The sequence below is a fragment of the Chiloscyllium punctatum genome, chromosome 7 (assembly GCF_047496795.1).
Source record: "Chiloscyllium punctatum isolate Juve2018m chromosome 7, sChiPun1.3, whole genome shotgun sequence".
Taxonomy (NCBI): domain Eukaryota; kingdom Metazoa; phylum Chordata; class Chondrichthyes; order Orectolobiformes; family Hemiscylliidae; genus Chiloscyllium; species Chiloscyllium punctatum.
The window spans coordinates 10,276,264-10,420,442 of record NC_092745.1 but is presented as its reverse complement, the minus strand read 5'-3'; positions in this window follow the sequence as shown (position 1 = coordinate 10,420,442).

Genomic DNA, 144,179 nt, shown 5'->3' with positions numbered 1-144,179 from the left:
CTGTTCTTAGGCAGGCAGACATTACACGGTGGTCTTTCCCCACCGCTCCTTGGCAGCAGCTACCCCAAGCTTCAGCCCGTTCCTCAACACGTAGTGCTGGACCTTGGAATGTGCCAGTCTAGAACACTCAGTCGGGGTTAATTCCTTCAGCTGGAAGATTCAACAGGTTTTGGATCGCCCAGAGAATCCTGCAACGAGTTGATGATCCTCCAGGCACAGTTGATTTTCGTCATGGTGTGTGTCCCAGGGAACAGACCATAGAGCATGGAGTCCCGCGTCACGGAGCTGCTGGGAAGAACCTCGACAAACACCACTGCATTCCTCTCCAGACTTCTTCTGAATAGGCACATTCCAGAAGGAGGTGTGTGACAGTCTTGACCCCCCCACAGCCGCTTCGAGGGCAGCGTGCGGTGCGGGAGAGAGTCCGGGCATGAATAAAGGATCTCACAGGCAGAGCCCTTCTCACCACCAGCCAAGCCATGTCTTGGTGCTGGTTGGAAAGTTTTAGCGATGAGGCATTCTGCCAAATGGCTTTGATAGTCTGCTCAGGGAACCACTTGACAGGATCTGCCCTCTCCTTTTCCTGAAGGGTCTCAAGGACACTACGTGCTGACCACTTCCATTTGGACTTGTGGTCAAAGGTGTTTTTCTTCAAAAACTTCTCCACGAAGGACAGGTGGTACCGAACAGTCCAACTACTCAGAGTGTTCCGCGGCAGCGCGGTCAGGCCCATCCTTCGCAACACCGGGGACAGGTAGAACCTCAGTACATCGTGACACTTGGTGTTTGCATACCGGGGATCCACGCACAGCTTGATGCAGTCACACACATAGGTGGCCATCAGGGTGAGGGTGGCATTCAGCGTGTTGTTGCCCCCATTGCCCAGGTCTTTGAACATTGTGTCTCTATGGACCCGTTCCATCTTTGATCACCACATGAAGTGGAAGATGGCCCAGGGGACTGCGGCGAAACAGGTTTTGGGGATAGGCCAGACCTGTGCCACATATACCAATACTGAGAGTACCTCACACCCGATGACCAGGTTTTTCCCGGCAAGGGAGAGCAACCGTTTCTACCTCATCTTCCTGTTCCGCTTCTCCCAGGTCTTGGCGCACGGTACCCAGCCCCACCGAACCAAATACCCAGCACCTTCAGGTGGTCAGTCCTGATGGTGAAGGGGATCGAGGATTGGTCGGCCCAGTTCCCGAAGAGCATAGCCTCGCTCTTGCCTCGGTTTACCTTGGCCCCGAGGCCCATTTGAACTGGTCACAGATGCAAATGAGTCTGTGAACGGACAGCGGATGTGAGCAGAAAGCAGCAACGTCATCCATGTACAGGGAGGCCTTAACCTGCAGGCCCCTGTTGCCAGGAATAGTCACTCCTCTCAGGCTCGCATCCTTCCTGATGGATTCAGCAAATGGCTCTATGCAACACACAAACAAGGCAGGAGAGAGAGTGTAGCCCTGCCTGACTCCAGATCTTACAGAGAATCTATCTGATTCCCACCCATTGATTGAGAATGCACTGACAATGTTGATGTAGAGCGGTCTGTTCCAATTTCTGATTCCCGCCCCAAGGCTCATTTTGGAGAGGACATCCCTCATATATGTATGCAATATCCTGTCAAAGGCTTTCTCCTGGTCCAGACTGATCAGGCAGGTGTCCAACTCTCTGTCCTGCTCCTCGGCAATCGTATCCCTGAGGAGTGTGAGACTCTCAGCGATCCTCCTGCACAGTACAGCCGAGGTTTGGTCAGGGTGGATCCCGATCCCAGGGCAGTCCTGACCCATTTGGCGATTACATTTACCAAGATTTTGTGGTCTGTTTTTAACAGTGAGATTGGTCTCCAATTTCTAATTTCCTCCCTCTCCCCCTTCTGCTTGTAGATGAGGGTGATGATACCTTTCCTCATGGATTCACTCATGGTACATGCCCGAAACATATTGTCATACAGCTCCAGCAGGTCCTGGCCGATCAAGTCCCAAAGAGCGGAATAAATCTCGATCGGTAAGCCGTCGCTTCCGGGAGTTTTATTCTTTTCGATGGACTCGAGGGCCTTGGTCAGTTCATCCAGAGATAGCGGCTGGTCCAGCCTCTCTCATGTTCTGTCATCTCGGACTTCCGTGATAGAGGACAGGAACGACTGGGAGGCCGCGCTGTCGGTTGGCTTCGAGTCAAACAGACTGGCAGAGAAGGATTTGCTGATCCTCATGACGTCAGCCTGAGATGACGTTACTGAGCCATCTTCATTCTTCAGGCTGCTCTCTTTGTGCACCTTCTGGGAGAAGGAACGAGAGCACGTCTCGTCCTGCTCCGCCGAGCAGACCCTGGAACGGAAGATTATCTTGGAGGCCTCTGAGGCAAAGAGCGAGGCTTGCTGGCCCTTCACCTCCTGGAAGTTCTCCGTGACATCGACCCCCATCGTCTGCAGAAGGAGCAGGTTCTGCATACTTTCCTGGAGTTGAGACAGTTTTCCCCGCCTCTCTCTCGCCTCCTGGACACCTTTGAGAATGAAGAACCTCTTGATGTTCTCTTTTACCGTTTTCCACCAGTCTGCTGGAGACTCAAAGAAGGGCTTCACAGTTCTCCAACCTGCGTAATCCCTCTTCAGCTCTTCGATGTTTTCCGGGGTCAACAGCTTCGAGTTCAGTTTCCACGATTCCTTGCCCGCCCGCTGTTCGTCCTGGAGGTGACAGTCGGCCAGCAGGAGGCAGTGGTCAGAGAAGAACACAGGCTTGATGTCGGTGGTTCTGACTGAGAGCGTTCAGGACACAAACAGATAATCTATGCTTCAGCGGATAGACCCGTCTGCCCGTGACCAGGTGTATCTACGCTATGCTCATCTGCAGGGGTGCTGAAGACGTCGTGCAGCTTGGCGTCTTTGACCGTTTCCATCAGGGGTCTGGACATAGCGTCCGGTTTACTGTCCCCCCCGCCGGATCGTCCATCTGTATCAATGATGCACTTGAAGTCTCTGGCCAGAATGAACGGCCTGGACGTAGCCAGCAGCAGTGGAAGCTGTTGCAGGACGGCCAACCGTTCACTCTTACCCGCTGGGGCGTACACGTTGATTACTCTCAGGGGAGCGTTTCTGTATTTAACATTCGCGACGAGGAGGCGCCCGCCCACCACCTCCTTAACCTCGGAGGTGGTGAAGTTGCCTCCCCGCAACAGGATACCCAGGCCGGAGGCGCGGCTATCGTTGCCCACCGACCACACTGACGGCCCATGGGCCCACAAGCTCGACGATCTCCTGTAACTGCTGAGGTGCGGTATCCCACACTCCTGCAGAAACAGGACATCGGCTTTGACGTTGGCCAGGAAGGCCAGTGTTGAAACACATCGCGTAGCCGATGTAATGCTACACACATTTATGCTGGCCATTTTAAACCCCATTTTACCAGTTTACGGGGTTACCAGTGTCCATTTTATTCTGGTCTTGCTCCTGTGGGGTAGCTGCGTGCATCCCCGTGGTGACAGCAAACTGCTGGACCTTCCCAGGGCTGAGGTAGCTGTCCAGCTCCACGCTTGAGTCATTTCCTCGCTCTGGTGTCATCGTGTCGGACCCAGGGTCCGCATCGCCCCGTTCTCCATCTGACAGCAGGGCTGTCACAGGGCCGCTGCTCCCAGATACCTGGAGCTGTGGGCCGGTGGGTACCCCTTGGTTCTCACCGGGTAGGGTGTGTCCTTCACACATCGCCTCAGAGGGAACGACTTTTCCTTCTTGGGCGGTGCTGCCCTCCTTTCTTCCCACGGCGCTCTGCCTCTTCCTCCGGTGGCGACCCTTCTTGCGCCCGTCCTCACCATCGGAGGAGCTGCCTGTATCCTCATCTTGTAGGTGTCTCTTCCCCCTTCGCTTGGTGGCTTTGGGGCCCTCGAGAGGTTTCCTCTTCCTGTTTTTGACAATAATCCACTGCTCTGCCTCCTTTGATCCCTCCTCTTCCATTTCCTCCGTCTGTCTTGCAGGAGCTTGGATCGGCTGCTGCATCTCCCCGCTGTCTGCCGCCTGCTCCACGACAGCCTGCCCTTCCTTCTGGGTGCATCCAGACACCGTTCCTGTGCTGATTTGCGGTACCTTGCTGGACTCAGTCAGTCCATGGCTCGTGTTGCCACCTCTGGCCATCTGTGCATATGTAGCGGCTGCTCGTCTTGGGCAGGCCTTGTACATGTGGCCCGCCTCTCCGCACAGATTGCAGCTCTTTGCTTCCTGACAGTCCTTCGTCAAGTGACCCTCCTGTTTGCAGTTCCTGCAGATGGTCACTTTGCAATCCGCCGCCACGTGTCCCGATTTCTTGCAGGTTCGGCCCACTTTCGGCTGCCCTGCATATGTCAGGTAGCCTCTGCTCCCTCCAATTGCGAAGCTCGAGGGTGGGTGGAGGATGTTCCCACTATCATCGGCCCTCAGAGTTACCCTGACCTGCCACTTAATGGTCCAGATCCCAAAGGGGACGATCACATCAGTGGCTTCTCCCTCAACTTGGACGTACCTTCCCAGGAAGGTCAGGACATCAGCCGCTGGAACATAAGGGTTGTACATATGGATTGTAACAACCCGATTCCTCTGTGCAGGAAGCACACACAATGGGGTCGCTGACAAGATGGAAAACAGCGGCTCCCCTTCCTTCTCCTTGAAGACCTTCAGGAGCTGTTCGCACTGCTTCACACTTCTGAAGGTCACATCGAAGTAGCCTGTCCCCAGGAAAATCCTGCAGGCAGGACACGTCCACTTTTTTTTATTTCAATATATACTTTATTCATGTAAATAAATCTTTGGTACTTGTACAATTTTCCATGTTGTTCATAGTTATATACATTGCATGTCTTAACATTACAAAGAACAAATTGAATCAATCGAATTCACAGTTATCCTATTAACATTTACCTTTATTAACTATCCAGTCTCTTGGTATTTGGCTGTGGCTTCAGCGGAACCCACCTACTGAGTGGGTGCCCTGTTATATGAAAGCAAATTAAACTTCTTTAACCCCCAGTTTATGGGGTTACTATTGTCCATTTGACTGTCCTGTCTCTGGGTTGGTTGTCTACATCCCTAAGGTAAGCACGAACAGCTGGACCTTCGCTGGGCTGAGGGAGCTATCCAGCTCCTCACTGGGGTCATTTACCCGCTCTGGTGTCATTGAGCCAAGGCAAGGGAACTCACTGTCCAGTTCTGTGTCTGACAATGGGACTGTCAGAGCATCACAGCTCTCGGTTGCCTGCAGTTGTGGGACAGTGGGTACCCCCTGGTTCTCACTGGGTGGAGGGTGGACTTCGCGGGGTCCGTTGCTTCCTGGTTGGGAGGAAATGCCCTCTTTACCGACGGCGCTCTGTCTCTTCTTCTGGTGGTGATGGCCTTCTGTGCGTCCATCTTCCCCCTCCGAAGAGCTGGCCGTCCCTCTCTCGTGCAGCTGTCTTTCCCCCTTTTGCTGGGCGCCTTTGGGGGCCTGGCAAGATTTCCTCTTCCTGTTTTTAACAGGTATCCACTCCTCTGCCTGCTTGACTACCTCCTCCTCCATTTCTTCCATCTGCCCGGCTCGAACTACGATCAGCTCCTGTGTCTCCCCGCTGGCTGCCGCCTCCTCCACTCCAGCCTGTTCTTCTTTCTGGGTGCCACCAGACTCCGTTTCCCTGCTATCCGGGTGGACCTTACTGGTCTTTGGGGGTCCACGGCTCACATTGCCACCTCCAGCCATCTGTGCGTAAGATGACCCCCCCCCCGTCTTGGGCAGGCCTTGTACATGTGGCCCGCCTCTCCGCACAGGTTGCAGCTCTTTTCTTCCTGAAAGTCCTTAGTCAAGTGACCCTCCTGTTTGCAGTTCCTGCAGATGGTCACTTTGCAATCCGCCGCCACGTGTCCCAACTTCCCGCAGGTTCTGCCCACTTTCGGCTGCCCTGCATATGTCAGGTAGCCTCTGCTCCCTCCAACTGCGAAGCTCGAGGGTGGGTGGAGGATTCTCCCACTATCATCGGCCCTCAGAGTTACCCTGACCTGCCGCTTACTGGTCCAGATCCCAAAGAGGTCGATCACATCAGTGGCTTCTCCCTCATCTTGGACGTACCTTCCCAGGAAGGTCAGGACATCAGCCGCTGGAACATAGGGGTTGGACATATGGATTGTAACAACCCGATTCCTCTGTGCAGGAAGCACACACAATGCGGTCGCCGACAAGATGGAAAACACGGCTCCCTTTCCTTATCCTTGAAGACTGTCAGGAGCTGTTCGTACTGCTTCACGCTTCTGAAGGTCTGTCGCTGGCCTGGCAGCATTTACTGCCCATCCCTAATTGCCCAGAAGACGGGTAAGAGTCGACCACATTACTGTGGGACTGAAGTCACAATGTCGACCAGAGCAGGTAAGGATGGCAGCTTCCTTCCTGAAAGGGCTTTACTGAACCAGAAGGGTTTTTCTGACAATCGAATAATGGTCATCATTAGATTCTTAAATTCCAGAATTTGTTTTTAGTGATTTTAAATCCCCCCATCTGCTGCAGCAGGCTTTGAACCCAGGTCTCCAGAACGTTATCTGGGGCCTGGGAGTAACTGTCTAGCGACAATACCACTAGGCCAATACTTCCCCACATCACTGTCAATCTGCACAGAGTGAACAGTGGTTTTCTGGTTCATCAGAACTGGGTAATCACACATACGTTTGCTGAATAATTGCAGGAGTTGGATGTTGCTGGGCTATTGACATCCATCACTGAACCATGTATTCTGGAGTTTGTTTCTATTGTCTTGTTATCTTTTGGGGATAAAAATAGTTTCAATTAGCTTTCTATTAAATGCATGGCAATCAACTCGATCCCATAACTCTCAGGCAGATTAGTTTCTTTTGAAGGGCTCTTCATCTCCCCGACCTCCTCCATCCTCACCTCCAAAAGTACAATAATCTCACAGAGTCTCTTTGTGACTATGAATGAGACAATCTGATCAGCTGCTTCTTTCCCTACTCCTATGTCAAGTTGGCTCTTAATCTCCCCTTGCTGCAGTTGTGATCCTGCATCATTGTACAGTGATGCTCACATTTCATTTCTTGGCCTATCAGTGTTCATGATACTGCATGTAGCTTCTTTCATATAAGGCTTACAGTGCAAGAGTTTAGCTCTTTCCTTCCACCAACAGCAGTAGAATTGTACTCCAACAAAACTTACAGAATCACAGCCCCGCATGCCCCCAACTTGCCTCTTACCATCAAACTAGAGGATCAATCCTCATTCAACTGAGAGAATTCAGGAGAGCATGCCAGTAACAGCAGCATGAATACCTAAAAATGAGGTGTTAATCTGATGAAGTTATCAAAGAGGACAACTTGTGCTCCAAGCAGCAGAATCAGCAAGTGATAGACAGAGCAAAGCAATCCGGGAAACAACAGAACAGATCTAAGATCTGCAGTCCAGCCACATCCAGTTGTGAATGAAGTCAGAGCACAGCTGGAGCTCGGAGGACAGTTCTCTTCAAGATATTAACCAACAAGAATGTCAGACTGGATTAATTACCATAAAACTCAAGTCCTTTTGATATTCATATATTTACAATCAGTGTTCAATTCACCAAATGTAACTGAAGGTAAAGATAATCTTCAAGTGATTGTAACAGTGGAGACATCTGAATACTTGATCAGCAAATTAAAGCCTGTTATGTTTAGATTTTAATAATTTTAAAGAGATTTTAAAAAGTAAGGTGACTTGAGTTTAATGGAAGAAATTGATTGGTAGGTCGCTGATAATCTTGTTTTAATCTGAAGTTAATTTAGGATTATTTAAGTAATAAATACATGGTAGGGAATCCCAGCCCCATGGAGTGCACATCCAGTTCCAAGTGGGAAAACCAGGACACTTCTTGTGTGAGCGACAACCATAAGATCACGGAGGTGACATGGGAAATGTCAGGAACACTTGTTTGACTGCGGTTAAAGTACTGCACGCACTTCTGATCCCCTTATTCCAGGGTTGATGTGATCACACAAGAGAGGGTACAGAGGAGATTGATCAGAATGCTTCTACAATTGGAAAATTTCTGCTCTGAGAAAAGGTTGGATAGATTGGGGATGATTTCCGAGGAGGATGAACTGAGATTTAATTGAAGTGATAAAATGCTGAGGAATCCAGATGGAGTGGATAGGAAGGAGCTATTCATTAACTGAGGGGTCAGAAACTGGAGGATTTAGATTGAAACTAATTCCCAGAAAGAAGGGGGGGGGGAGAATTTATTTCACTCGGAGATGGTGGCGAGTCAGAACTCATTGATGGAGTGGCAGAGGCAGTAACCAGCATCACATTAGAATAAAAGGACATGGATCTAACTGAGATGCTGGAACATGCAGGGCTGCGCACTAAAGTCTGCAGAATGGGATCATTGTGATTTATTTAACATTTCTCCAGAATATTAAACTCAAGTCCAATTTGAGAAGTTATGAACATCATCCGACCTGAATTCCAAGTATCAGAATAAATTTATCAGAAAGTTACAGCACAGATCGAGACCACTTGGCCTATCCTGCATGTGTTGGCTGTAATAGAATGACCCAGGCTTTACAGCGTTCTGTACTCTCCAAGGAGAGCAACAATCTCAGACTGCATACTCTGCCCTCTATGTTGTTATAATCTGTTTTTTTCAATGTATTTCTTTGACAGCAGCTCACCTTGTTTCCTGGTTTCTTTCCCAGCCCTAACTCCATTTCCCATGGCCTTGAGGGACTACCATTTCTGCAATTTAATCTCTCCTGCCTTCCCCCGTGTGACAGACTGTCTTTTTGTCCTTGTCTCACTCCCACCTTGCTCACATCTTGTTACATTTCTGATGGTTCCCAGACCTCTGTGACTTCACTGCGCCCCCTGGATCAGTGGCACGAGTTCTGAATTCTCTTCCTCATGAGATAATCAGAAATCTTTCTGGCTGCAATTTCCCCAGATTTTATTTTGAAAAAGAAATAGAGGATTTGCGTCAGAGTCAAGTATTTGTGAGCCTTCATCCACAATCGTGAGCACTTAGACATGATCTGACACCCTCCCACAGATGTGCAGGTTTGATGGATTGGCCGTGCTAACATGGCCTGAAGTGTGTCGGTTAGATGGGTTGAGTTAGCCATGGTAAATGTGGGGTTATGGAGGTAGGGTGGGACAGCAGGACATTGCAGACTCGATGGATCAAATAGTCTCTTTGTGCGCCTAAGGGATTCTGTAATTCTAACTAGTTGTGATTGTTGTCACATTTTCCTAAGTCCAGGTTCATTCAATTCAGGTACACATGGTGACTTTTGTGTTTCTGTGGGTGCTCACTCAATCCTTTCCTTCTGTTTTACATCAATTTCACACTGTATGTGAGGGTGGGAATGAATGTGTAAATATAAATACTCTAACCGAAACCCCTTACAAGTCAGGAACTGTTTCTACTACTAGCATCAATCACAACAGGAAATAAAGGTTCAGTCACAAATCTGACAGAAACACAGTAGTTATAATCACCAGCAAAAGCTTAACAGCTTAAAACTCTTTTCTTCAGAAAAGAGGAGGCTGAGACACAACCTGGTACAAGTAGGAAGCTTTGTGTCTGTGTTTTCAGAGATTTGAGGTTGAAATCATTGGGTTGAAGCATGTTTCGTTGCCCTAGGTCATCAAAGGTGCTATCAACATGTGCATCTTTCTTTCTGCCTATCTGTCTGAGTCAACAATCAGATGGATATGTCATTGTCTGAGTGTTTTCCCAAATCCCTGATTGAATCTGCCTCCCCCCACAATCCCAGGTGCCAGCTGCCTATAGTCCACCCACATGGACATGTTGAAGAGCATGACAGGAGAATGGATTGAAACCGAGAGTTTAATGCCAGAATTAAATAGGAAGAAGGAAATAAACGGGAATTTTGGATCCCAGGGGATACAGACTCCAGGATTAGTCCTTGTGGGCATTCCGGCAGTGACACAGGACAGCATTCCACGTTGAGAGTTAAATCCGGGTGGCAGTAGAGGGAGCCACTGAACATGAGCAGGTTTAGTTCAAACACAGGAGGTTTGTTCAGTCAGTAACAGTGTGTTCGACATGAAGGTGAAGTGAGCTGTGAGGGGAAATGTTACCACAAGCTGCAGATGGATAACTTGCATTGCAACAGGAGGAAGCCATTCAGCCCTTCAACCCTGCTTTGCCATTCAATAGATCATGGCTGATTTGTGGCCTAAGTTGCAATGTTCAAAACTCTCCAAACTCATCAATAAACTCCTCTGCAACAGACAAGATCAATATTCAAAAATGAAACATGTGTAAATGCTGGGAAATCAGGAACACAAACAGAAATTGCTCGAAAAATATCAGCAGCTCTTGCAGCACCTGTGGAGAGTGAACCTTTGGGTCCAGTGACCAGTCAGGTGACAACCTGCAGCTGACCATTCTGCATTTTTTGTAACACTCTCTGAACAGGTTCTGGTGCGAGGGGAATGAGACTGTCAATAACAACTTAGGGTGTGCTCAATCAGAATAAAACACATTTTGGTCTTTCTCTTTTGTATAAACTGCAAATATTATTCATTATCATTTCAGAAATAAGATAATAGGCCAGGAATCAACTCTTCATGTCATTGGGTCTGAGAAACTGTTAATTCTGACCTGGTCCTGCCTACATGTGAATCCAGACATTGAATAACGGGGTTGACTCTGAACCATCTCCTGGGCAGTTAGAATGGATGACAAATGCTGCCCCAGCAAGTGATGCCGTGATCCCATGAACAAACAATACAAATCTGATCGCTGTGGTTAGTTGTGAACTTGTTGGTGTTATTGGAAGAGAACGAATGGGAAGGTTTATGGGGTAAAGGGAGAAGAAAGGCATTTGGTGAGGTGATCCTTTGGAGAGCTGATCAGCCAATCAGCCTCCTTTTGTGCTGTAACAATTCTGTGAATATTTCATTCTGAGCCATCTCAGGAAATATCAGGGCAGGGTTTGTAAAGAGGTCAGATTGAATGAGTGTCTCGGTGAGCACAAGTGAGACACAGGTACAGAGAGGTTTTGGGATGGATTAAATTATATTTTATACATTTGCATAGTCATCAACATTACAGAAGTTAAAACTGGGAGTGTAATTAGAGCAGCAAATAAATCTTAAACATTGATGCAGCTAAATGGGATGCTGGGTAAAGATACCGCAGTTAGTGTTTATTTTATTCCAGGCACACCAGCCTAGAGCACATCCTTCCTGTATCTATCCTATCGAACTCTTAAAGATTTTTGTTCCTTTGAAGTGTTTCATGTTTAGATACTTCAGAGAAGACAGCTTCAAGCTCCTCAATCTCTCCTGTCAGGGCAATGCTGCTGTTAGAATTCAATTCACTGGTGCATGTTACTAGATGCTTCATGGACTAGAACTGACAAAGAGAGAGAATTATGTTTGTGTTATACCGTCCTTGTACTTAGGATGTTTGGAAATGTTTTGCAGCCAATGGAATACTTCTGAAGTCCAGACATTGTTGTAATGTGGGAACTGTGACAGCAAGGCAGAACTTTTGCCAGCACCACCCAGAGACTGGAGGCTGTTACTGCAGGCAGGCAACAAACCAGCTCCACTGTTGGCAAGGACACTGGAGCACACGAGGACATGGGAAATAAGAGCAGGAGAGAGAATAAAATGGCTGTCCATTCTTTCTTAAAAACAGGGACCAAAATGCACACAATAATCCAAATGCAGGCTCAGTAACACACTGTACAGTTTGAACAGGCTTTCGCTACTTTTAAATTCCAACCCCCAGCAATAAATTAGAAAATTCCATTCAACTTCTCAATTACTTGCTGCACCTGCACTTACTTTCAGTGTCCCATGCACAAGAACACCCAGATCACTCTGTACTGCACTTTGTTGGAATCTCTCACAATTTAAATACTAGTCGGCCTTTAGATTATTCTGACCAAAATGCATGGTCTCACACTTTCTGATGTTAATTTCAGTCCATTGTGTCTGAATGTTTCATTTTCAGTTTGGTTTTCTCTTTGTGAATGACCACCTCAATGCATCTATCTGTTGCATGTCCCATTTGTTTATGGCCCTGATACTTGATTGTCAAACCCTTTCCTGCTGTTTCCATTCAATGGAGACAGACAATGGAGGCTGGAAGAACACAGCAAGCCAGGCAGCGGAGTAGATTAGATTAGACTCCCAACAGTATGGAAGAAGGCCATTCAGCCCAAAAAGTCCACACTGACCCCAAAGAGTAACCCACCCAGACCCATTTCCCCTCTGACTAATGCACATAACACTATGGGAAATTTAGTCTGGCCAAATCACCTGACTGGCACATTTTTGGACTGTGGGAGGAAACCGGAGCACGCGGGGGAAACCCATGCAGACACGGGGAGAATGTGCAAACTCCACACAGACAGTCGTCTGAGGATGGAATCAAACCCGGGTCCCTGGCACTCTGAGGCAGCAGTGCTAACCACTGAGAAACCATGCTGCCCCCTTCTCTACAGTGTGGAAACAGGCCCTTCAGCCCAACAAGTCCGCACAACCCCTCTGAAGCATAACCCACACAAGCCTATTTCTCTACCCGATATTTACCCCTGACTAACACACCTAAAACTATGGGTAATTTAGCACAGCCAATTCACCTGACCTGCACATTTTTGGATTATGGGAGGAAACCAGAGCACCTGGAGGAAACCCACGCAGACATGGGAGAATGTGCAAACTTCACACAGGCGACGGGAATTGAACCCAGGTCCCTGGTGCTGTAAGGCAGCAGTGATAACCACTGAGTCACCGTGCCACCCTAGTTGACGTTTCGGGTGTAACCCGTTTTCAGTAATGGAGGTGGTGTAGGGGGAGATGAAGATAAAAGGGGGAGGCAGGGATCGGATTATGAAGTGGTGATTGGTGGTGACAGGTCGAGGTTTTGACCTGGTTGGTCAATGGGAGGAATGAATCTAGTAGGTGGCAGGAAGGAGTGGAATGGAGGGAGAGGGGTTGGGAAGGAAGACATGGCATGGGAAGGGTGGTTATATGAAATTGGAGAAGTCAATGTTCAGCCCTCCGGGCTGTCGGGCGCCCAGGTGGAAGATGGGGTGTTCTATCTCCAATTTGCGGTTTGGTTCGTTGTGGCAATGGAGGAGGCCAAGGATGGTCATGTCAGAAAGGGAATGGGAAGGGGAATTAAAATGGGTGGTGACTGGGAGGCCTGGTCAGTCCCTGCAGGCCCAGCTAAGATGCTTGATAAACCATTCCTTAAGTTTACGTTTGGTCTTCCAGATGGAGAGAAGACCCCATCAGGAGCTCCTAATGCAGTAAACTAGGTTGGAGGAGAGGCAGGTGAACCTCTGTCTCACCTGGAAGGACTGTTTGGGGTACTGGATGGAGGTGAGGGGTTGATGCACCAGCAGGCTTTACTTCTTTTTGGGTTGCTGGGAAAGGTATCTCGGGATTCGGGAGGGTTGCTGGGAGAGTGACACAAACCAAAATTTGTCAAACGGAATGGTCCTTGTGGAAGGCAGCCAGAGGTGGGGAGAGATGGATGTACTTGGTGGTGTGGTCTAGTTGGAGTTAGCAGAAGTGTTAAAGGATGATGCATTGGATACGGGGATTGGTGGGGTGATAGGTGAGGACATTGGGGACTCTGTCTTTATTGTGTTTGAAGGTGGTGGTTTGAGAGCAATGGAATGGGAAATGGCAATGGTGCAGTGGATGACAGAAGGAGGAAAAGCACGTTGTTCAAAATAGGTGGACGTCTGTGATCACTGGAATGTCTCCTCATCCGAGCAGATTGGGCAGAAGCAGAGGAATTGGGAGAATGGGATGAAGTTCTTGCAGGATACTCGGTGGGCGGAGGTGGAGTCCAGGTAGTAATGGGAGTCTGTTGGTTTGTAGTAAATGTCTGTCTGAACACTGTCACCAGAGATGGGAATGGAGAGGTCAAGAAAGGGAAAGAATGTGTCCGAGATGGACCAAGTCAATTTGAGGGTGCGGTGAAAGTTGTGAGCGAAGTCGATGAACTGCTCCAGTTCAGCCTGGGTGCAGGTCACTCCATCATGCAGTCATCAATGTAATGGCAGAAGAGTTGGGGCACTGTGCCTGTGTAGGCACTAAAGAGGGACTGTTCGACATAGCTGATAAAGAGGCGGGCGGGTGCCCATGGCCACTCCCTGGATTTGGAGGAAGGAAGAAGACTTAAAGGGAACGTTATTGATAGTGAGTACCAGTTCAGCGAGGCAGAGGAGGGTATTGGTGGAGGTGGACTGGATGGGTCTGTTGGAGAGGAAAAGGTGGAAGGCCTGGAGGCCATCCTTATTGGTTTTGGACATATATAAGGTCTGCACATCCATCGTGAAGATAAAGCACTCGGGGCCAGAAAACTGAAGGTTACTGAAGAGATGGAGGTTGTGGTTGATGTAGCAGATGTAGGTGGGAAGTGCCTGAACCAAGGAGGAGAAGGTGGAGTCCAGGTAGGATGAGAGGAAGTCGGTGGGGCAGGAGCATGCTGGGATGATCGGTCAGCCGGGGTAGTTGGGTTTGTGGTCTTGGGGAGCAGGTAGAACTGGGCATTGCGGGGCTTGGGGACTATGAGATTAGAGGCAGTGGAGGGGAGATCACTGGAGTTAATGAGGGCACTGACAGTGCGAGTGATTTTGGCCTGATGGGACGCGATGGGGTCATGGGCAAGGAGGAGGTAGGACGTGGTGTTGGAGAGTTGGTGATTGGCCACAGGCACATCGAGGTCCATTCTCCAGACTACCACCGCTGCTGCCTTTGTCAGCGGGTTTGATGGTGAACCAGGGGTTGGTGCAGAGAGAGTGAGCACTGCTCTTTCAGCGGGGTTGTGGTTGGAGAGGGTGGGGGGTGGGGCGGGAGGGTGGAGAAATTGAGGTGGCTGGTCAGCAATGAAGAGGTCTAGGTATGTTTACACATCTGGAGGGGTGACCAAGGGGAGGAGGAAGGTTGGAGGTGGGAGGAGGGGGTCCTCAGAGTGAGGTTGGGAGTTTTTGTGAAAGAAGTAGAGGTGGCGGAAGATGAGCTCCGCTTCGTGGCGGTTGCGGGTTTCATTGAGGTGGGGTCGGGCGGGAATGACTGTGAGCCCTTTCCTGAGGATGGACATTTTGGACTCAGAGAGTTCCAGTTCGGAGGGGGGGATAGTAAATATGGGCAAGGCTCAGGGGTGAGGTTATCGGGTGGGCCCAAGTTGGTTGAAGGAGGGGAGTGGGGAAGGTTGATGCCATGCGGTGTGGTATAGCACGGGGAATGGGTGTGGAAGAGAAAGGAGATTGGGGCGGAGATGGGTTGTGGAGTGAGGTGGAGGAGTGGGAAGAGGAAAAAGTGGAGGGATAGGGTGCACTGTGATGGTGGATGAATGAGGAAGGAGAGCGAGTGTGCTGGCTGGCTGTAGGCAGGCAGTTGGACTCAGAGTGACTCTGGGAAATGTTGTCTGAGTCTTGGTTGCAAAATGGTTGGGGCCAGAAGTGGAGGCAGAGGCTGGAGTGTAGTCAAGGCTAATCCAAGTGTTTTGACCCAGGTTCGATTCCAGCTTCAGGCAACTGTCTGTATGGAGTGACCATGTCCTACCCATGTCTACGTGGCTTTCCTCTGGGTATTCTGTTTTCTTCCCACAATCTAAAGACATGCAGGTTAGATGAATTGGCCATGCTAAACAGCGATCAGGGATTTGTAGATTACATTACTTACAGTGTGAAAACAGGCCCTTCGGCCCAACAAGTCCACGGAGACCCGCCACCCATCCAGACCCATTCCCCTACATTTACCCATTCACCTAACACTACGGGCAATTTAGCCAGGCCAATTCATCTAACCTGTGCTTTGGATTGTGGAGGAAACCAGACCACCCGGAGGAAACCCACGCAGACTCGGGGAAAATTTGCAAACTCACACAGAGAGTCGCCTGAGGCGGGAATTGAACCCCAGGTCTCTGGCGCTGTGAGGCAGCAGTGCTAACCACTGTGCCACCGTGCTGCCCACAATTGATTTTGGCCTGATGGGTTAGGTTAGGTTCATTAATCAGGGGAAAAGTAGAGTAATACGATAAAACGTCTTGGGTGGGTAACTCTTCCAAGGATCAGTGTCGACTTGTTGGGCCAAATGGCCTGTTTCCTCTCTGTGGGGATTCTATGACATCCATTCCAGATTCCCACCACCCACTGAGTGAAAAAGCCCTTTTTCAAATCTCGTTTGCGATGTCCAAATGAAATCTTTCAAACCATTCATTTTGTCTAGTGCTGTTGAGCTCTTGTGTTCCTTGTTCAATAAATGTTTTATTCTTTTTCATAAAATATGAGTTCCCTGACAGGGACAGGTAACTTTTGTCCAATCAGGGAGCCCTAACTGACATATAAACAGGGGAGTGTTAGAAGAACTGATAATCTGGTACCTGACTCTGACTAACAACCTGCCAACCAACCACCTCCTTTTGTCACCCTCAATCTCCCCATGCTTAATCTTGATGCCGCTTTGATCCAGCTTATGCTGCCTTTGGGAGGAGTTGACCTTCCCTCCATCAGCCAGGAACGTGGTCATCATCCCAGAGGAGCATAGTCCCACATGGTCATCACAGCTGGGGTAGGGGAAGAGAATTCTCGGGGTTTCAAGAATTCAACCTCCCACCCTCAGACAGCTCCCTTCCCTGGAAGGTAATATTGCTGCACCCAAGTTTGGGTTAATTAACCACTGAAATATGACTATGGGGAGCCAGCATTGGCTGGGCAGGCAGTCATGACTGCTCTGACTCTGAATTCAGAAAATCCACTTGTAACTGAGCAACACATTGGGGAGTACAGTGCCCACAGCCTCTGAAATCCCTCCCTTACTGAGAATACACTCTCAATATTCACCTTTTTCAATTGCCATCTCAATTTCACTGCAAATTCTGTGTCCAATAATCCTGCCCTCCAGGTACCTAATGAAGGAGCGGCGCTCTGAAAGCTTCCACTTCCAAATAAACCCTGTTTGACTATAACCTGGTGTTGTGTGATTTTTAACTTTGGCCATCTGAATGAGCTGCCATCTCAGACTGAATCAGCTGAACTGATTTTCATTCATGATTTGAGATGACTAAAGCCTAATCTTCAATCCCCAGCATAAAGCCCATTCTCCATGTATCGCTCGGAGACACATACCTCAGGGAGACACCTACAGGCAGCACAGAGTAACACACTCGCACTGAGAGAGACACCGACAGGCAGCACAGCACAGAGAAACACACTCACACTGAGAGAGATACCTGCAGGCTGCACTAAGTCACACACGCACACTGAGACAGACACCTACAGGCAGCACAGAGTAACACACGCACACTGAGAGACACCTACAGGCAGCACAGAGTAACACATTCACACTGAGAGAGACACCTGCAGGCTGCACTAAGTAACACATGCACTCTGAAGACAGGATTTGGAGATGCCGGTGTTGGACTGGGGTGCACAAAGTTAAAAATTACACAACACCAGGTTATAGTCCAACAGGTTTAATTGGAAGCACACTAGCTTTCAGAGCAACGCTCCTGCATCAGGTGATCGTGGAGGGCTCGATCGTAATACAGAATTATGATCGTAACACAGATCGTGACAAAATCTGTGTTACAATCTAACCCTCCACTATCACCCGATGAAGGAGCGTTGCTCTGAAAGATAGTGTACTTCCAATTAAACCTGTTCGACTATAACCTGGTGTTGTGTGATTTTTAACAGAGTAACACACTCAAACTGAGAGAGACATCTCCAGGCAGCACTAAGCAACACATGCACTCTGTGAGACACGCAGCACAGGAATAATGTGATCAAGGATAGTCAGCATGGTTTTGTGAAGGGCAGGTCGTGCCTCACAAACCTTATTGAATTCTTTGTGAAGGTGACCAAGTAAGTGGACAAGAGTAAAGCAGTAGATGTGGTGTATATGGATTTTAGCAAGGCGTTCGATAAGTTACCCCATAGCAGGCTAATGCAAAAACTACGGAGGTATGGCATTGAGGGTGCATCAGAGGTTTGGATTAGGAATTGGCTGGCTGGAAGGAGACAGAGGGTAATAGTTGAAGGTATAGTTTCAAGTTGGAGTGCAGTTACTAGTGATGTTCCACAAGGATCTGTTTTGGGACCATTGCTCTTTGTCATTTTTATAAATGACCTGGAGGAGGGGCTTGAAGGCTGGGTGAGCAAGTTTGTGGATGATACGAAAGTCGGTGGAGTTGTTGACAGCGAAGAAGGATGTGGCAGGTTACAGCGTGATATAGATAAGTTGCAGAGCTGGGCAGTAAGGTGGCAAATGGAATTCAATGTAGCTAAGTGTGAAGTCATTCACTTTGGGAGGAGTAACAAGAAGATGGATTACTGGGCTAATGGTAGACTACTTGGTAGTGTGGATGAGCAGAGGGATCTTGGTCTCCATGTACACAGATCTTTGAAAGTTGCCATCCAGGTAAATAGTGCTGTGAAGAAGGAATATGGTGTACTGGGATTTATTGGTAGAGGAATTGAGTTCCGGAGTCCTGAGGTCATGTTGCAGTTGTTTAAGACTCTGGTGCGGCCTCATCTGGAGTATTGTGTGCAGTTTTGGTCGCCATACTATAGGAAGGATGTGGAGGCATTGGAACGAGTGCAGAGGAGGTTTACCAGGATGTTGCCTGGCATGGTAGGAAGATCGTATAAGGAAAGGCTGAGGCACTTGGTGCTGTTCTCATTGGAGAAAAGAAGGTTTAGGGGAGATTTGATAGAGGTGTACAAGATGATTAGGGGTTTAGACAGGGTACACAGTGAGAACCTTTTTCCGCTCATGGAGTCAGCTGTTACTAGGGGACACAGCTTTAAGTTAAGGGGTGGTAGGTATAGGACAGATGTTAGGGGTAGATTTTTTACTCAGCGAGTTGTGAGTTAATGGAATGTCCTGCCAATAGCACTGGTGGACTCTCCCTCTTTATGGTCATTTAAGCGGGCATTGGACAAGCATATGGAGGTTATTGGGCTTGTGTAGGTTATGTAGGCTTCGGTCGGCGCAACATCGAGGGCTGAAGGGCCTGTACTGCGCTGTATTTTTCTATGTTCTATGTTCTATGTTCTATGTTCTAGATTACATTTCAAACCTTACTGCACACTGCTGGGCTGAGGTCAAAGGTGAAACTGCAAAGAGTCTCAGTGTCCTTTGGGTCACTGCTCCTCATGACCCCATGCCCCCGGAAGGTGAGAGTGCACAGACAATGGGTGAATGTCCAGATCAGGAGACTTCAATCTTAAAGAAAGACTTGCATTTGTGTCGCACCTGTCCCCAACTCAAGATATCCCAATGGATCTTTCCAACAGACTGTGCACAGCGAGATCCCAAACACAGAATGATAAAAAGCAGAGAAATAGATTTTCAGTGATTTTGATTGGGGGATAAATAATGATTAGGGACACCAGGGGGATCTGCGTGCTCTTCATCCAACAGTGCCATGGAATGGCATCTTACACAACTGAAAGACACCCAGTTCATCCAAAAAAAAGAATAGTTCACTGAAAGTGAAGTTGCAGGTCGGTGGCGGGGGGTGGGGGGGGGAGGGTGCGGGGTGGGGGGAAGTGACAAAGTCATTTGGTTTGGTTTCCTTTATTGGTCAGTGCATTGAGTATTGGAGTTGGGAGCGGTTGCAGCTGTACAGGACGTTGGTTAGGGCACCTTTGGAATACTGTGTGCACTTCTAGTCTCCGTGCTGTAGGGAAAATGTTGTGAATCTTAAAATGGTTCAGAAAATATTTACAAGGATGCTGCCAAGGTTGGAGGGTTTCAGCTATTAGGAGAGGCTGAATATGCTGAGGCTGTTTTCCCTGGATCATTGCAGGTTGATGGGTGACCGTATGGAAGTTTATGAAATCATGAGCGGCATAGATAGGGTGAATAGAGAAGATCTTTTCTCCAGAGTGGGGGAGTCCAGAACTGGAGGGCATAGGTTGAAGGTGACAGGGGAAAGATTTAAAAGGGACCGAAGGGGCAACGTTTTCATTCAGGGGGTGTTAAATAAGTGGAATGAGCTGCCAGAAGAAGTGATGAAGGCTGGTAAAATTACAACATTTAAAAGGCATGCAGATGTAAATAGGAAGAGTTTAGAGGGATATGGGCATCAATGCAGCCCTTAACATTTCAGGCTCTTCCAAAGACATTTACAGACACTTTTGTTTGACAAGCTACACTGTTGCAATGTCAGGAACGTGGCAGCCAGTTTCTACACAGCAAGATCCCACTGGAAGCAATGAGATCAAAGACCATTAATGATGTTGGATTAATGATAAATATTGGCCTGATTCGATTCCCTACAGTGTGGAAATAGTAGTTCAGCCTGATAAGTCCACATCAACCCTCCGAACAGCAGCCCGATGAGAAACCTTCCGTACATTTACTCCTGACTATTTCACCGAACACTGTCGGCAAGTTAGAACAGCCAATTCACCTGACCTGCACATCTTTGGACAGTGGGAGTAAACCAGAGTACCTGGGGGAAACCCACACAGACACAGGGAGAATGTGCAAAAACCACACAGACAGTTTCCCAAGGCAGGAATTAAACCCGGGTCCTTGGTGCTATGAGGTAGCAGTGCTACCCACTGAGCCACCATGCCTGAAGTCAACCCAACGATAAAGTAATTTGGTTCACTTGGATGAAAAATGAGCAAACAGACGGTGAAGGAGAAGGTACGATTGCTGGTTAGCGATGGGATTGATTGTTACCAGAAAATAAAAGATAGGGATGGATTTTTTCAATATCAAAGGAACTAAAGAAGTGCAGGGAAAATCAATAACAGAACAAACTTAAAGATTTTGCAACTAAATGCACAAAGCATTCCGAATAAGGTAGACAAAGTGATGCCATAAATCAAGGTAAATTGAGTGTCCAAGGAATTTAAATTAGTTAAAGTGGAGGAGGGCTCAGGAGAGGTTATTCAAGTTTCTAGAAGACGTACAAGGACAGAGAATATAGAAAGGAACAAGAGTCGAACATCAAGCCCAGCAGATAAGAGGACAATGATGGGAATGAGGGCAGTCAATGCAGGACTGAGGGTGTTGTACTTAAATACACACAGTATACACAATGAGTTTGTCGTGCAGATTGAAACTGGCTGGTACAATGTTGTGGGTATCACAGAGACATAGCTGTAAGGGGATCCCGGCTGGGAACAAAATATCCAAGGATGCATGTCCTATCAAAAGGACAGGCAGATGGTCAGAGGGGGAAGAGTTGCCTTGTTAGTGTGAAATAAGATTCAATCAATCGCAAGAAGTGATAGAGAGTCAGAAGGTGTAGAATCTGTGTGGGTAGAGTTGAGGAACCGCAATAAAGAATCTCATGCAGGTTCTGTCCAGTTCTCCAAGCAGTAACTCGGATGTGGGCAATAAAATCAATCAGTATAAAGAAAAGGCATAAATTAAATGTCAGGGTAGACCTCAATGGATGGGTGGACTGGGTAGTGCGTCTCAAGAAAAGGATTTCAAGGAATATCCACGAGATGGTTTTTGGAGCAGCTTGTGGTTGAGCTACTATGGAACAGGCAGGTCTAGATTTAGTGATGTCTAATGAGGCAAACCTGATTAGTGAGTTTAAGGTGAAAGTATCCCTGTGGATAAGGGACCATAATATGATGGAATTCCCCCTGTAGCTTGAGAGGGAGAAGCTACAATCAGATGGAACAGTATTTCAGTTGAGTAAAGGGAACTTCAAAACCATGAGGAAGGAGCTGGCCAGAGTTGATTGGAAGGGGACCCGAGCAGGTAAGATGGTGGGGCAGTAAACAGCAGAGTTTCTGGGAGTAATTCAGGAAGTAGAGTAGGAATTCATCACAAACAAGAAAAAAAAACATACTCAAGGCAATCACGGCTGATGAGGGAGGTCTCGGACAGCATAAAAGCAAAAGAAAAGGCATCCAATGTGGTGGATAATAGTGGGAAGTCAGACAATTAGGAAGTCTTTAAAAACCTATAGAGGATAACTAAAAAAGCATTAAGGGTGGAGAAGGTGAAATGTGGGGGTATGCTCACCAGTAATACAAAAGAAGATTGCAAGAGTTTCAGCAGATATATAAAAAGGAAGAGGGAGGCAAAAATAGACATTGGATCACTGGAAAGTGAGGATGGAGAAAGAATAGTCGGAGATGATGGAATAGCCAAGGAATTGAACCGGTACTTTGCATCAGTCTGCACCATGAAAAACACCAGCAGCATTCCAGTACTTCAAGACTGTCAGGAGGCAGAGGGGAGTGTAGTGTCCATTACTAAGGAGGAGGTACTGGGTAAGCTGAAAGGTCTGAATATGGATAACTCACCCAGACTGGATGAACTACACCCGTGTGTTCTGAAGGAGATCAGTGAGGAGAGTGTGGAGGCATTGGTGATGATCTTTAAGGAATCAATGGAGTCAGGGTGTGGAGGTGGAGATTTGGTGGGGGTAAGGGATAAAAAAATGGCTCACATACCAACCCTGTTTAAGAAGGGAGGGAGGTAGAAGATGGGACATTATAGGCCAGTTAGCCTGGATTCAGCTTTCGGTAAGATTTTAGAATTCAATTTAGGGATGAAATTGCAGAGGACTTGGAAGTGCAATGGTAAAATAGAGCTGAGTCAACACGGTTTCATCAAGGCGAGGTCATGCCTGGCAAATCTGTTTGAATTCTTTGAGGAGGCAATGAGCCAGTCAGACAAAGGAGAGTCCGAGGAAGTAATGTATTTGGATTTCCAGAAGGTATTTGACGTAAGATAAGCACCCATAGTGTTAGGGGCAATGTACTGGCATGGACTGAGGACTGGGACTGGCAGGTTGGTATAAAGGAGAGAGTGAGGAAAGATGGCAGCTGGTGACGAGTAGAGTTCTGCAGGCATCAATGTTGGGACCATAACTATTCACGTTACACATTAACAATCTGGATGAAGGAAGTGAAGACATTGTTGCTAAGTTTGCAGGTGACATGAGAGAGGTGGAGGGACAGGGAGTGTTGAGGAATTGGGAAGGCTGAAAAAGGTCCTGGAGAGGCTCGGAGAGTGGGCAAAGAAGTGACAGATAGAATACAAGAAGGAATGCAAAGACTGTTTGCTAAATGAGGAAAGCCTTTGGAAATCTAAAGCAGAAACCTCATTCAGGTTTCCCTTCAGGTGAACAGGCAGGTCCAGTTTGTGCTTGGGAAAGTAAATGAAATGTTCGCATTCATTTCAAGAGGGCCAGAATACAAGGGCAGAGATGTACTGCTGAGGCTGTGTCAGGCTCTGGTCAGACTGAATTTGGAATATTGTGAGCAGATTTGGGACCCATATTCTAAGAAACAATGTGCTGGCATTGGAGGGGTTTACAAGAATGATCCTGGGGATGAAGGGCTTGTCATATGAGGCGTAGTTGAGGACTCTCGGTCTGGACTCGAAGGAGCTTCGAAGGATGAGGAGGGATCTGATTGAAATTTACAGAATTCTGACAGGCCTAGATAAAGTGGATGCAGAGACAAAACAAACTAAAGGGTACAAGTATGGGTGGGTGTAGGGGCAGTAGGACCTGGATGTTTATGAGCATCATTCATTGAAGGTGGCAGGACAGGCAGCTGTTCTCTTGAGAGAACAGCTGATTAAAGCAGATGCCATATCAACATGAACATAGAATACAGCGTGGATGTGAAAAGAATGCTTCCCTTTCAGGGAGAATATAAAACTAAAATAAGTTCCCTCATATAAGACCAAGATCAGCAGGTTTTCTTTCTTGCTTAAGGTCACAGATCTTTGGAACTCTTCTTCAAAATAGAAATGAAACCTCTGAATGTTTGTAGTGAAGAATTAGATAGCCATTGCTTATCAAAAATCTATCAGAGTGAGGCAGGAATGTGTAATAATCAGGTCAGCCATGGGGAACAGGCTCGAGAGGATGAATCTCCTTCGTTTTTGTCCCTAATTCGTATGATCGTGTGGCCAGTTCCACCGTTGTAGGATCAGCGCCTTAAAGCTTGTGGTTTTCAATAAAGCAGCTGAAGTGGCTGGTGGTTTGTGCGGGCGCGAATGGAATGTGACTTTACCCATAATTCTCAGCAGCCGAGCAAGCGCTCTCTCGCCACTAGAGGGCAGCTGCTTCACTGTCCCTGATCAGTAAAAAAATAAACTGGGGCCCTGCTTGGAGCAAACAGGCTCAATCTGTAGAAACACATAGAGTTCCTGAAGAAGGGCTTATGCCCAAAGTCGATTCTCCTGTTCCTTGGATGCTGCCTGACCTGCTGCGCGTTTCCAGCAACGCATTTTCAGCTCTGTTCTCCAGCATCTGCAGTCCTCACTTTCTCCTGTACTATCTGAACCCAGATGAAAACACTGACTGACTGGACCACGATCAAGATAACCCAGATCAAGTCCCAGTGAGACTGCTGTTGACCTTCACCCTCAAAGCCCACTGAGGAGGTGGTCATTAGTTCCAGTGTTGTCATAGATTAAGTTCTCACAGAGATTCATGATTCATTCTAGATTTTTCACAGTTGTCAGGCGACAGCTGGGAAGACATGGAGATAAAATATAAAAGGAGAGAAAATTATATGTGTGTTATTCGTTCCTTGAACTGAGGATGTTTGGAAATATTTTAAGCCAATGGAATACTTCCAAAGTCCAGACAGTGTTGCAATGTGGGAATTGTGACAGCCTGGGCAATGCAGATCATTTGGCAGCTCCACCCAGAGATTGGAGGCTGCTACTGCAGGCTTGCTCCAACCAACTCTGCTGTGAGGGAAGGATACTGGAGCACACAAGGACATAGGAAATAGGAGCAGGATGAAACCTCCAATAGTTGTCCATCATTTCTTAAATACAGGGACCAAAATTGCATACAATACTCTAAGTGCAGGCTCACTAACACCCTCGATAGTTTTAACAGGATTTCTCTACTTTTAAATTCCAACCCCCAACAACAAAGGTGAAAATTCCTTTCTCATTCTCGATGACTTGCTGTACCTGCAGATACTCTCAATGTTTCATGCACAATCCTACCCAGATCACTCTGTACTGCACTTTGTTGGAATCTCTCACATTTAAATAATAGTCGGCCATTAGATTATTCCGATCCAAGTGCATGTTCTCACACTTTCTGACATTAAATACCGTCCACTGTGTATTAGTGTTTCATTTCCAGCTTGCTCTTCTCTTTGTGATTGACTGTCTCAATGCATCTGTCTGTAGCGTGCCCTATTCCCATTTGTTGATGGCCCTGACACTTGATGATCCAACCCTTTCCTGCTGGTTCCATTCAGTGACAGGCAGGAGGTTGGAAGAACACAGCAAGTCAGGCAGCATCAGGAGGTGGAGAAGTTGATGTTTCGGGTGTAACCCTTCTTCAGGAATGGGGTTAGATGTCAAGAAAGCTGCAGACAGAGGGGGTAGTGGGGTTAGGATGATGAAGTGGGGATTGGTGATGACAGGTAGATGGTACAACTTGGATGGTCAATGGGAGGAATGAATTCGGTAGGTGGCATGCGGGAGTGGAAGGGAGGGATAGGGCCGGGAAGGGAATCGGGGGAAGAGAAGAGTGGTTAAAAAAAATTGGAGAATTTAATGTTGAGTCATCTGGGCTGTAGGCAGCCGAGACGGAAGATGAGATATTGTTCTTCCAATTTGTGGTTTGGTTCATTGTGACAATGGAGGAGGCTGATGATGGTCATGTCGGAAAGGGAATGGGAAGGGGAATTAAAATGGGCAGGGACTGAGAGATCTGGTCGGCCCCTGCAGGCCTAGCTGAGATGCTCGGTGAAACATTCCCTAAGATTAAATTTGGTCTTCCCAATGTAGAGAAGACCACATCGCGGGCACCTGATGCAGTAAAATAGGTTGGAGGAGAAGCAGGTGAACCTCTGTCTCATCTGGAAGGACTGTTTGGGGCCCTGGATGGAGGGGAGGGATTGGTGTACCAGCAGGCTTTGCATCTTTTTGGGTTGCAAGGGAAGGATCCTAGGGGTTCTGGATGGTAGGTGGACAAGTGGCACAAACCAAGAATTGTCAAAGGAAACAGTCCTTGTGGAAAGCAGCCAGCGGTGGGGAGAGGAAGATGTTCTTGGTGGTGTGGCCTTGTTGCGGTTGGTGGAAGTGTTTAAGGACGATGCGTTGCGTATGAAGATTGGTAATAGTTGAGGACAATGGGGACTGTGACTTTATTGCGTTTGGATAGAGTTGTGGGTTTAGAGCAAGAGAACGGGATATGGAGGTGGTGCAGTGAATGATAGAAGGAGGAAAAGCACGTTGTTCGTAACAGGTGGACAGCTGTGATCAGTGGAATGTCTCCTCATCCGAGCAAATGGAGCAGAAGCAGAGGAATTGGGAGAATGGGATGGAGTTCTTGCAGGATACTGGTTGGGAGGAGGTGTAGCCCAGGTAGTAATGGGAGTCTGTGGATTTGTAGTAAATGTCAGTCTGAAGATTATCACCAGAATCGGAAATGGAGAGGTGAAGAAAGGGCAGGGAGGTGTCTGAGATGGATGAAGTGAATTTGAGGACAGGGTGGAAGTTGTGGAGAAAGTCAATGAACTGCTCCAGTTCAGCCTGGGTGCAGGATGCCAGCACTGATGGAATCACTGATGTCATGGCAGAAGAGTTGGGGCACAGTGCTTGTATAGTCACTGAAGAGGGACTGGTCAACATAGCTCAACCGGGTGCCCATGGCCACCCCCTGGACCAGTATGGCAAGGCGGAGGAATGTATTGGTGGAGGGGGACTGTATGGGCCTGTTGCAGAGGTAAAGATGTTGGGCCTGGAGGCCATCCTTGTGAGGTATGGACATATATAAGGATTGCACATCCATCGTGGAGATAAAGCACTTAGGGCTGGGGAACTGGAGGTTACTAAAAAGATGGAGGGCTTGGTTGGTGTCGCGGATGTAGGTGGCTAGTGCCTGAACCAAGGAGGAGAGTTGTGGTAGGATGACAGGAGTTCGGTGGGGAAGGGGCATGCTGAGACGATGGGTCAGCTGGACAGTTGGGCTTATGGATCTCGGGGAGCGAGTAGAACTGGGAAATGCAGGGCTGGGGGACGATGAGGTTGGAGACAGTGGAGGGGAGATAACTGGAATGCAATGGGGGCACTGAGAGTGCAAGTGATTTTGGCCTGATGGGACACCGCGGGATTATGGGCAAGGGGGAGGTAGGACATGGTGTTGGAGAAAGTTCGGCCTCTGTGACATTTAGGTCAGTTCTCCAGACTAACACCATCCCAACTTTGTCAGTGTGTTTGATGGTGAACCAGAGGTTGGCATTGAGAGAGTGGAGTGCGCAATCGGAGGGGGTGTGGTTGGAGTGGGTGAGGGGAGAAATTGAGGCGACCGATGGCACATCAATAGTCAACAATGATGAGGTCTCGGGTGTGTACACAGCTGGTGGTGGGGGGTAGGGGGGTGACCAAATGGAGGAGGAAGGTTGGAGGTGGGAGAAGGGGTCTTCAGAGGGAAGTTGGGAGTTTTTATTAAAGAAGAAGACACGGAGGTAGAAGCAGTGGAAGAAGAGCTCCGTGTCGTGGTAGGTGTGGGACTTCTTGAGGTGGGGTCAGGCGGGAATGACTGTGAGCCCTTTCCTGAGAAGAGAACTTTTGGCCTCAGAAAGTTCGAGGTCAGGGGGGATAGTAAATATGGGGCATGGCTCAGTGGTGAGGTTTTCGGGGGGGAGGAGTAGGTTGGCTGAAGGAGGGGAGGGGAGAAGGGTGATGGCATGTGGTGGGTGAGGTTTGGTTGTGATCTTGCATGGGGGAATGGGTGTGGGAGAGAAAGGAGATTGGGACGGAGGTGGGTTGTAGAGTGAGGTGCGGGAGTGGGAAGGTGGGGTTGAGGTGAAGAGGGAGAAGTGGAAGGATAGGGTGCACTGTGGGGGTGGATGGGTGAGGAGGGAGAGCGAGTGTGCTGGCTGGCTGCAGATAGGCAGTTGGACTCAGGGTGACTCTGGGAAATGTAGTCTGAGTCTTGGTTGCAGAGTGGGTGGGGCCAGAAGTGCAGGCAGAGGCTGGAGCAAAGTCAAGGCCAGTCCGAGAGTTATGAGCCAGGTTTAGTTCCAGCCTCAGGCAACTGTATGTGTGGAGTTTGCATATTCTCCAAGTGTCTGTGTAGGTTTCCTCTGGGTGCTCTGTGTCTCCTTCCACAGTCGAAAGACGTGCGGGTTAGGTGAATTGGCTGTGCTAAGTTGCCCATAGTGATCAGGGATGTGTAGATTAGATTCATTAGTCAGGGCAAAAGTAGAGTAATGGGATAGGGGATCGGGTCTTGGGTGGGTTACTCTTCCAAGGATCAGTGTGGACTTGTTGGGCCAAATGGCCTGTTTCCTCACAGTAGGGATTCTATGACAGTCCATTCCAGATTCTGACCACGCACTGAGTGAAAACAGTCTTCCCCAAATCTGATTTGCGGTGTCTGTGATGAAACATTTCAAACCATTCATTTTGTCTAGTGTCGTTTAGCTCTTGAGCTCCTTGTTCAATAAATGTTTTATTCTTTTTGATAAAATATGAGTTCCCTGACAGGAACAGTTAACTTTGTCCAGTCAGGGAATCCTGGCTGACAGATAAAAAGGGGAGTGTCAGAAGGACAGATTCTCTGGGACCTGACTCTGAATAACAACCTCCCAACCAACGTCCCTCCTTCTGTCACCCTCAATCTCCCCATACTTACTCTTGATGCCCATTCGATCCAGCCTGTGCTGCCTTTGGGAGAGGTTGGCCTTCCCTCCATCACCCAGGAACATGGTCATCATCCCAGAGCAGTCACACTTTTAACCTGAGGGTCATCACAGCTGAGGCAGGGGGAGAGAAGGTGGAACCTTCATGGTGGTCATACCTGTCATTAATCCACCGCAACCTCTCTTGGGGCTGCAAGAATTCAACCTCCCACCCTCAGACAGCTCCCCTCCCTGGAAGGTAATATTGCTGTACCTAGTTTTGGGTTAATTAACCACTGAAATATGACTATGGGGAGCCTGCATTGGCTGGACAGGCAGCCACGACTGCTCTGACCCTGGATCCAGAAAATCGTCTCGGAATTCGGCAACACATTTGGGAGCACAGTGCCCACTGCCTCTGAAATCCCTCCCTTACTGAGAATATACTCTCAGTATTCACCTTCTTCAGCTGCCATCTGAATTTACTATAAATTCTGTGTCCAAACATCCTGCCATTCCAGCGACATGATGAAGGAACAGTGCTCCGAATGCTTTTACTTCCAAATAAACCTGTTGACTATAACCTAGTATTGTGTGTTTTTTTAACTTTGGCCATCTGAATGAGCTGCCATCTCAGACTGAATCAGCTGAACTGTTTTTCATTCATGATTTGAGAAGATTAAAGCCTCATCTTCAATCCCCAGCACAAAGCCCATTCTCAATCCATCGCTCGATGACACAGACCTCAGGGAGACACCTGCAGACAGCACACAGTAACACACTCGCACTGAGAGAGACACCTACAGGTTGCACGAAGGAATACACACACTCTGACAGACAGGCCGCAGTGAGTAACATGCTCACACTCCATGTTGCCTGCAGGTGTCTCTGAATGTGGGTGCGTTACTGAGCGCTGCCTGTGAGTGTCTCTCTGAGTAACATGCCCACACTCAGACAGACACCGACAGGCCGCATTAAGTTGAACACACTTTTTTTAAATATTTCAAAATTGAACACACATTGAGAGAGGCACAGCCGGCAATGTCTGTGAATGGCTAATGATTGTTTCAGGGACTGTCTGACATACAGCAGAGATTGCACAGTTCGATTCCATCAGCTGGGCCTGGACTGAAAGTGTGAAGAGGGAATGCATAAGATTGTACTTATTGAGTCCTAACAGCTTTCAGTTTCTGTTCTTTTTGGAATCTTGTAACCTACATAAATTCCTGATCAAAGGGATCATTTGAAAATGATTGATGATTGAAATTGATTGACAGGCCAACTAACCAATTGTGACAATGATCTGCTGAAATGCAACCAATCAACTGAGGCGTTGGGCGGAGGTCAGTCATTTCCAAAGCATACTGAGACAGAGACTGAATCTTCACCTTTATTCCCTTTTCCACATTCACATTGACAGAAAAAGAAACAACTGGAATTAACAGCCCAGACAGAGGAAGCTGCTCAAACTCACAGCCACAATGGAGCTTGAGGAAAACACTTAGAGAGATTTTCCCAATAACATGAGAATCCTGTCCCTTTAAACAGTGACAAAACCTTAAATTGGAACTGGTGGCTGAGCAGGAAGAAGATCTCGTTTACTGAAGCAGAGACGTCTGATGTTCACATTGTTTTGTGCAGCTGACATCACAAGGCAATCCTGTCCCCATAAAACACTCCCAGGATAGTGTGAGGGTTGACACAATGTAAACCTCTATCACCACTATCCCAATGTCAAGCTTTAACATCCAAACCTCAGATGTTTCTCTGAGCAATCCTGAGAAGGAAGAGAGTTGAAATTCAGTGCTGACAATGACCTTTGTCCTGCCAGCTCAGCCCTGTTCTGTTTTAAGTTGTGTCTCCTCTGTGGACTGTCTCAAACACTCTACAAACATTCTGATCTCCTGATGCCCTTGCTGAGGGGAGAGGGGAGGGTCACGTAGGTGAGGGCACAGGAGAAGCGAGCGTTGGACTCCCAGTCAGACTCAAAGAGGGTCGGCAGGCTGCTGACACTGTAGGTGCTGTCCGAAGCTCGCAGGTCGTTGCTGGTCTGAACTCTGTCCGAAATGACTGCACCGTCCTTCTTCCACTGCACCTGCAGCTCATCGGGATAGAAGTGATTGGCAAGGCACACCAGGGTGGCAGTGCCCTTAGCATTGACCTGCTCCGGGGAGGGTGGCAGCAGGGTCAGCTTGGGTTGAGAGTTTTGACCACCTGAAAGACAAGAAACAATTTTAATTCCTGCCACTGGAAGGGAATTCAAACCTCCCAATATTCACCGGCCATTCAATCTTTTTGAACATTTGTAGTCAATACAGAATAAACCCAACAAAAAAACCAGGCATTGTTCAAATTGCTTCTTGGGATGTGAGTGTGAGTGGTCGGCCAGCCCTTATGACCCATCCCTAATTGCCCCTGAGAAGGTGATTGTGAAGCAGCAGAGAGAGAAGGGACAGTTTTGGACCATTGTTTATAGAATAAATGTATGCAGCTGGAAAGGCTATCAATGGGGGAGCAGTTCAGTGACAGTGATCAGCACTCAGTGAGATTGAGAGGAGGGACGGAAATGGAGAACCATGGAGCAAATGTAAAAGTTTTCATTTTACTAAACTGTGTGGTGCGTTGGTAAAAGTAGATTGGAACCAACGACACGATCGGAAATTAGTATCAAAGCAGTGGGAGCCCTCGAAGGACGAGACAGAGATTGTTCAGAATCTGTTCCCACAATGAGTAAGGGTGGGACTCCCAGATCTAGACAAAATGAACAAGAGGATTGGGGGTCATGTACTGACATGGATTGGGAACTGGTTGGCAGACAGGACAGAAAGAGTGAGTTTTTTTTCTGAATGACAGGTAATTACAACTTAGGGTACCACATGTGTCAGTCCTTGATACTCAGTTATTCATAATATAATATAATAGAGTCACAGAGTCAGAGAGACCCAAAGGCCGATTGTGTCCATACTGGTCAAAAAACCACAACACAATAATTCTCATCCATTTTACCAGCAACAGGGAATTAGATGCAGGATGTGTTCAATAAAGAATTAGATATAGTTGTTCGGATTAAAGGGATCAAAGAATGTGAGGAGAAAGCAGGAACAGGGGACTGTGTTGGGTGATCAGCCATGGTCATATTGAATGGTGGAACATGCTTGACGGGCCGAATGGCTTACTGCTGCTCCAGGTTTGGATGTTTCTATCTGTTTCTCAGATAATGAAGAAATGTCTCTCATCAGTTTGAAGCTGGAAGTCAAATGTGTGTCGAAGTGGAAGATGTGGCCATGGTGTTTAATGCAGGTCAGTAAGGTGGTAAGTTTAGAGTCAACCACATTGCTGTGGGTTTGAGGTCACATGATACGGATGGCAGTTTCTTTACCGAAAGGACATTAGGGAATCAGATGGCTTTTCCCTGACAATCAACAATGGTTTCATGGTCATCATTAGACTCTATATTGCAGATCTTTTTCATTGAATTTGATTGCCACTATCTGCTGGATTCTAACCCTGGTCCTTAGAACATTATCTGGATCACTGGGTTAACAGTTCAGCAATAATACCGTTAGACCATCACCTCCTTTATCTCAATATTGGTTGACTGTGAAAGCAAGGAGTTTGTTTATTCTGGAACTGTATAAAACCCCAGTTAGAGCACAGTGAGAGAACAGTGTACGGTTCTGGTCACCACATTACAGGAAGGATGGGACCCATTAGAGACGGGGACAGAGGAGGAGTTTGTCAGGAATGGGGAGTTTTAACTTTGAGGAATGATTTTTTTGGCTGGGAGTGTTTTCTTTGGAACAGAAGTGGCTGAGGGGAGATTTGATTGTGGTGTGTAAAATGATGAGGGGCCTGGACAGAGTGGGTACGAAGGACTGATTTCCACCAGCACAGAGGGCAATAACCATGGGGAGAGATTGAAATCAGTTGGGGGCAGGATTAGAGGGGAGTTGAGGGTATTTGTTTTCACCCAGATGCTGGTGGGATGTGGGACTCACTGTCTGAAAGGGTGGGAGAGGCAGAAACCCTCATCATATTGAAAAAAAACACTTGGATATTCACTTGAAACAGTGAAACAGCCACAGTTATGGAGCAATAGCTGGAAAGTGGGATGGAGCTCGATCCCTCTTTAACAAACCTCCGATCACCCACAGATCAGGAGAACTGTATTCAAGAACATTGGAGCAGACTTGGATCCAAACATTTCAGGAAGTAGTCACATGGGGGTGTCTGTTTAGAAGGTTCCAGATTACATTTCAAACCTTACTGCACACTGCTGGGCTGAGGGTCAAGGGTGAGACTGCAAAGAGTCTCAATGTCCTGGGGTCAGACAGGGTCACTGCTCCTAATGACCCCATGACCCCTGGAAGGTGAGAGTGCGCAGTCAATGGATGAGGACCCGGATCAGGAGACGTCAACCTTAAAGAAAAACTTGCATTTGTGTAGCACCTGTCCCCAACTCAGGATGTCCCAATGGCTCTTGCCAGCAGACTGTTCACAGTGAGATCCCAAACACAGTATGATAATTAGCAGTGAAACAGATTTTTAGTGATTTTGATTGGGGGATAAATATTGACCAGGACACCAGGGGGCACTGCCTGCACTTCATCCGATAGTGTCATGGAATGGCATCTTTCACCACTGAAGGACTCCCAGTTCATCCAAAAAAATGAAGAAATGTTCCCTGAAAGTGGAGTTGCAGGTAGGTAGGTCGGTGACGATGTCATTTGGTATGCTTTCCTTTCTTGGTCAGTGCATTGTATATTGGAGTTGGAAGCTGTTGCGGCTGTACAGGACGTTGGTTAGGGCACTTTTGGAATACTGTGTGCAATTCTGGTCTCCCTGCTGTAGGAAAAATGTTGTAAATCTTAAAATGGTTCAGAAAAGATTTACAATGATGTTGCCAAGGTTGGCGGGTTTGCATAAAAGGGTGAGGTTGAATAGGCTGAGGCTGTTTTCCCTGGATCATTGCAGGTTGATGGGTGACCGTATAGAGGTTTATAAAATCATGAGCGGCATAGATAGGGTGAATAGAGAAGATCTTATCTCCAGAGTGGGGGAGTCCAGAGGGCATAGGTTGAAGGTGACAGGGGAAAGATTTAAAAGGGACCAAAGGGGCAACGTTTTCATTCAGAGGGTGTTAAATGTATGGAATGAGCTGCCAGAGGAGGTGGTGAAGGCTGGTACAATTACAACATTTAAAAGGCAAACATATGTAAATAGGAAGAGTTTAGAGGGATATGGGCATCAATCCAGCTCTTAACATTTCAGGCTCTTCCAAAGATATTTACAGACAGTTTTGTTTGACAAGCAGTCACTGTTGCAATGTCAGGAACGTGGCAACCAGTTTCTACACAGCAAGATCCAAGTAGAAGCCCTGAGATCAAAGAGCATTAATGATGTTGGATTAATGATAAATATTGGCCTGTTTAGTTTCCCTACAGTGTGGAAACAGGCAGTTCAGCCTGACAAGTCCACACCAACCCTCCGAACAGCAGCCCACACAGAAACATTCCCGACATTTACTCCTGACTATTTCACCTAACACTGTAGGCAATTTAGAACGGCCAATTCACCTGACCTGCACGTCTTTGGTCAGTGGGAGTAAACCAGAGCACCTGGGGGAAACCCACACAGACACAGGGAGAATGTGCAAACCCCACACAGACAGTTTCCCCAGGGGGGAATTGAACCCGTGTCCTTGATGCTGTGAGATAGCAGTGCTCACCACTGAGCCACCATGCCTGAAGGTCATCCAAAGCGAAAGTAATTTGGTTCATTTTGTTGGAAAATGAGAAAACCAAAGGTGAAGAAGAAGGTACGATTGTGGATTAGTGATGGGATTGATTGTTACCAGAAAATAAAAGGTAGGAATGGAAATTTCAAAATCAAAGGAACCAAAGAAGTGCCGGGAAAATCAATAATAGATCAAACTTAAAGAGTTTGTAACGAAATGCACGAAGCATTACGAGTAAGGTAGACAAAGTGATGCCAAAAATCCAGGTAAATTGAGTTTCCAAGGAATTTAAACGAGTTAAAGTGGAGGAGGGCTCAGGGGAGATTATTTAAGTTTCTAGAAGATGTAAAAAGACAGAGAGTGTGGAAAGGATCAGGAGTCGATATTAAAGCACAGCAGATAAGAGAACAATGATGCGAAGGAGTGCAGTCAATGCAGGGCTGAGGGTGTTGCACTTAAATATACACAGTATACACAATGGACTTGTTGTGCAGATTGAAATTGGCAGCTACGATGATGTGGGTATCACAGAGACATGGCTGTAAGGGGATTCGGGCTGGGAGCAAAATATCCAAGGATACATGTCCTCTCAAAAGGACTGGCAGATGGGCAGAGGGGCAAGAGTTGCCTTGTTAGTAAGAAATAAAATTCAATCAAGAAGGGATAGAAAGTCAGTGGGTGTAGAATCTGGGTGGGTAGAGTTGAGGAACCACAAGAAATAAAGAATCTGATGCAAGTTATGTCCAGATCTCCAAGGGTGTGGGGAAGGAAATCAATCAGGAGACAGAAAAAGCATATCCAAAATGTTATGGCATACTTCAATGGATAGGTGGACTGGGTAGCACAACTCAAGGAAAGAATTTCATGAATGTCTATGAGATGGTTTTTGGAGCAGCTTGTGGTTGAGCCACTATGGAACAGGCAGGTCTGGATTCAGTGATGTGTAATGAGGCAAACTTGATTAGTGAGTTTAAGGTGAAAGTATCCCTGTGGATAAATGACCATAATATGATAGAATTCCCCCTATAGTTTGAAAGGGAGAAGCTGCAATCAGATGGAACAGTATTTCAGTTGAGTCAAGGTAACTGCAAAGGTATGAGGAAGGAGCTGGCCAGAGTTGATTGGAAGGAGAGCCGAACAGATAAGATAGTGGGGCAGCAAACAGCAGATTTTCTGGGGGTAATTCAGAAGCAGAGCAGGAACTCATCCCAAAAAAGAAGAGACATACTAAAGGGAGAACATTCAACCATGGCTGATGAGGGAGGTCAAGGACAGCATAAAAGCAAAAGAAAAGGTATACAATATGGTGGAGAATAGTGGGAAGCCAGAATGTTAGGAAGTCTTTAAAAATCTGTAGAGGACAATGGAAAAAGCATTAAGGATGGGGAAGGTGAAATGTGGGGGTAAGCGCGCCAGTAATACAAAGAAAATTGTAATCGTTTTATCAGATATATAAAAAGGAAGAGGGAGGCAAAAATAGACATTGGATCACTGGAAAATGAAGCTGGAGAAAGAATAATAGAAATAGGAAAGGAATTAAATAGATATTTTGCATCAGTCTGCCCCATGGAAAAAACAAGCAGCATACCAGTACTTCACGACTGTAAGGGGGCAGAGGGGAGTGTAGTGGCCATCACTAAGGAGGAGGTACAGGAGAAGCTGGGAGGTTTGAATGTGGATAACTCACCCAGATTGGATGAACTTCATCACTGTGTTCTGAAGGAGATCGCTGAGGAGATTGTGGAGGCATTGGTGATGATCTTTCAGGAATCAATGGAGTCGGGGTTGTCGGTGGGGTGGGGAGGAATTTGGTGGGGGCAAGGGAATAGAAAATGGCTCCCATAACAGCCCTGCTTAAGAAGGGAGGGAGTTGGAAAATGGGAAATTATAGGTCAGTTTGCCTGGACTATTGTTGGTAAGGTTTTAGACTTCAATTTAAGGATGAAATTGCAGAACTTGGAAGTGCAATGGGAAAATAGGGCTGATTCAACATGGCTTCATCAAGGGGAGGTCATGCCTGGCAAATCTGTTAGAATTCTTTGAGGAGGCAATGAGCCAGTCAACCAAAGGAGAGTCTGAGGAAGTAATCTATTTGGATTTTCCAGAACGCCTTTGACATCAGTTAAGAGCCCATAGTGTTAGGGGCAATGTACTGGCATGGACTGAGGACGGACAGGTTGGCATAAAGCAGAGAATGAGGAAAAATGGCCGCTGGTGACTCGTAGAGTTCTGCATGTGTCAATGTTGGGACCATAACTATTCACGTCATACATGAAGAAAGTGAAGACATTGTTGCTAAGTTTGCAGACGACATGAGGTGGAGGGACAGGTAGTGTTGAGGACGTGGGAAGGCTGAAAAAGGTCCTGGATAGGCTGGGAGAGTGGGCAAAGAAGTGGCAGACAGAATGCAATGTGTTACAGTGTGAGGTTATGCACTTTGGGAGGAAGAAGAAACACAAAGACTGTTTGCTAAATGAGGAAAGCCTTTGGAAATCTAAAGCACAAACCTCATTCAGGTTTCTCTTCAGGTTAACTGGCAGGTCCAGTTTGTGCTTGGGAAGGTAAATGAAATGATAGCATTCATTTCAATAGGGCCAGAATAGAAGGGCAGAGATGTATTGCTGAGGCTGAGTAAGGGTCTGGTCAGACTGCATTTGGAATATTGTGAGCAGTTTGGGACCCATATTCTAAGAAACGATGTGCTGGCATTGGAGGGGTTTACATGAATGATCCTGGGGATGAAGGGCTTGTCATGTGAGGCGTGGTTGAGGTCTCTGGGTCTGTACTCGATGGAGTTTAGAAGGATGAGGAGGGATCTTATTGAAATTTTCTGAATAATGATCAACCTGGATAGAGTGGTTGTGGAAAAGATGTTTCCAAAATCAGGAGAGACTCGGTAACCAAGGCACAGCCTCAGAATGAAGGGCCAACACTTTTGAGCTGAGATGAGGAGGAATTTCTTCAGGCAGAGGGCGGTGAATCTGTGGAACTCATTGTTACAGAGGGCACTGGAGGCCAATTCACTGAGTGTATTTAAGACAGAGATAGATAGGTTCGTGACAGTTAAGGGGATTGAACGTTCCTGTGGAGTAGGCAGGAGAATGGGGGTGAGAAGCATATCTGCCAAGATCAAATGGCAGAGCAGATTCAATGGGCTAAATGGCTGATTTCTGCTCCTTTTTCTTAAAGTCTTCTGGAGAGTTTCCCCAAAATCCTGGAATACTGAACCCACTGGACTGTGAGCTGTAGCTGTTTACTATCAGAACATTGTCAACAAATAACCAAAGAGTGGCGAGAGTGTGCATTTAGGTGGGTACTTCAGAATGTTTCCCAGCTCCTGGAATACCAAGAGTGTAGGAAGTGTGGTCAGTGACAGCAGTTGGAGCTCCGGGTTTCGGTGCTTGAGCAGCAGCTGGTGTCAGTGCGGAGAGTCCGTGAGGCTGAGAGCTCCGTGGAGAGCACGTTTCTAGATGTGGTCACTCTGCAGCTTCAGAGTATGCAGTAAAGAGGGAATGGGGGAGAAGCAGACAGACCAAAAGGCCCAGGCAGCTCGAAGAGGAATCCCCTGAGTGTATCCCACTCTCCAACCGGGATTCAGTTCAGAGTCCTGATGAGAATGATGGTTCATCTCTGAAGTGCAGCCAGAGCCAAGTCCCTGGCACCAAGGTGGAGGGTTCAGCTGTACACGGGGCACAAGTAAGACAGGAAGAACGATAGTGAGAGGAGATTGGAGAGTGAGGACAATCGATAGGTGTGTCTGCAGCTGCAGATGGGAATCCAGGATGGTGTGTTGTCTCCCTGGTGCCAGGGTCAAGGATGTCTCTGAGCGGCTGCAGAGCACCCTGAGGGGAGAAGAGGAACAGTCAGCAGTCATGGTCCACATCGGACTCAGTGACAGCGGGAGAAAAGGGATGTGGTCCTGCAGTCAGACTTTAGGGGGCTCTGGAGGGAATTAGCACTGGGAGCTCAACAGTAGGAATCTCCGGATTGCTCCCAGTGCCCCACCCAAGTGGAAATAGGAACAGGAGGATAACACAGGTGAATGTGAAGCTGGAAAAAGGATCCAGGTTGGAGGACTTTAGATTCTTGGGACATTGGGAGTGGGTCTGGGGGAGATGGGACCTGGACAGACCAGACAGCGTTGTTCCTGAACAGAGCTGGGACTGAGTTCCTTTGGGATGATTTAATGGTGCTGTTGGAGAGGGTTTAAGCTAACTTCGCAGGGCTGTGGGAGCCAGGGGGAAATAACAGAGAGGAACACCAAGGACCACAGAATCTTCCGTGCAGTCAATAAGTCACTACCCAGTGAGAAGGATGCAGAGGAATACAAGTGCAAGGAAGTTACAGATAGCTGCAAACGTGATAGAGTCATTATAAATGGCTCTTTAATTTTTGAATGTAGACTGGGGTAGCAGCAGTGTAACAGGCAGGGAGGGGCCAGAGTTGTGAAAGTCTGTTCAGATGAATTTTCAGGTGGCATTGTGTCCAGTGAAGAAGGCTGTCTCAGAGTACAATGGGCTCTTGACCAACTGGGCCAGTGGCCTGAGGAATAGGAGATGGAGCTTAATTCAGATAAATGTGAGTGCTGCACTTGGCAAAGCCAAACCAGGGCAGGACTTTTACGGTTAATGGTAGGGCCCTGCGGAGTGTTGCTGAACAGAGACCTCGGGGTGAACGTGCAGGTGCAGGTGCACTATACCTTTACAGTGGAGTCACAGGGAGATGAAGAAGGTGTTGGGTATGCTTGCTTTTATTGGTCACTGCATTAAGTGCAGGAGTTGGGACATCATTTTGCAGCTGTACAGCAGTTGCTGAGGCCAGGCATTTGGGAATAATGTGAACAATTAGATCATCCTGAGATAGGAAGGATGTTGTTAAACTTAAAAGGCAGCGGAAAAGATTTACAAGGAGGTGGCCAGGAATTGGGGGGTTTCAGCTGTTGGGAGAGGCTGAGGAAATGGGCCTATTTTCCTTGCAGCATTCAGTGAATTTCTCATTCAGAGAGCTGGTCCAGACAGGATGGGTAGAATGGCCTCCTTGTGCACTGTAACAATTCTGTAATTGTGTGATTGAGCTGAGTTAAAGCTGGGGGAGGTAGGATTTCGGTGTCTCACTGTGCTGCTGCTGCTGCTGCTGAGGTCAGTGAGGTCAGAGACTGGGACAGGGAGCCAGAGCTCACATCAAACTCTGTCCGTGTCTGTCACACTGAGACTGACAGGAGGCTACTCACTGATTTCACTCCACGCTGCAGGAATGGGACCACAGGCTGCAAATGGACAGAGCTCCTCCACACGGTGAGTAAAACTGACTGACTTATATCTTGCTGCTTAAAGGGAGCAATGGGACTAAAGAAAAATTGGTGTACTCCGTATGGGGGGACGTGGTGTTCCTCAATAAAATATTTCCTTCACTGCAACACTTCAACAATTCAGTATTTGTTTTTTATAAATAGTGGTTAGAGATTGAAAGGGTTAATAATGGGGGATTGAGGTTTACTTACTCAGTCTGAGCTTGGTTCCTTAACAGAACGAAAGTCACTGTGAGAGCTCCCAGTGCAGAGGCTGTCCAAAAACCTCTGCTCTCTGCTTCCCTCTGTCACTCTCAACCTCTCCCTGCCTCTCTCTCTCTGTCTCTTACTCAGTCTCACCCTCTCACTGCCCTCCCTCTGTCTCTCTAGGTAGTGTCCAGCTGGACTTGTGCAGTTTGTGAACTTTATTTTTCGATGTTAAACCTTGCAGCTGCTCTTCACGTGTGGCCATGGAGTGCAAGAGGGAAACCTGAGGCCTTCAGTGAATGGTGGACACCACAGGTACTGGAGTGTGTCGTGGACAGTGAGAATCCCAGTATGGGGTAATTTCTTCAAGTTCATTTACATTTAACTGTGGATGTATCAGTGCAGGAGGTGGGACAGTGTGTATGTCACAATAATGTGGAATGTGTTAGTACAGGTGGTGGTGCCATGCACATTGTGATTTTTGTACGGTTCTGTATCACCGTGAAGGCCAGCTGTAAGACTGAACGTTGCTGATTGTCAGGGTGAAACTGGTCCCTGGTCCACTCGCTCGGAGACTCCTGTGAATCGAGTTGTGCACTGTAGATCAGGAGAGACGGTTTCTGACCTCGCTGCTGGTACCAAGCAAGGTAGTTGCTACTGTTTTGACTGGCCGTACAGGTGATGGTTGCGGTCTGGCCCAGTCCCACTGACAGCACCGGGGGAGACTGGGTCATGATGATGTCCCCACTGATACCTGAGGGGTCAGAGAGAAACACAGTGAAGTCAGAACCTTCACAGAAAGAGCCTGTCAAATGAGAGATTGTTGGAGACACTGAGCATTCCTCTGGTTTCAGCATTTTCCCTTCAATCACAAGTCAGTGGAATTGGAGTGAAATGGAGAGCAGCTAAAGATTCAAGGTGGAAGGAGAGAGATTTGTACCTATGACACAGAATGCCAGGGGCCAGATCAGCTGGATGTGTGAAATCATGGTGTGTGCTCCTGTCCCTGTGCCTGGTTCCTGATAAACTCTCCCTTCACTGGGCTCTGCTTTATAAAGCTGCAGCCTGTGAGTGTCTGACTAGGTGTTCCTCAGTATGTAAATGGCATCAGGCAGAGAGAGCCACGTCAGCCCCTCACACTTCCTCTTCTCTCTCTCTCCGCCTCATTCTCTCTCTTTGTCTCAGAGAGTCATTGATGTGAACAGCACTGAATGAGGCCATTTGGCCCATTGTGTCTGTGCTGGTAAACAGCGATCTGATCACACTAACCCAATCTTCCAGTTCTTGGCCCATTACCCTGGAGCCTACAGCAACACAAGGGAATATCTAAACACTGCTCCAATGTCATGAGAGTTTTTGACTCAAACAGCCTTTCAGGCAGTGAATTCCAGACTCCCACCACCCTCTGGGTGAAAACATTTCTCCCTCATTCTCCTCACTCTCCAACTCGATTGGGCCTGGACTCAGAAGGATAAGAGGGGATCTGATTGAAATGTATAATATTCTAACAGGGCTGGGCAGGGAGGAGGTTTCCCCAGGTTGGGGATTCTGGAACCAGGTGGACAGTCTCAGGGTGATACGGGGTAGACCATTTCAGACTGAGATGAGGAAACATTTCTTCACTCAGAGGTTGGTCGATCTGTGGAATTATCTTCCACTGAAGGCTATGGAGGACAAGGAACTGAATGCGTTCAAGAGAAAGAGAGAGAGATACTTGTTTTGCATTTTAACAGCATGAAGGAAATGGGGAGAAAGTAGGAAGGTGACTTCAAGAGAGAGGATCAGCCATGATCATAATGAATGACAGAGCAGTCTCAAAGGGCCGAATGGCCTACTCCTGCAGCAGTTTCTATGTGTCCATGTCTGTTTTTCCTTCAATCTCTGTCCCTGGTTATTGAGTACTTGACTCTTATAAAAATTGCCTTCCTACTCACCCTATCACTGCCCTGAATAATCTTATCCCCCGCTATCAGGTCCCCTGCTGCAAGGAAAACAACCCCAACCTTTCCAATCTTTCCTCACAGCTGACCCTCCATCCCAGGCAGCATCTTGGGAAATGTCTGCACCCTCTCAAGTACAATCACATCCTTCCCAGAATGTGGTGGCCAGGACCTGCCCCTCTGTCTCTCTCTTTCTCTCTCACTGTCACTCACTCCATCGCTCGCTTCAATTGAAAGCCTCCAAATGTTAATTGCCCCTCACTATTCCTCTCTCTGTCTCTCCCTCCCTCTCTGCATCCCAATCTACAGTCTCTCTCCTCCCTCTCTGTCATTCTGTCTCTTACCATACTCATGTCTCTCTGTCTCTCTCTCTCTCTTTCACACTCAAACCTACCCACTCTCCCTTGATTCCCTTCACTCTTGGTTTCACACCCATCCTATCTCTTTATCTCCATCCATCCCTATCAGTCACATCTTGTTTCTCTCTGTCTATATCCCTCAACCACACCACTTCTACCTCCCTCTACCTCTCTCGGTCCCTTCACATACTTCACACTGTCTCAGATGCCCCTCCCTCTATCGCTCGATCACACACACAATTTGCCTCTGCCTCTCTCTCTGACTCTCTTCTCTGTCTTTCTCACAGTGTCCCAGGCGGTTACAGTTGAATTCAGGATAAATCTCCCTCTGCTCGGCCCCACTAATGGAAGTTAACTCTTGACCCAGAAGCATGTCTTTTCCTGGAGTAACTCCCCATTTCTCACATTGACCAGGGTTTGACCTCATTCAGGAAGATGGACAGATTATTGTCAAATGAAAGGCAGTTATGTTCTGTTGTAGTGCACAGCAGTTCAGGCAGCATCCAAGTAGCTTTGAAATCGACGTTTCGGGCAAAAGCCCTTCATCAGGAAGAAAGACAGTGAGCCTGAAGCGTGGAGAGATTCCTGATGAAGGGCTTTTGCCCGAAACGCCGATTTCAAAGCTACTTGGATGCTGCCTGAACTGCTGTGCTCTTCCAGCACCACTAATCCAGAATCTGGTTTCCAGCATCTGCCGTCATTGTTTTTACCTCGTTATCTTCTGTTGGCCTGTTCTCACTGGGGACTGGTTTGGAGACAAGCCTCATTCCATGAAGGCCCAGCAGAGAGAGGAGATGCTCAGGCCATCAGTGTGAGTTGGAGGGACAGGACATTTTCTGACCCAGTGATCCAGCCTGTCCATCCACAACATGTTCCAATCCTTTTCCCTTTCCTTCCCCTTCCATGATCAGTCTCTGAATCAGGCTGTTTGACTGGGATAAAGGTCAGAGCATCATACAGTTACAACAGAAAGAAACTGACCCCACACCCACCATGTGTTCATGACGCACCGGACTCTCCAACAGAGTCCACTAAACATGGAATTCAGTTCACAAGGCTGCTCGATAGAGAGACTTGGGCCTCCTTCCCACTGAAGTTCCCAGAAGAGACCAGTAAACATGGGCTTCTTCCTGTTGGAACCTCCAAGAGAGACCAGTAGACATTGGCCTACTTCTGATTTGATCCTCCAAGAGAGATCAGTAAACATGGGCCTCCTATTCATTGGACTTTCCGATTCAGACAAGTAGATGACTGAGTTTTTGAAAAAGTAATCATGAAGATAGATAAAAGAAGCGCAGTACCATCTGTCTACTTGGACTTTAGCAATGCCTTAGACAAGGTTCCTCATGGTAGATTGCTCAGTAAGATTATATCACATAGGATCCAAGGAGAGCGAGCCAATTGGATATAAAATTGGCCTGATGATAGGAGGCAAAGGCTGGTGAGAGAGGGTTGTTCTTGAGACTGGAGGCGAGTGACCGGCCATCTGCCACAAGAATCAATCCTGGATCCACTGTTGTTCATCATTTATATGAACAATTTGGAGAGAAAATAGTAGGAATGGTCAGGAAGTTTGTGGCTGACATTAAAATTGTTGGCATCGTGGACAGGGAAGAAGGTTATCCAAGAGTGCAATGTCATCTTGATCAACTGGGCCAGTGGGTCAACAAATCCAGATGGAAATTTTGATAAATGCAAGGAGTTACATTTTGGTAAGACAAACCAGGGCAGGAATTACACAATTAATGGTAGAGCCATGGGGAGTGTTGTTGAACAGAGAGACCAAGGGGTGCAGGTACATAGTTCCTTGAAAATGGTGTCACAGGTAGACAGGGTGAAGAAGGTTTTTGGCACGCTCACCTTCACTGGTCAAAGCAGGGAGTACAGGAGCTGGGACATCATGTTACAGATGTACAAGGCATTGGGAAGGCCAAATTTGGTCACCGTGTACACTTCTGCTCACGATATAATAGGAAGGAAGTTATTACACTGGTTTGAATAAAAGACTGATTAACAGGGATGTTACCAAGATTGGAGGGCTTGAATTATAAGGCGAGGATGGATATGCAAAGTTTTTTTTTCAGGGAATGCAGGAGATTGAGGGGTGACCTTATAGAGGTTTACAGAATCATGAGGCTCATAGATAAGGTGAATAGCCCAAGTCTTTTCCCCAGGGTAGGAGAGTCCAGAACTAGAAGGAATAGGTTTAAGTTGAGGGGGTGAAAGAATTAGAAGTGACCTGAGAGGCAACCTTTTCATACAGAGGTTGGTGTGGATGTGTAATGAGCTGCCAGAGGAAGTGGTAGAGGGGAGTACAGTTACTACATTTCAAGGAGGTTTTTCCACCAACATGGATAGGAAGGATTAAGAGAGATTTGGGCCAAACACAGGCAAATGGGATTAGTTCAGTTTTGGAAACTTGGTCGGAATGGATGAGTTGAGCTGAAGGGCCTGATGCCATGCTGTAAACCTCTATTACTCTATGATGATGTATACATGGGCCACCTTCCCACAAGACCAGTAAACATGGATCTCCTTCCCACTGGAACCTCCAATAGACACCAATAAACATAGACCTCCTTCCTACTGGAACCTCCAACAGACACCAATAAACATAGACCTCCTTCCCACTGGAACCTCCAATAGACACCAATAAACATAGACCTCCTTCCTACTGGAACCTCCAACAGACACCAATAAACATAGACCTCCTTCCCACTGGAATCTCCAATAGACACCAATAAACATGGACCTCCTCCTCACTGGTTGCTTCAGGAGAGACCAGTATCCATGGGCCTCCTTCCCTCGGGACTGTCCAGTACTTGAGCTGCAAACCCCACATCCACTCCATCATGAAGGTCTCTTCTTTCAATCTCAGAGACTGTCTGTCTCTGCACGACTTCAGTCCCCTAGCCACAGAAACCCTAATTCCTGCTTGTCCCACCTCCTAACTATTGATTCCAATGTCGTCTCCCAGCTTCCTGAAGTCACATTCCATAAACCCTAACTTGTCTGATATGGAGTGGTCCCTTCCTTGTCTGGCATCTGAAGTTCTTCAAGAATGGCCCCCGAACTCACTGCCAGCCAATTGCCTCCATGGTCTCCCTCCTCCCTCAATCTGTGTCCAGCTGCAGACTCACACTCCCTCCCTCCCCCTTCCATCTTCTGTCTCTGGTCTCCTGCCCATTGCTGCTTCCTCCATCCCACCATTGACAGCAGAACCTTCAGGCCCCGACAGCGAGCTCTCTGACCTCCTGCCCTTAATCCCTCCCACTCTCAATTGTTGTGCTATTGAATATACTGGTGAGTGCCATTACCTTTGGTTCACTGTCCCCTTGCCATTGATTTGCTCATGTAGTCCAGTAAATCTAGTCTGGCCTGTTCCCTGAGTTGGTTCAAGTGTGTTTTCCTTGAGAAAAGACTCTTCTGTAAACTGGGTTGTCTGTTTCTCCCAGTCTTTGTGTAAAGGTGAGACTAAGTGTGTGTAAGCTCTTATACAGCACAGACAGAGATCACTGGGCCTATTGTGACTGCTCGTCACATGAGTCCAATGAGTCCCATTTACCCAGCCCTTCCAGTATAACCCTGCATTTTTTTCCTTTTCAGCTGTTTCTCCAAATGCCCTTTTGAAAGTTGCTGTTGAATCCACGTCCACTCACCTTGCAAACAGTCATCATGAACTCGCTGGATAAAAATGTTCCTATCTTCTCCCTTGTCCTTCAGACCCTTTCTGAAATGTGTGCCCTCTGGTTACTGACCTTCCTGCCTGGAGAAACAATTTGTCCTGTATTTACTGCATCCAAACTCTCTAATTGTGAAGCCCCCATTGAGTGAGACCTATTTCCAGCACAGGGGGAGAACATTCAGCCTGTCAGGGAAATGCTGTTATTTCATGGAGCAATCCAGTCAGTCCCACCCCCTCCCCTACTCGACCCCCAGGGCCTTGCAGGTTTATTTCCATCAAGAGCCCATCCAATCTGTAATTGTAATCACTGAGTGTCTTCACCTGCCTCACCTGAATGGGCACTAATTTCCACGTCATTACCAATTGCTGCAAAAAACAAAGTCCTTCCTGACATCCCGTATCTCTTGCCCAACAAAATGTAAGGTAATCTCAATGTGAAGATGGGATTTTGTCTCCACACGGATTGTGCTGTGGTCACTCTTACTGATACTGTCATGGACAGATACACCAGCAGCAGGCAGATTGCTGAGGGTGAAAGTGAGTATGTTTTTCCCTCTAGTTGGTTCCCTCACCACCTGCCCCAGGTCCAGTCTCGCAGCTGAATCAGGTGGATCGTGACCAGTTTGCTCAGTAGTGATGCTTCTGAGCAGCTCTTGATGGTGGACTTTGAAGTCCCTTACTCAGGGTATATCCTTTATCCTTCCCACTCTCAGTGCTCCCTCCAAGTGTTGTTCAACATGGGGGAAGACTGACTGCTCAGTTGAGGTTGGAGGGGATTCCGGTGCTATGTGGAAATCAGCAGGAGGTTTCCTTCCCCATTTTTGACCGGCTGTCATGAGGCTTCATGGGTTCCATAGTTAATGGTGAGGACTCCCAGGGCAACTCCCTTCCGACTGTTCACAACACTGTGTTGCCACCCCTGCTTGGTCTATCCTGCCAGTTAAAAACTGAATGAGGGAACAATTATGTGCAGGTTTCACAGCTTGGAGACAGAGCTGCTGCTGGATTCTGTTTCTGATCTCCGAGTGCAGGCGTGTGTGTTTGTGAGAGAGTGACTGACACTGTTTCCATCACTGTGCTCTTTCTGCAACACAAATCCCAAAACCAGCCTCCTGTGCTGTGAGATTCCAGGGAGTGCAGACACAGTTTTCTCCTGTCTCAGTAACAAACATCCAGCTGCTCCGAGATCCTTCTTTCACTTCCTCTTTTGGTGAAGTTTCAACTTTGCGATCTGACAGTCTTTGCAGTTATTTTTCACACTGGGGCTTTTTGCTGTGGTCAGAATCTCTAATAATAAGTGTCCAATCAGTGACAATCACAGCAGCTAAGAGCAGTCAGGACTGAGGAGCCTGGACTCACTGTGAAACATATTGGGAAGATCAAAACCATCCTCTTCATCTCCTGGTACAAACTCCATCTCTCTCCCTGGGGTTCTGCTGCACAACCAGACACTTTACAAATATGGCCACATCTCTGAGAATAATCTGAGCCCAATATTCGCCATATTAAACAGACCAGCCACTGAGAATCTCAGTCATGCCAGTGGGACTCTAAACATGACCATTCCAATGTTGTTCTGGCACACATCACAGCAATCGCCCTCTGTAACCTTCAGTTCATCCCAAATTCTGATGCCTCTATCCAAACTTGCATCAAGTCCTGTTCCCCCAACCCCCGCACCCTGTGTCTACATCGGCTCCTCTCCAGCAACACCTTGAATTTCAAGTTCTCATCCTTGTTCGCAAATCCCTCTGTGCCCTTCACCCTCCCTATGTCTGTAACCTCCTCCAAGCTGCCTCAGTCAGTGTGATCAGCCATTTTGGATGTATGGCTCTCTGTCTCTGCATCCCAGTCATTGAGAAATATCATAAAAAGCTGAAATAGTCAAACAGAGTGATCTTGGATTTCAGCTGCATGGTTCTCTGGAAGTTGAGTCAATGTTCGAAAGGGCGGTGAGGAAGGCTTTTGACACACTGGCCTTCCTCAGTCAGGGCATTGAGTATAGAAGTTGAGCAGTTATTTTACAATTGTACAGAACGTTGGTGAGGTCGCACTTGGAGTATTTGGTCACCTTGTTATAGGATGGACATTATTGAACTGGAAAAGGTTCAGAGGAAATGTACAAGCATGTTGCCAGGACTCGACAATCTGAATTTTTGTGAGAGGTTGGACAAGCTAGGATTTTTTTCTGAGAGTGTAGGAGAATGAGGGTTTTTTTTAGAAGTGTATAAGACCTTGAGAGACATTGATAGGGTGAGTGCCCTCAGTCTCTTTCCCAGGGTTGGGGAATTGAGGATGAGAGAGCATCAGTTTTCGGTTAGAGGGGAAAGAATAAAACGGAACCTGAGGGGCAACTTGTTTACACAGAGGGTGGCACACATATGGAGTCAGCGGTGAGTGGAAGTGATTGAGGCGGGTATATTAACAACTTTTAAAAAGGCATGTGGACAAATACATGGATAGGAAAGGCTCCAAAGGATATGGGCCAAATGCAGGGAAATGGGGTTAGCATGGATGGACATTTTGGTCAGCATGGACCAGTGTGGACCAAAAAGCCTGTCTCTGTGCTGCAGGACTCAATGACTCTTTGACTCTATAATTCCATCGGTTTCCATGTTTATGGACATTCACTCAAACACAGAAACAAAGGAACTAGGAGCAGGAGTAGGCCATTCAGCCCTTCGAGTGGGCTCTGCCATTCAATATGACCATGGCTGATCATCCAAACAAGTCCCTTGTTCCCACTTTTTCCCCATAACCTTAATCCCTTTAGTCCTAAGTCCCTTTGGACATATCTCCTTCTTGACAACTTTTAATGTTTTGGTCTCAACCGCTTTCTGTTATAGAATATTCCACAAGCTTCCCACTCTCTGGCTCAGGAAAAGTCTCCTCATCTCAGTCTGAAATAAGCTTCCCCTTTTCTTTAAAATGTAACTCCTGGTTCTGGATTCTCCAGTGATCAGGAACATACTTCCTGTGTTTTTCTGGTCTTGTCCTGTTAGGGTTTTAAAGGTTCCAATGTGATTCCTCTCAACCTTCTTATCTCCAGTGAATATAATCCTAACTGATCCAGTTTCTCATCATATCTGAGTGCTGTCATCCCAGGAATCAGTCTGGTAAACCTTCACTGTCCTCCCTCCACAGCCAGAACATCCTTCCTCAGATAAGGAGACCAAAACTGCACTTAATACAATCATAAAATCACACAGTACAGAAGAGGCCCTTCAGCCCATTAACTGTGGTCCAGCCAAACTACACTAAACTTACACCAGTCCCACTTTCCAACATGAGGCCCATGGCTTGAATGTTATGACATTTCATCTGCTCACCCAAGTAGTTTTTAAAGTTTGTGAGTTTCCCACATCAACTACCCTCCCAGGCTGTGCGTTCCAGACCCCCACCACCCTCTGGGTAAAAAACACTTTCCACAAAGCATCTTGAAACCTCCTATCTTTCATATTGAATGTGAGTCAACTTGTTAGTGACCCTCCCATGAAGGAGAACAACTGCTTTCTCTCCTTCCTGTCCATTCCCCTCATAACCTTATACACCTCGATCAGGTCCCCCCTCCACCTTCTCTGCTCTGAAGAAAACAACCCGAGCTGATCCAATTTCTCTTCATCACTGAGAGGTTCCATCCCACGCAACATCCTGGTGATTCCCCTCTGCACCCCATCCAGTGCAATCACAACCTTCCTACAGTGTGGTCACCTAATCTGCACACAGTACTCCAGCTGTGGCCTAACCAATGTTCTGCTTAACTGCAACATATCCTCCTGCTTTTATAGCCAATACCTGAAATGACAAAGGCAAGTGTCGCCTATGCCTTCCTAAGTGGTCTGTTAACCTGTCTTGCCACATTCAGGGATCAGTGGACAAGTACCCCGAGATTACTCTGTTCCTTTGAGCTTTCTCAGGTCCAAGAACAAGGGACAAAGAAAATTACTAAACAGGAAGAGGGCCTTCGGCCCTCCAAGCCTGCCCTGATCCACACCTTCTGTCTAGACCTATCATCAATTTTCCAAGGATCGGCATCCCGCTGCTCCCTGCCCATTCGTGCATCTATCTCGATACATCTTTAATGATGCTGCCATGCCCGCCTCTACCACTTCCGCTTCCAACTTCTGCGTAACGAACTTTCCACACATACCTCCCTCAAGCTTTTCTCCTCTCACCTTGAACCCATGGTCCCTAGTAATTGAGCCCCTCACTCTGGGAAAAATCCTCTTGCTACCCACCCTGTTTATGGCTCTCAAAATTTTGTAGACCTCTAGCAGGTCCTCCATCAATCTTCAACTTTCTATTGAAAATAATGCTAATCTACTTAACCTCTCTTCAGAGCTCATGCCCTCCATATGAGACAATTCTGGTTAACCTCCTCTGCACCCTCTCCAAGCATCCACATCCTTTTGGTAATGTCGTGACCAGAACTGTATGCAGTATTCCAAATGTGGCTATGCCAAAGTCCGATACAATTCTGACATGACTTGCCTACTCTTGTACCCCAACCGATGAAGGAAAGCATGCCATCTGCCTCTTTGACCACTCTATCAACCTGCATTACCACCTTCAGGGTACAATGGATCCGAACATCCAGATCTCTCTGTGCATCAATTTCCCCCCGGGCTTTCCATTCACCATATAGTTTACTCCAGAATTGGAACTTCCAAAATTCATCAGATCACATTTGCTCAGATTGAACTCCATCTGTCCGTTTCTATGCCCAGCTCTCCAATCTATCTATATTCTGCTCCGTTCTCTGATAGTCCCCTGCTACTCCACTAATCTTAGTGTCATCTGCAAACTTGTTAATCAGACCACCTATACCTTCTTCCAGATCATTTATATATATATATATATATATATCATAAATAAGAGTGGTCTCAGCACGAATTCCTGTTCTTCATTTTGAGAATCTCCTTCCACTACTGCTCTCTGTCTCCTGTTGCCCAGCCTGTTCTCTATCCATCTAGCTAGTACACCCTGGACCCCATGCGACTTTAATTTCTCCATCAGGCTACATTGTGAACGTTATCAAACACCTCACTGAAGTCCATGTGTATGACATCTACAGCTCTTCCCTAATCTATCAACTTTGTCATTTCTTCAAAACCTTCTATAATGTAGTTAAGACATGACAATTCATGCACAAAATCATGCTTCCTATCACGGATACATCCATTTTCTTTCAAATCAGTATCTGTTCCAGCAGCTTCCCTTCCACTGACGTCAGGCTCACCGCTTGATAATTACCTGCATTATCCTTGCTACTCTTCTTATACAAGGAGACAACATTAGCTCTTCTCCAGTCCTCTGGGACCTCACCCATGTTCAGGATTGCTATTAAGATAGCTCTTAAGGCCCCAGCTATCTCCTCTCTTGCTTCCCAAAGTACCCAGGGACAGATTCCATCCTGACCTTGGGATTTGTCCACCTTAATGCCTTTTAGAATACTCAACACTTTCTCCCTCCTTAAACCAACTTGACCAAGAGTGATCAAACATCTATTGCCAACTTCAACATCCATCTTTTCCCTCTCCTTGGTGAATACCAAACCAAACCACTCATTAAGATTCTCTCCCATTTTCCGTGACTCCATGCATAATTTTCCTCTGTCCTTGAGTGGGTCAACCCTTTCTCTAGTCACCCTCTTGCTCCTTATATATGAATGAAAGGCTTTGGGATTTTCCTTAACCTATTTTGCTAATGATGTTTTTTGACCCCTTTTCGCCCTTTTAATTCCTCATTTCAGATCGGTCCTAGTTTCCCAATATTCTTCCAAAGCTTTGCCTGTTGTCAGCCACCCAGACCTTATGTATGCTTCCTTTTTCCTCTAAGCGAGTCTCACAATTTCACCTGTCATCCAGGGTTCCCTAATTTTGCCACTTCAATCCCTCATTTCCACGAGGACATGTCTGTCCTGAATTCTAATCAACCTCTCTTTAAAAGCCTCCCACATACCAAATGTGGATTTACCCTCAAACAGCTGCTCCCAATCCACTTTCCCAGCTTCTGCCGAATTTTGCTATCGATGGCCTTCCCCCAGTTTAGCCCATTTCCTTTCGGACCACTGTCATCTTTATCCATTAGTGCTCGCTGTTGGGAGGCCTGTAGTACAGCCCCAGCATTGTTGCTGTACCCTTCCTGTTTCTGAGGTCTGCCCAAATTGCCCCACTGCTCAAGTCCTCCATTGTGCCTTCATTCAATACAGCTGTGATATCCCTTCTGACCAATAACGCCACTCCTCTACCCCTTTTACCTCCCTCTCAAACCCATCTGATACATCTGTATCCTGGGGTATTTAGTTGCCAATCTTGCCTTTCCGTCAACCAAGTCTCAGTAATAGCAATAACATCATACGACCAGGTACAAATCCAAGCCCTGAATTCCTCTGCCTTACCTACTACACTTTTTGCATTAAAACAAATGCACCTCAGACCACCTGTCCCTTTGCGTTCATCATCTACCTATTCTTACCCTTAGTCACGCTGATTTCATTACCTAGTTCCTCACAGGCTTTAGTTACTACCTCCTTACTGTCCACTAACCTCCTCATTTGGTTCCCATCCCTCTGCTACATTATTTTGAACCGTCCCCAAGAACGTGAGCAAAAGAAGCCTGGAGGACATTGGTTCCAGTCCTGCCCAGGTGCAGACTGTCTGATTTGTAATAGTCCCACCTCCCCCAGAACCAGTCCCAATGTCCCAAAAATCTGACCCCCACCCCACTCACTGCACCATCTCTCAAGCCACTCCTTCATCCTGCCTATTCTTCCATGTCTATTCTGACTAGTACGCGACACTGGTTGCAATCCTGATATTACGACCCCTGATGTCCTTATTTTTAATGTGGCTCCTGACTCCCTGAATTCTGCATGTTGGACCTCATCCCATTTATTACGTATATCATTGCGGCCTACATGCACCATCACAGCTCGCTGTTCACCCTCCTCCTTCAGAGCTATTCAGGAGACTTGTTTTTGACCACAGGACCACCGATCTATTCCCCTTACAAAGTCCAAATAAACCGCATCAGCTGGCTCCCCCTTATCAAATCCACTCACTACATCCTCAAACAATTCCAGTCGATTTGTTAAGCATGATTTTTCTTTTGACAATCCATGCTGACTCTGTCCGAATCTGTCACTGTTTTCTCACTGCTAAGCTATAAAATATTTTGGAATGAATTTGAGCTTTTTCTCCACGACAGATATCCGGATAATTTGTCTACAATTCCCGAAAGTTAATGCTCAATGTTTCCCTTCACAGGAAAGTAAGGGCTACACAGAAAACCACTGAGTGACCAATAGGACAGGATCCAGAACACAGGAGGATCAGAAAGCTGAACTGTAGCTATTTTAATGTAAGGAGCTTGACCAGTAATGTGGTTGACCTGAGAGCATTGAACAGCACGTGGGGATATAGAGTCATCGAGACATAGAGATGTACCGCATGGAAACAAACCCTTTGGTCCAACCTGTCCATGCCGACCAGATGTCCCAACCCAATCTAGTCCCACCTGCCAGCACCCGGTCCACATTCCTCCAAACCCTTTTTATTCATGTGTACATCCAAATGCCTTTTAAATGTTGCAATTGTACCAGCCTCCACCACTTCCTCTGGCAGCCCATTCCATTTACGTACCACCCTTTGAGTGAAAACGTTGCCCCTTACGTCTCTTCTTTATCTTTCCCCTCTCAACCTAAACCTATGCCCTCGAGTTCTGGACTCCCCGTCCCCAGGGAAAAGACTTTGTCTATTTATCCTGTCTATGCCCCTCATAATTTTGTAAATCTCTATAAGGTCACCCCTCAGCCTCTGACGGTCCAGTGAAAACAGCCCCAACCTTTTCAGCCTCTCCCTTTAGCTCAAATCCTCCAACCCTGGCAACATCCTAGTAAAGCTTTTTAGAACACTTTCATGTTTCGCAACATCTTTCCGAAAGGAAGGAGACTACAATATTTCAACAGTGGCCTAACCAATGTCATATACAGCCGCAACATGACCTCCCAACTCCTGTTCTCGATACTCTGACCAATAAAGGAAAGCATAGCAAACACCTTCTTCACTATCCTATCTACCTGTGACTCCACTTTCAAGGAGCTATCAACCTGCACTCCAAGGTCTCTTTGTTCAGCAACACTCTCGAGGACCTTACCATTTTGTGTATAAGTCCTGGTAACGTTTGCTTTCCCAAAAAGCAGCACCTCGCATTTATCTGAACAAAACTCCATCTGCCACTTCTCAGCCCATTGGCCCATCTGATCAAGGTCCTGTTGTAATCTTAGGTAACCTTCTTTGCTTAAAATAAATCCCTGAAGAAGGGCTTATGCCCGAAACGTCGATTCTCCTGCTCCTTTGATGCTGCCTGACCTACTGCGCCTTTCCAGCAACACATTTTTAAGCTCTGATCTCCAGCATCTGCAGTCGTCACTTTCTCCTAACCTTTTTTGCTATCCACTACACCTTCAGTTTTGGTGTAATCTGCAAACTTACTAACCATACCTCTTATGCTATTTCATTTGTTGTTGCATTGTCTTTTTGGAATATCATATTGTTGCAATTGCTGAGACATGATTGAACAAAGATAGGACTGGCCGCTCAACATTCCAGGGTAGAAAAGTCTCAGGTGGGATAGACAGGGAGCAAGAGAGGTGGGTGTGTTGCATTATTGATAAAAGAAACCATGACTGCAGTATTGCTACTGAAGGAGCATTTCTTGGAAGGGTCTTCACATGATGCCGTCTGGGTAGAGCTAGACAAAAGGACAATCACTTTGCTGAGATTATCCTATAGACTCCCCAATAGTCAAATGGAGAGAGAGGAGCAGATATGTGGGCAAATCACAGAGAGCTGTGAGAGGAATGGGGCGATATTAGCAAGGAATTTCAACTTCTCTAACATAAACTTTATGTTTGACTTCATGTGAATGGAATTTTTAAAGTCCAACCAGGAGAACATTTGGTGCCAGTACGTACATAGTCCCACTAGACATGGGCAGTGCTGGGCTCAGTCTGAGGTAATGTCAAATTGTTGAAGAGTCAATGGGTGAGCATTTTGGAGATAGTGAACATAACTCCGTACGTTTCCTAATTATTATAGAAAGGAATAAGGGTAGCGCAGAAGTTGTGTCTAAAGTGAGGCAAGGCCAATTTCAATTTCATTAGAAAGAATATGGCAAATACAGACTGGGAGCAATTACTTGGAAGTCAGTCGATATTTGGACAGTAGGGATGTTTTAATGTAGTTCAGGGCCAGCTCAGAAAGAAAGGCAAGGACAGCAGCTCCTGGGATCCTGGATGTCAAAGGACATGGATAGTTTGAGAATGAAAAAGGAATAAGCATATGCCAAGTACAGAGCATCAAAAAGAGGGGGGGCCGTTAAGGAGGAGAGAAACTGTGGGGAGGTGCTTAAAAAATAGGAGGACAAAGAGGAGCCAGAAAATATCTTTGGCAGCCTGATCCCCTCACCCCAGAATACTTAGGAAAGTGGTATTAGAATGAATAGATGCACCCGTCGTCATCTTTCAGAATTCTAGACTCAGGAGCAGTTCCTATGGACTGAAACGTCGTAAACATAACCCCACTATTTAAGAAGGAAGACAGGGAGAACACAGTGGGTTTTGTAGACCGGTTAGCGTGACATCAGTAGTGGGAGAAATACTGGAATCCATTATAAAAGATGGGCAGCAAAGTTTGTTGTAACCGATACATTGTGAACCGGCACTCTTGACAAGCCGGCAAAAGTTATATCACTCAAATGCTGCAAAGTTTAATTTATCATTCTGTCCAATTATTATACATTCATAATTTATTAACTTCAGTGTAAATATACTTGTTTTTCAACTGAATGGCCACATGAAATACCAACTGTTGATTCACTTTCGAGTCAATTTCTCCTCAAATGCAGTGACCTGCCGCGATGCCCAGGTAATCAGTTGAGAGTGTGAGTGAGGAGGATATGGGGAGAAAGTGGGCTATTCGAGATACAAAGCATTGCTGACCACAATCATCATCCAGTGGCCTGCTGGGTGTAGCTTGTCTGGAGCTGAACAAGAAAGAAAGAGTCATTAAGCTGAACAAGAAAGTTTGCAATTAAAGATGCTCAAGTTAAGGACATTCGTCACATACTGAGAGTAAAAGGATTTGCCTGGATTCTGGAAAGGTCGGAGCGGTAGCAGTCATGTGGTGACTGACAGATGTGAAAACAGTGGAAGGGTTTGTTGGATTCATCAAATATGAAGTGCCAATTTCTTATTAGAGTGACTGTCATGATGCTAGCCAACTATTCCCATCCCAACTGCTGGTATTATTGGACAACACAGATCTCAGACTGCAACACAAACAGAAACTGCTGAAGAAATGCAGTTGGTCTGCAGCATCTATGGAGCATAATAACGCAATGCTGATGATTTAGATTGAATAATAAGACCTCAGTACACAAAAGAAATGAAGATAAAATAAAACATACTGACAGAAAACACAATTTCAGTAGATTTCAAAACACGGCTAAATAAAATCATTTCTATTCTAACTTTATTGCTTTATTGTACTTAAATAACAGGGAGAAGGGGTTCATTTCTCTCACGCGTCTTTAGGTTTAACTTAACTGTATTTTTCATTTCATTGTATTGGAAGTTTGATTGCCTTTCCCTTGATTAATACTTCACTGGCCACAGGTGAGGTGCCAGACTGGAGGATTGTAAATGTGGTTCCTTTGTTCAAGAGGGCAGCAGGGATAGGCCAGGCAATTCCAGAGCAGATAGTCCGATGTCAGTGTCAGGGAACTTATTAGAAAAAATCCTGAAGTACAGAATTAAGCAATACTTGGAGAGGTAGGGATGCCAGTGTTGATTTGTTTGACAAAGGCCTCACATGGAAGGCTGGTCCAGATGGTCAGAGCCCATGGGATCCACGGCAAGTTGACAATTGATGGTGAAGGGTTGTCTTAGTAATTGGAAGCCTGTGACTAGTGGTGTTTGACAGGGATTGAGGCTGCGTCCTTTCTGTTTGTAATGTACCTTAATGAATTGACTGTGATTGTACAATTAGAAATTTTTCAGTTACCACAGTAAGTGGTGGTGTTGTTGAAGATGGTTTTATTTTTATTTTATTGTTAGATGGACTTAAGTACAAAAGTATTGGAGTACAGTGAAAAGTATGTGATGTCACCTTGTAAGGAGCCATCTCAGGTACAAGGACCAAGGTTCAGAATCTTAAGAAGAAGTTAGAAAGAAAGACTAAATTAAAAAGTTACACGTTACAGACTTCTTGACCTTTTTAGTTTTTGGAAGAAAATAAAGAAATAAATCTGGAAGTTCATTCATTACAGTCTTTCTTAAGTGCTTATCTACCGTGGGATCATATTTTGAATCATCACTTCGAGACCGGGAGGCAAACTGAGGCTGTGCTGGGCTGAAAGACCACATTATACAGCAAAAGACCACCCTGCGGGTCTAGAGACAACCACGCTGGGCCACTGAGAGAGCACCATGCTAGGCCGAGAGTCCATCATGCTGGAATGATAATTGAACATACTGAGCCGAGAGGCCACCACATTAAACTGAGAGCTCAACACGTCAGACCGAGAGTCTGTCTCACCGAGCTGGGAAGTCTCTCTGCCAGATCAGGACTCTGGAAAACCAAGTCAAGAGGCCGCAACACTGGGACTGCACTGGTCAGAGGCCTAGCAAGTGAGGCTGGGAGTCCGTGGCAGGGAGAGAAAAGAAGAGAGAACGACAAAAGAAAAACACAAAAGAAAATAAAAGCCAGTGGAAGAAAAAGCAGAAAAGGAAACAGACGGAGCAGATGAATTCAATCTGAAGAGTCCTACTCTGCTGCCATCTTGGATTACTGGGTCTCAGGCTACAGTCTAATGTTGATCAGCTGGTAATTGTGCAGAACAATTGCAGATAGAATTTAATCCTGACAAGTGTAATGTGATCCGATTTGGGAGGTCTAATAAGGGAAGGAGAGACACAATGAAAGTTATGTGCCTTGGGTGTCCTTGTGCATGAATCACAGAGGGTTGGTCTGCAGGTACAACAAGCAATTCGGAAGGGAAATGGAATTTTACACTTCATTGCTGAAGGGATTGAGTTTAAAAAGCAGAGAGGTTATGTTGCATCTGTACAGGATGCTAGTGAGGCCACACCTGGAGTACTTTGTGCAGTTTTGGTCTCCTTAATTGAGAAAGGATGTACTGGCAATGGAAGGGGTGCAGAGTAGGTTAATTCCAGGGTTGAAGGGGTTGGCTTATGAGGAGAGACTGAGTAGATTGGGATATTTTTATTGGAACCTAGAAGAATGAGGGGATCTTATAGAAACATATAAAATTATGAAGAGAATAGATAAAAAAGAAGTAGAGAGAATATTTCCACTGGCAGGTGAAACTTGGACAAGAGGGCATCGCCTCAAAATTAAGGAGAGCAGATTTAGGATTGAATTGAGAAGGAACTTCTTCACCCAGAGGGTCGTAAATCTATGAAATTCCTTGCTGAGTGAAGTAGTTGACGCTACTTCAATAAACATTTTTAAACATTTAAAGCAATTAAGAGATAAGATGAGAGCGCCGGTAAGTGGAGCTGAGTCCGGGAAAAGATCAGCCATGATCTTATTGCACAGTGGAGCAGGTTCGAACGGCCAGACAGCCTACTCCTGTTCCTAGTTCTTATGTTCTTATGTTCCTTGGGAGTAGTGAGGAACAAAGGGACCTTGGTGTTCAACTCCATCAATCCTGGAAGGTATCAGCACAGCCAGACAGGGTGGTGAAGAAGACACATGGGATGCTTGCCATCGCTAGCCAGGGTGTAGAATATAGGAGTAAGGAAGTCTCGTTGTTAATTTACAGAGCATTGGTTCGGCCGTTTCATGAACACTGGACAGTTCTGGTCATAACACTGTTGGAAGAACATGATTGGACTGGAGAGGGTGTAGAGGAGATTCGCCAGGATGATGCTTGGGATGAAAAGTATTAGTTATGAAGAGAGAGACTGGATAGACTGGGTTTGTTTCCTCTGGAGCAGAGGAAGCATGGCGGGGGTGGGGGGGGGGGGGGTGGGGGGGGGGGGGGGGACGGGAGGTGGGGGTTGAGTGGTGAATCTGATTAAGGTATAAAAAATTCTGACAGACATAGACAAAGTCAATCGTGATCATCTTTTCCCCACGGCAGACATGTCTATGACCGGAGGGAATAAGCTTAATGTGATGAAAAGGTGGTTTAGAGGGGAATTGAGGATTGTTTTCTTTCCCCAGAGGGTGGTAGAAATATAGAATGTGCTGCCTGAGAAGGTGGTGGAGGCAGCTCCTCTCACAATATTTCAGACACATCCACATGAGCATAAAATGCCAGGGCATGGAAGGCTATGGACCAAGTGCAGGTAAATGGGATTAGTGCAGTTTGGTATTAACTGATCGGCATTGACATGGTGGGCAGAACGGCCTGTTTGTTTGCTGTATGATTCTGTGACTATGAAGAGAAGGAGGCATTTTTCATGTCTTTTGAGAAGATATTTAAACAAGTGAGGTGAGGAAAAACAATGGAGCTTGCCCATGCAAAATGAACTTGGGAAGCACAAGAAGTTTCTATATCCCTGCGAGAGGAACATTCTCAGGATCACGAGGAAGTTAAATGGTGAAAAGCACATATGGATTGATCCCAGAAACATACAGACAGATGTTTCAGAACTTACAGAAACAGTCTCCACAAACTTCGACTGAGTTTGAGAGAATTCAGCAAAATAATGTTGACAGGTGGAAAAGAGCATTAAAGGCTGAGAACATTTACAATGTTGTTGGAGAAATTATTCTCTGAGAAGGATTTAAAACTACTTTCCCTTCTAGAATCAGAATTCATGAAGGGGAACAACAGCATGACAAGCAGCGAGAATGGCTAATGATTATAGACTTCATTAAAGTCAAAATCCTGCAGATGCTGGAATCCAAAGCAGACAAACAGGAGGCTGGAAGAGCACAACAAGCCAAGCAGCATCAGGAGGTGGAGAAGTCACATGATGGGAGATCAATCCAGAAACCTTATTCCTATCAGTCCCAAAATGGCAGAAAAGTAAAAATTGGGAGAGTGTGTGGAAGGCAGGTAGCCAGAGGAGAGAATGGACAGTAGGGAACAGCCCGAGAACTACTCTTCAGATTGAGAAATTGCTGTGGGTGGAAGTGATGATCAGAAGTTTAAATGATTCTCTTGGAATAAGGTGAGCCATGTGCGTATGGAATCTTGCAAGCTGCGAGGTAGACCCAGGAGATTTATGGGAGTTTTTAAAAATGAGTCAAAGGAGGGAATGCAAACAGATAATCCCATGGAGCAGGTTGTAGCTGTAACTATAACAAAAAGGCTGGAGGTGAATTCTGTCATTAGTAAAGTAAGTTGGAAGGTAGATGAGAGGGGGACAGGACTTTTATCAAAAGGAATGGTGACTCCTTTATCTTCAGCTAAACCCAGAATCAAACTGAGAGATACAGGGGCAACACAGTCACTTTTACTGGAGAAAGAATTGATTTTCCCTCCAGAGAGCTCGATGGATTCTAAGGTGTTCATCAATGGGATTGGTGGAGAATATATTCCACTTCCACTTGAAAAGTACAACTGGAATGTGATTGTCAGAGTGGGGAAAACATTCCCTGTTGAGGGAGTTGATTTCCTTCTGGGGAATGTTTTGTCAGGATTAAAGGCAGTATCTTCCCCGATGATTGCAGAATGTCCAAAGGAGGGCCAAGAAACAGAATAATGATAGGAACAGGTTCCTGGTCTCTCTCCTTCGTGTGAGGTAACCAGGGCAATGGTTAAACAAAATCCATCAATAAGGGCTGATGTGACATCACAGCAAGTAAAACGATCGCTGAAACTTTCCGAAAGGGTGAAGATAATCCAGGTGGAGTGTTTGGCATGATGTCCCTAATCACAGCAGATCCAAAAAGCAGATCCCGAATGAAATAAATGAGCACTGTCAGTTCATACTGTCAGTTGAGGTCGAGTCTGGAGGGGTTTCAGAATGCTATTATCTTCAGAATGGAGCACTGATGAGAAAGTGGAGACACCCCCGCGCCCCGCCCCCGCCATGGACCCCCAGATGAACAATAGTTGGTTAGACATTGGCTAGTGGTACCACCCAGCTATCATAAGGAGATATTGTGAGGAGCACATCAGATTTCCATGACAGAGCCATGGGGATTTGGAAATTGTCCAATTGTCCACAGGCATCCAGAATCAGGTGTTTTATAGACCAAAAATTATATAAAGATGTGGCGCAGTTTTATAAATGTATCATACTTGAACTCATCTTTACCAATCTGCCAGCTACAGATGCATCTGTCCACGAAAGTATCAGTAAGGGTGACCACCGCACAGTCCTTGTGAAGACCAACACCCATCTTCACATTGAGAATAGCCTCCATCGTGTTGTGTGGCACTATCAACGTGCTAACTGGGACAGACTTACAACCGATCTCACAACTCATGACTGGGCATCCATGAAGCACTGTGGGCCATCAACAGCAGCAGAATTGTGCTCCAGCCCCGACTCGACCATTATCATCAAACCAGGGTATCAACACTGGTTCAATGGAGAATTCAGGAGGGCATACCAGGAGCAGCACCAGTCATTCACCAAGATGAGGTATTCCTGTATACCTGATGAAGGGTTTTTGCCCATAATTTCGATTTTACTGCTCCTCGGATGCTGCCTGAACTGCTGTGCTTTTCCAGCACCACTCTAATCTCGACTCTGGTTTCCAGCATCTGCAGTCATTGTTTTTACCAAGATGAGGTATTTACCTGGTGGAACCACCAAACAGGACTACTTGCATGCCAAGCAGCACAAGCAGCAATTGACAGACAGTATTAGACAACCCATAACCAATGGATCAGGTCTAAGCTCTGCAGTCCTGTCACATCCAGTCATGAGTGCTGGTGGACGATTAAACATCTCACTGGATGAGCAGGCTCCACAAATATCCCCATCCTCAATGATGGAAGAGTCCAACACATCAGGGCAAAAGATAAGGCTGAAACTTTTGCAGAAATCGTCAGCCAGACGTTCTGAGTGGATGATCCATCTTGGCCTCCTCCAGTGGTCCTCACCATTTAAGATAACCGACTTCAGTCAATTCAATTCACTCCACGTGTTATCAAGAAATGGTGGGGGCACTGGGTACTGCAAAGGCTATGGGCCCTGACAGCATTCTGGTAATAATACTGAAGAGTTGTGCTCCAGAACTTGCCACTTCCCTCGCCAAGCTGTTCCAGGAAAGCTATAACACTGGCATCTGCCCAACAATGTGGAAAATTGCCCAACTATGTCCTGTACATAAAAAGCAGGGCAAATCCAAGCCAGTCAGTTACCGCCCCATCAGTCTCCTCTCGATCATCAGGAAAGTGATGGAATGTGTCATCAACAGTGCTATCAATCAGCACCTGCTCAGCAATAACCTGCTCAAGTGATTCCCAGTTTGGATTCCACCAGGGTCACTCAGCTCCTGGCTTCATTACAGATTGGTTCATACATGGACAAAAGAGTTGAATTAGGGATGAGAAATGAATGCTTGCCTTGGGCAACTGGGGATAAGCAACAAATGGCAGTGATGCTCACATTACTCAAAATGAATAAATTTTTTAAAGCACTTGTCAAGTTAAATGTAAACCTCAACATGTGATTGAAACAACATCCTTAATTCCTCTCCCAGTTTTTGAGTAACCATTCAGTCATGTACACATGTGTCAAGTAGTGAGTATAATGGAGGAGGGGATGAGAAAAAGCATGAGATCCAAAGACAATTGGACAATTTCCAAAGTGAACTTCCTTCTATGAGGTGAACAAATTCAGGGATATTAGAGAATTCAGACACTGTATTTTTGCATCTGGAGGAAGATCAACAGAGGGAGAGAGTGAGATTGCTCAGAGAATACAAAGAAGTTTGTGTGAGGAATGGTTGGAGCCTGTATTCAGTCTGTACTTGATAGAGTTTAGAAGGATGAGGGGGAATCTCAGTGAAACATACAGTATACTGAGAGGCCTGGATAGAGTAGACATGGAGAAGATGTTTCCACTTGGCAGAGAGACTGAGGGCACAGCCTCAGAGTGAAGGGACCATCCGTTGGAACTGAGATGAGGAAGAGATTTTACATCCAGAGAGTGGTTAATCTGTGGATTAATCATTGCCGCAGAATGCTGTGGAGGCCAAGTCGTTGAGTATGTTTAAGACAGAGACAGATGGATTCTTAATTGGTAAAGGGATCAAGGGAAATGCAGAGAAGGCAGGAGAATGGGGTTGACAAACAAATCAATTATGATCGAATGGCAGAGCAGACATGATGGGCTGAATGGCCTCACTCTGCACTGATACATGGTCTTTAAAAGATACACTTAGGTGTCCCAGATTAATTGAACATGATGTGGGTGTAGGTTATTCAGACCCAATAAAATAAAACCCATTTTGATTAAAACCAGAGAAACAAGTCAAAGTAACAAATGAAGCTCAAGACTTGTTGGAGAATCAATTGATTGAACTGTCAGAGTAATTGGAGTTCTCTTGTGTTGGATTGAGCAAAAGTCACTATCATCAAAAACCCGATTTTTTGTAAAAAATGGCTGCCTGGAACTATTGTTCTGCCTGGAATTCCAATTCACACCTCAACTCTGAAAGGGACACCAACCAGAACACATTCTCTTGGCTGAAACTAAATTTTACAACTTGGACTACTAACACACACTACCAACAAGCAGCTTTAGAACCAAGAAACACAGAGGCCGAACACAGAAGCGGAATCCAGACACCAAACCAAGAGCATCATTGTAACAAAGGACACCCGAGAGCGGGAACACAAACCAAACGCTCTCTGAACAAGACCTTCCACACACAGGCTTGTTCTGAGCCAAGAGAACCGACGTTGAGAACCTCAGCAAAAGGACACATTTTAAACCTGTACTTTCCTCAGTGGTGAGCTGAAAATTCTGAGACCCGAAGGTTTCCCTCTGAGCTCGCAGGGAGGGGATGGTGGGTGGTAACAGTACATTCGGACCCCAAGGGTAGGAAGCCTGATTAAAGTTTCTGTGATTAAAATTGTTTCGCTTGTAATTGTAGAAAGTGAGGACTGCATATGCTGGAGATCAGAGTTGGAAAGTGTGGCACTGGAAAAGCACAGCAGGTCCGACAAACAGGAGAAATGACATTTTGGGCATAAGCCCTTCATCAGGAATGTGGTGAGGGGGACAGTGGAGGACACACTGAATGTTTCAGGGAACATATCTGGGACACACGCACTAAATAACCCCACTACCCTGTGAACGGCCACTTCAACTCCCACTCTCACTCAGCCAAAGACATGCAAAGACATGCTGGACCTCCTCCACTGCCAAATCCAAGCTATCCAATGACTGGAGGAAGAATGACTTATCTTTTGCCTTGGGAACCTTTAATCATATGGCATCAACATCGACCTCACCAGTCTCCTCATCTCACCTTCCTCCACCTCAACCCACATACAACCCTCCAATCGGCCTTCCCACCTATCCACTCCAACCTCCCCTCTATCACTATCACCTCTCACCTGTATCTGCCTATCGCTTTCCAAGCTACCTTCCCTCCATCCCGACCCCCACCCTCCTGTTTGTCTCTCAGCCCCCATCCCACAGCCTCAACATTCCTGATGAAGGGCTTATGCCCAAAACATCAATTCTTGTTTTCCTCAAATGCTGCCTGACCTGCTGTGCTTTTCCAGCACCACACTTTTTAACTCAAACTTCTAATAGTATTTAACCAGTGTTTAATTTTATCCTGCATTTAATTACTGTCCTGTGTGTAAATTAGTAACACTTCTACAAGTGTTTACTTTGACATTGTATTTCATTATTGTCGTCAGTATCATTGATCGTTTTAATTTCACTGTTTATTACATTTGCATTTGTTCTTGTATTATACTTATCTTTTGTATTGAATAAATGAACCTGGCTACTGCCTTCTTTATTTGACATTTTAAAATAAGTCTATTTGCAGAACTCGGGATGTGGGGATGATTCAAACCACCTAAAAATCAGCAAATTACTGATCACAAACGAGAGAGTGTCCCCTGATTGAATTGTAAGAGTAATTGGAGTTCTCCTGTTTGGTTCCTCAGCCAGATGTTTCAATTTGATTCTGTGTACACTATAGGAAAGTGAATGTAGTCACAAAGATGGATTTGTATCCTATTGCCAGGTCAGAAGATTGCATTGAAATGGTGGGTAGTGCGTCATTCCAATCGAAAATTGATTTGACGAATGTATATTGACAAGTACCGCTGACAAGAGCCAAGGAAATTTCTGCCTTTTCTGCATTCTGGATCTTTGTACACAATGGAAAACTCAAATACATTTGAAACATTTCGGGAAGACAGGGCATAAACTGAGAGCAGTACTGAAGAAAATTAGTTGCATTCGGGAAATGGTTTTGGAAAATTTATGGAATTAAAGTTTGATAAATCCGCAGGGACCAATAACCTACATTTCAGATGATTTTAGGAATTGCCCAAAAAGTTTGGAACCATTGATGTTTAAGATTATATAGATTCTGGAACAGTTCCCAGTGACTTGCGAATGTAACATCACTGTTTAAATTGGGAGGGAGAGAGAAAACTGGGCATCTTAGACCCTTCAGCCTGACATTGGTATTTTGAAAATACTCAAGTCCGTTGTGAAAGATTTAATCACTGAGCACATGGAAAATGGTGACAGGATTAGACAGAGTCAACATGGTTTTTGAAATGGAAATCATGCTTGACAAATTGACTGGAATTGTTTGAGGATGAATTGAGCGGATTTGACAAGGGGGAGCCAATGGATGTGGTTTATCTGGAACATTCAGAAGGTTTTTTAAAGTCCCACAGTAGAAACTAGCGTATGAAAGTAAGACTCATGGGACTGGGGGCAGTGTGCTGAGATGGATAGAGAATTGGTTGGCAGGCAAGAAACAAAGAGTAAAAGAAAAACAGGCCTTTTTCTGAAAGGGTACCACAGGCCTGGATCCAGCTAGTCACAACATTTGTTCATGGTTTAGTTGAAGGAGCTTAAGAGTAATATCTCCAAGTTTGCAGATGACACAAAGCTGGGTGGGAGGGGGAGCTGTGAAGAAGATGCAGAGATGCCTGTGTCCGTGTATACCAGTCACTAAAAGTCAGCGTGCAGGTACAGCAGGCAGTGCAGAAGGAAATGATATGTTACCTTTATAGTGAGAGGATTTGAGTACAGGATCAGGGATGCCTTGGTGTAATTGTATGGGCCTTAGTGAGACCACACCTGAAATATTCAAAACAAAACTGGTTCAGTGAGAGGAGACAGTGGGTGGAGGCAGAAAGTTGTTTGTGTGACTGGGCCCAGTGTGCAGTGGGATACCACAGGGATCAGTGCTGGGTCCCTTATTATTCGGGATGTGTTGAAACAAGAAAAAAGAGATTGTGAGAGGTGAGGGGTGGGGGTGAGTGGATGATGACTGAGTTTGTAGATGACATGAGGTTTGGCAGATGGTTGACAGTGAGGAAGAAGGTCTGAGGTTACAGGAGGATCTAACTGGATTGGTCAGATGGGCAGATCAGAGTCAGATGGAACTTACCCCTGATAAATGTGAGGTGATGAACTTTGGAAGATGTAACAGGTAAGTAAAGTATTTATGAAGGTAGACAGAACACTTACCTTTATCATTTCAGGTACAGATGAGAAGACCAGGTCAGATATGTTGGAGCTATACAGAACTTTGGTTAGGCCACAGCTGGAGTACTGTGTGCAGTTCTGGTCACCACGCGATCAGAAGGATGGGATTGTACTGGAAGGGTTGCAGAGGATATTCACAAGGATCTTGCTTGGGATGAAGCATTTCAGTGATGAAGAGAGGTTGGATAAACTTGGGTTGTTTTCTTTGAAGCAGAGATGGTTGACGGGGACCTGATAGAGGTGTGAGGGTAATGGGCAGAGTGAATAGAAAGCAGTTGTTCCCCTTACTCAGAGTTGGCACACATTCACTGTGAAAGACAGGAGCTTCAGCGGGGATTTGAAGAGGAGATTTTCACCCAGAGGGTGATGGGGGTCTGGTATGCATTGTCTGGGCTGGTAGTTGAGGTGACGTTTAAAAAGTACTTGGATGAACCCTTGAAATATCATAACGTTTAAAGCTATGGGCCTTGTGTTGGAAAGTTGGATGATTGCAGGTTTAGTGTGGTTTGACTGGTACACGTACAATGGGCCGAAGGGCCTGTTCTGTGCTGTGTGACTTTATGATTGTATTGTGTGCAGTTTTGGTCCCCTTATCTGAGGAATGATGTTCTGGCTGTGGGGGCTGGGCCGTGAAGGTTTATCAGACTGATTCCTGGGATGACAGCACTTAGATCTGATGAGAAACTGGATCAGTTCGGATTATATTCACTGGAGGTTAGAAGATTGAGGGGAGTCACACTGAAAACTCGAAAATCCTAACAGGACAAGTCAGGATGTTCCTGATGACGAGGGAGTCCAGAATCAAGTATTCAAGTTTATGGATACGGGAAAGGACATTTAGGGCTGATGTGGAGAGAAATGTTTTCATTCTACAGGAAGCCTGGAGGAGTTTCTGTCACTGAAAGTAATTCAGCTCAAATCACAGAATGTTTTCCAGAAAGGGCACGATACAGTTCTTAGAATGAAAGGGATCAAAGGTTATGGGGAGGAAGCAGGAACAGGCAACTGATTTGGATACTCAGCCATGATCATATTGAATGGCAGAACAGGCTCGAAGGGATGAATGGCCGATTCCTGCTCCGACTTTCACTGTTTGAGAGACTGTTCATCAACGGGGAAACATATTGAATTAGAGAAAAACATTTGCCTTGAGTTAGGAATTAGTTTGGAGATAGGAGACAGAGTGAGGGAATAATGTGTGTGTCTTCCAATGAGCAAGAGGTGAATAATGGTGTGCCCAGGGATCCATCCTGGGACTTTAGCATTTCACAATATTTCTCAATGACTTGGATGAAGGAACAGAGAGCCATATATCCAAGATTGCTGACAACACTGAGTGAGGCAGCTAGGAGGAGGTTACAGAGATGGGGAGGGTGGATGGACAAGGAGGGACTTCAGAACAAGGACGAGAATTTGAAAATCGAGGTGTTGTTGGACCGGGAGCCAGCGTAGGTCAGTGAGGACAGTGGGGGATAGAGATGGGATTTTTTGCGAGCTCGGATACGACCAGCACAGTTTGGGATGAGCTGACGTTTACAGAGGGCAGTGGCCGTGATGTGGCCCAGGACATTAGTATGATCACGTTTGGAGTCCCAAAGAAATGACCAAGATTTTCAGTGAGTGATCTCTGTGATGGGGAGGATTTGGCGCTCAGATCAGCCTCAAAGATGAGGCCAAGATTGTAAGGAATCTGGTACTAAATAAAAGCTGAAAAAGCTGCAGATGCTGCAAATGAGGAACAAAAACAGAAATTGCAGGAAAAGCTCAGGAGTTCTGGCACCATCTGTGGAGAGAGAGCAGAGTTAACATTTTGGGACAAGTGAATCTTCTCAGAACTGTTCTGAAGAAGGGTCATTTGACCCAAAAGGTTAACTCTGATTTCTTACCCCAGATGCGACCTGATCTGCTGAGGTATTCTGTTTTTGTCAAGAGTCTGGTTGAGCAGCAGACAGTGCTCGGGGAGAGGGATGGAGTTTGTACCGGGAGCTGAAGAGGATGACTTTCATCTTCCCAATATGTTTCCCAGTGAGCCTGGCTCCTCAGTCCTGACTGCTCTGAGCTGCTGTGATTGTCACTGATTGGACACTTATTCTTAGAGATTCTGACCACAGCAGAAAGCCCCAGTGTAAAAAATAACTGCAAAGACTGTCAGATCGCAAGGTTGAAACTTCACCAAGAGAGGAAGTGAAAGAAGGAGCTCGGAGCAGCTGGACATTTGTTACTGAGACGGGAAAAACTGTGAACTGTCTGCACTCTCTGGAATCTGACAGCACATAAGAACATTAAAACTAGGAGCAGGAGCAGGCTCTCTGGCCTCTCGGTCTGCTCTGCCATTCAGTAAGATCATGGCTGATCTTTTCATGGCCTCAGCTCCCCCTTACCCACCTTTTCACCAAAACCCTTGATTCGTTTACTGTTCAAATAATTACCTGCCTTCGCTTGAAAATCATTTAATGAGGAAACCTCAACCACTTCACTGGGCGGGTAACTCCATCGATTCACAATCCTCTGGGTGAAGAAGTTCCTTCTCTATGCAGTCCTAAATCTGCTCCCCCTCGCCCATGAGGAGGCCATTCAGCCCATCGTGTCTGTGAGTGATCGAATTATTCCCACTGCCACCCTCTCTCCCAATAACACAGCAAATCTTTTCTTTTCAGCTCGATCTCCAGCTGCCCCTTGTAGACCTGGGTCCACAGTAGAGACTGCCCCTAACCTGGGCTCCAAACTGGCACCTCATTCATTCACTGGGAGGCAAACTGCCTGGTCTGGGAAATGGCGCTCAGGACCCTGAACATTCTCTCTCCCCTCCTGAGGGACAGCTGATGCTGAGGTTTAGTTCTGTGGAGCTGTACAATATATTCCTACCATACACACTTCTCCATTCTGTGTGCAAAAGGCTCGAGCCTGCCAGCAGGATATTCAACTGCAGGAGCCGTCATCAATTTGACCAATTCTGACCACATCCACTCTCCGTAAACTTTCAACTAATTACTAATATCAAATCTGTCCATCTCCTCCTTGGTGTGAGACAGGGAAGGGGCCACTTCATTTCACACAATTTGGATTTTATGGAGCACAGATGGAGTAAGCTGAGAGAGGACATCAGAATGATGGAGTTTGGAGGTGGGATGAGCAGGAATAAGAGTTTCTGTGGTCAAGAGGCTGATGCAGAGCAGAGAAGGAACATGTTGTGGAGTTTGAAATAAGAAACCTATGTGATGGAGAGGATGTGGGATTTGAAGCTCCAATACTGAAGGGTCCAGTGGGAAAGAGGCCCAGGCTTATTGATGTCCATTGGACAGTCCAGTGGGATGGAAGCACATGTTTCCTGATCTCTGTTAGAGGTTCCAATTGAGTCCCATGGAATTGGAATGTTGGCATTTCTTGCAGCAATTGGAATCTTGGTATTTAATATAAAAGGACTGGATTACAGAAATAAAGAAATATTGTTACAATTCTATGAGGCATTGGTGAGACCACATCTGAAGCATTGTGTCCAGTTGTGGTCTCCTTCCTTGGTGAAGGATATGGTGGCACTGGATGCAGTTCAGAGGATGTTCACCAGACTGATCCCTGGGATGAAAGGGCTGTCATATGAGGAATGGTTGAAGAGCTAGATTTTGTACTCGCTGGAATTCAGTCGTATGAAGGGAGAATCTGGGTGAAGTATGTAAGATGCAAAAGGGATTGATTGGGCAGGCATGGAACAGATGTTCCCTCTTGTGGGCCAGTCTTGAACAATAGGTCACAGCTACAGAGTGAGAGGAGGTATGTTTAAAACTGGGATGAAGCGCAACTATGGGTGGTGCAGTGGTGCTGTGGTGAGCACTGCTGCCTCATAGTGCCAGGGATCCAGGTTCGATTTCACCCTCGGGCGACTTCATGGAGTTTGTGCATTCTCCCCCTGTCTGTGAGAGTTTTATCTGCGTTCTCCAATTTCCTCCCACAGTCGAATGATGTCCACATTCGGAGGATTGGCCTTGCTAATTTAGCCGCAGTGTCCAGGAAAGTGCAGGTTAGATTCATTAGTCATGGGAAATGTGGGTTACAGGGAAAGGGTTCCGGATTGGCTCTGGGTGGAATGCTCTTTGAAGGTTCGATGTGGACTTGTTGGGTTGAATGGCCTGGTTCCAGACTGTATGGAATCTGTTCCATTCCAACTACTTCTCTCAGAGGGTTGCGAATCTGTTGAAGTCAGTGCGCAACACCCACCCCCCAGCTCTCCCATCCCCCTCCCCACTCCCCCTCTTCCTCAAGTACAGTAGAGGCAGAATCAATCAACAGATTCAAGAAAGAAACAGATATTGTTCTGATGAAAAGCAGGCTAGAGGGCAATTGGGAGCAGTCTGGAAAGTGGAGAGGAGGTTAAGATCAGCCATGATCATGTGAAAGAGCAAACCGGCTTGAAGTGCTGAATTACCGATTCCTGCTCCTCATTCCGAAGTTCAATCTTGCTAAGGCAATGAGATCCTCCTTGTTTACCGGTCTGTATTGGAGGATCCAGTCACAAAGAGTCACATGTTTACTGGTCTGTATTGGAGGGTCCAATTTGAAGCTGGTCCATATTTACTGATCTGTACTGGAGAGTTCAAAGAAATGGAGGCCTTTCTCTCCTGGTTTCTATTGGAGGGCCCAGCAGGAATAAGGTCTATGTTAACTAGTCTCTTCTGGAGTATTCAGTGGGAAATAGACCCATTTTTGCTGGTCTCCATTGGAGGCTCCAGTGGCAAAGAGGCCGATGTTTAATGGTCTCTACTGGAGAGTTCAGTGGGAATAAATTCCATGCTTACTGGTCTCCACTGGACAATCCAGTGGGACATGAATACCGTAGTGAGTGTGAGGCCCATTTCCTTTCTATAGTAAATGTGTGAAAGTCCAATCCTTATTCCAGTAAAACTGGAGCTTAACAATGGAAGGGGAAGGTGAGGGGAAAGGATTGGAATATGTTGTGAATGGACAGGATGGGTCAATGGGTCAGAGCCTGTCCTATCCCTCCAGCTCACACTGATGGCCTGAGGATGTCCTGTCTCTGCTGGGCTTTCATGGAATGAGGTTTGTGTACAAACCAGTCACCAGTAAGAATAGCCCAACAGCACAGAATTGCCCTTCATTTCACAAGAATCTGACCATCTTCCTGAGAGAGGCCAAACCCTGGTCAATGTGGGAAATGGGGCTTTATTCTCGGAGTAGACATACTCCTGGTGTCAAGGATTAACATCCATTAGTGAGGTAGAGCTGGAGCAATACAGAGAGAGGGAGACAGAGTCAGTGAGAGGGGGAGAGAGAGAGATAGTTGGCGAGAGTGACATAGAAGGACAGGGTGTGAAAGTGAGAGAGAGTGGGATAAAGAGTCTAAGGCAATGTAAGATGAGTAAAAGGGGGAGAGAAAGTGTTCGAGAGAGGCAGAGATGGTGGGGTTGAAGAATAGAGATAGAGCAAGATAGAGTATGAGACAGTGAGACTCAGAGAGATCGGACAGAGAGAGAGAGACAGAGAGAGAGACAGAGTAGGTGTGAGACAAAGAGTAAAGGCAATCCAGTGAAAGAGATAGACAGTCATGCAGACAGGTCCTGGTCATCAAATTATGAGAAGGATATGACTGTACTCAAGAGCGTGCAAAGATTTCCCATGAGGGTGTGAGCTATGAGGAAGGATTGGAAAGGCCAGGATTCTTTTTCTTGGAGCAGTGAAGTTTGAGAGGGAACCTGCTGAAGGGCAAAAAGATTATGAGGGGCAGGGATAGAGTGGACAGGAAGCAACTTTTTCCATGAATAGAGGGATCAATATCCAGGGGCAGAGATTAGAGATTACACAGACATACAGAGATAGAAACAGAGAGCAGGAGTAGGGTTAGGGTTAGGGTTAGGGTTAGGGTTAGGGTTAGGGTTAGGGATTGGCCCTATGAGTCTGCTCTGTTATTCAATATGACCATGGCTGATCCTCTCCCTCAATGCCAAGCTGGGATTGATGTTGCTAGAGCATTGATGACCAGTACAGACTTATTAAATGCTATCACGTCATTGAACTTCTGATTGAGAGAGAAACAGAAGATGTATGAGAGAGAATGAGAGAGAGAGAGAGAGAGAGGGGGAGAGAGAGAGAGAGAGAGAGAGAGAGACCCCAAGTGTACATTGTGAGATTGAGTGAGAGAGGGCGCGGCATTTAATTGCTGCCCCAGGACTCACTGTTCCATTTTCCTGGAATAACGCCTGTTATAGAGATCAGTTATAGAGCGACCGGAGGGAGGGAGACAGACAAAGATAGACTGAGGCAATTAGAGTTTGAGGGTATAAGGAGAGCATGAGTGAGGAAATAGTTAGTAATATAAGTGAAGGAGAAAAATAGATGATAAGAAAGTGAGAGAGAGAGAGAGAGAGAGACCAACCAACACAGAGGAAAGGGAGATAAACAGAGTGTCAAACATACATGGAAAAAGGGAAAGATATAAATGGTTATATAATTGGGAGAGGACAGAGACGGAGACGGAAATAGAAAGAGAGGGAGAAAGTAAACGAATAACATGAATACATACAAGAGAAAGATGAGAAAGAGAAAAAAGGGAAAAGGGAGAAAGGAAGTATGAAAACGAAGGATGAGAGAGAGAGAGAGAGAGAAGAGGAAGTGTGAGGGGCTGACGTGGCTCTCTCTGCCTGATGCCATTTACGCACTGAGGAACACCCAGTCAGACTCTCACAGGCTGCAGCTTTATAAAGCAGAGCCCAGTGAAGGGAGAGTTTATCAGGAACCAGGCACAGGGACAGGAGCACACACCATGATTTCACACATCCAGCTGATCTGGCCCCTGGCATTCTGTGTCGCAGGTACAAATCTCTCTCCTTATACTTGAGTCTTTTTCTGCTCTCCATTTCACTCCAATTCCACTGACTTGTGATTGAAGGTAAAATATTGAAACAAGAGCAATGCTCAGTGTCTCCGACAATCTCTCATTTGACAGGCTCTTTCTGTGACAGTTCTGACTTCACTGTGTTTCTCTCTGATCCCTCAGGTATCAGTGGGGACATCATCATGACCCAGTCTCCCCCGGTGCTGTCAGTGGGACTGGGCCAGACCGCAACCATCACCTGTACGGCCAGTCAAAGTATGAGCAGCTACCTTGCTTGGTACCAGCAGCGAGAAAGTCAGAAACCCTCTCTCCTGATCTATTATGCAACAAATCGATTCACAGGAGTCTCTGATCGATTCACCGGCAGTGGATCAGGGACCAGTTTCACCCTGACAATCAGCAACGTTCAGAATGCGGATGTCGCTGACTATTATTGTCAGAACTACGATAGCAGCTACACTCTACACAGTGATACAAAGCCATACAAAAACCTCAAGACACACAGCACCACCTCGTGCCCTGACACATGAATCAGTTATATAAAATGTATAATAATGGGCACACAGTCTGAACTGACACGTACACAATTAGATATAAATGAAACTGAACAAATTACCCCATGCTGGGATTGTCACTGTCCACTACACACTCCAGTCCCTGTGCTGTCCACCACTCACTTGAAGGCCTCAAGTTTCCCTCTAACACTCCATGGCCACGCGTGAAGATTTAATATCGAAAAATAAATTTCATAAAGCTCCCAAGCACCGCTGGACACAGAGAGAGACGGAGACAGAAAGACACATGAATGAGGGAGAGACAGAGAGGGGCAGAAAGAAGCTGAGAGTGAACGAGAGACTGGGAGACAGGGAGAGGTTAAGAGTGATTGGGGGAAGCAGAGAGTAGAGGTTTTTGTACAGCCTCTGCACTGGGAGCTCTCACTGTGGTTCACGTTCGGGAAAGGAACCAAGCTCAGACTGAGTAAGTAAATCTCAATCCTACGTTATTAACCCTGTCAATACTGAAACACACTTTCTAATATACAGTTGCTGAATTGTTGAAAGTGTTAGTGGGGAGCTGCAGTGAATGAAATGATTGATTGAGGAGCACTGTGTCTAACAGGGTGTCCAGCTGTATTTCTTTAGTCCCATTGCCCCCTTTAAACAGCAAGATATAAGTCAGTCAGTTTTACTCCCCGCGTGAAGGAGCTCTGTCCATTTGCAGCCTGTGGTCCCATTCCTGCAGCATGGAGTGAAATCAGTGAGTAGCCTCCTGTCAGTCTCAGTGTGACAGACACGGGCAGAGTTTGATGTGAGCTCTGGCTCCCTGTCCCAGTCTCTGATCTCACTGACATCAGCAGCAGCAGCAGCAGCAGCAGCAGCAGCAGCAGCAGCAGCACAGTGAGACACCGAGCTCCCACCTCCCCCAGCTTTATGTCTGCTCAATCACACAATCGCAGAATTGTTACTCTGCACAAGGAGGCCATTCTCTGAATGAGCAATTTACAGAGTGTCATTCTCCTGCCTTCTCCCTGTCACCCTGCACATTGTTCTTTTTCAAATAACAGTCTCATTCCCTTCGGAATGTTTCAATTGAAGCTGCCTCCACCCCACTCTCAGGCAGTGCATTCCACACCTTAACCAACTCACTGGCTGAACATGTTGCTCCCCATCTCACTTTTGTTACTTTCACTAATTACTTTCAATCTGTGGTCTCTTGGTCTCAATCCTTTCTCAATTGGAAACATTTTCTCCCTATTCACTCTGTCCAGGACCCTCATGGTTTTAATTCCTCAAACAAATCTCCTCTCAGCCTTCTCCTAAGAAGACAGTCCCAAATTCTCCAATCAATCTGTATAACTGATGTTCCTCATCCCTGGAATGATCTTCAGGAATTTTTTTGCCATTTCTACAAAACTTCACCTCCTTCCTGAATTATTCACATTTTCTATAACCCTCATGATTTTATAAACATCTATAAGTTCACTTCTCAGACTCTTATGCGTCAGAATAAAAAGTCTCAACTTTTCCAGCCTCTCATAATCATGGAGTCAACAGACCTTTCAGTTCAACTTGTCCATGATAACCAGATATCCTAAACTGACCTCATCCTATTAACCAGCATTTGGCTTCCATCCCTCAAAACCCTTCCTATTCATGTACCCATCCCAATGCGTTTTAAATGCTGTAATAGTATCTGCCTCCAAGGCTTTCTCTGGCAGCTCGATGCAGACACATACCACCCTCTGTGTGACAAGTTGCCCCTCAGGTCCCTTTTGAATATTTTGCCTCTCACCTTAAATCTATGCCATCTTGTTTGGACTCCCTTTCCCAAGGAAAAGGCCTTGGATATAACCCTGTCCATGCCCCTCATGATTGTATAAACATCTATAAAGTCACCCTGAAGCCTTAGATGCTGCAGGAAAAAGAGGCCCAGTTTCTTCAGCCTTTCCCTATAGCTCAAACCCTCCAATTCCTGGCCATGTTCTTGTAAGTATTTTCTGCAGCTTTTTAAGTTTAACAGCATCCTTACTCTTGCGAGGTGATCATGATTGTTCACACTATTTCCAAAGTGGCCTCACTAATCTCCTGTATAGCTGCAACATGATATCCCAACTCCTATACTCAAAGTAGTGACCAATAAAGGCAAGTGTACTCAACAACTTCTTCATCACCCTGTCTACCTGTGACCACACTTTCAAGTAATAACGCACTTGCATCTTCACTCTGAGGTCTCTTTGTTCAGCAACACCCCACAGGGTCCCACCAGTGTATAAGTTCTGCCCCGGGTTGCCTTTCCAAAATGCAACATCCTACAGTTATCTAAACTGAACTCCATTTGGCACACCTCTGCCCATTGCCCCATCTGATGAAGGTCCCGCTGTACCCTGAGATGAATTTCTTTACTATCCACTATCTCACCAATTTTGATATCATCTACAAATTTACTGTAACTCCTATATTCACATCCAAATCATTTCTTTAAATGATAAAAGTAGTGAACCCAGCACCAATGTTAGTGGCACACAGCTATTCACACATCTCCAGTCTGAAAAGCAACCTTTTCCCACCACTCTCTGTCTCCTCTCTTCAATCTAATTTCTTTTTATCCCAACGGCTCACTCCCCCTGGATCTCATGTAGTCTAACCTTACTAATCAGTCTTTCATGTGGAACCTTGTCAAAAACTTTACTGAAGTCCATATAGACTATTTCTACTGTTCTGTCTTTATCAATCTTCGTTGTCACCTCCTCAATCAAATTCAGGAGACATGAATTCCTATGCATAAAACCACATAGATTATCCAAAGAATGTAAATCCTATCCCACAGAATCCACTCCAATATCTTACCCAGCACTGACATCAGGCTCACTGGTCTATGGTTCCCCTGGCATTTCATTACCGTCTTTCTTAAATAATGGCATAACATGAGCAAACCTCTCTGGTTCTCCAGCACCTTACCCATGGTTGTCAGTTATACACATTTCTCAGCAAGGGGCCCAACAATCTCTTCCCTAGTTTCCCACAATGTTCTGGGATACACATGATCAGGTCCTAGGGTTTACCTACGACCTTTATGTGTTTTCAGATCTTGAGCGTCTCCTCTTTTGTGTGTGATCTCTTTTCAAGACATCACTATTTTTCCAAATTCCCGAGCTTTCTCCACAATAAATACTGACCTGAAATATTTGTTTGGGATCTCCCCCATCTCTTGTGTCTTACCAAAATACAGCACTCACATTTATCTGAATTAAACTCCATCTGCCATTCCTCAGCCCACTGGTCCAGTTACTCAAGATTCCATTGTATCCTTAGACAGCCTTCTTCGCTGCCAATAATTAGATTAGAGTCTCAACAGTGTGGAAACAGGCCCTTCGGCCCAACAAGTCCACACCGATCCTCCGAAGAGTAACCCACCCAGATCCATTTCCCTGTCAGTAATGCATCTAACACGATGGGCAATTTAGCATGGTTAATTCACCTGACCTGCACATCTTTGGACCATGGGAGGAGACCAGAACACCCGAAGGAAACCCATGCAGACACAGGGAGAATGTGCAAACTCCACACAGACAGTCATCCAAGGCTGGAATCGAACCTGTGACCCTAGCACTGTGAGGCTGCAGTATTAACCACTGAGCCACCGTGCTGCCCCACCTGAGCCATCACTGCGCCACTGATGCCACCTGAAAATTCACCTGAATATCCCAGTCTATATTCAGAAACTAAAGACCCCCCGCCCATTTATAACAACTCTATCATATTTGCAGGTCTCTGTAAATTCATGCATTTGTATTCCTCCACATCCTTCCCACTGGGAGGTGACTTATTGACTGCACTGAGGATTCTGTGTTCCTTTGTGTTCCTCTCTGACATTCCCTCCTGGCTCCCACAGCACTGCCAAGTTAGATTAAACCCTCTCTAATAGCACTAGTAAACCACCTCAGAAGAGTCTAATGCACTCCCTCAGGGATCCTCTTTCCAGCCTCACAGTCACCTGTGTTCACCTCCTGATTCTATTCTCACCTGCGTGCGGCACTGGGAAAAACCGGAGATTCCTCATTTTGAGTTCCTGCTGCTTATTCTCTCCAGAGCTCCCGAACTTCTGACTGCAGGACCATGTTCCTTTTTCTCCATCCATCACTGGGACCAATGCGGTCTACGACTGCTGCCTGTTCCCCCTCTCCCCTCAGGGTGCTCTGCAGCCGTTCAGTGACATCCTTGACCCTGGCACCAGGGAGACAACACACCATCCTGGATTCCCATCTGCAGCTTCAGAAACACCTATCGATTGTCCTCACTCTCGAATATCCTCTCAGTCTCGCTCTTCCAGTCTTCCTTGTGCCCTCCTGTACAGCTGAGCCCCCCACCGTGGGGCCAGGGACTTGGCTCTGGCTGCACTCCCCAGATGAACGATCATTCTCATCAGGATTTTGAACGGAATCCTAGTTGGAGAGTGGGAGGCACTCTGGGGATTCCTGTACTCGCTGCCTGGTTCTTTTGAACTGTCTGCTGCACCCCCATTCCCTCTTTCCCTGCATACTCTGAAGCTGCAGAGTGACCACATCTAGAAACGTGCTCTCCATGGAGCTCTCAGCCTCACGGACTCTCCACACTGACACCAGCTGCTGCTCAAGCTCCGAAACCCGGAGCTCCAACTGCTATCACTGACCACACCTCCTGCTCTCATGGTATTCCAGGAGCTGGGAAGCATTCTGAAGTTCCCATCTGAATGCACACTCTCTCCACTGTTTGGTTATCTGTTGACAATGTTCTGATCGTAAACAGCTCCATCAGGGCTCACAGTCCAGTGGGTTCAGTGTTCCAGCGTTTTGGGGAAACTCTCCAGAAGACTTTAAGAAATAGGAGCAGAAATCAGCCATTCAGCCCATTGAATCTGCTCTGCCATTTGATCTTGGCAGATATGCTTCTCACCCCCATTCTCCTGCCTGCTCCACAGGAACTTTCCATCACCTTAACAATCACGAACCTATCTATCTCTGTCTTTAATACACTCAGTGACTTGGCCTCCACTTCCCTCTGTAGCAATGAGTTCCACAGATTCACCACCCTCTGGCTGAAGAAATTCCTCCTCATCACAGCTCTAAAGGGTCGGCCCTTCATTCTGAGGCTGTGCCTTGGTTACCGAGTGTCTCCTGTTTTTGGAAACATCTTCTCTGCATCCACTTTATCCAGGCCTGTCAGAATTCTGTAAATTTCAATAAGATCCATCCTCATCCTTCTAAGCTCCTTCGAGTACAGACCGAGAGTCCTCAACTACGCCTCATATGACAAGCCCTTCACCCCCAGGGTCATTCTTGTAAACCCCTCCAATGCCAGCACATTGTTTCTTAGAATATCGGTCCCAAATCTGCTCACAATATTCCAAATTCAGTCTGACCAGAGCCTTACACAGCCTCAGCAGTACATCTCTGCCCTTGTATTCTGGCCCTATTGAAATGAATGCGAACATTTCATTTACCTTCCCAAGCACAAACTGGACCTGCCTGTTCACCTGAAGGGAAACCTGAATGAGGTTTCTGCTTTAGATTTCCAAAGGCTTTCCTCATTTAGCAAACAGTCTTTGCATTCCTTCTTGTATTCTATCTGTCACTTCATTGCCCACTCTCCGAGCCTCTCCAGGACCATTTTCAGCCTTCCCACTTCCTCAACACTACCTGTCCCTCCATCTATCTCATGTCACCTGCAAACTTAGCAAGAATGTCTTCACTTCCTTCATCCAGATTGTTCATGTTTAACGTGAATAGTTATGGTCCCAACATTGACACCTGCAGAACTCTACTCGTCAACAGCTGCCATCTTTCCTCACTCTCTGCTTTATACCAACCTGCCAGTCCCAGTCCTCAGTCCATGCCAGTACATTGCCCCTAACACTATGGGTGCTTATCTTACTTCAAATACCTTCTGGAAATCCAAATACATTTCTTCCTCGGACTCTCCTTTATCTGACTGGCTCATTGCCTCCTCAAAGACTTCTAACAGATCTGCCAGGCATGACCTCCCCTTGATGAAACCGTGTTGTCTCAGCCCTATTTTACCATTGCACTTCCAAGTCCTCTGCAATTTCATCCCTAAATTGAATTCTAAAATCTTACCAAAAGCTGAGTCCAGGCTAACTGGCCTATAATGTCCCAACTTCTACCTCCCTCCCTTCCTAAACAGGGTTGGTATGTGAGCCATTTTTTTATCCCTTACCCCCACCAAATCTCCAACTCAACACCCTGACTCCATTGATTCCTTAAAGATCATCACCAATGCCTCCACACTCTCCTCAGTTATCTCCTTCAGAACACACGGGTGGAGTTCATCCAGTCTGGGTGAGTTATCATATTCAGACCTTTCAGCTTCCCCAGTACCTCCTCCTTAGTAATGGACACTACACTCCCCTCTGCCCCCTGACAGTCTTGAAGTATTGGAATGCTGCTGGTGTTTTTCATGGTGCAGACTGATGCAAAGTACCGATTCAATTCCTTGGCTATTCCATCATTTCCTGCTATTCTTTCGCCAACCTCACTTTCCAGTGATCCACTGTCTATTTTTGCCTCCCTCTTCCTTTTTATATATCTGCTAAAACTCTTGCAATCTTCTTTTGTATTACTGGCGAGCATACCCCCACATTTCACCTTCTCCACCCTTAAAGCTTTTTTCGTTATCCTCTGTAGGTTTTTAAAGTTTTCCTAATTCTCTGACTTCCCACTATTCTCCACCACATTGGATGCCTTTTCTTTTGTTTTTATGCTGTCCTAGACCTCCCTCATCAGCCGTGATTGCCTTGTTCTCCCCTGAGTATGTTTGTTTTTCCTTTTTTGGGATGAATTCCTACTCTACTTCCTGAATGACTCCAAGGGCTGTTTGCTGCCCCACGATCTTACCTGCTCGGCTCCCCTTCCAATCAACTCTGGCCACCTCCTTCCTCATGTCTTTGTAGTTCTGTTTACTCAACTGAAATACAGTTCCATCTGATTGTAGATTCTCCCTCTCAAGCTACAGGGGGAATTCCATCATATTATGGTCCCTTATCCACAGGGATCCTTTCACCTTAAACTCACTAATCAGGTTTTCCTCATTAGACATCACTAAATCCAAACCTGCCTGTTCCATAGTGGCTCAACCACAAGCTGCTCCAAAAACCATCTCGTGGATATTACTTGAAATCCTTTTCTTTAGACGCACTACCCAGTCCATCTATCCATTGAGGTCTACCCTGACATTTAGTTTATGTCTTTTCTGTGTCCTGATTGATTTTATTCCCCACACCCTGATTACTGCTTGGAGAACTGAACATAACCTGCATCAGATTCTTTATTGCAGTTCCTCAAATATTCCCACAGATTCTACACCTTCTGACTGTCTATCACTTCTTGCTATTGATTGAATTTTATTTCACACTTACAAGGCAACTCTTCCCCCTCTTACCATCTGCCTGAGCTTTTGATAGGACATGTATCCTTGGATATTTAGTTCCCAGCCGGGATCCCCTTACAGCTATGTCTCTGTGATACCCACAACATCCTACCTGCCAGTTTCAAGCTGCACTACCAGCTCATTGTGTATACTGTGTGCATTTAAGTACAACACCTCAGTCCTGCATTGACTGCCCTCATTCTCATTATTGTCCTCTAATCTGCTGGGCTTGATGTTCGACTCTTGTTCCTTTCTGTTCTCTCTGTCCTCGTACGTCTTCTAGAATCTTGAATAACCTCTCCTGAGCCCTTCTCCACTCTAACTAGTTTAAATTCCTTGGACACTCAATTTACCTGGATTTTTTGGCGTCACTTTGTCTACCTTACTCTGAATGCTTCGTGCATTTAGATACAAACCCTTTAAGTTTGTTCTGTTATTGATTTTCCCTGCACTTCTTTAGTTCCTTTGATATTGAAAAAATCCATCCCTATCTTTTATTTTCTGGTACCAGCAATCCCATCGCTAACCAGCAATCGTACCTTCTCCTTCACCTTCTGTTTTCTCATTTTCCATCCAAGTGAACCAAATTACTTTATCGTTGTGTTGACTTCAGGCATGGTGGCTCAGAGGTAGTACTGCTACCTCACAGCACCAAGGACTGGGTTTAATTCCTGCCTTGGGAAACTGTCTGTATGGTGTTTGCACATTCTCCCTGTGGCTGCGTGGGTCTCCCCCAGGTGCTCTGGTTTACTCCCACTGTCCAAAGATGTGCAGGTCAGGTGAATTGGCCGTTCTAAATTCCCTACAGTGTTTGGTGAAATAGTCAGGAGTAAATGTACGGAACGTTTCTCATTGGGCTGCGGTTCGGAGGGTTGATGTGGACTTGTCAGGCTGAACTACTATTTCCACACTGTAGGGAATCTAATCAGGCCAATATTTATCATAATCCAACATCATTAATGCTCTTTGATCTCATTGCATCTAGTTGGATCTTGCTGTGTAGAAACTGGCTGCCACGTTCCTGACATTGCAACTGTGACTGCTTGTCAAACAAAACTGTCTGTAAATATCTTTGGAAGAGCCTGAAATGTTAAGGGCTGGATTGATGCCCATATCCCTCTAAACTCTTCCTATTTACATATGCATGCCTTTTAAATGTTGTACTTGTACCAGCCTTCACCACCTCCTCTGGCAGCTCATTCCATACATTTAACACCCTCTGAATGAAAACGTTGCGCCTTTGGTCCCTTTTAAATCTTTCCCCGTCACCTTCAACCTCTTCCCTCCAGTTCTGGACTCCCCCACTCTGGAGAAAAGATCTTCTCTATTCATCTTATGTATGCTGCTCATGATTTTATAAACCTCTATACGGTCACCCATCAACCTGCAAAGATCCAGGGAAAACAGCCTCAGCATATTCAGTCTCTCCCGATAGCTCAAACCCTCCAACCTTGGCAGCATCCTTGTAAATCTTTTCTGAATCATTTTAAGATTCACAACATTTTCCATATAGCAGGGAGACCAGAATTGCACACAGTATTCCAAAAGTGCCCAAACCAACGTCCTGTACAGCCGCAACAGCTCCCAACTCCAATACTCAATGCACTGACCAATAAAGGAAAGCAAACCAAATGACTTTGTCACTACCCCGCCACGTCCCCCTTCCCCCCCCCTCCCCCCCGCGCACCGATCTGCAACTTCACTTTCAGTGATCTATTCTTCTTTTTTTTGGATGAACTGGGAGTCTTTCAGTTGTGAAAGATGCCATTCCATGGCACTGTTGGATGAAGAGCAGGCAGAACCCCCGGTTCTCTGCTATTTATCATACTGTGTTTGGGACCTCGCTCTGCACAGTCTGCTGGAAAGATCTATTGGGACATCTTGAGTTGGGGACAGGCGCTACACAAATGCAAGTCTTTCTTTAAGATTGAAGTCTCCTGATCCGGAAATTCACCCATTGTCTGTGCACTCTCACCTTCCGGGGGCATGGGGTCATGAGGAGCAGTGACCCAAACGACACTGAGACTCTTTGCAGTCTCACCCTTGACCTCAGCCCAGCAGTGTGCAGTACGGTTTGAAATGTAATCTAGAACCTTCTACACAGGCACCCCAATGTCACTCTTTCCACAAGTGTGTCGATCCGATTCTGCTCCAATGTTCTCGGATACATGTCTCCTGATCTGTGGGTGATTGGAGGTTTGTTAAAGAGATATCGAGCTCCATCCCACTTTCCAGCTCTTGCTCCATAACTCTGGAGGTTTCACTGTTTGAAGTGAATATCCAAGCGTTTTCTCAATGTGATGAGTGTTTCTGCCTCTCCCACCTTTTCGGACAGTGAGTCCCACATCCCACCAGGCTCTGGCTGAAAACAAATACCGTCAACTCCCCTCTAATTCTGCCCCCAACTGATTTCAATCTCTCCCCATTGTTATTGCCCTCTGTGCTGGTGGAAATCAGTCCTTCCTACCCACTCTGTCCAGGCACCTCATCATTTTACACACCACAATCAAATCTCCCCTCAGCCAATTCTGTTCCAAAGAAAACACTCCCAGCAAAACCAATCATTCCTCAATGCTCAAAGTCCCCATTCCAGACAAACTCCTCGTCTGTCCACATCAGTAATGGAATCCCATCCTTCCTGTAATGTGGTGACCAGAACCATACACTGTTCTCTCACTTGCTCTAACTGGGGTTTTATCCAGTTGCAGAATAAACAAACTTCTTGCTTTCGCTGTAAACCAATCATGAGATAAAGGAGGTGATGGTCTAATGGTGTTATTGCTGAACTGTTAATCCAGAGATCCAGATAATGTTCTGGGGACCAAGGTTAGAATCCAGCAGATGGTGGCATTCAAATTCAATCAAAGAAAATCTGGAATTAAGAGTCGAATGAGGACCATGAAACCATCGTTGATTTTCAGGAAAAAGCCATCTAATTCCCTAATGTCCTTCAGGGAAGGAAACTGCCATCCTTGCCATGTGACCTCAGACCCACAGCAATGTGGTTGACTCTAAACTGCCCTCTGGGTGAATGGCGATGGGCAATAAATGCTGCCAATCCAGCAATGCCCCCATTCCATCAAGGGAAAATGAAGAACAGTTTATCCCATGTGTCTTCTTACCACCTTACTGACCAACACTAATCACCATAGCCACATCTTCCACCTCCACAAACATTTGACTTGCAGCTTCAAATTGACAAGAGACATTCCTTCATTATCTGAGAAAGAGATAGAAACATCCAAACTCGGAGCAGCAGTAGGCCATTCAGCCCCCAAACCTGCTCCACCATTCAATATGATCATGGCTGATCATCCAACACTGTCCCCTGTTCCTGCTTTCTCCCCACACTCTTTGATCCCTTTAATCCAAAGAACTATATCTAATTCTTTATTGAACACATACTGCATCTCATTCCCTGATGCTAGTAAAATGGATGAGAATTATTGGGTTGTTGTTTTATGACCAGTATGGACACAATGGGCTGATGGGCCTTTTGGGTCTCTCTGACTCGATGATTCTATTATTATAATTTATGAATAACTGAGTACCAAAGACTGACCCCTGTGGGACCCGAAGTTGTAATTACCTGTCATTCAGAAAAAGACTCGTTCTTCCTGTCCTGTCGGCCACCCAGTTCCCAATCCATGTCAGTACATGACCCCCAATTCTCTTGTTCATTTGGTCTAGATCTGGAAGTCCCACCCTGACTCTTTGTGGGAACAGATTCTGAACAATCTCTGTCTCGTCATTCGAGTGATACAATTGTCTTGACACTGATTTCCCACAATGCCGCTTGTTCCGATCCACTTTTCCCAAAACACCACACAGTTGAGTAAAATGAAAACTTTTACACTTGCTCCATGGTTCTCCATTACCATCCCTCCTCTCAATCTCACTGAGTTCTGAGCACTGTCACGAAAATGCTCCCCCATTGACAGCCCTTCCAGCTGCCCACATTCATTTTATAAACAATGGTCCAAAACTGTCCCTTCTCTCTCTGCTGCTTCACCATCACTTTCTCTGGAGCAGTTAGGGATCGGTAATAAATGCTGGTCCTGCCAGTGACACTCACATCCCAAGAAGCAATTTGAACAATGCCTGGTCGTTTGTTGGGTTTATTCTGTATTGACTACAAATGTTCAAAAAGATTGTATCGACAGTGAAGGGTTGAATTCCCTTCCAGTGGTAGGAATTAAGATTGTTTCTCTTGTCTTTCAGGCCGTGACAACTCTCAGCCCAAGCTGACCCTGCTGCCCCCCCTCCCCGGAGCAGGTCAATGCCAAGGGCACTGCCACCCTGGTGTGCCTTGCCAATCACTTCTATCCTGATGAGCTGGAGGTGCAGTGGAAGAAGGACGGTGCAGTCATTTCGGACGGGGTTCAGACCAGCAACTACCTGCGAGCTTCGGACAGCACCTACAGTGTCAGCAGCCTGCTGACCCTCTCTGGGTCTGACTGGGAGTCCAACGCTCGCTTCTCCTGTGCCCTCACCCACGTGACCCTCCCCTCTCCCCTCAGCAAGAGTATCAGGAGATCAGAATGTGTGTAGAGTGTTTGAGACAGTCCACAGAGGAGACACAACTTTAAATAGAACAGGGCTGAGCTGGCAGGACAAAGATCATTGTCAGAACTGAATTTCAACTCACTTCCTTCTCAGGATTGCTCAGAGAAACTTCTGAGGTTTGGACGTTAAAGCAGGTCATTGGGGGAGCAGCAAGAGAGGTTTACACTGTGTCAAACCTCATACTGTCCTTGTCCTGGGAGTGTTTGATGGGGCCAGGATTGCCTTGTGATGACAGCTGTACAAACCAATGTGAACCTCAGAAGTCTCTGCTTCAGTAAACCAGATCTCCTTCCTGCTCAGCCTCCAGTTCCAATTTAAGGTTTTATCACTGTTTAAAGAGACAGGATTCTCATTTTATTGAGAAAATCTCTCCAAGTGTTTTCCTCAAGCTGCATTGTGGCTGTGAATTTGAGCAGCTTCCTCTGTCTGGGCTGTTAATTCCAGTTTCTTTTTTCTGTCAATGTGAATGTGTAAAAGGGAATAAAGGTGAAGATTCAGTCTCTGTCTCTGTTTGCTTTGGAAATAGTTGACTTCCACCCCAGTTGATTGGCTGAATTTCAGGAGGTCATGGTCACAATTGGTTACTTGGCCTGTCAATCAATTACAATCATCAATCATTTTCAAATGATCCCTTTGGTCAGGAATTTATGTAGATTCCAAAAAAAGAGAAAATTGTTAGGAATCAATAAGTACAATCTGATATATTCCCTCTTCACTTTGTTGGTCCATGCCCAGCTGATGGGATCGCACTGTGCATTCTCTGCTGCATGTCGGATAGCCCCTGAAATAATCTTCGGCCCATCACAGACATTGTTGGCTGTGTGCGTCTCTCTGAGTGTGAGTGCTTAACCGAATACTGCCTGTTGAAGTCTCTCTGAGTGTGGGTGTGTTACTCAGAGACACACCACAGACAGCGCTCAGTAACACACCCACATTCAGTGAGACACCTATCCGTAGCATGGAGTGTGAGTGTGTTCCTCAGTGCTGCCTGTCTCACAGAGTGCATGTGTTACTGAGTGCAGCCTGTAGATGTCTCTCTGAGGTATATGTCTCCGAGCTATGGATTGAGAACAGGCTTTGTGCTGGGGATTGAAGATCAGGCTTTCATCTTCTCAAATCATGAATGAAAAACAGTTCAGCTGATTCAGTCTGAGATGGCAGCTCCTTCAGATGTCCAAAGTTAAAAATCACACAACACCAGGTTATAGTCAAATAGGTTTATTTGGAAGTGGAAGCTTTCGGAGTGCTGCTCCTTCATTGGGTAGCTGGAGGGGCAGGATCATTGGACACAGAATTTAGAGTAAATTGAGATGACAGCTGAGAAAGGTGAATACTGAGAGTGTAGTCTCGGTAAGTGAGGGATTTCAGAGGCAGTGGGCACTGTGCTCCTGAATGTGTTGATCAATTCCGAGGAGATTTTTTGAATCCGGCGTCAGAGCAGTCGTGGCTGCCTGCCCGCCCAGCCAATGCTGATTTCCCATTGTCATATTTCAGTGGTAAATTAAGCCAAAACTAGCTGCAGCAATACTACCTTCCAGGGAGGGGAGCTGTCTGAGGGAGGGAGGTTGAATTCTTGCAGCCCCAAGAGAGGTTGCGGTGGATTAATGACAGGTATGACCACCATGAATGTGCCACCTTCTCTCCCCCGCCTCAGCTGTAATGACCCTCAGGTTAAAAATGTGACTGCTCTGGGATGATGACCATGTTCCTGGGTGATGGAGGGAAGGCCAACCTCTCCCAAAGGCAGCACAAGCTGGATCGAAGGGGAAACAAGAGTAAGCATGGGGAGATTGAGGGTGACAGAAGGAGGGGGTTGGTTGGAAGTTTGTTATTCAGAGTCAGGTACATGACTCATCAGTCCTTCTGACACTCCTCTTTATTTTTTCTTACTTACATGTGGAGAGTCCATGACACTGATCCAGCTCTCTTAGAGCCAGCTCTCAGAATGATCAGAACCCCTGACGCGCCTGTTTTTTTTTAACCCCACACTACCACCTAACTGCGGTCGTGCTTATCTTTTCCCCAGCCCCCATGTTGTGTGTGTGCAGGTGTGAGACACAATGAAAGACACAAGGTGTACAAATCTTTATTCAATTTCCACCACCAGGAAGAAAGGAAAACACCCGAGTGGCCAGTGACAAGCACTGCCATTCAAACCGAAGGGCAATGCTGTGTGATCAAACAGTGAAGGGGAGGGTAGGGATTAAATCAAAATAGAGTTGGAGGGGGAAATAATACACTCCACTCCCTGCGGCGCCCACCTCTCCCTGAACGACTCCAGGGTGTTGGTGGACACCGCGTGCTCCTTCTCCAAGGACACCCGGGCTCTAACGTAACCCCGGAGGAGGGGCAGGCAGTCGGCCCTAACGACCCCCTCCACGGCCCGCTGCCTGGACCTGTTGATGGCCAGTTTGGCCAGGCCCAGGAGCAGACCCACGAGGTGGTCTTCGGCCCTGCCCTCCCTCCTCCGTACCGGGTTCCCGAAGATCAGGAGTGTGGGACTGAAGTGCAATCAAAAGCAGAGGAGGACGTTTTTCAGAAAATCAAAAAGGGAATGAAAACGCCCACACCCAATGTATACATGGCCCACGGACTCCACAGCGCCACAGAACAAGCAGTTGTGCTGGGAGTCCGTGAACTACCGCAACCTGCGGTTGCAGGAGACTGCTGCGTGCAGCACCCTCCACCCCAGATCCCCGAGAGAAAGGGGGAGGACTCCCACGTAGAGAGACCTCCACTGGGGATCTCCACCGCCCGGTGGCAAATGGGCACGCCAAGGTGTGTCCGGACGGTGGATGAGGGAGGAGAGGTGGACGGTGTGCAGCAGCAGTCGATACAGGGCCTTCCTTTTCATATCCCTTAAGGGGACAAAATTAAAATTCCGGAAGCGGCTCAGGTTGTGGGGCACAGGCTCCCGTGGGAAATACGGGACCTTGGGGCCAATGTGAAATTCCGTCTGGGCCGGGGTGAGCGCGGACGGGATCCCACCGCACACCTGAGCGTCCTCCAACTGGTGCACTACGTTGGGTCCGAGCACCGCCGTTTTAAGGCGTCGGATGGCGGTGGCCACGGACCGGATGTCTACCGCTGCCCTGCTCGCTATGTCCTGCGGCAGCGTCCAGCCCAGGCCCCCGGCACGAACACGTCCCCGACCCTGGTCGTCCTCGCCGCCACGGCCCTCCCCTCCGAAAGCCACTCGAACCCGCGAGTACGGAGGTGCGGATTCCTGAGCAACGGCTCCCTGACGACAGCCGCTACTCCAGCCGGAGGGTAGGCGCGACGCGATTCGACCATGTTCCAAACAGTGATCAGGTTCTAGTAAAACACAGGCAGCACCTTGAGGGCGACCTCCAAACCGTCACGGTCGATGAACAAGAGCTGCGTCATGTAGTTGAGGTTACGCACCTGGCGGAAAAAATACGTCGCCAGGGCACACAACCGAGGCGGAGGCTCGACGTAAAGGTATCGCCGCAAGGTCTGAAGGTGGAACGTCGCGACCTGGGTGCGGACGCACACCAGCGACTGACCGCCCTCCTCAATAGGGAGACTCAGAACCTGCGCGGCGACCCAGTGCATCTTTTTGTCCCAGAAGAAGTCGACCAACTTTCTCTGGATGTCAGCGACAAAGCCAGGAGGAGGGACCAAAGTGACCGGCCGCTACCACAGCATGGCGGCCACCAGCTGGTTTATGACCAGCACTCGACTCCTGTAAGATAGCACTCGGAGCAGTCCTGTCCAGCGGCCTAGGCGAGCCGAGACTTTGGCCTCCAGCTCCTGCCAGTTGGCCGGCCAGGATTCCTCAGCCGGGCTGAGGTAGACCCCCAGGTAGAGGAGATGGGTGGTACTCCAGCTGAACCCCCGTAACTCCTCCGGCAGAGAGTCCACCCGCCACGGACCGACCAGTAGTCCGGAACACTTGGCCCAGTTGATCCTGGCGGAAGACGCCGCCGAGTACACGGCCTGGCACTCTCGCATCCTCCCCAGGTCAGCCGGGTCGGTGAAAGTGAGGAGCACGTCGTCGGCGTAGGCCGAGAGGACCACCCCTGTGCCCGCGCCGCGCAGAACCAGCCCCGACAACCTCCTCCACAAGAGGCGCAGGAAAGGCTCCATGCACAGGGAATACAGCTGGCTGGACAGGGGGCAGCCTTGACGCACTCCTCTCCCGAAGCGAAGGGGCGCCGTCAGGGACCCGTTAACTTTAACCAGACACTCTGCGGCGGCGTACAAAAGTCGGATCCGGGCGACGAACCGCGTCCCGAACCCGAACGCCCGCAGAGTCCCGAGCAGGTACTCGTGATCGACCCTGTCGAACGCCTTCTCCTGGTCGAGAGACAGGAAGGCGCTCGGCAGACCAGCCCGTCGACAGAAATGGATCAGGTCCCGGACCAGGTGGACGTTGTCGTGTATCCTCCGGCCCGGGACCGTGTAGGAATGGTCCGGGTGAGTCATGTGGGCCAGCACGGAAGCCAGGCGAGAAGACAACACCCTGGCGAAGATTTTGTAATCCGTGCTGAGGAGGGAGACCGGACGCCAGTTCTTCAAAGAACGAAGGTCCCCCTTCTTTGGCAGCAGGATGATGACCGCCCTGCGCCAAGAAAGGGGCAGCTGTCCGGCATTTAGACACTCCCCCAGGACCTGTGCGTAGTTGTTCCCCAGGACGTCCCAGAACGCCCTGAAGAACTCCACAGTCAGCCCGTCCAGCCCCGGGGTTTTGCCCCTCGAGAGCCGGTCGAGGGCGCCGCTCAGCTCCTCTAAAGTGACGGGAGCGTTGAGCCTTCCGGCGTCCTCCGGGCTGAGCTGCGGCAGGTCCTCCCACAGAACTCTGCGAGCATCCTTGCTGGACGGATCCGGAGAGAACAGAGCCGTGTAATAGTTTCGGACGTGGGCCCTGACGCCCTCCGGATCCGAGACGAGGGACCCGTCGTCGGCCAGCAGCACAAGGAGCTGCTGACGGGTGCCACGACTTTTTTCCAGCGAGTAGAAGAGGGGGGAGCCGCGGTCCAGGTCCTGCAGGAGCTGGATCCGCGACCTCACGTACGCGCCCCGAGCCCCGACGAGCTGCAGGTCCCAGAGCGCGGCCTTCTTCTCTTCGTACACCCCGCGCAGGGCCGGGTCCGCATCGGGCTGACCGAGGCGTGACTCCAGGTCGAGCATCTCCCTCTCCAACTCCACGATCCTGGATTTCCGCCTCTTTGTCGACCCCCTCGCGTACTCCTGACAGAAGACGTGGACGTGAGCCTTGCCCACGTCCCACCATAGCCTCAGGGAGGGGAAGCTTCCCCGCTTCCTTCTCCAGCCGGCCCAGAAACGACGAAACGAGTCCCGGAACCGCTCGTCCTCCAGCAGCAGGTTGTTAAAGTGCCAGAACGCGGAGCCGAGCCTGGCGCCGAACGGAAGGAGTTCCGCCCACACCAGGTGATGGTCCGTGCACGACACCTGCCGCGTGGAGGCCTTCGGAAAACAGGAAGCGTACGCCCGCGAAACGTACAGGCGGTCGATTCTGGACGCTCCGACCCCGGGCCTCACGAAGGTGAAGGCAATGGAGTCAGGATGGAGATTCCGCCAGACGTCCACCAGGTCGAAGGACTTGACCAAGTCCCCCAACCTCTTCCCCGACGCACAGCCAGTGCGGGCACCACCGTGGTCCCTGCCCTCGAGGACGCAGTTAAAATCTCCCCCGAGTATGACGCACTGGTTCTCGTCGATGGAAGCGAGGTGAGCGGACAGTTCTTCGAAGAAGCTCGCTTGCCTCGGCCCGGCCAGGGGAGCGTATACGTTCAACAAGTGAAGCACCGCGCCCCCCAGCCGAACCGTCAGGTGAAGCAAACGGCCTGGCACCGGCTCCCTGACCCCCAAGATCTCCGGCTGAAAATGCGGGGCCAACAGGATAGCCACCCCGCCAGATCTGCGGGTGAGGTGACTCATGTAGACCCCCCCTCGCCACTCCAGGAGCCAGGTGGCTTCGTCTCCCGGGGTAGTGTGGGTTTCTTGCAGGAAGCACACCGCATACCTCCCGTCCCGAAGGACCGAGAGGGTCTGGAATCTGCGCTGTGACTCCCTGCTGCCGTTGATGTTGAGGCTGGCTATAGTTGTCTCCATGTCGGAAGCGTTGTGCAACCACCACCAGTACAGTTAAAACCAAATACAATTACTGGGAGGGCGAGGGAGGGGCACAGGAGTCCCTCGCCCTCACCAGGAGTGCCCCCAGGAAGTTCCTGACTCGCTTTCGCTCATTGGAATCGAGCCCAGGTGCCTGGCGAGCAGCGTGGGCCGACCAATAAACTTTTTCAAAAGAGCTCCAGCGGTCGAGCGCCAGTTGGGCTCTATCCCGGCGACCTCGAGTTTCCTCGACAAATTCCCGGAGTTCCTCGAGGGGGATGGGGGGAGATCGGCGGGGGGCACCTGGGACTCAAAAACGTCGCTACAGACGGAGTCCGCGTCGTCCACATCGTCCCCGGTGTCCGCCACCGATCCCGAAGCCTCCTCCGGGAGGTCGCCCTCGGTCACCGACCCCTCCCCCACCGAGAGGATGGGGGCTGGACCGGCGCCGCCAACAGGCCTCGAACCCCCGGCGACCCCACCCCCAGGGTCACCGGCGGTACCTTCCCCGGCGCACCCCGTCCCGGAACGACCCGAGTTCGGGTCGTCGGGCGGCGGAGGCTCGGGGCCCCGCTCCTCTGCCGACACCGGGACGCCTGGCTCCTCGGGGAAAAGGTCATCCCCCAGGGCCAAGGCTCCCGGAAAAACAGTCTGGGAGGATGGAGCGGGGATAACACCTACCTCCCCTCCGCCGCTCGGCGACCCAGTAAAGGGTCCTTTGTCGACGCCCGCACCGCGGCCCTCGTCGTTGTTATTGGGCAGGTCAGGCCGCGGTGCGGGATCGTTGGAGGGTCCCGTGGGCCCGTCCCCTGGAGAGGGGCAGCGCCGCCGGCGCGCTGCAGGACTGTCTCTCCCCTCCAAGGGCCAGCCCCTCTTCCCCAGAGAGACAGGGGGGGATTTAAGGGCCTTTCCCTCCCCGCCCGCCTTGTTGGTCATGGGGCGGGAAGCCCCTCCCCCCAGCCTTTCCCGGAATACGATTGGCTGGGGGAAGTCAGGGGGCGTGGCCAGGGTGGGGAGGGTCAGCCGTGTCACTTCCTGCCCCGCCCCTGGTTTATCAGGTGATGGCAGGCGGGGCAGGGGCCCAGTTCCCTCTCCGGGGCCCGGAGACACGGTGGCTGCGGGAGGTCGGGCAGCGGTGGTCCCCCCGAGGTTAGTGCCAGGGTGTGGCTGGGTGGGGCGTGTCTCGGGCTCGGGGTCCCCCGGGCCAGGTGTTGCAGTGCCCGGGGCGGGCGTCGCAGCCCCAGGGGTTTCTCCATCGGGGTTGGGGGTAGATGTGGGGTCAGGGTCGGGTACGGGTTCGGGGGTTTGGGGGTCAGGGTTCCCGCGCCGGGGCGAGGCTGGCACGGCCGCAGGGGCATCGTCGTGCCGGGGCGGGGCAGGTCGTGGTCTGGGTGTCGGGGATGGGGATAGGGTGGTCTCCCCGTGGGCGGGCCTGACGCGTCGCGCCTTCCTGAGCGCCTTCCGGCCGGCTGGACGCTCACCCCCCTCCCTGCCGGAGGCTGGAGGATCGGAAGCCTCCGGCTCAGGCTCCGGTGCCGGGGCCTGTGGTGTTGACTTTGGGGGAGGGGGAGTGGGCACGGCGGCACCACCGTCAGCCGTTGGCGAGGGCTGAGCGGCCTTCTGGGTGGGGCAGTTTTTTCTGATGTGCCCCACCTCGCGGCACAGGTGGCACCACACGCCGTCCGCCATCCAGAAGGCGCGGTAGGCCACACCCTCGTGGAGGAGGGTAAACGAGCACTCCGTGACCTCCTCCCGGGCAAGGCAAATAAACACCTGGCGACGGAAGGAGTAGATGTGCCGGAGGGCGGGGTCCTTTAGACCGAGCAGGAGCGGTTGGATCCCCGACCGGATCTCCCCCAAGGTGGTGAGGTGGGGGAGAAGGAGCTCGCTGGCAATGAAGGGCGGGACGTTGGAGATCACGACCCTCTGGGCCGTAACCTCCAGAGGGTCGACGGGCAAATGTGTCCCGCCCACAGCGAGCCCCCTCTCCATGGCCAGGTGGACCGCCTGCTCGGTCCTCAAGAAAAATACGGCCTTCCCGTACATCCGGGCCACAGCGACGATGGCCAGTGGGCCAACCACACTAGCCATGGCCTTGCTGCAGGCCTCGATGCTCATATTGGGGTGGGGATAGGCCTTGTCCCCCAGGCGTATAGTGAGGTGCCTGAAGGGGGTGTGGTTTACAGCCGGGGCTGGGACAGCTGAGCCTAAGGCAGCGGCTACCCCGGCGTAGGTGCGGCTGGGCCCCGCGACCTTCGGGCCCGCCATATTCTGCTGCTGGATGTTAGGCCCCAGGCAGCAGTGGTGGAGGTGGGCCTCTGGCAGCAGCAGTGGTGGAAATCCTGGGGATGTGCCCAAGGCCAGTCACCCAAGGCGAGTCCCAGGCAGTGACGGTAGAGACTGGCCTCAGGCAACAGCAGCAATGGAAACAGGCCTCAGGCGAGTCCCAGGTGGGCCCTCGGTCGTAGTGGTGGGGGGCAGACCTGTTGGGGAAGGCCCCCAAGGCAAGTCCCAGGCAGACCCCAAAATTGTGTCCCAGGCCGCAGATGTGGAGGCGGGCCTCAGGCAGCAGCAGCAGTGGAGGCAGGCCTCTAGCAATTCCTGGTCAGTCCCTCGGTAGTAGCAGTGGGGGGCAGGCCTGTTGGGGAGGGTCCCCGAGGCAAGTCCCAGGCAGCGGCGGTGGAAGGCAGGCCTCCGGCAAGTCCCGGGCAGTTCCTCCGGTCACAGCAGTGGTGGGGGGGGGGCAGGCCTGTTGGGGAGGGTCCCCAAGGAAAGTCCCAGGCAGCCCCAAAATCGAGTCCAAGGCAGCAGCAGTGGTGGTGGAGGTCCTGGGGAGGGGCCCCAAGGCGAGTCCCAGGCAGCGATGGTGGAGGCAGGCCTCGGGCAGCAGCAGCAGTGGAGGCAGGCCTCTCCTCAGGCAACAGCAGCAGCAGCAGTGGTGGAGGTCCTGGGGAGGGGCCCCAAGGCAAGTCCCAGGCAGCAGCAGTGAGGCAGGCCCTCAGCAGCAACAGGGAGAGTCCTTGCACATACACAGAGTGACAATCACAAAATGGTCCAATATCCCCAGAAGGGAAGGAAACACTCGAGTGACCAGTCACAACTCCAGGGTGTTGGTGGACACCGCGTGCTCCTTCTCCAAGGACACCCGGGCTCTAACGTAACCCCGGAAGAGGGGCAGGCAGTCGGCCCTAACGACCCCCTCCACGGCCCGCTGCCTGGACCTGTTGATAAAATGGAGCACCGGGAGGAAACCCATGCAGAAGCGGGGAGAATGTGCAAACTCCACACAGTCAGTCGACTGAGGCTGGAATTTAACCCGGGTCTCTGGCGCTGTGAGACAACAGTGCAAACCACTATGCCACCACACTCCCCTTTTTGTCTGGCAGCCAGGATTCCCTGATTGGACAAAGTGAACTGTCCCTGTCAAGGAACTCAAAAATAATAAAACATTTACTGAACAAGGAGCTCAAAAGCTAAATGACACTAGACAAAATGAATAGTTTGAAAGGTTTCCTCATGGACACCGCAAATCAGATTTGGGGAAGACTGTTTTCACTCAGCTGGTGGTGGGAATCTGGAATGGACTGTCATCGAATCCCGACTGTGAGGAGACAGGCCATTTGGCCCAACAAGTCCACACTGATCCTTGGAAGAGTAACCCACCCAAGACCCAATCCCCTATCCCATTACTCTACCTTATCCCTGACTAATGAATCTAATCTACACATCGCTGATCACTATGAGCAACTTAGCACAGGCAATTCACCCAACCTGCATGACTTTAGACTGTGGGAGGAAACCAGAGCACCCAGAGGAAACCTACGCAGACACTCGGAGAATATGCAAACTCTCCACAGACAGTTGCCTGAGGCTGGAATTGAACCTGGATCAAAACACTCAGACTAGCCTTAACTTCGCTCCAGCATCTGCCTCCACTTCTGGCACCACCCACTCTGCAACCAAGACTCTGACTACATTTCCCAGAGTCACCGTGAGTCCAAATGCCTACCTGCAGCCAGCCAGCACACCCGCCCTCCCTTCTCACCCATCCACCCCCATAGTGCACCCTATCCCTCCACTTTGCCCTCTTCACCTCATCCCCACCTTTCCACTCCCCCACCTCACTCCACAACCCACCTCCGTCCCAATCTCCTTTCTCTCCCACACCCATTCCCCCATGCAACATCACAACCAACCCTCACCCACCACATACCATCACCATTCTCTCCTCCCCTCCTTCAGCCAAATTGGGTTCCCCCCTGAGCCTTGCCCCATATTTACTATCCCCCCTGACCTCGAACTTTCTGAAGCCAAATGATCTATCCTCAGGAAAAGGCTCACAGACATTCCCGCCTGATCCCACCTCAAGAAGTCCCACACCCACCACGACACGGAGCTCTTCTTCCGCAGCGTCGACTTCCGTGTCGTCCTCTTTCCTAAAAACTCCCAAAGTCCCTCTGTACACACCTGAGACCTCATCATTGTTGACTATTCATGTGCCATCAGTCACCTCAATTTCTCCCCTCACCCACTCCAACCACACCCCCTCCGATTGCGCACTCCACTCTCTCTGCGCCAGCCCCTGGTTCACCATCAAACCCCACTGACAAAGTTGTGATGGTGTTAGTCTGGAGAACTGACCTAAATGTCACAGAGGCCGAACTTTCTCAGACACCAAGTCCTACCTCCCCCTTGCCCATAACCCAGCAGTGTCCCATCAGGCCAAAATCACTCGCACTGTCAGTGCCCCCATTGCCTCCAGTGATCTCCCCTCCACTGTCTCCAACCTCATTGTTCCCCAGCCCTGCATTGCCCAGTTCTACTTGCTCCCCAAGATCCACAAGCACAACTATCCAGCTGACCCATCGTCTCAGCATGCCCCTTCCCCACCGCAGTCCTCTTGTCCTACCTCAACTCTCTTCCTTGGTTTAGGCACTTCCCACCTACATCCGCAACACCACCTATGCCCTCCATCTTTTTAGAAACCTCCAGTTCCCCAGCCCTAAGTGCTTTATCTCCACTATGGGTGTGCAGTCCTTAAATATGTCCATACCCCTCAAGGATGGCCTCCAGGCCCAATATCTTTACCTCTGCAACAGCCCCATCCAGTCCAACTCCACCAATACATTCCTCGGCCTTGCAAAAGTGGTCCAGGGGGTGGCCATGGGCACCCGGTTGAGCTATGTCGACCAGAATCTTCAGTGACTATAAAGGCACTGTGCCCCAACTCTTCTGCCATTACATCCGTGATTACATCAATGCTGGGCATCCTGCAGCCAGGCTGAACTGGAGCAGTTCATTGACTTTCCCCACAACTTCCACCCTGTACTCAAATTCTCTTCATCAATCTCAGACACCTCCCTGTCCTTTCTTCACCTCTCCATTTCCAATTCTGGTGATAATCTTCAGACAGACATTTATTACAAACCCACAGACTCCCATTCCTACCTGGGCTACACCTCCTCCCAACCAGTATCCTGCAAGAACTCCATCCCATTCTCCCAATTCCTCTGCTTCCGCTCCATCTGCTCGGATGAGGAGATATTCCACTGATCACAAATGTCCACCTGTTACGAACAACGTGCTTTTCCTCCTTCTGTCATCCACTGCACCACCTCCATTTCCCGTTCCATTGCTCTAAAACCACACCCCTCTCCAAACGCAATAAAGTCCTCAACTATTACCAATCTTCATATGCAACGCATCATCCTTAAACGCTTCAACCAACCCCAACTAGACCACGCCACCAGGAACATCTTCCTCTCCCCACCGCTGGCTGCCTTCCACAAGGACTGTTCCCTTTGACAATTCTTGGTTTGTGCCAATTGCCCACCTACCCTCCCGAACCCCCAGGAACCTTCCCCTGCAACTCCAAAAGACAAAAAGCCTGCTGGTGCACCAACCCCTCCCTTCCATCCAGGGCCCCAAACAGTCCTTCCAGATGAGACAGAGGTTCACCTGCTTCTCCTCCAACCTATTTCACTGCATCAGGTGTCCCCGATGTGGTCTTCTCTACATTGGGAAGACCAAATATAATCTTAGGGAACGTTTCACCGAGCATCTCAGCCAGGCCTGCAGGGGCCGACCAGACCTCTCAGTCACCGCCCATTTTAATTCCCCTTCCCATTCCATTTCCGACATGACCATCATCAGCTTCCTCCATTGCCACGATGAACCAAACCACAAATTGGAGGAACAATACCTCATCTTCCGCCTGGGCAGCCTACAGCCTAGATGACTCAACATAAAGTTCTCCAATTTCAAATAACTACTCTTCCCTTTCCCCGATTCCCTTCCCAGCCCTATCCCTCCCTTCCACTCCTGCATGCCACCTACCGAATTCATTCCTCCCATTGACCAACCAAGTTGTACCATCTACCTGTCATCACCAATCCCCACTTCATCATCCTCGCCACACTCCCCCCTCTGTCTGCAGCTTTCTCGACTCCTAACCCCATTCCTGAAAAGGGTTACACCTGAAACATCAAATTCTTCACCTCCTGATGCTGCCTGACTTGCTGTGTTCTTCCAACCTCCTGCCTGTCATTGAATAAAACCAGCAGGTAAGGGTTAGATCATCAAGTGTCAGGGTCATCAACAAATGAGAATGGGGCATGCTACAGACAGATGCATTGAGACAGTCAATCACCAAGAGAAGACCAAAGTGGAAATGAAACACTAATACACAGTGAACGGAATTTAATGTCAGAAAGTGTGAGACCATGCACTTGGGTCGGAATAATCTAATGGCCAACTATCATTTAAATGTGAAAGATTCCAACAAAGTGCATTACAGAGTGATCCGGATAGTATTGTGCATGAAACACAGAAAGTTACTGCAGGTACAGCAAGTAATTGAGAAGGCAAATTGAATTATCACCTTTATTGCTGGGGGTTGGATTTTAAAAGTAGAGAAATCCTGTTAAAACTATAGAGGGTGTTAGTGAGCCTGCATTTGGAGTATTGTATGCAATTTTGGTCCCTGTATTTAAGAAAGGATTTTCAGCTATTGGAAGCTTCCTCCTGCTCCTATTTCCCATGTCCTTGTGTTCTCCTGTGTCCTTCCCTCACAGTGGAGCTGGTTGGAGCCTGCCTGCAGTAGCAGCCTCCAGTCTCTGGGTGGTGCTGCCAAATGATCTGCCTTGCCCAGGATGTCACAATTCCCACATTGAAACAATGTCTGGACTTTAGAAGTATCCCATTGGCTGTAAAATACTTACAAACATCCTAAGTTCAAGGAACGTATAACACATATATAATTTTCTCTCCTTTTATATTTTATCTCCATGTCTTCCCATCTGTAGCCTGACAACTTCACACACTTGTGTAAAATCGAGAATGAATCATGAATCTCTGGGAGAACTTAATCTATGACAACACTGGAACTAATGACCACCTCCTCAGTGGGCTTTGAGGGTGAAGGTCAACAGCAGTCTCACTGGGACTTGATCTGGGTTATCTTGATCGTGATCCAGTCAGTCAGTGTTTTTATCTGGGTCCAGATAGTACAGACCAACCTCGGACCCTGTGATCTGATTGAAGTGAAGGGCTAGCTGTGCTGGGTTTTCACAAATGGCTCACACACATAGTGAAGCATGGATTACACATTTCATGAGGGTAAATGACACCCACACCCTGTCCCCAATAGACTGGGGACAGTAACAGTAATATTCTCAGACAGAAAGGATGGTAAAAATAATATCGCGCAAAGAGAGAGGAGACAGGAAAAGTGACGCTCCCCAGAGACAGGCGAACAGTAACTGTCTGCTCCCCACTTTCCTGTTGTGACATATGTCCTTGGGAAATAGGTTTGGTTTATATTTTCTCAATTGTATTTAGGTTTGACGAGGTGATTCGGGAACAAGGTTTCCAATTCCATATTTTGTGTAGCAGCAGATCTACTGAAGGTCATGCTTTCATTTGGAGTTTGACCAGGTTTCTGTCCAGACTGAGACAGCATGATCTACCAGTGCTGCTCCTATTGGGCTAAACCATCACACACCAGGGAGTGTGATGGGCACTGTCTCTTTGTGCTGGCAAAGGGAGAGATTTGCTTTTACTGCAATGGTAGCCAAAGAGATGGGTCAGTGGATGTTGTTCCAGCTGAATATACTGTTCTGATGTTCATGATGGGATTAACCTCGACAGTTTCTACTTGCCTTTACCCCGACAGTGGAACAGGAAGTCACCACGCAGTGGTCTCCTGGATCACACTGAGAAACCAAGTTGATGGTATAACTGCACAGAGCAAGACAATGGCTTGGACTCACCGAACAACCAGAGGCTTCAGCCAACAACTAGATCACAGACAAATGGAGTGTTGTGTAAACTCTCAGTATCTCAGGGAACAAACACAACTACTGAGCTACAAAAACCGAACAGGATATTTTTATGACAAATTGGCATTCCAAAATTAAATAATAACACAGTATGCATAAAACCTGAGTACAATCTAATTTCAGAGACGACAGCATTTTCTTTGAAAGCTGGATGATAATGAGATGAGAATTCAAACAGCCACCCATTCTGTCAAACGGTGTTGAAGTTGCATTGTCCTCATCATAACATGTTTGCAAGCTTCTTAATAACACGAAAGGGGAGAGAAACATTGCAAACTGTATTAACACGAGCGAGGATCCATTAAAAACTAGGACCATGATGTTAAATGCTCCCAGCCATAAATAAAACTGATGCATTCACATCATTACAATGTTAAATGATGTTAAAAAGTCTGCCAACCACTTTCATGAAGAAGGAGTATTTAAATCTCAAGAGGCATGGATGACTTTTTTTTCAGTACCATAGCAAGGAAGCAGCTGCTGACATATGAACTCCAACAAAGTAATGATAACAGGCACTGAATACAGAGCAGGTTCCTGAGAGAGAGAGAAAAAAAAATCAACAGCAGAGGTCTGTCCAGTGCTGGGAACATTTTAGACAAGACAGTTTGTTGCCAGCAAGTTACTGCAGCTTGAAAACTCTAGTACATTCAGAAAGAGAAAAAGGACAATGTGCAGATTGTTGAACAGGCCCCTACACCTGGGCCTGAGGCAGGAGCTCAAGCTCCAACACACTGGCCTCACTTCACACTAACCCTCACACAGTGTGGGGTCATGACGTCCGGCCATCAATTCTAGGACCTGGACGAAGGGAGCAGGGGTAATTGTAGAAGTGTCAATAGAGACTAAAGCAAGATGGACAGGGTGTTTTGGAAAGGGGTTAGAGAAGGAAATCATACCAAATTGTCATCTGTGTGTATAGCTACTTGGGACAGCTGCACATGGGGTTTCGTGGTTCGTTGGTGCTCATGGATGTGGATGGCTAGTTGTCTGCCTGTGTGTCCTGTGTGTTTTGTGCAGGCTTTGCATGGAAGATCAGTCCATTGATTGGACACATTGTGGGAAAGCCAAGCCGATTTAATCCCTGAGCTGCCATTAAATCAGGATAGATTCAGGAATTTAGGGATCAATTGGTTCCTCAGTCTAGTTGATATCGTATGATGGTGGCTGGGAATTCCAGTTCACTCCTTCTATCCTGATATTCATTGGGAGAGATTTGCTGCCACTGGGGGCATTGAAATGGGCGACATGAATGATTAAGTTTGCCTAGAGTCATGTTTCCAACTGTAGTAAATCTAGCCCAAAGAGTAAAAATCAAAACTGATGTTTTATTTGCAAAACTGAGAGAAGATGCGCAGGTTGGGGGATTGGCCGTGCTAAATTACTCATTATGTCCAAGAGATGTGCAGGCTAGCAAATGGCAAAATGCCATGGAAAACACAGGGTTACAGGAAAAGGGTAGGGGAGGTGTGGGTCTGGGTGCGATGACCTTCAAAGGGTCGGCATGAGCTTGTTGGGCTGTGTGGCCTGCTTCCACACTGAAGGGATGCCTCAATTCTATGATTCTATGAAGGCCAGAACAGAATCTCGACAGTGGAGAGAAGGTATTCTGATGTTTGAAACTTCTTATACAAAGAAACACAAAATATATCTATATTAACCATCAGAGCATACAAACTGAGCGGCAAAATGACAGATTCTCCAGTCAGATACCAAGTACAGAAAGGAAATCAGGAAAGATATTTTGATGCAGTTATTGGAATTTAATGTTGAATGATGTATAAACTGAGTGCTCCATTCAAAAAGAGACAGAATTATTTTAAGAATTTCAACAAGCAAAAGAGGAAATCAGGATCAAATAATCATTTGAGCATCTGGAACTTGAGTGAGAGAAAGTCCTTCTTATGAAAACATTTCATTTTGCCTTGCTTTCTCTCCATGGATGCTGCCTGACCCGCTGGGGTCTCCAGTCTACATGGTATTTGCCTTTGCTGTGCTATTTCTTGCAAATTGCCCTGATGTGTGCAAGACAAAAGCTTCGACAAAATGCTTCTTTTTTCCGCAACACTCAAATTCGGAGCAGTTGGAGAGAAAGCAGGGCCATGGAATCATCTTTCCCTGCAGGGAGGGAGGGAGTGTGTGTGGAATCTCCCATGGGAAGGGTTCTCCTGGCTGTCACCACATCAGGAAGGCTGGAGCTTGATGATCGAGCTGAATGGACAGGGATCACTCTCACAGTCCTCAGAGCCATGGAGCCTCTTGTGATGGGAGCATCTGCTTGGTGTCAGGGCAGACAATGACATTGCAGTGGGATTGGAAATGGGTCAACTCGACAATGGATGCTGCACAATGGCTGCACTGCCTCTTCCTCTCTGCCTGATCCCTTCAGGAGTGAACGTGGATGTACAGAATGGCTGGACACCTTGGTTTTTGAAGAAGGCATGCGCAATGGAACATTATTCTCCAGCTGACTGTCACCAGCTTGGTGCTAGAAAAGGTTCCTTTATTCAGTGAGCTGAGAGCCTTGCTCCTGACCCAGCAGATTGGTGTTGAGTGGAGTTTCAAGAGATCAAGGGAGGCTGAGAAGGGAATGAATGAGCAAATGAATGTACCTGCTTCTCAAATTTTCAAGCACCAATGAGAGCTCAGGGTTAAGACACGAATGAGGAAGGGCGAAGCATTGAAGAAATCTTTCACAGAGAGTGTGCATGAGTGGGTACAGAGAAAAGACCGTTCAATTGTTTTGAACTTACAAATTAGAGGCTGAATTACGTCATTTAATCCTTCAAGACTTCTCGACCAATCGATAGGACCATGGCTGATGTGATTTTGCTTCCAATGCCACATTCTCATCCATCACACAATGGTGAATGCACAGCAAAAATTGACAGAAAAGCCAGATCCTGAACTACAATAGCAACCACCCAAACACACACAGGAGAAGCGGCATTAGGCCCCTGTTCAATAGGGCTTCAACACACTGCAGCACTCCCGACCTGCAAAGAGAAGAACACTTGGACAAAGTCTGTACCAAGAACGGATTTTCCTGCAACTTCATCCGCAGATACCGAACAGACAAACAACATGATGAGGACACGCTACAACCTAACTCACTCGCCACGCTACCTTATATTAAAAAAACGCCACAGAACTGACAGCCAGACCTGTCCAACCATGGAACGGTGGCTAAGTGGTTAACACTGTTGCCTCACAGTGGCAAGGATCCAAGTTCAATTCCCACAGCGGGCAACTGCCTGTGTGGAGTTTGCACATTCTCCCCGTGTCTGCATTGATTTCCTCCGGGTGCTCCGGTTTCCTCCCACAATCCAAAGATGTGCAGGTCAGGCGAATTGCCCATGTTAAATTGCCCCCAGTGCTAGGTGCATGAGCCGGGGACAGTTATGGGTAGGGGACTGGGTCTGGAAGGTTTACTCTTTGGAGGGTCACTGTGGACTTGTTGGGCCGAAGGGCCTGTTTCTATACTGTAGGGAATCGAATCATTCATAAACTGCCCAGAAACTGACAGCCACGCTCAGACAACAACGTATGAGAACAAAAGACCCAAAACCAATCATGTGAAAGACAAATGTAGTTCACAAGATTCCATGCAAAGCCTGCACAAAACACACAGGACACACAGCCAGACAACTAGCCATCCACATCCATGAGCACCAACGAACCACTAAACCCCATGAGCAGCTGTCCCAAGTAGCTATACACACAGATGACAAGGACCACAAATTCGATTGGACCAACACGATGATCATAGGACAAGCTCAACAGAGGGCAGCCAGAAAATTTCTGGAGCCACGGGGTCCATCAGTAAACACATTGACCGAGACCCAATATACCGACCACTGAAATAAACATTCCCAAACCAGCAACCGGAAACAGCAGGAATGGAACCAAATAAATTCCAGAAGTCACATTACAACAGCGCTTCACAAAAGCTCTGAAGGTGTCAACTAGACAGGGAACAAAATGTCTACAAATCAACTTCCCAGCTCAGCGAACATACCCACAACTAGACCAAGAGTGAGGGGTCTTCGCATCCTACACTATTCTCCAAATCTTTCCCTGCCCTCCTCATTGTCATACCCTCATGCCCCTTACTACACATGGAATTGGACTGCCTGTTCCTGAGGCTTATGACTTCCTTCTGGAACAAGGTCTCCAGGTATCTCTGCACCTCCCTGATGTGTCACCAATTATTTCAACACAGCCTCCAGTCCAAACACCCTGTGTGGTGGTTGTTGTAGATTTATGCATTCACTGCAGATGTATTTATCCTGAGTCACTTTAATTTAATAAAGAAATATTGATCCCACTTACAAATGAAAGATAAGCCTTCCTCTATTAATCCAGTAATTGTCTTCAGTATCTGAATTTAAGTTTTCGTGCTTTCCATTTATTGACGTTCTCGAATGGGGGTGTCCCGAAGCAGTACAAGACGACACGAGGATATAGACGGGCTGGGAGGGTCAGATGGGCTGATCAGTAACAAGTGGAATTCCTTCAGATAAATGTGCGTCAGTGGACTGAGCTCCCCCTGACCATGTGAGTGAGGTGAGGGCAGAGTGACAGCCCTTGACATCAAGGCCCCTTTGATGGTGTGTGGCATCAAGGAGCCTGCTGTTCCATGGAAGGGATCATCATCTGGATCCTTCCGAGCAACTCATGGGAGTTCCGTCATCCCAAAGGGACACATCCTCCTCCTCAGTTCACACAAACAGCAGCAAGTCGGCCACACACAGTGTCCAAACTGTTCGGGGGAACTGACCTGAACTCTCACAGCCCTTGGACCGTGCTCTGCTGAAAGATGGAGGGAGTACTGGGGAACCCTCGGGGCAGACAGTTCCACCAATATTGTTGTTCTTTTTCTGTGAATGTGAACTTGTCCTGGTCCTCAGCCCTCCCTGACCCGATATGGACCAGGGCACATTCGAAATGACCAACTGTATAAAGATCCATTGCCAGTCCATCAGCAATGAGCCAATCCGCTCTGAACACTCCCTGATTGAGCGCACTCCATTATGTTCAGATGCACTGCCAGAGAGCCCACCCTTACACTCCAAGGTTTTGATAGCCCTCCCATCACAGAGACCCCCATGAACCTCTTCAGTTCGCTCTCCACGGGAGAAGGCTGGTCCCAGGGGTTTTGGTGGATGCATCGATGAGTGAGATATAATGAGATAAATACATATATATAATATGTTCCCTGTTCGATATGGTCCCTGTTCACCACCCATACACATATGGACACAGGCTCTTCCCATTCATCGTACACTATCAGGCACAGGTATTCTGGACGAGTACTGCCCCTTCAGAGCACAACCATGGTGGATGGGGGGTTATGGAGTGAAAGGTACACTCCCTACTCTGGGTTTGGACCATCCCCATCTACACTCTGAGTTCAGCTCACTCTCAGCATCATTCTTTGATCTTTCCGAAACCAACATACCTTTCTTCTCTTCCCCATTTATTGGGGAAGATTTTCTTAGGTTCCTGCATTGCTGCTGAAAGTGCCCCTTCTGTCCCCAACTGTAGTATTGCCCTCCTGCTCCCGGGACCCCATTGCCCTCTCTATTCTCCCCCTCGTGTTCTGTGCCTTGATGGTGGAGGGTTTCACTTCATACACTCTTTCCGTGAGGCTTCAGCTCGGGCCATTCCCAAAGCACACACGAGACAGAGATTGAATCTTCTTCATTTTTATTCCTTTTTCCAGATTGACATTGACAGAAAACAGACTGCAATTAACAGCCCAAACAGAGGAAGCTGCACAAATTCACATCTATAATGGAGCTTGAGGAAAACACTTGTGAAGATTTTTTCAATAACCTGAGAATCCTGTCCCTTTAAACAGTGACAAAACCTTAAAGTGGAACTGGTGGCTGAGCAGGAAGGAGATCTGGTTTACTGAGGCAGAGACTTCTGAGGTTCACATTGTTTTTATACAGCTGACAGCTTTCAATATCTTTGAAAGGTTATGCTTGTTATCGCAAGTCAACACTGTCCCCAACAAACAGTCTCCTGGACAGGGACAGAATCAGGTAAGATCCAGAGTAAAGCTCTTTCTGTACTGTTCCCACCAAAGACACCCAGGACAGGGACAAGATAAGAAACAGAATAAAGCTGTCTCCACACTGTCCTCGTCAATACTCCCAGGACAGGGACAGTACTGGGTTCTCAACAGTGTCACACTAACCTGCCTTAACCGCTAAACCTCAGAGTCTCCCAGAGGCCAGTCGCAAGAAGGAAGAGAGTTGAAATTCAGTGCTGACAATGACCTTTGTCCTGCCAGCTCAGCCCTGTTCCATTTAAAGTTGTGTCTCCTCTGTGGACTATCTCAAACACTCTACACACATTCTGATCTCCTGATGCTCTTGCTGAGGGGAGGGGGAGGGTCACGTGGGTGAGGGCACAGGAGAAGCGAGCGTTAGACTGGCAAAAGTATCATTTTGAACATTTGTATTCAATACCCAACAAACCCTATGTTTTTTTAATTTCTTTTTGATTGTGGACATTAATGTCCCCCAACCAGAGGACATGCTGTGCCCTCACCACCCTCAGAGCTTCCTCCAAATGCTGTTCAACACGGAGGAGAGACTTATTCATCAGCCGAGGGAGAACAGTATGTGGTCATCAGCCAGAGGTTTCACAGAATCAGAGAATCATACAGTGTAGGAGAGGTCCCTCATCTGATCATGTCTGTCCCTCCAAGGCAAAACTAAATCTACTGCCCATCCACTTTCTCAAACTGGGCCCAAAGCATTGAATGTTCGGATATTTCAGGTGCTCAACCAGGTATTTTTTAAAAGATATATTTTTTAAATAATGACCAGGACACCATGGGGATCTGCTCTGCTCTTCTCATAGTGTCATGGAATCTTCTACTGTCCCCTGATAGGGCAGACATCAGAACATCCAATCTGAAAGATGGTCCCTGTGCACTGAACCTCTGACAGTGTTGCACTCCCTCAGTATTGACGCAACAGCAGTGCAGAACTCCCTCAGCATGAACTATCTGACAGTACGGCACTCCCACAGTATTGGCTTTCTGACAGTGTGGCATTCCCTCAGTACGAATTCTCTGGCAGTGCAGTACTCCCTCAGTACTCACCCTCTGACAGTACAGCACTCCCTCAGTACTCACACTGTGACAGTGCAGCACACTCTCAGCACTGACCTACTATTAGTGCAACACTCCCACACTATTGACCCTCTGACAGTGTAGCAGTCCCTCTGTACTGGCCCTCTGAAAGTGCAACACTCCCTCAGTACTCACCCTCTGACAGTGCAGCACTCCCTCAGTACTGATCCAACATTAGTGCAACACTCGTTCAGTACTGAACCTACAATAGTGTGGAACTCCCTCAGTACTGACCCTCTGACAGTGTGGCAGTCTCTCAGTACTGGCCCTCTGACAGTGCTGCACTCCCTCATTGCTGCACTGCACTCTCAGCCTGGATAATTTGCTTCAGTGATAGAATCATGTAATGATGGAATCTGTACCATGTCGAAGCAGGCCATTCACCCCAATGAGTTCACACCAATCCTCCAAGGAGCATCCCACGATCTAAACCACGACACTATGCCTGTAACTCTGCATTTCCCAATGGCTCATCCACCCAGTCTGCAACATTGTGAGTCTGAGGGGAGAGTGCTCCCCACTAAGCCTAGGCTGACAACTCCCGGTCCAATAACCTGTCTTGCCTCCCCATCCCAGCCCACATTTGGAGGAATGAGACCATCTGGGGAGGCTAGAGATGTTTCCCAGCTTGCGATAGTGCCTTCAGGAGAGAGCTAACCATCGCCCTCTTCAGGAGTGTTAAGGAAGGGCAATAAACAGCAGACATATCAATGTCCTCCCCATCCCAGGAGTAATCAAAATAACTGATGGACAATTCAAACACTCAAACTGGTGGAAGGTAGTTAAATCATTCCAGTGATTAAATTTCACCTGGTAATTCCTGTATTAAGTTCAAGCTGAAGCTATCCCGGTCTCTGCTGAATTTAGACCAATTTTGATGTTCATTTCCATCTTCATTCTTTCTCTCCAAACTGATCCTAATTTGAATGTTGTGAAAAACAGAACATTTTGTTGAAGCTTTTGCCTTGCATGCATCAGGACAAATTACAAGAAATGCCACAGCGAAGGGAAACAATATTTAAACTGGTATGTTCATAGTGACAATACATCAGCCTGTCAGCACTTTCCTCACTTGCAATATAAATGTCATGTTTTTCCCCTTTGATTGGTTCTTTTACAACCGTCCTGATGAGGGCAAAATGAAAAGCTTCCAAAAACCGGGCATTTTTCAGGCCAGTTCAATATTCTCAAATGACTATTTGATCTTAATTTGCTCTTTTGCTTCAGACCTGTTCAAATTCCAAGAAGTAATTCTGTCCCATTTTTAATGGAGGACTCACTTTACCAGAACTTACTAAATTCCAATCTCTACATCAAAATAGTTTTCCTGATCTCCTTCCCGTACGTGGTGAATGACCGGAGAATGTGTCATTTTCCTTTCTGTTTGTCGGTATTGACCGTAAATCTACATTTACTGTGTTGATTTCATAAAGAAGTTTTGTTATCAGAATACCCTCCCTCCCCCCCTCGAGATCCTCTTCTGGTGTTTCCTTGTTACCTAGATCCCCTATCCAAATCCCATTCTGCAATGGCCCTCAAAGAAGCCCATAACATCCACCATTTTCCAGATGTGACCTAACCATTCTTCAGTACAGCTGTCCTGGCCACACTCTCCCTCCATCTCCTCACTCTCAATATTCATTCCAAGCTCCCATTGCCCTTTCCCATTTCTTTTATACGACTTTCTTTCCCAATTTTAAGCATTTATGTTGCTCAACATCCTTTCTTTCCCACTGCAGTACATTGTTTACAATATGAGCTGCACTTCATTCTTTAACGTTCTGAGTCATTACAACCAGGAAAGCTCTCAATAGAAACATTCAATTAATCCCATTGCTCTGCTCTATCCCAACAAATTTACTGCATTTATGGTGCATTCAATGACATCTGACTCATGTCTGTCTTACCCTCTTACACCCACTCATGGCTTTCTCTTGAGTTCTTCCTGACAAGTTGCTGTTTATTGGTAGCTGTTTGTTCGGTCTTTGAGTGTAATTCATTTTGTGGCCTGATCCGTAGGGCACTCCATATTGCAATTTGAAAATGCAGGTTTACCCATGTCATGGCCGAGGCTCCAGTCTTTCAAAGAGATGAGTTCAAGCCTCACCAGTTTAATCATTTCAATTGTACGTCATTTATTTTGATTTCTCCTGGAATGGGGCAAGCTTTGATTTGGCTGCTGTTTATTGTCCTTCCCTAATTGTCCTGGAGAGGGCGGTGGTGAGCAATGTCAGATCCAGAACGGAGAACAATGACAGCGCAGTACAGGCCCTTTAACACTCGATGTTGCACCGACCTATGGAACCATTCTGAAGCCCATCTATCCTACACTATTCCATTTTCACCCATATGTTTATCCTGTGACCATTTAAATGCCCTTAGTGTTGGCGAGTCTGCTACTGTTGTAGGCTGTGCATTCCATGACCCTGCTCGTCTCTGAGTCAATAACTACTTCTGACATCTTTCCTATATCTATCACCCCTCAATTTAAACCCCTCAGCATCTGAGAAAAAAGGCTCTCACTGTCCACCCTATCTAACCTTGTGATTATCTTAGTATGTCTCAATTAAGACAACTCTCAACCTTCTTCTCTCGAACAAAACAGCCACAAGTCCCTCATCCTTTCCTCATAAGGCCTTCCCTCCATGCCAGGCAACACCCTAGTGTATTTCCTCTGAACCCTTAAGTTCCCACATCCTTTTTTTAAATGCCGTGACCACAACTGTATGCAATACTCCAATTGCAGCCACTTCAGAGTTTTGTACAGCTGCAGCATGACCACAGTGACATGATTCATTCTTAACGTCCCCATGATCTGGCTCAGAAAATATCTCAGTCCCAGCAGTTGGAGATGGGCAATAAATCTGAAGCTTCCCAATGGCATGAACACCCTGAGGAGGACGAATGCAGCTATTTGCTGTCTGCCTTTGAGCTTCTGAGACACCACATTCTCACTATAATGGGTTTCTAATCCTCTCAACTTTATTAACTAGATGATAGCAACATGTGAAGTGTTTTTATTTTGAACTGTTAGGTCTCTTTTCCCATGCCTCTCTCCTCTTCAGCCCACTCCAAACCGTTCACCAGATGTTTCCCGTGACAGCCTTGCTGTGCAGAGTGAAAGCTCTCTGTGTTCTCTGAGGCATTGCTCTGTCTTGTATCTGTCTCCTCTCCAATGTAACACAAAAAACATGTTTCTAAAATCCTGTTGAGATGAAAAGAGAGGTGAGAAAACGACAGCAACCATAATTGACTTGGTCTTGTTAAAGAAAGTAATGTTTGTTTTGAAATTGTATTTTTGTCAGTGAGTGACGAAGGAAAGATGGGGGTCCAGGATTGCTGTAGCCTCTGCCAGAACATAGGGCCCAGGAGCAGGAGCAGGCCTTTTGGGAGCTGCTGTACCAATGGAGAAGATCACTGCTTATCTGGTTACGGTCTCAGCTGCACTTTCTGCAGTTATCCTTAACTGCCTTATTCATCAAAAACCTGTCTACCTCAACCTTGAGTATACTTAATGACCCAACCTCCATTCCCATGTAGAGAAGAGAATTACACAGACTGTCACACCTCAGCATGAAAACCCCTCCTTCCTTTTAAACGGGAGACTGTTTGGTGTTAAAACGGCCATCCTGTTCTCATCGGACCTAAAACAGGAACCAGCCACTCAGTATGCAGCCTGTCATGTCACCTTCAGATCAGAAATTGTTAATGAGAGAGCACAGGTTGCAAAAGTGAGGCATTTCCACAGAAAATAATGAACAATGTTAACGTCCATATTTTTTCCATTGTCAGAGTCCAAAGCAAGGGGACGGATAAAATTAGAATTGGGAATGATTTCAGGAAGAACTCTTTCTGACAAAGAGTGGTGGAAATCTGGAACTCTCAGTCTGAAAAAGCTATCAAGGTCGGGGTTCAATGTTCATTCGCTCAGCAAGGTAAAGGTTACAGAATTAAGGGGGAAATGTGTTCTTGGTCAGCCACGGCCTGACTGACTGACTGGGGAACAAGGCCGAAACAACTGATAACTCATTCCCACTGGAATCCACCGGAATGGCTGCTGATTCGTTGAGATGCTCATTGCCCAGGACTTGACGCATGGTTCTCAGCTGCGGTACCAGCACTCTATAGCCACTAGAGGGCAGCTGTTTCACTGTCCCAGAACAAAACAAATGAACTGGGGCCCTGCTCGGGTCTAACCGGTTCAATCTGTAGAAATGTGGAGGGAGAGAGAGGGAGAACAGCTTTCGAACCGGGATACTTATCACACCCCAATGAAAATAACCCCTGCGATATGATTGTCTGCACAGTGTGCTGTTTTTTTCATTCTGTGATTCATGTCGACTATGTCAGTATTGAGAGGCGTAAAGTATATTTCCTCCTCTAAACCCTTTCCAACACACCTTCTCCATCTTGCTTTACTCCTTATTGACACTAATACAATTGTCCCTGTTCCCTCACTCCGTCCCGGTCCCAGAGGGATTGATGGCTGGAGTTCATGACCCTGCACTGTGTGAAGGTTGGTGTGAAGTGAGGGCAGTGTGTTGGAGCTTGGGCTCCTGCCTCAGGCCCAGGTGTAGGGGCCTGTTCAACAATCTGCACACTGTGCTTTTTCTCTTTCTGATCACACACTTTCTAATATTGTTTGACAAGCTAATGATGTAAATCCATCAGTTTTTCATGGACCCTCACACGTGATAATACAGTTTGCAATGTTTCTCTCCCCTTACGTGTTATGAAGAGCTTTGCAAACACGTTTTGATGAGGAAAGTGTGTCTTCAACACCGTGTGACGGAGTGAGTGGGTGTTCGAATTCTCATCCTACTATCTCCAGCTTTCAAGGAAAACTACCTCCACTAACCCATCTCTTTGGCCACCATTGCAGTAAAAGCAAATCTCTCCCTTTACCAGCACCAAGAGAAAGTGCCCGTCAGATTCCCTGGTGTGTGATGGTTTAGCCCAATAGGAGCAGCACTGGGAGATCATACTGTATCAGCCTGGACAGAAACCTGGGCAAACTCCAAATGAAAGGATGACCTTCAGTGGATCTGCTGCTCGAGGAAATGTAGAATTGGAATACTTATTACTGAATCAACTCATCAAACCCAAATACAACTGAGAAAATAGAAACCAAACCAATTTCCCAGGTCATACATCACAACTCAGGAAGAAAATAGAGAACAGGCAGTGACTGTTCCCTGTCTCTCACGAGTGTCACTTTAACTGTCCCCTCTCTCTCAGGGGAGTGTAGCTGTTCCTGTCCCCTCCCTCATTGGGAGACATACCATTTTGAGCATTCTCTCTATCTGAGGATGTTACTCTTCCTGTCTCCACAACTCTCTCGGTATCGGCGTGAGGGCGTCACAGCCACCTCGTTTGTTAGATCAATTTACTCTCTTGTGAAGTGGGTAATCCCTGCTTCACTACACTGACCCATGTGTTAATACCAGGCACAGCTCACTCTTCAACTCAATCAGATCACAGGGTCTGAGGTTGGTCAGTACTGTCTGGCCCCTGAACAATAACACTGACTGACTGGAGACAACCCAGATCAAGTCCCAATGAGAGTGTTATTGACCTTCACACTCAAAGCCCATCGAGGAGGTGGTTGTTCGTCTCAAATGTTGCCACAAGATAAGTTTTCCCAGAGATTCATAATTCATTCTAGATTTCAAACAAGAGAGGAATGTTGTGATGAGATAGATGGGAAGGTATGGAAGGGAAACAAAAAGCAGAGAGAATTGAATTTCTGTCACACCGTTCATGAGCCGAGAATGTTCGAACATGTTTTCCAAACAATGGAATATTTTCAAAGTCTAGACATTGTTGTAATGTGGGAGCTGTGACAGCTCATTTACTCTCAGCAGGTTCCCACAATAACAGCAAGTTATTGACCAGGACATCGGGGGGTAGGACACTGGAGTGGAGAATGGGACAGGCTGGCAAATAAACCCCAAGTAACCAGTGAGGCCTGAGTATTGGACTGGGTGGGATGGAGAGGCCAAAGTAAAGGGACTTCTTAAAATTTTTTCATGGTATGTGGGGGTCACTGCCTGGGCCAGAATTTATTACCCATCACTTGTTGCCGTGCTGAAGTTGGTGGTGAACTGCCTTCTTGAACCACTGTAATCCATGTGCTGTCGGCCTCCCCACAATATACTAAGGGAGGAAATTCCAGAATTTTGACCCAGCGATAGTGAAGGAGCTGCAATATATTTCCAAGTCAGAATGGGGAGAGGCCTGGATGGACACTTGCAGAGGATGGTGTCCCACGTATCTGTTGCCCTTGTCCTGCTACCAAATGTAGATGGTAGTGGTCATTGGTTTGGAAGGTAATACCTTAAGGAACCTTGGTGAGTTGGTAGTGATGGTACAGCGAGTAGTGGTAGTACTGCGGGTAGTGGTGGAACAGCGGGTAGTGGTGGTCCAGCTGGCTAAAAATGATCACCTCTCCACAGTCAGTGGTCATTCCCTTTCCTTTGATATCAGTGAAACGTGTCAATGACTAATTCCTGGTCAGTAACAGCAACAACAACAACTTGCATTGATCTAGAATCTTTAATGTAGGAACCATCACACAAATTTTGTGATTATGACCAGAAGGAGACAAAGAGCTCGTTCGAGGAAGTGAGAGGGATTTGTGGAGGAAATCCCTGTGCTGGGGGCTGGGCGACTGCCAGTCATGAGGGGGAAGGCCAGGTTGGAGAGTTTGGGAGATGGGGGAGGAATTGAGGATAACCGAGTGGTCCATTATATCACCTCCCCACCTGCTGCAGCAGGAGACTGGTGAGAGGAATCGGGAGACTGGGCAAGGCACCACCCAGAGGCTGGAGGCTGTTACTGCAGGCAGGCTCCAAACCAGTTCGGCTGTGAGAGAACGAGACTGGAGAACACAAGGACATGGGAAATAGAAGCAGGAGGAGGACTCCAATGCTAGTCCAATCTTTGTTAAACACAGGGATTAATACTGCACACAGTACTCCACGTGCAGACTCACTAACACCCTGTACAGTTATAACAAGATTTCTCCTCGTTAACATTCCAACTCCCAGCAATAAAGGTTCCAATTCCATTTGCCTTCACAATTACTCGCTGAACCTGCACTAACTTTCTATGTTTCATACACAATAACATCCAGATCCCTCTGCAATGCACTTTGTTGGAATTTGTCGCCATTTAAATAATAATCTGCCATTTGATTATTACGACCAAAGTGCATGACCTTATACTTTGCAAATTTAAACTCCATCTGCTGTGTATTAGTGCTTTCTCATTTCTGTTTGGTCTACTTTTCGTAATTGTCTGTCTCTGTGTATCTGCCTGTACCCTGTCCCATTCCAACTTGCTTCCGGCCCAGAGACTTGGTTGTTCACCACTTTCCTGCTGGTTCCATTCAATATTGAACAGCTTCCTCGAGACAACGTAGCCCAGCATGTCATCCCCTCCTTCAACTGGGATTTTCCTTGCTGTCCTGTGATAGCATATTCGAGGCTCTGAGAGTTACTTCATGACTCGGTCCCAGGATCTGTGACAGGGGGAGGGGGTGGGAACAGAGGAAGATCCAGGCACAGTGAATGCGCAGTGATGGAGAGACACAGGGCCCAGGCTCCGTGTTTGAGGAGTGAGGGGGAGACCCAGGGCCCAGGCTCCATGACTGGGGAATGAGGGGGAGACCCAGGGCCCAGGCTCCATGATTGGGGAGTGAGGGGGAGACCCAGGGTCCAGGCTCCATGATTGGGGAATGAGGGGGAGACCCAGGGCCCAGGCTCTGTGACTGGGGAGTGAGGGGGAGATCCAAGGCCCAGGCTCCATGACTGGGGTGGTGAGAGAAGACCCAGGCCCAGGCTATGTGACTGGGGAGTGAGGGGGAGATCCAAGGCCCGGGTTCCGTCACTGGGGAGTGAGGGGGAGACCCAGGGCCCAGGGTCCATGACTGAGGTGTGAGGGGCAGACCCAGGCACAGGCTTCGTGACTGGGGAGCGAGGTGGAGACCGAGGGACCTGGATCCGTGACTGAGGAGTGAGGGGGAGACCCAGAGTCCAGGCTCAGTGACTGGGGAGTGAGGGGGAGACCCAGAGTCCAGGCTCAGTGTCTGGGGATTGAGGGGGAGACCCAGAGTCCAGGCTCAGTGTCTGGGGAATGAGGGGGAGACCCAGAGTCCAGGCTCAGTGTCTGGGGAGTGAGGGGAGACCCAGAGTCCAGGCTCAGTGTCTGGGGAATGAGGGGGAGACCCAGAGTCTATTCTCAGTGACTGGGGAGTGAGGGGGAGATCCAGGCACAAGTTTGGAGGGAGTCCTGCACTCGGTCCCTCACACTGTGTCCCTCACACTCTTGCCCACTCAGGTTGAGGAAAAGGCTGATGTCCTCAACAAGGATCTCCTCCAAACCAAACAGAGGCTGGTGGAGACTGAAGATTGGAAAAGGAGACAGGAGGAGGAGGAGGAGTCAACTCAGGGAGTGAGAGGGCAAGGAGAGGTGGGGGAGGACACGCTTACCCTTGGGGGGGGGGGAGGGAGTGGTATGGTCTGTGTGGTTATTGTTTGATGCTGATTGAGACTCTCTTTCTGATTTTGTTTTCCCGCTGTTGCAGATTAGGGAGGTTTCTCACAGGGAGTTAGAGAAAGCTGAATGTGGAGTCCACAGAACAAGTGCCATCATTTCGGAACACAGACAGGTAGAGACACCATGACCTGCTGCCTACTTCATGAGAGATGGACACTGAGCAGATTGGTGCATCGGGTGGCTGGGTGTGGGGTTTCATTCCTTTCTCAATGTCAGTGGGTGACCATCCTCGAGCAGCTGCACCCGGCTGGAGTCTGGCTTCCCGGTTTCCTTTCACTGATGACACACTCTGAGGTTTCATCTTCAGTCTCATATTCAGGTGATACCTTTATAGCTTTGAGACATTCGAGTTGAACATTCCCAGTCTGCCTTAGCTGCTGTGAGCACAGTCCCTGCTGTCTGCTCTCTGCTCAAAGCAGTTTCTGAGCAAACACATTTTCCTGTCCCTTCCTCTTGAGGCCTGTACCTATTCCTGCATTTTTATAGCGCAAATCCTTCACTTATCACAACCACCTGTTGATGTGTAACTCAGTGGAAACTGCTTGCTCCTGACTTTCTTTCCCAGCAAGAGCTCCCTTTAGCAAGTGTCCTCTTGTCAAGTCCTTAACTCTGATCAACACAAAGACCCTGAGCAAGCATTTTATTTTTATCCCCTTTCTGCAGGCAGGCGCAGAGGGATCTGGGGGTACCGGGACATGAATCACAAAGTTAGACACAACGATAGCAAAAGCTGAGGAAGGTCATAGATCATAGAATCCCTACAGTTTGGAAGAAGGCCATTTGGCCCATCGATTTCACACCAACCCTCTGAAGAGCATCCTGCCCAGACCAATCCCCTCCCTCTAAGCCTACATTTCTCATGCTAATCCACCTAGCCTGCACACCCCGGGCACTATGTATAATTTAGCATGGCTAATCCACATAACTTGCATGCCTTTAGATTTGGGAGAACACTGCAGTACCTGAAGGGAACCCACGCAGACACAGATCAATGTTCAAACTTCATTCACACAATCACCTAAGAGTGGAATTGAATCCTGATCCCTGGCGCTGTGAGGCAGCAGTGTTAACAACTGAGTGACCATGCTACCTGGAGCCATTGTAGATAGAGTGTTGGCTTCTAGGCCTTTTGGCTAAGATCAAGTGTCTGTTCTTATCAGGACAGGGATCGAGTAGCGAGTCATCAGAGCTAGTGGATATCATCGCTAGATTGTGATCGGACGTTGGAGTATCGTTTGGTTGTGCTGTCCTGCCCTTGGTAGATCTTCATGCTGGCTTTGGCCTAACGCCAATTCAGGGCCCAGCCAAACTCAGAGCTATGGCCTCAGCAGCTGCCCACGCCCCGGGCCAGGGCATTCCCAACACAGTCAGGATGACTGTCGAGAAGGTGGAGGAGTGTACACCAGTCGATCGGACGGTGTTCATCAAGGAGATGTTGCTCGAGTGCTGTGGGTTTGCTGCAGCGGATGTGTACTGCTGTAGGATTTCCCTCGGGCAGGCTACTTTGACGTCACCTTCAGGAGCGTGAAGCAATGAGGGCAGCTGCTGAAGGTCTTCATGGAGAAGGAAGGGGAGCCATTGTTCTCCATCTTATCAGTGATCCTGTTGTGTGTGCTTCCTGCGCAGAGGAGTCGGGTTGTTACGCTCGATATGAACAACCCAAATGTTCCAGCAACCGATGTCCTGAAGTTCCTGAGAAGATACATGCAGGTTGAGGGAGAAAGCACCGACGTGGTTGACCCTTTCGAGACCTGGACCAGCAAACGACAGGTCAGGGTAACCCTGAGGGTTGATGCCAGTGGGAACATCCTCTACCCACCCTCCAGCTTTCCTATCGGAGTGAGCAGAGGGTACCTGACGTACGCAGGGCAGCCGAAAGTGTGCCAAACCTGCGGGAGGTCAGGCCACATGGCAGCGGACTGCAAGGTCACGATCTGTCGAAACTGCAAGAAGGAGGCTCACCCGACGAAAGAATACAAGGAGGCCAAGAACTATAATCTGTGCGGGGATGTGGGCCACACGTACAAGGCCTGCCCAAGATGAGGGGCCGCTACCGACACGCAGATGGCCGAGGGTGGACCGCAAAAGGACAGCAAGGCACCACAAACCAGCAGGGGAATGGTGTCTGGGGGCACGCAAAAGGAAGGACAGGCAGGAGCGGAGCAGACGACATTCACTGGAGAGATACAGCTGCCGATCGAAGCTCCTACAGGACAGACGGAGGAGGAGGAGGAGGAGGGAATGAAGGAGGCAGAGGAATGGATTCCTGTACGAAACAGGAGGAAGAAAACCTGCATCGACCGCGAAAACCAACCAGAAACGGGGGAAACGGCAGCTGCATGGGAAAGACACAGACAGCTCTTCGGAGGGTAAGGACGGTGCAAGGAGGGTCATCACCAAAAGAAGAGACAGAGCACTGCGGGGAGAAAGGAGGGGCAGCACCTGCCAAACAAGAAAGGACGAACCTCCTGAGGCAATGGGAAATGACCTCCCCCCACCAGGTGAAAGCCAGGAGGGCCCCACCGCCACACAGCTCCAGGTTACTGGGAACAGCAACCTTCTGACAGCCCAGCTGTCAAATAGAGAAACGGACTGTGTGGACCCTGGTCCCAGCCCGATGACACCGGAGTGGGCAAATGGGCCCCAGTGAGGAGCTGGACAGCGACCTCAGCCCTGCGAGGGTCCAGCAGTTCGTGTTCACCATGGAGATGCAGACAGCTACCGCAGACAGGCAGGACCAGCGGCAAATGGACACGGGTAACCTCACAACCTGTTAAAAATGGGGATAAGAATTGCAAGCATTAATGTGTGCAGCATAAAATCTGCTTTGCGATGTGTTTCTATGTTGGCCTTCCTAGCTAACGTCAAAGTCGACATCCTGTTTCTGCAGGAGTGTGGGATACCGCACCTCAGAAGCTGCAGGAAACGGTCGAGCCTGTGGGCCCATGCGCTGTCAGTTTGGCCGGGGGCAACAGTGTCTGCTCCTCAGGCCTCGGTATCCTGTTGCGAGGAGGCAACTTTAACATCTCCGAGGTTAAGGAGGTGGTGGGCGGGCACCTCCTCGTCACTGATGTTACATACAGAAACGCTCCCACGAGACTAATCAACATGTCCGCCCCAGCAGGTAAGAACGAATGGTTGGCCGTCCTGCAGCAGCTTCCACTGTTGCTGGCTACGTCCAGGCTGGACATTCTGGCTGGAGACTTCAACTGTATCATTAATGCAGATGGACGATCCGGCGGCAGGGAGGGGAGGGGGGAGAGTAAACTGGACACCACGTCCAGAGCTCTGATGGACACGGTAAAAATACCAAGCTGCACGACCTCTTCAGCACCCCTGCAGATGGAGCGCAGCGTAGATACACCTGGTCACGGGCAGACGGGTCTATCCGCTCAAGGATAGATGTGACCAGCGGTGGAATGGGTCCCCTGTTGTTTGTCATTTGGATAAATGGTTTGGATGGGAATATTGGTTTCCTGGTAAGTAATTGTTTTGGGTGACACTGAAATTGGTGGTAAAGTGGACAGTGGAGAAGGTTATCTATAATACAGCAGGATGAACAGTACTGCTGGGATAGGGGGCTGAAGAATAGCAGATGGAGTTTAATTAGATAAATATGAAGTGTTCCATTTTGGTGAAACAAACCAGGGTGGGACTTGTACAGTTAATGTTCAGGCCCTGGGTAGTGTTCTCAGTCAGAGACCCAGGGATGCAGGTACACAGTCCTTTGTGTGGTGTCCCAGGTAGACAGGCTAGGGAAGAAGGCGTTTGGGATGGTTACCTTCATTGAGGAGAGCATTAAGAGTAAGAGTTGGGATGTCATGTTGTGGCTGTAAAAGACATTGATGGGGCCACCATTAAAACATTGTTGATCAGTAGGAAGATCTCATCTAGTTCACTCACCTCCTTTAGCGAAGGACATCAAATATTCTAACCTGGTCTGGCCGACATGTGACTCCAGACCCACAGCAATATGGCTGACTCTGAGCTACCCTCGCAGGAATTCGCAGAGGGGTCAAAGAACGTTGTTCCAGGCAGTGACACCCACATCCCATGAATGAATATATAAAAATACCTATGTCTCTCCCTACCTCTGCAAACCCCTCCAGCTGCAACAATCCGTCCTGGCTTTGTAACAACCTGACCACTCTCTGTAACACTCTCACCACCTCCAGCACCTTCACCTCTCCCTGTTCCTATTGTGTCAATGAACCCTGTCCGTGTCTCCCCTTCCCACAGCCCTCCTCCTGCGAGCAGACCCATTGCAATCCATTAACATTTACTCCTAAAGCACTCTCTCACTTCAGGATTTCAAGTACTTTTTGTTGATATTCTCAGCCTCATAATCTAGTATGATTCCCTTTGTCCTGAGTGAGGGATCAGTGGGATATTCTTGCTGAGGTATATACTGTTTCAATTGAATGTCCTTTTGTTGAATGTTTTACACTGTTCCTTCAAATGGTTTCCACTGTTCACTTACAGACACATGTTTCAGTCTGTTTAGCCTGTTTACCTTGGTCAGTTCTCCTCTGTAACTGGCTATTTTTGTTTCTAGTTGTAGCTTGTCCTTTCTGTGATTCACTTTAAAACTTTATATTTCTTTAAACTGCACTTTATCACAATTTCCCAAAGGATCTCTGCAGGTGACATTACTTAAGTTTCATCACACGGTCGCTCTGCGATAGTTATGTCTCTAGCCAGTTGCACAATGTGTTTTTCAAAGAAACACTGAAAATAAATCTCCGAGCTCCTTTTCCAATATCAATGTTGTCCGTGTAATTGTCCCAGATTAGACAAATATTGAAGTTTTCCAAAATTATCACAATGCCCTTGTTAAAAAAATTCAATGAGTTCCTGTGTAATACAGTGATGAGCAATGGAATGCTGTTCGGAGGCTAAAACTGTTCTGCTGCTTGTGTCCTTGGCAAGGAGTAGCCAGAATTTACATTCAGACTGAATCTACTTCATGATCCGAGGCCGAATGCTTTCTCTGTAATGCCTTTGTTAACCATTATTGTTTGTGTTGTCCGTTTTGCCTGAGTTTGCACAAGATTGTCAACAACTGAATATTTTTGTTCACCCTGTATTCATGTCTCCCAGCTGTCTAAATCTCTTTTATCTCTGTGTCTCAAATCCACCTACCTTATTACAGCGACGTTGTCCATTCAAAAAAAAACCATAACTTACTCTTTCCCACAATTTTCTGTCACAAATCTATTCGCTGATGTACAATTTTAGTTAAACTCTGTCCCTTCCTGTTTTGTTCTGCTTGTCTTCAGCCGCGATCCCATACTGTTCCGATGGTCCACGTTTTCTCTGTGGATTTGGAAAGCTCCTTTCACCTGAAGCCTGTCCCAGCATCCTCTCTGTCAGTTTAAAGCCCTGTCCATAAACCTACCGACATTATTGGCCAGGACCCGGGTCCCAGCACAGTTCCAGTGGGACCATCCTAATGGATTATTTATTAAATCAAGTATGGGATGTGGGTGTCTCTGGCTGACCAACCTTTCTTGCCCAGCCCTAGCTGCCCGTGAACGGAATTGCTTGCTCTGCAATTTCAGAGGGTCTTTGAGTGGCAAACTCTTTGCTGTGGGGATGTCGTGCAGACCACGTCAGGATGGGCAGGCGTCTTTCCCGAAAGGAACAAGTGTTTGTGGTTTTTGTACATCAGCAATGGGCTCATACTTATTTGTGGATTGTTAATTGCTATTTTTAAAATTATTGATTTCAAATTCCACCATTTCTGATGGTGGGATTCCAACCTGTCAGCCTTGAACATTTTCTGATGTTTGGGATACATGCTCTAGCAATAATACCACTTGGCCAGCACTTCACCTGCTCACAAGTTGCTCATTCCTGACCAGTTATATCAGTGCATGATGAAGCAAAACCTGTTCTTCCAACACAATTGTGTGATCCTGATATCTTCCAGCACTCTGGTGCTTTCACTTAGTATCTCGCTCTCGCTCTCACTTTCTCTCTCTCTCTCTCTCTCTCTCTCTCTCTATTGAAGCTACACCAGATCCTGAGCCAACAGAATTCTCCACTCCAGAGAGACGAGGCAGCACAGCCCAGGGATGGAGACTGGGATTTTCCAGGTCTCTGTGGTGGTACACAGTGCCATTTTGATTCGTCAATGTATCAGTCTAATTTCCCATTCTGTCTATTTCTCTGTCTTCTGTAGGTTCTCAGGAAGGGTCAGACTCAATAGACTTCCCAGCTGCTGGGTGTCTCGTTCATCACAACATTGAAGATGGTTGGTTGGCCAGCCAGAGAGACAAAGGGCAGGGAGATCTGGAGCCTTCAATAAATCCTGCAGAGTGCACAGAGCAGAGAGCAATGAGAGCGCTCCAAATATCGGCTGACAAGACATGACACAGATACAGTGCTGGATGGGGAGCACAGTTCACACACACCCCATGCCCAATCCCCCACCCCTACTGTTATTTCTCTTGTACTAAGATTCACTACTCTGCAACACTATCTGTTCCATGCCTTATGCATCAGCGTCTTCAATAATTTGTAACTCCTATAACAGTTCCTATCTCTGTAACCTCCTCCTAGCCCGATTGTCCCTCCACATATTTGAAATGTACTGCGTTCCGGACTACCATCACTACGGCTGTAACTTGCTTCAGTGTCCATAACATTCCTTATCTCGGTAGTCTCCTCCTCCAATAACTGGAGACCAAGCCATACAGCACGGAAACTTTTCCTTCAACCCAACTAGTCCATGCTGACCAGAGTCCCTGAACGAGACACGTTTCCCTGCATTTGACCCGTATCCCTTCAAACTTCTCCTCGCCCACGTACCTGCTCAACTTGAAGATATCTCTACCACTTCCCCTGGAAGCTCAGTCCATAACTCCACCATCCTCTGTGCAGAAACTTATCTCCTAAAATCGCTTTTAAGTCTTTTCTCTCCCTTCTCATATTTTTGCCCACTAGAACACAGAACGCGACAGTGCAATACAGGCCCTTCGGCCTTCGATTTTGCGCCGACCTGTGGAACCAATCTGAAGCCCAAGTAGCCAACACTATTCCAATTCTTGTCGAGATGCCCATCCAATGACCATGTAAATGCCCTTAAAGTTGGCGAGTCTACCACTGTTGCAGGCAATGCATTCCATGCCCTGCCTATTCTGAGTAAAAAACCTACCTCTGGCACCTGTCCCATATCTATTTATTAATATTACTATCTACCTCAATGTAAAGCTATCTCCCCTCGTGGTAGGCATCGCCATCCAAGAGAAAGGACTCTCACTGTCCAACCCATCTCAGCTGCTGATTATCTTATATGTCTCAATTAATTGACCTCAAACACATTCTTTTGAAAAAAAACAGCTTAAAGTCCCTCAGCCTTTCCTCAAAAGAGCTTCCTTCCCTCCATACCGGGTAACTTCCTAGTAAATCTCCTCTGAATCATTTCTAAAGCTTACACATCCATCCTGTAATGCAGTGACCTGAAAAAATGTGGCCACACCCAGACTTGATCATCTGCAGCATGATCGAATGGTTCTGAAACTCAATCCCTCGACCAAGACAAGCTCACACACTGAATGGCTTCTTAAAAAACCCATAAACCTGGGTGGAAACTTTCAAGGATCTCTGTACATGGACATAGAGATCTCTCTGTTCATCTACACTACCAACAATCTTACCATTATCCCAGTACCCTGTGTTCCTGTTACTCCCTCCAGAGTGAATCGCCTCACACCTTTCCACATTAAACTCCATTTGCGAACTTTCAGTCCAGCTGTGTAGCTTATCTCAACCTTTCTGTATCCTACAACATCCTTCGTCAATATCCACAACTCTACCCACCTTAGTGTCTTCTGCAAATTTAGTAACCCATCCTTCAATGCCCTCATTCAGGTCATTTATATAATTGACAGCAACAGTGGACCCAAAACACATCCTGGAAGTACCCACCAGTAACTGAACTCCAGGATCGATATTTCCCATCAACAACTACCCTCTGCCTTCTTTCAATGAGCCAATTTCTGATCCAAACTGTTAAATCACCCACAATCCCATGCCTCCGTATTATCGACAATAGCCTACCATGGGGAACCTTAACAAACGCCTTACTGAAATATATATACACCATATCAACTGCTTTACCCTCATCCATCTCTTTGCTCCCCTTCTTAAAGTAATCAATAAGGTTTGAGGGCACGACCTACCCTTCACAAAACCGTTTTGACTATCCCGAATCAACTTACTCAGCTCCAGATGATTATAAATCCTATCCCCTACAAACCTTTCCAACACTTTACCCAGAATCAAAGTAAGGCTCACAGGTCTATAACTACCAGGATCGTCTCCACTCCCCTGCTTGGGATGGCGCGGTGACACAGTGGTTAGCACTGCAGCCTCAGAGCACCAGAGACCTGGCTTCAATTCCTGCCTCAGCCAACTGTCTGTGTGGAGTTTGCACATTCTATCCGTGTCTGTGTGGGCTTCGTCCGGGTGTTCTGGTTTCCTCCCACAGTCCAAAATGTGCAGGTTAGCTGAATTGGCTACGCTAAATTGCCCATAGTGTTAGGTGAAAGGGTAAATGTATATAAACATGTTTATAAAAATATCTGTAGGTTCACCCCTCAGTCTCCGACGCTCCAGGGAAAATAGCCCCAGCCTATTCAGCAATAACCCTGGAAACATCTTATTAATCTTTTCTAAATCCTTTCAAGTTTCACAACATTCTTCTGACAGCAGGGAGACTAGGATTGCATAGAGTACTCCAATTGTGTTGTAACGTCGTAATCTGAGTTCCCCAGTCTTGGTGAACAGTCAGTCCTGGAATGAACAATTTGTTTCAGATCTTAGCCATATCCCGAAGTCATGCACATTGATCTTTAAGGGACCCTACTTTGCCCCGAGTTAGTCGTTTACTCTTATTGTATCTATATTATCTAAAATCAGTTTTGGATTGTACTCATCCTTCTTTGCCGAGGTGATTTCATGTCCCCTGTTTGCATTCCGGATTTCCATCCTACAGCCCGTGATCCTCAGGGATTCCCTTGATTCAGCTGGCTGCACCTGACAAGTGGCCCCTTTTCCTTGACCAGACCCTCAATGGATGACCAGTGCTTCCGAATGCTGTCAGCATTAACCTGCACACAAACAGGAACATGCTGGCGCGGATCGCTCAATTTAACTCACATTTAAAATATTCTCATTTGCCAGACTTCCCTTTCCCTGCACATAGACTTCCCAATCACCTTTTAAAAGGTCCTGGCTAATACAATCAAGATTGGTCCGGCCTCATTTTATAACTTGAACTTGTGGACCAGGCCTATCCTTTTCCATAGATGTTTCCAGACTAACAGAACTATGGTCACTTTGACAAAATGCTTTCCCACTAACACCTCAGTCCCTTTCCCTACCTTGTTTCCCAAAGGGAGGTCAGATTTTGCCCAATTCTGTTTTCAGGCCATTTATATAGTGATTGCAAGTTTACTGGAAATCAATTACCAAATTCCTTCCTTGCAAACGCTGAACACTGGCAGTCCTGGTCTAAGATGGAAAGTTAAAAAACATCTACCATAACAGCCCTATTATTATGATTGACATTTGAGATCTCCCTTCATATTTGTTCCTCAGTCTGCCACTTGTTATTAGGGATTAGTAGTTCAATCAAATCGAAGTGATGACCCATTCTTATCTCTCAGTTCAACTAACATAGCTTCACTGGGCGATCCCACAGGAATATCCTCTCTAAGTACTGCTGTGATGAGTCATACAATCGAAGCCCACCACCACACGTCCTCTCTGTCTCCCTCTACCTTGAAACAATGAGCTGCCAGTCCTGCCCCTCCCTCAACTGTGTTGCTGTAATAACTATAATCTCCCAGTCCCATGTTCAAATCCATGACCTGAGTTCATCTTCCTTAGCTGTCAGGCCCCTTGCATTGAAATAAATGCAGTTTAATCATTAGTTTTCCCCCATTCCCTGCTATGTTCTTGCCTGCCTTATCTCTTGAAATGGCTCTGTTTAACTTGTGTACCAGCCTCAATCTTCTTTCTGACCCCTCGACTGTTTAAGATACAATACCCTGCCAGAGTGGAATATATCCTCTCAAGCAGCTCTAACAATTCGCCCCACCAGGATATGGGTCCCCCTCCTGCTCCCAGTTCAGGTGCCTTCCCCACCCGGTCCACCTGTGCTGACACCTTCAGGTATCTTTGGGTTGTCCACTCAGGTCCCTGTGTTCCTCAGCACTCCACAAGGTCCAAGCATTCATTTTGTCTGTCCTTCGATTCTCGTACCTCCCACAGGGTATGACCTCACATTGATCAGAACTAAACTCCGCTCAGATTATCATCTGATCGTCATCAGACTGCAGACAGAGACCATCCCCTTCACTCTGAACAACATCCTCACCTTTCATGTCATCTGCAAACCGACTAATGATATCTTCTGCTTTCACATCGAAGTTATTATTCCCCATAATAACCAGCGATCGTTCCTGCACAGATCCCTGTGATACACCCGCTAGTGAAACAATATTAAACACGAAAAAGATTATCCACCAATTTTGTATCCAATTTGCCAACTTGCCTTGGATCCCATGGTCTCGTTTCTTTCGGATCTGCCTTCCATGTGGGAACTTGACAAAGGCCTTAATGAATTCCATGTAACCCACATCATCTGCACTGCCTTCTTCAGTATTTTTAGACACCATTTCAAAGAGCTAAACTGAATTCCTCCGACAGTGTCTACCTCGACCAAATCGGTGATGACTAATCTGAGTTGATCTATGCATTTGCAAGTGTTGATTCATCCTCAGGGTGGTATCCAATATCTTCCCTCCCCCAGCTGTCAGACTATCAGCTGTGTAATTACCTGGCCTACCTCTGCTGCCCTTCTTGAACAAATGAACCACATTAGCTATCCTCCACTTCACCTGTTGCCAGCAAAGTAGTAAATATATTCACCAGGGCCCCAGCAACCTCCTCACTTACCTCCCATAGCAGCCTGGGATACATTTCATTGGGCACTGGGGATTTCTCCACCTTTTTATGCCTGTGAAAATATTTAGTACCTCCTCCTTATTGATCTTAACATGTTATAGATCCTCACCATCCTGTCTGAAATTGCTGGCTACAATGCCTTTCTCCTGTGTGAGTGCAGATGGGAAGTATTCATTGAAGACCTCACCTACTTCCTCTGGCTCCATGCACAGATTGTTTTTTTTTGGTTTCTAATAGGCCTCACCCTTTCCTCAGTTACCCTTTTATTCTAACTATACTGACAAAGTACCTTGTGGCTTTTCCTTCAAAGTATCTGACAAGGATATTTCACAGCCATTTCTAAGGACCCCGTTGCAATCCCTATCCAAAAGAATGGCTTCACCTGGTTTTATTGCACTGTGTTTTCTTCATCAAACTCACGATGTCGCCTGATCTGTATTTGCTGGACTTGCTGCATTTACTACTCACTCGTCATGAACACAATGGGATGGTGTCCTGTGGAATGAGTATCAGGCGTTAGGTAAGAAGTTAAAAAGCAGGGCCTCAAGGGCAGTGATCTCTAGATTACTCCTAGTGCCACCTGCCCCAGTGAGGATAGACATAGAAAGATAGGCCGGGGGGTGGATGTATGCCTGAGGAGCTGTTGGAGGGGCAGGGTTTTCAGTTCTTGGATCATTGGGATCTCTTCTGGGATAGAGGTGACCTGTATAAGGGGGGGAATAGGTTAGACTTGAACCAGTGGGGCACCAGTATCACTGCGGGGAGATTTGCTTGTGTTACCCTGGGAGGTTTAAACTAGTTTGGCAGGAAATTGGGACTCTGAGAAAGAGAGGGACCATCGAAAAGTCAGGGGAAAATACATTAACCATCGAGAGCAAGTTTCCTATTCAGGATATCCAGGGGCACAGACGAGCGAGGGAAAAGGCTTCTGGTTTAAAGTTCATTGATTTCAATGCATGAGCCCTGACTGGTAAGGCAGATGAGCTAAGAGCATGGACTAACTCTTTGGACTGGGATATTATAGCTATAACCGATACATGGCTGAGAGAAGGGCCGGACTGGCAGCTCTGTGTTCCAGGATACAGAAGCTACAGGCGACACAGAAAGACAAGTAAGTGAGGAGGGGGAATTGTCCTTTTGATACGGGAGAACATAACAACAGTGCTTAGAGAGGATACGCTTAAAGAGTCATCAAATGAGGCCACACGTTTAGAACTTATAAATAAACCAGGGGTGGTCACTGTGTTGGGACTGTATTATAGACCCCCAAATAGCCAGCAGGTACTAGAGGAGCAGATGTGTAGAGAGACTGGAGATACCTGTCGGAATAATACAGTAGTATTGGTTGGAGACTTTAATTTTCCCAGCATTGACTGGGTCACCCACAAGGTAAAAGGCCTGTACTGAGTGCAATTTATCAAATGTGTCCAAGAACGTTTCTTAAATCAAGGTGCAACTCTAACAACGTCCAACTCTACTCAGGCGGGTGCAGCACTGGACCTCCCCTCAGAAAATATGGTCGGGCAAGTGACTGAAGTGTCAGTCGGAGAGCACTTTGGGTCCAGTGACCACAACTGTCTTAGTTTTAACATAGTTATGGACAAAGATCAGACAGGTCCACAGATTAAGGTGCGAAACTGGAGCAGGGCCAGGTTTGGGGCCATGAGGCAGGATCTAGCAGAGGTCGATTGGGTGAATTTAAAATAACACAAAACCAGGTTATACTCCAACAGGTTTATCTCAAAGCACCAGCTTTCAAAGCGCAGGTGATCATCCTAAAAGATGAAAACTTAAACTAAATGTGTTTAGTATTACATTCCATGACACTGCAATCCTGTTGCTATAAATTCTGTGCCTTATGATTGTGCTCCACAACCACCTGATGAAGAAGTGAACCAAAACCAATCGCTCCCAAATAAACCTGCTGGACTATAAGCTGGTGCTGTATGATTTTTAACTTTGCCCATCCCAGTCACCACCGGCTCCTCCACATCATGGTACCGTCAACTAGGTGAGTCTGTTTGAAGGAAAAAGAATAACTGGCAAATGGGAGCCTTTTAAAAGTGTGATATTAAGAATCCAGGGCAAAGTTGACCCTGTTGGAGTGAAGGCAAAAGCGGGCAGGTTTAGGGATTCGTGGCTTATGAGGGATATTGAAGTTCTGGTCTGGAAAATTAAGATGGTATACATTGGATTTAAGCTTTCCATATCTACATCACCTTGCTCACCAGACTGATTGACACAATCAATCTGTGAAGACCCTCCATTCATCACAGGTCCCTGCAGCATTCCGATCTGTCGAACCTGCTCCAATGCCTGTGACTCTCCCAATCCAGCTCCGATAAGACTTCCTATCTGTGTGACATCCAACCGTTGCCAGCATACACCCTGTCAATACAAGCTCCTCCAGACTCTCTATCTATCCGCCCATCTCTATAACCTTCTCCAGCTCTTTCACCCCTATCTGTGTAAACATCACCGTCCCCTACAAGACTTCCCAATTTGACCAACTGTAAGAGATCAGTAATGCTCCCTTATCTGTGAAACTGTCTCCAACCAAAATTACCCTTGTTATCTCCAGGAAAATCTGCCTGATTCCACATCCTCCATGTCTAAATAACCTGCACAACCGAAACCTTCCTGTATCTTTAAACATTTACTGTCACGACTACCCTCCATATGTCTGGATGTTCTCCTCGTCTGTACAACCGTCTTTATCTCTGTCATCTGCTCCGGTCCCTAAACAATCCCTGTCTGTGTAAACCTCCCCAACCTAACAACATCCTCATCCCTGTAAAGTGCTCCACCCCTCCCAATTTTCTTTGCTCATTGAAATCCCTCCAGCTCTCCACATCTCTGCAGGGTCCTGCAGTTCCACAAAACATCCCTCTATGTGGTACTTCCACCAGAGACCACTACCCACCATATTTCTAATCCCCTGCTGATCCCTCTATCTCTGTTCCCAGCTTCAGTCCCAATAACCCTACTTCCATATACAACATCACCAAGTCCTTGCAATCCTCCAGATCTGAGGAAACTCCAGCAGACATTGTCACTCCCTCATGATCTCTGACTGCCTACAGTGATTTGAAACTTCTACAATTCGATAACACCTCCAGTCTCCGTGCTCCTGCCGATCATGATGAACTGCTCCAAACCTCTCAACCCTCCCTGCCTGCATTCATCATCAAGTTGATACAACTCGTCTCATATCTGTAGTGCCCTGCAGACCCTAAAATCCTCCCCGTTCTGCCTATCACTATTACTGTCCCTATCTGTGCAACTGCCTCCAGTTACTACAGCCTCTTTACTGTGTAGCCCCCATCAGACCCTAAATCCATGCTATCTGTGTAACCTCCTTCAGGTCCATATCCTCCGACTTGCTGAAACCTGCTGTCGCCATTGCAACCCCCATTATTACTCAACATTGCTCCGTCTTTAAAACCATCCCTATCAGTGTGATCTCCTCCACTGCGGACAACACTCCCAGTCTGTGCAATGGGCGATGCATGGCTTTATAAATGGGGAATTTTAAAAAAAATCTGTTGGATTCTATATTTTGGTGTGACCATAATAGGCAGAATATATAAGGGTGGGGGAGGCTAGTAGCGGTCGAAGTATATTTGAAATTTAGGAAGCATTTTGATAAGTTTCAACAAGGGCTAAATATTAGCTTGGGAGAGAATAGGGACCCTGAAAGGTCAATGAAGCTGACTGTATGGAATCACTGCTGATGGGCGAGGTCCAAAACAAATATTTTGCATTTTGATTTACTTTGGAGAAAGACATGGAAGCTCGGGAACTTGGGAAAATACATAGTGATGTATCGAACAGAGTTAACATTGGATAACAGGATGGTTTAAATTGAAAAATGTTTGATAAAACCTTGGGACATGATCAGATGTATCCCAGCGCTCTGTGAGAAGTTCGGGAGGAATTTACAGGGCACTTCACAGAAATATTTGTATCATCAACAGTCACTACAGACCAGTGAGATTGATGGAAGAGGTGGGTAAGTTGTTGGAGGAGATTCTGAGGGAAAAAATCATCATGCATTTGGAAAGGCAAGGATGGATCAGCGATAGTCAGCATGGCTTTGTGCATGGGAAACCATCTCTCACAAACTGGATGGAGTGTTTGTGGAGGTAGAAAAGTGATAGATCCAGGCAGAGCAGTGGATGATGTCCACATTAACTTTAGCAAGTCCTTTGACAAGGTTCTGCATGGCAGACTGGTTAATAAGTTTAGATCACTCATAACCAGGGATCACTCACCAACTGGAAACAAAACAGGATTGACTGTAGGAGACAGAGCATGCTAATAGAGAGTTGCTGTTCAAACTGAAGGCCTGTGACCAACGGTGTGTCATGGGGTTCAGTGCTGGGTAACTGTTGTGCATCATTTAAATCAACGGTTTGGATGATAATACAGGAGTCATGGTTAGCAAGTTTGTAAGTGAGACTGGAAGTGGTGGTAAAGTGGACAGTGAAGAGGATTATCTGAGAGTGGGCCAGTGAGTTTAGGAATAGCAAGTGGAGAAATATACCGTGTTGCACTTTGGTAAAGCTGACCAGAGCTGGACTTGTACAGTCAGAGGTCCAGGGATGCAGGTAAAAGGTTCTTTGAAAGTGGTGTCACAGGTAGACAGGTTGGTGAAGCAGATGTTTGGATGGTTACCTTCATTGGTCAGTGCATTGAGATTAGGAGTTGGGATGTCATGTCATGTTATATCTGTACAGGACATTAGTGAGGCCGCCATAAAAATAGTGTTGATTACCTGGAAAAACCTAACTGGTTCACGTCTGTCCTTTAGGGAGGGACATCTGACATCATGGCTCATGTGTGACTCCAGACCCGTAGCAATATGGCTAACTCTGAGCTGCCCTCTGGGAAATTAGCTGTGGGGCAAAGAATGCTGACACAATCAGTGACACCCTTATCGAATGAATGAATACGTAAAAAAAACGTGTCACTCCCTACCACTGCAATCCCCTCCAGCGCAGCAATCCGTACTGGCTTTGTAACACCGTTAAGGCCCTTGCCACTCTCTGTAACACTCTCACCACGTCCAGCACCTTCACCTCTCCCTGTTCCTATCATCTGATTAAACCATGACAATGTTTCCCTTTCCTACTGCACTCCTCCTGCTAGTAGACCCATAGCGATCCCTTTAACAAATACTTCCATATTGGCTTCTTCAGAATTGTTAGGTTTTTTTTGTCTTCTTAGCATCTCTTAATCAAATCTGGTAACTCTTGGGAATTATTGGGCCAAGCCGTCCAAAGTGGGGGAGGACCATTGAGAAGGCGTCAAGCACCTCGAAACTTGATGTGGGGGAAAAAGTGGAATCCAGGAGAAAACAGCACAAGGAGCGTGCTGTTACACCAACGCCTTACCCACCCCCTTCCCATGGCCACCTTCTGCCCCAAGTGTAACAGAGACTGTGGAAGGCCACATTGATCTGTACAGCAACCTACAGACTCCCCCTGAGAGTGGGAGAGAGTCAGCCTCGTTTGTGACCCACTGCCAATGAGATGGTGAGATAGGGAAGTTGAATCCCCTTTCAGTTGTCCTACTGTCTTTGTTACAAATTCCAATAATTCCCTGTCCAATGCCATGTCTCACAATGTAATGCTGTAAAGGGGCCTTAACACTGCCTTTCACCTTCTGTGTTCTGACACTTATTATCCAGAATTTGGTCTCCTAATGATCGATGATTCTGAAGCCACAAAGTTTCTGGATCATCCCATTGTTATCCTTAATTATGAGAGTTCCCCATCCTCCTTCCCATTCTGCCTGACATTCCACAATGTTGGGTAGCCATGAATATTAATGCCCCACCTTTTTGTTCACCCTGTGACCGTATCTCCCTGACAGTGATTAGATCGAATTCACAGTCACACGAGCATATCCCTAATTGCAAATACTTCGTGCATTCAAAGTAAGAAACAGTGATTTGCTTTTTAAATTACAATTTCCTTTCACAAACGTATCTACTGATGTACAATTTTAGTTAAACTCCGTCATTTCCTGTTGCTTTCGGTTTATCCTCAGTCAAGCCCCTTGTTTCAATATTGCAACCTTTCTCCATGGAATTGGGAACTTACTTTCAGCTGAGGCCTGTCCTCCTCATCTGTGTCAGTGTAAAGCTCTCTGCATAATCCTGGTCATCTGATTGAACAGGGCACTGCCCCAGCACTGTACCATCCCATTACAAAAACTGACTCCTCCCTGAGTACTGGTAGCAGTGCCCACTGCATCGGACCCACTTCTTCTGACACCATGGTTTCATCCTGAAATCTTCCTGCACGGTGGTAATATGACTCAGTCTCTCTCCATGTGGTATCCCCCACTGTGTGGATCTAATTGCTGCCTCTGTCAATGCCTCTTGTTCTTACAGCTGGTCTGAGATCCTGAACAAAAGGAATTCTCCGATAAGCAATAGCACAGACCAGGGACAGAGACTGGGATTTTCGTGGTGTCTGCTGGACTCTGTGCCACTCTGCATGAGTTATCCTCACTGCATCAGTCTAATTTCCCAATCGGTCTGTTTCTGTCTTATGCAGATAATCAGGATGTTTCTAAACACCTGTCTCATCCATTACCTCATTGAAAACGCTTGTTCAGCCAGAGAGAGATGGAGAGGGAGATCTGGAGCCTTCAGTAAATCCTGCAGCCGGTAAGATCATTCACAGTAAACAGCACAGGGAGGAGTTAGTGGCCTTCTGTATTCAGACCCGGAAAAGAGGACATAGATACGCAGCTGGGCAAGGAACAACAACACTCTTGGCTTCATTCCCACCATCTTGTGAGGGTCCTGCTCTCACCTCTGCTGTGCCGGTCCTCCCTTAGACAGCACTGGAGGTCCCAAGCATCAGTCCTGGCCCATGCTGTATGACAGATCTCTGTAATATCCTCCAGTCCCAAAAATCCTTCCTCTGTTTGGAACCTCCTCTAGTCCACAGAATGCTCTCTGTCTCTGTCTCTGTCTCTGTCAGGTTCTCCAATCCATAACACCCTAATCCCTAAATTTCTCCAGCAGATACTAAATTCCTTCATCCCTGTACACTCCGACAATCCAGCCTATCCCTGTAAGCTCGTCCTACCAATGCTACCCTCCATGATAATGTGTTTTGTCTCAAACCTTTCCATCCGTCCATATCTGGGTAAACTTCTCCAGCTCCTAGAAGACTTCCTTATCTGTGAAAACATTGTAACCTCCTTATCGATCTCCAAATCTTCCATCTTAATCTATTTAAATTTCACCCTCTCCGCATCTACCCTCCCGAACCCTCCCCATCTGTAACTGTGTCCAACCCAGCAACCTGGCATTCTCCATTGCCTTCCTATCTCTGTAGCCTTCAGAACTTAGAAGCCTTCTTATATCTGTAAACATCTTCAGTCACGACAACCATCCATATCTCTGTTAGTACACAAAATACTCTTCACCCTGAAACACTCCCATCTGTTCCTCTCAATCTGCCTGCCTATCCCTGTATCTAGCCCTATCCCTATCTCCACCATCTAATCCAGCTCCCTCTATCTCTGTAAATTCCTCCCACTGACATTCTTGACCAGATGTAACTCTGTTTCACTCTAAAGTCCTCGGGTCCCTGTAACCTCTCTATCTCTGTAACCTCTACCCATCCATTCCAACACCCCACTACTGAGAAATGACTCCCTGCATTCGCCATAAGGCAGTGGAATGACAGTGAACGGATATGATGGAACCGTCATTCCGGAGATGAAGCTGCAGAATGACCATCGCTGGGAAGGGAATATTGAAGGATTGTTGGGATAGAGTCATAGAGTCAATGAGATGTACAGCATGGAAATAGACCTTTCAGTCAAACCCATCCATGCTGACTAGATATCCCAACCCAATCTAGTCCTAATAGGCAGACGAGACAAAAAGCCAATAAGTTGTGAAGAAAGGATGAGGTTAATGCATTAATGAGACAGTCATGTGGATCTGAAGAGTCCAGTTGGATGGAACTGAGAATAGGCCAGCATCAGCAACCGTTAGCAGGAATTCTTTTGTAGGCACCAGACAGTGATGGGAATGTCAAGATGGTAACAATCAGGGCACTGAATATACTTGCAGCAAGGGCAGTATAGTAATTGTGTGTGACAGTGGTCTCCATCCCGACTACATAACTAATGTGTATCAGGGCTGTAATGGATGGAATCCTTGATTGTATACGAGATAGTTTTCTATAACATTAGATCAAGGAGTCATCAACAAAATTGTCTATTGTAGATCAAATGCTGTGAAATAATAAATATCTAAAGGAGTAAAAAGGAGTTTTGTGAGCTGAGACCCATAATATTATGCAGAACATATTGAGTTTGAGTTAAGACCATGAGATGTAGGAGGAGAATGAGGCAATTTGGCCCATTGAGTATGCTCTGCCCTTCAATCAGATCATGGCTGCTCTGATACTCTGCAACCCTACTTTCCTGCCTCTTGCACAAAACCTTTGTTTCCCTGATTCATTAAAATCTGACCATCTCTTCTGTAAATATTCTTAATGAGCCAGCCTCGACAGCCCCCTGCAATCTGTAATTCCCACAGGGTCACTACGCTTTAAGTGAAGACATTCCTCCTCATCTCCATCTTAAATGGGTGGGGCCTTGCTGGGATTTTCTGCCCTCTGGTTATTCATTCACGCACAACTGAAACGAAAGGAAGTGACAGAGATAATTATCGTAGATTACATGAAAATTGGTGGAGTTGGGATTAATAAGGTGATCCAAGGTTGCAGGAGGTTAAAGATCAGTTGGAAAGATATGAGAGAAATGGAAATAGAGGTTAACCTGGACAAGTGTGAGATGATGTCAAAGTCAAGAAGAAAGTTAGGATACTGAGGGGCATTGACATACAGAAGGATCTTGATGCAAGTCAGTAACGGCAACAGAAGTGTTTCAGTTTGGAAAGAAAGAAAATGGAACACTTGCCTTACTCGCTCACGACGTTGGGTTTAGTGGTTTGCATCTGATGTTGTAATTGTATTCAACGTTTATTTGGCCACATTTGGAGGACTGTGTGCAGTTCTCATTTCCACACAATAGGAAATAAGTGGTGGTTTTGGAGAGGGTGCAAAAGGCATTAATCAGCATGTTACGTGTGTTAGTTTTTTTAAGTGTTGTTAAGTGTAAGAGGAAATTAAACAATGTTGGATTGTTTTGCGAGAATATCAGAGGGTGACAGGTGACCAGTTACAGGAATATAACATTAGGAGAGGGACAGATAATGTGGATAGTCAGAATCTCTTTTCCAATGTTGCAGTATTAAATATGAGAGCCCATACGTTTAAGGTGAGAAAGGGATAGTTTAAACATGATGTGTGAGGCAAGTTTCTTTATTACAGAGGGAGTGGAAGTTACCGAGGGAGGACGTGGAAGCACAAATGTGAGCAAGGGTTTGAAGAGGCATTTAGACAGAAACTGAACAGGCAGAGAATAGAGAGATATGGATAATATGCAGGCAGATGGGATGAGTTAGAATAGCATCGTGGACAGCACTGACATGGTGGGCCAAAGGGCCTGATGCTGTGCTGTACGGTTCTATTGTCTAACTTCCCAGCATCTGCCCATCAGAGCCCGTCAGAATCTTGAATGTTACATTCCATTTCTTTCTCATTGTCTAAACTTCAATAGGTGCAACCTCAACCTACTCCACCTCTTAAAACTAGAAAATCCCTCCATTCCCAGGATCATCAGAGTGAACCTTCTCTGGACTGTCTCCAATGTGACAATACCTTTCCTTCAGGCACTCACACTGTTCATAATATTCTAGGTGTGGTCTGACTGGTGCCTTGTATAGTTGTAGAAAGACCTCCCTATGATAAAACTCTATTCCCTTTGTAAAAATGCCAGCATTTGATTTGCTTTCTCTATTACCTGCTGACCCTGTAAACCACCTTTTCCAGATTGAAAAACAAGAACTTCATCAACCCTTTCTGCTGTCACTCTGAAACCAAGTAGCGTTAGCCTGACAGCAAGTCGGGAGCGTGCTGAAATGTTTTAGAAAGGATATGTGAATAAACAATAACTGGACTTTTAGAAACACATTTCATACAAGAGAATTTGTTTTTGAGCCTGTTGGATTTAATTTGTTGGTTTGAATATAAATGGCAGAATAGATAAGGATGTATGAGGAGTGTAGTGGTATGGGCGGATATGGTGCATTTGAGTTTTCAGAAGCCTTTACACAATTTTCAATAAGAGCTAAAAAGTAAGTCATTGGAGAATAGGGCCTCGTAAATATCAATAACGCCACCTATGTGTGGAACCAGTGGAGAAGGGTGACATATTTGACAAAAACTATCTTGTCAGTATTTACTGTGGATAAAGGCATGGAAGCTCGGGCAAGTGGGGAAATAAATAGTGATGTCTTGGAAAGAATCCACAGCAGAGAAGAGAAAGTGCTGGAATCTTAAAACAAATAAAGGTAAATCAATCCTCAGTAGCTCATTAGGCTACGCTAAAATATTGTGGGAAGCTCGGGAAGAGATTGCAGTGTCCCGAACAGAGATATTTATATTATCAACAGACACTGTGAGGTACCAAAAGATGGGAGGGGGGATAATGCTGTTCCATCACTTCAGGCCTGCAGGGAAAAGCCAGGAAATTACAGCCCAGTGAGCCCAGTGATGGGTACGTTGTTGGAAGAGATTCTGAGAGAAAGGAGCTCCGTACATTTGGAAAGGCAAGGGCTGATTAGAGATAGTGTTTAGATTAGTGTTTCACAAACAGGATTGACTCTTCGAGGAGGTGGCCAAGAGATAGATAGTCAATGTTGACCACATGGACTGTAGAACATCTAGTCAAGAGGAAAAAGGAAGCTTACTTAAGATTGAGGAAACAAGGGTCAGATAGATTACTAGAGGGTATCATGGAGCAGCACGATGTCTCAGTGGATAGATACCTCATAACATCATGGACCCCATTTCGATTCCAGCCTCAGGCAACTGTCTGTGTGGAGTTTGCACATTCCCGCCCGTGTCAGCGTGGCTTTCCTCCAGATGCTCCGGTTTCCTCCCACATCCCAAGGATGTGCATGTTCAGTGACTCAGCCATGCTAAATAACCCATAGCGTTCACGGATGTGTAGATTTGACGCATTAGTCAGGGCAAATGGGGAGTAATAGGGTGCGGGAATGAGACTTGGTGGGGTACTGCTTGAAGGGTTGATATGGAGGTGTTGGGCCAAATGGCCTGTTGCCACACTGTCGGGATTTTCTGAAGGTAGACAGGAACTAACTGAGGAATGGACTTAGGACAACTAGAAGGGGGCATGAAAAAGCTTTGTTGATAACGATTAAGGAAAACCACAAGGCATTCTTCACTTATGTGAGGAACAAGAGCATGGCCAGAGGGAGGGTAGCGCCGATCAGTGATAGGGGAGCGAACTTGTGCCTGAAGTTGGAGGAGGTAGGGAGGTCCTTAATAGATACTATGCTTCAGTATTCACTTCTGAGAGGGACCTTGTCATTTGCGAGGACAGCGGAAAAAGGACTGATGTACGTGAACAGGTGGATGTTAAGAAGGAGGATGTGTTCACTATTTTGTAAAATATAAGGATAGATAAGTCTGCTGAACCAGATTGGATATGCCCAAAGTTACTACAGGAAGCAAGGGAAGAGATTTCTGCGCACTTGGCGATGACCTTTGCACCCTCACTGTTCACTGGAGTCGTACCAGATGATTGGTGGTTGGCAAATGTTATTCCCTTGTTAAGGAAATGGAATAGGGATAATCCTGGGAATTACAGACCGGTCAGTCTTATGTCTGTGGTGTGCAGATTATTGGAGAGGACTCCGAGACAGGATTTATGATTCCTTGGAAAACCATAGTTTGATAAGAGATAGTCAGCATGGCTTTGTAAGGGGCAGGTCATGCCTCACAAATCTTATTAAATATTTTGAGAATATGACAAAACATCTTTATGGCTCATTCAGCAAGTACAGAGGCATGGGATAGAGGGAAACCTGTCTGTGTATGGAATTACTGGCCTTCAGAAGACAGAGTGTGATGATAGGTGGAAAGCATTCATCCTGGAGTTCTGCAGTGGGACGTCACAGGACCTCTGCTCTTTGTGAGTTGATGAATGACGTGGACGTGTGAGTGGAAGAGTGGATTAGTAAGTTTCCCAATTACACGAAGGTTAGTCGACTGGTTGATAGTGTGGAGATTGGGTTGCAACGGGACATTGACAGCATATAGAGCGGTGCTCAGAAGTGGCAGATGGAGGTCAATCTGGAAAAGTGTGGAGTCATTCATTTTGGAAGATTGAATTGGAATGCAGAATGCAGGGTTAAAGGCAGAATCTTTGGCAGTGTGGAGGAAGAGAGGGATTTTGAATTCCAAATCCATAGATCCGTCAAAGTTCCCACCCAAGCTGATAGGCTTGTTAAGAAGGAATGTATTGTGTTGGATTTCATTCGCTGGGGGATCGAGTTTTAAAGCTGTGCAGTTACGCTGCAGCTCTGTGGAGCCCTGGTTCGACCCCATTTGGAATATTGTGTTTGATTCTGATCCCCTCATTACAGAAAGGACGTGGAAGCTTTAAAGAGACTAAAGAGAGATTTACCAGATGCTACCTGTACTGGACAGCATGTCTTATGAAGAAAGGTTGATGGAGCTAAGTCTTTTCTCATTGGAGTGAAGAAGGGTGAGGGGTGACTTGGAAGAGGTGAAAAAGATGATGAGATGTAGAGAGAGATTGAATAGTGAGAGACTTTTTCCTCCATGACATAAATAGTCATTACAAGGGGGTATAATCTTAAAATGATTAGCATGTGGTTAAGGGGAGATTTCATAGGTCGGTTCGTTACATATAGAGTGGCGGGTGGGTAGAATGCACTGCCAGTGGTGGAAGTAAAATTATATGCATTATGGACATTTATTATAGTTATGATAGGCACATAAATGATCATAAAATGAAGGGTATGTTGGTTAGTTTGATCTTACAGATGGATAAAAGGTTGGCATGGCATCATGGCCAAAAGGTCTTGTGCTGTACTGTTATGTGATCTATATTCCAGATGGTAAACTGGGTAATAAGCTCAGATCAATGTAAAAGGATATGGCATTCAGGAGGAGCAAGTCACCTGGATACAAAATTGGGCTTGTTGGTAGGAGGCAGAAGGTTTTGGGAGACATTTTGTTTTTCTGACTGGACGCATGTGACCAGCAGTGTATTGGGCCCACGGTTGTTTGTCGTTTGGATGGAAGTATTGGTTTCATGGTAAGTAATTTTTTTGGGGGGTGACACTGAGATTGATGGTAAAGTGGACAGTGAAGAAGGTTATCTGTGATACAACAGGATGAATAGTGGGCTGAAAAACAGCAGATGGAGATTAATTAAATAAATGTGATGTCTTCCATTTTGGTGAACAAAGCAGGGCGGGAATTGTACAGTTAATGTTCGGGCCCTGGGTCCTGTTGTCAATCAGAGACCCAGTGATGCATGTACACAGTTCTTTAAAAGTGGCGACACTGGTAGACAGGCTGGTGAAGCAGGAGTTTGGGATGGTTACCTTCATTGGTCAGAGCATTGAGAGTAGGAGTTGGGATGTCATAGTGTACCTGGACAAAACATTGGTGAGGCCACCATAAAAGCATTTTTGATCAGTCGGAAGAACTCAACAGGTTCACTTACCTCCTTTAGGGAAGGACATTCTAACCTGGTCTGGCCTACATGTGACTCCAGATCCACATCAGTATGGCTGACTCTGAGCTGCCCTCTGGACAATTAGCATTTGGGCAAAGAATGCTGGTCCAGTCAGTGACATCTTCATCCCCTGAATGAATAAATAAAAATGCATGTGTCCCTCCCTACCTCTGCAAACCCCTCTAGCTGCAGCAATCCATATAGGCTTTGTAACACCGTTCAGGCCAGGACCACTCTCTGTAACACTCTCACACCCTCCAGCACCTCCACCTCTCCCTGTTCCTATCGTATCAATGATTCCCCTTCCCACTGCCCTCCTCCTGCTAGCAGACCATTTGCAATCTCTTCAAAAACTTAATCCTTAAACACATTCTCACTTCAGGATTTTAAATACTTTTTGGCGACCTTCTCGGCCTGATAATCCAATATGATCCATTTTGCCCTGAGTGAGGGGCGGGTGGGAATTTCTTGCTGAGATTTTATCTGTTTAAATGGAATGGCCTTTTGTTGAGTGTTTTACACTGTACCTTCAAATGTTTTCCACTGCTCATTTACAGTCCCGTGTTTCTCCATTTCTCCTGTTTCCTTGGTCAGTTCTGTCAAATTCATGTAATTGGCTATTTTTATTTCTCGTTGCAGCTTGTCCTTTCTGTGATTCACTTTAAAACTTGATATTCTTTTAACCTGCACTTTACCAAAATTTCCCAGAGGATCTCTTCAGTTGACCTTACTCATTCACTACGTTTCTTCACACAATCTGACATAGTTATGTCCCTTTCCAGTTGCACAATGTATTACTCAAAAAGATTTGAATAAAAACCTGCAAACTCCTCTTCAACTGTCACTGTTGTCAGTGTGACTGTCCCAGATTATACCAATTTCAAAGTTATCCAAAGTTATCACAATGCATTTATTTAAAAATTCCAATGAGTTCCTGTTTATTGCAGTGATGAGCAATGAAATGCTGTTCGGTGGCTAAAACTGTTCTGCTGGTTGTGCCCTTAGCAAGCACAAACTGGAATTTACATTCTGACTGATTCTACATCATTATCTCCGGCCAAGTGCTTTCTCTGTAATGCCTTTCTTATCCATTATTGTTAGTGTTACCCATTTTGCCTGAGTTTCCGCAAGGTTGTGAAGCATTGAATATTTATGTTCCACCTTTTGTTCGCACTGTAAACACGTATCTCTTGTATCTACATCTCTTGTATCTCTGTGTCAGAAATCCATCTACTTTATTGAAAAGACTTTGTCCATTCGAAAAACTCATAATTTACTCTTTCCCACAATGTCCTGTCACAAGTCCACTTACTAATGTACATTTCAAGTTAAACTCTGTCCCTTCCTGTTCTGCTTGTCTTCAGCCACATCCCCATGCTGTTCCGATGCATCACCTTTTCTCTTTGGATTTGGAAAGCTCCTTTCACCTGAACCCTATCCCTGCATACTCTCTGTCAATTTGAAGCCCTGTCCATAAACCTACCAACATGATTGGCCAGGACACTGTTCACAGCATGGCTCCAGTGGGACCATCCTAATGGATTGTCTATTAAATCAGTTTCGGGATGTGGGTGTCTCTGGCTGACCAGCCTTTCTTGCCCAGCCCTTGAGCTGAGTAAGTTGCTCAGCCATTTCAGAGGGTAATTGAGAGGCAAACACTTTGCTGTGGGTATATCCTGCAGACCACGTGAGGATGGGCAGATGTCTTTCTCTCAAAGACAAGTGTTTGGGTTTTTTGTCCATCAGCAATGGTTTCATATTTATTTGTAGATTGTGCATTAGTATTTTTAAAAATATTGATTTTAAATTCCCCAAATCTGGTGGGGTTCAGACCCGTGTCCCTGAACATTAGTTGAGGTTTTGGATACATGTTCAATCAATAATAGCTCGGGGACATCACTTTGCTTACTCATTCCTGGCCAGATATTACCAGGGCATCATGAAGCTAAACCCATTCTTCCTCTACAGATGTAATATCCTGAAATCTTCCTGCACTCTGGTGATATCACTCTGTCTCCCTCCATGTGGTATCCCTCACTGTGTGGGTCTAATTGCTGCCTCTGTCAGTTTCTCTCGCTCTTGCAGCTACTCCAGATCATGAGCCAACAGAATTCTCCACTCCTGCTGGACGAGGCAGCACAGGCCAGGGATGGAGACTAGGATTTTCCAGATCTCTGTGGGACTCAGTGCCAATATCCGTGTGGAACCCTCACTGCATTAGTCTAATTCACCATTCTGTATGTTTCTGTGTCTCCTGTAGGTTCTTAGGAAAGTCGTGACTCAATATTCTCACCTCACTGAAGATGATTGGTCAGCCAAAGAGACAAAGGATAGGGAGATGTGGAATCTTCAATAAATCCTGCAGTGAGATAAGATCACTCAGTGCATAGGGCAGAGAGCAATGAGAGAGAAACAAAACAATGGCTAACAAGACATGACAGTTACAGTGCTGGAGAGTTAGCACAGTACAGGCACACCCCCTGCTGTAAGTTATGTTGTACTGAGACAGCATCGGGAGTTCACAGTTATCAATCCAGGCCTATGCTGTCTTAGTGAGCATCAGAACAATAGAGGTGAAAGCAGGCCTCACACTAGAAGGTGGGCATGCTGCCTGGGATCTTTCTGTTCTGTGTTCCCTCTCCAACACTGTACCTTTGGCATGTCTCATGGACCAGTGTCTTCAATAACTTTTAACTCATATAACAGTTCCTATCCCTGTAACCTCATCCCTTCCTGATAGTTCCTCCACATATTTGAAACGCCCTGCGTACCAGGCTACCATCCCTGTTGCTGTAAGTTGCTTCAATGTCTACAACATGCCTTGTCTCGGATAACTGGAGACAGAAGCATGCAGCACAGAAACGGTTCCTTCAGTCCAACTAGTGCAGTCTGACCATGGTTCGTGAACAAGTAACATTTCTCTGCATTTGACCCATATCACTGCAAACCTTCTCCTCTCCAAGTATCTGCCCAAATATCTATTACATGTTGCAATTGTACTTTACCATTTCCCTGGCATCTCATTCAAGACGTGCACCATCGTGTGTGTGCAAAATGTTTCCTCTGATCTCTTTTATGTCTTCCCTCTCCCACCTCACATTTATACCCTCGAGCTATGGACTCCCCTAGTCTACAGAAAAGACCTAAGCTATTCGCCATACCTAAACTCGTCATGGTTCACAAACCTTTATGAAGTCATCTCTCAGCCACCTACACCCAATGGAAATATGACGGAAAACGATACAAATAATTCTGCTAGGGTTCCCGCCACTACATTGCGACAATGTTCTGGGATACCTTTGTATTTTAAAACCTTCAGCACCACCTCTTCTGTAATGGGAACTCTTTTCAAGTCATTACTGCTTGTTTTCCTTAGTTTCCCAGTCTTTGTCCACAGTACGTTCTGACATGAAATATTCATTTAGGATCTCGTCCAATTCCTGTGGTTCCACACAAGGATGGCCTTACAGAAATTTGAGGTGCCCTATTGTCTTTTCAGTTGAGAATTTGTAATTTATTCTATCGAATTTCTTTGGATTGTCCTTACATTTCTCTGCCAAAGCTATGTC